Source organism: Sabethes cyaneus, chromosome 3, assembly GCF_943734655.1.
Source record: "Sabethes cyaneus chromosome 3, idSabCyanKW18_F2, whole genome shotgun sequence".
In the NCBI taxonomy this organism is placed as follows: Eukaryota; Metazoa; Arthropoda; class Insecta; order Diptera; family Culicidae; genus Sabethes; species Sabethes cyaneus.
Genome location: NC_071355.1, coordinates 1,804,016 through 1,948,194, shown reverse-complemented (window position 1 = coordinate 1,948,194; position 144,179 = coordinate 1,804,016). Strand labels below are relative to the sequence as shown.

General features: G+C 41.2%; 6 protein-coding genes across 14 annotated transcripts; 4 read left to right on the top strand and 2 right to left on the bottom strand.

Moving 5' to 3' along the window:
- The first annotated feature begins 15,919 nt into the window (after positions 1 to 15,919).
- LOC128743896 (17-beta-hydroxysteroid dehydrogenase 13-like) lies at positions 15,920 to 18,062 on the top strand. 2 transcript variants are annotated; one of them, XM_053840585.1, is made up of 5 exons: positions 15,920 to 16,062; positions 16,554 to 16,605; positions 16,772 to 16,972; positions 17,035 to 17,361; positions 17,426 to 18,062. In XM_053840585.1, exons 2-5 carry the CDS (start codon positions 16,576 to 16,578, stop codon positions 17,867 to 17,869), a joined length of 1,002 nt encoding a protein of 333 aa, XP_053696560.1. In that variant the 5' UTR covers positions 15,920 to 16,062; positions 16,554 to 16,575; the 3' UTR covers positions 17,870 to 18,062. The 2 variants fall into 2 exon arrangements, with proteins under 2 accessions (XP_053696560.1, XP_053696561.1); XM_053840586.1 differs by lacking the exon at positions 16,554 to 16,605.
- A 13,205-nt stretch (positions 18,063 to 31,267) lies between these two features.
- On the top strand, positions 31,268 to 32,447 carry LOC128743897 (ketohexokinase-like). Its single transcript, XM_053840587.1, has 2 exons — positions 31,268 to 31,923; positions 31,983 to 32,447. The coding sequence occupies exons 1-2, from the start codon at positions 31,268 to 31,270 to the stop codon at positions 32,248 to 32,250; spliced, it is 924 nt and encodes a 307-aa protein (XP_053696562.1). The 3' UTR covers positions 32,251 to 32,447.
- Positions 32,317 to 77,455, bottom strand: LOC128743895 (acyl-CoA:lysophosphatidylglycerol acyltransferase 1-like). Of its 4 annotated transcripts, none has more exons than XM_053840584.1 (8): positions 77,225 to 77,455; positions 43,118 to 43,754; positions 42,800 to 43,008; positions 42,526 to 42,740; positions 42,326 to 42,462; positions 41,908 to 42,266; positions 41,649 to 41,830; positions 32,317 to 33,699 (listed from the first exon to the last, which is right to left on the bottom strand). In XM_053840584.1, exons 2-8 carry the CDS (start codon positions 43,138 to 43,140, stop codon positions 33,436 to 33,438), a joined length of 1,389 nt encoding a protein of 462 aa, XP_053696559.1. In that variant the 5' UTR covers positions 43,141 to 43,754; positions 77,225 to 77,455; the 3' UTR covers positions 32,317 to 33,435. The 4 variants fall into 4 exon arrangements, with proteins under 4 accessions (XP_053696559.1, XP_053696556.1, XP_053696558.1 ...); XM_053840581.1 differs by having other exon boundaries at positions 41,905 to 42,266; positions 77,225 to 77,453; XM_053840583.1 differs by lacking the exon at positions 77,225 to 77,455 and adding an exon at positions 62,283 to 62,438 and having other exon boundaries at positions 41,905 to 42,266.
- Positions 77,456 to 96,410: 18,955 nt separating this feature from the next.
- On the top strand, positions 96,411 to 97,021 carry LOC128742597 (DNA-binding protein SMUBP-2). Its single transcript, XM_053839008.1, has one exon. It carries the CDS (start codon positions 96,476 to 96,478, stop codon positions 96,986 to 96,988), a length of 513 nt encoding a protein of 170 aa, XP_053694983.1. The 5' UTR covers positions 96,411 to 96,475; the 3' UTR covers positions 96,989 to 97,021.
- On the bottom strand, positions 96,985 to 100,093 carry LOC128742596 (26S proteasome non-ATPase regulatory subunit 2). The gene is made up of 4 exons (XM_053839007.1): positions 99,921 to 100,093; positions 97,506 to 99,837; positions 97,326 to 97,444; positions 96,985 to 97,253 (listed from the first exon to the last, which is right to left on the bottom strand). The coding sequence occupies exons 1-4, from the start codon at positions 99,996 to 99,998 to the stop codon at positions 97,071 to 97,073; spliced, it is 2,712 nt and encodes a 903-aa protein (XP_053694982.1). The 5' UTR covers positions 99,999 to 100,093; the 3' UTR covers positions 96,985 to 97,070.
- A 9,334-nt stretch (positions 100,094 to 109,427) lies between these two features.
- On the top strand, positions 109,428 to 143,169 carry LOC128741122 (uncharacterized). Of its 5 annotated transcripts, XM_053836704.1 has the most exons (4): positions 110,450 to 110,622; positions 110,694 to 110,867; positions 110,932 to 111,689; positions 140,981 to 143,169. In XM_053836704.1, exons 3-4 carry the CDS (start codon positions 110,952 to 110,954, stop codon positions 142,844 to 142,846), a joined length of 2,604 nt encoding a protein of 867 aa, XP_053692679.1. In that variant the 5' UTR covers positions 110,450 to 110,622; positions 110,694 to 110,867; positions 110,932 to 110,951; the 3' UTR covers positions 142,847 to 143,169. The 5 variants fall into 5 exon arrangements, with proteins under 5 accessions (XP_053692680.1, XP_053692676.1, XP_053692678.1 ...); XM_053836705.1 differs by lacking the exons at positions 110,450 to 110,622; positions 110,694 to 110,867 and adding an exon at positions 109,428 to 109,471; XM_053836701.1 differs by lacking the exons at positions 110,450 to 110,622; positions 110,694 to 110,867 and adding an exon at positions 109,477 to 109,583.
- Positions 143,170 to 144,179: the final 1,010 nt, after the last annotated feature.

The following is a 144,179-nucleotide window of genomic DNA, read 5'->3' as shown; positions in this document are numbered from 1 at the left end:
ACCAGGCTTGTTGCAACGGACCAGCCGGAAAACCTCAGCGATCGACGAAGCCGTTCGTGTATGGTCATGAGTCATGATGAAATACCAGTCCAGGCCAGGTGGTCAACTGCAAGTGATATGGCATAATTCTGGTCGTTTTGTTGTCGCGAGCAGCATATTTCCTGCCAATTCCAGAACTTCAGCAGACAGATATTCCATCACGGCAGCGAAACGAGTGCTCCAGCTCCAACACACGCTCAGTATACCTTCCTCAGCAGCCGATGAACACGACCAACTGACGACGATGTGCACCGTAAGGCAAACAATGTTTCAAATACAACCTTTAAAAGTATGCCACGGATGTGACGCGAAAGCTGCTTGCCGATGTGTCGCCAACGAAAGCCGCTGACCGACTGACGATGCGCAGTAAAAGGCATAGCAGCCAAAACCATACCGTTCACTGGCGGATGAGTCGATGGATTCTTCGGTGTTCGGTTTGTTGACGTCTCGCTTGGTGAATTTGGATGTCTTCGTTGCCTTATCCGGGAAAGCAGCAACAGCTGAAGCTCAACAATTTTCGATCGGATCCTATAGGGCGTAAATTAAATACAGTCATAAGGAAGCTTAACCCATAGCTCATATCGTATAATTTTCTGTCATCCGTGCTAGGGAAGCACTGACGAGGGATGGCAAAAATATGAAAATAATTCAATTTTTCAATGACGCGCATTGAAAATCAATAGTTTTCTATATTTTCAATATTTTCCAAATCGATTTTCCAATCAATTGGTGTAAATATCTTGGAAATCTGTTGAAAATTGACTGAATTATAAGCCGAAGCGTGAAAACGCATTTCCACTTTGATGACGTCATTTCCAACAACCAATCACGAAACGAGAATTCTGGTAAGACATAGGTTCATTATTTCCAATTTTTCAATAGTTCAATATCAAGAATCCATAGTTTTGTTCATTTGGGCCAATTCTTAGAAGATTTTCCAATCGATTGGTGTAAGAATATTGAAAATCGATCAGGAAACCACTAAGCTACTAGCGTTCGAAACCTGACCACTTTTCGAGAAAGACCTTCCTGAAAGACGTAGTCCTACGTCAATAATTATATCTTAAATTGAATTTGAGTTTTTACTTAAAATCGGGAATGAAATTTGACTTAAATTGGGACTACAAATTGAACCTGAAATTAGAATTGAAATTAAGCTTGAAGCTGGACTGGGAATTGGATTTAAAATTTGTTTTCATGCCTCAGCTTGGGCACGCAAAGTTGTAATAAATTTTGCTATTAAAATAGCGATATCAGAGTAATAAAACTAGCCATTTTCATGTTCTGGAACTTGCTTGGGATGCGGGGCATTAGGATATCGGCTGTTTCAAAAATAAACTAACTGGTGTAAGCAAGGCTGAACCTAAAATGAAATTGTTCAAACGGATTGGTATATAAAAAGTATCAAAAATCCAATCAATAATATCAGTTTTAGCTTTATTTCTTTCTACTGTATTTTGTGTGTTTCTCAAAACCTTGGAAATTTGAGACCTTAAACTTTTGAGACTGGGAGGAGATTGTTTGGAATTTTCAACAATATGATATTGTTTATCAGTCAACTTGCCAGTTTCTTCGGATCTTTAGTGCGATGTTTGGAAGAGGAAATTTTTTTTCTTTTTCTGAATTCTCCAGTATTGGCAACACTCATTTGCGAATCGTCACAGCCGGAATCATCAATTATGACAAAATAATACTAGTGATTACTACTTTTTCCAGAATATCCCCATTAGTACCTTTGGTTGTTTGCCAAACAAACATGACCTTAGGTCATGTTGAATCTCCCCACAATAAAAACACTTTCCAATGTTTTTATCGCAAAATCATTAGTGTGACTAGCCCCTCATTTTCCGCGCCTAGCTTTATTGCAGCAGTAAGCTGCTGTGTGGCCTAACTGCTTGCAATTAAGCCAGTTCATGACTCGCTCCGGGTCTGTGCCTTATGAATGCAAAAACATAGCTGGGTAACGCATAACCAGCAAATGTTATTCGAAAACAAATTATGGTGCCTTCCTAAATCTTTTTATCATTGATAACCGACACCGCAATTGCAATTGCCGGTAGTGCAGTATTTTTATCGCAGAAAAGGAAGTGTTTTTAAAACAACCAACGCCGTGTTCCTTCACCAGCTCGACAGATAAGCTAGGCTTCAGTTGAAACACCATAAATTTCCACTTCGCGCGGTGGAATATACACGAGATATTCTCTAAAAAAAAGCGCACGTTAATCACAACTCGGAGTTTCTTCGGTCCTTTACAATTACAGTCAACGACTTAAAATGTGAATTCCGAACAATGTCTAGGGGTTTTGGATTAGGGCCTGCTTTTGGGCGGAAATAGACAATCCATGAATTGGCCGCAACGCCTGATAGACCTGGGTGATATACGGTGGGTATGGTAGAAGATTTTTAAAAAACTTTTTACGAGAGTAACATTTTATTGCTGATTACCGGAAAGATTTAACCATCCAGAGTGCGTAATCACTCATTAAAGTGCTATTTTAGAGTGCATCTTTCCGGTGTCTTTGGCGCCAAAGATACCAAACCGATACGATTTCAAATAACTTTTTTATGAGCGACTGCGAACATTTAATGGTAAAAATTTTCTTGCAATCAGCAATAATGAGCGATATATCACTAATTCTCAAATTACTTGTGTACACCAGGTCTGCCTGAATATTTTACTAGTAATATTAGTCTTGTGGCGGCTGGTAAACGGCTGAATAAAGCGTACCGTCGGAGCCTTGTGCACCCGTAGGCATTGAACCCTCTTCAGTTGATCTGCAAAACTAAACAATGTTTATGTTTTTACATTCGAACAGTAAACAATCATCGATGTTCCCATAGTAACTCCGTCAGGGCGAACCTGACGCACCTACAATTGGCCTTGCCAGCGTTAAAAGAAATTTCGTAGGCTGCTCGCACTTACAGAAAATCTCGTGCCGAACTGTCAACGCGTGAGTGTTGACAAAAGCAAAAATACTTACCTTTCTTTTTTTCTCATGCAAAACCCTGCACAATATTAGCAACGCTGGCAAGGCCAATGAATGTTAAAAGATTGTGCCCACTTGTGCCCAACAGCCGCCATCATCGCTCTTGGAAAGCTGAGGAATTTCAAAAACTCTACAAAAAAAGAAAAAACTTGGACTTAGACTAAAAGTATTGACTCAGCGAAAGATTGCTCTCAGCTTCGCATAGACAATATTTTTGGCCAAGATTCCGTTCTTCATTTTTATTTTTCACTAGCTGATTCACCCGACAAACTTCGTATTGCCACAAGTCAAACTGTGTTGTACATAAATCATGAATCTCGGATGATCTTTGTCATAATCTCGAGTTTTGCAAGTTTCTGAGGAGTTCAACCTTAGATGATTCATTTTGACAGTTACGTAATTATGAGAAGTTTAATATACAAATTTGCAATTTTTCCTCACAGTAACGTAGAAAACAACTCCCCCCATTGCTTAGCCAGAAAGCAAATAATAAAGCGGATAGCAATATTCGCCGTGATTGTATAACATTCACTGTCACTATCATCGAACCTGCTTTCGGTTGGCGGCATTAGTATAATCAATATATATAGAATGCCAGTGTCGCTGGTGTTTCATGGATATTTTAGTGGCATGTTGCTGGTTCGTGTCTTGGATACGGAACAACATTGTCAAATTGCCCAATAGAAAATTTTCCTGCCAACGAAATACCACGAAACGACCAAATCGTGTGATTTATCCTACGTGATTTACGGAAATGCAAGAAGGATTTTTTATTGAGTTGCCTTTTCAGTTTGACAATCAGATTCCCGTTTCGAATGGAGCACTCACACATATGCGCTTACAATGTAAATACATAATTTTCAAATGTGTGATGTGCGAGCACTGCAGCGACACTGGCATTCTATATATATATATATTGATTCTACTGCGGCATTCGATAAACAGCAAAACAAGATTAAAAACGTACATGAAGTGAGGTGGTAAAAATTATTTTATAAATACATCAAAATTAGCTAAAAAGTGCATACGAGTTGCCTAATTGCTAAATTAAAATTAAACAATATATTTTTTTTTTGTAAAACAGGAGCTAAAATCTAAATTACATCTATCTACCAGGCAGGAAATCTTCTATTTAATTGCATTAAAACTAATACTTACGCTAACCTTAAAACTAGATAGGTGGCTCATGTTGCACATCAAGAAGAATTGAAGGAATTAAATGGAAAAAGAGTTAATAGGCAGAGGCAGAAGATCCGTTAGCAGGCGAAAAGAAAGGAAGCTAAAAGGAATAAAAGTACAACGTAAGCCAAATATAATTTAAAAGCGAACTACCCATCTTACCTAAACAATTATGACACTTACATAGCAGAAAATTTTTAATCCTGATAAATAAAACCTGATTATAAATTCGGAATCTGTTTTTGTTCCTGGTTGACGTTGCCAACAGGCCAGAAAACAAATATAGACTGGAGAAGAGGAAAGACGGACCGGAAAATGGAAGACAAAAGAAGAAAAAACAGTGCAGAAAACAGAAAAACAAGTGGAACAACAGGACTGAAGGGTGAAAAATGGGACAGAAAAAAGTGAAAGAAGAAACAGCGGGTAGAAAAGAAAAAAAGAGAGACATGGAGGGAAAACGAGATAAAAAGAGGGAAGACGGGACAAAAAAATGTGACAGAAAATAAGGAAAATGATAAAATCAAAAGAAGAATGAGACATAAATTGAACAGAAAACCAGAGAAACCAGAGAAGGGAAAAGAAAAATTGTGAGAAAAAATAGAGGACATGTAGAGGACACGAGGAGAAAAGAGATCAAATGGAATATAGAAGGAAAGGATTGAACACAATAGGAATAAGATGGGGAAATGGGACAGAAAAGGAAGCATAGAAAACAGGAAAAACGGACCAAGGAAAATGGTAAAACTGTAAATAAAAGGAAGAAAAACAGGAAATGAAAAAGGAATCCCGGAGTGTAGATGGAAAAATGGTGCCAGGAACAGGTGGTGGTTACAGAATAAAAGTAACGGAAAAAACGGGACGTCAGAATGATGAAGAGAGCAGAACAGACGAAAAGGAAAAACGAAACAGATGAAGACGAAAAACGTAGAATAAGAAGAAAACGAAAACTGTAAACAAAAAAAAAGAACAATGAAGAGAAAAGATGGAAAGCGCAAAAGAAAATTTCATTAAAATGGGTGAAAACAAGAGGAAAAATAGAAACGAAAGCTTATGTCGAATTTGTTTATTCAATCCGGGTTGGAACTGGATGAATTTTATCTGTCAGATAGGAGCAAATGAACACAAAAAGTTCATCCAGTTCCAATCCGGATCGAATAAACAAATTCGACATTATGTAAGCGATTCCACAAGCGTCGTTTAAAATAATTCTATTCAAAGCCTGAATATTGTACAGTAGGTTAAACAACTCGTAAAGCCGAGTACTAATGTTTGAAATTCAATTTGGAAGGAGAGTGAAGTGAAACAAAGGTGGAGTTACTAGTACTGTTCGAAGATCGACCCGCCTGGAGTTTTGTCATGGCTGATCGTCCCGTTTCCCGCTTGGTTGATGTTGGATCTACGATTGCTGTTAGGCCTGCTGTTTCCTGGGTTCAATTAAGCCGATTGGACCTGGACGCTGCTGCTGCGTTGTTAATCTGTTCACATCGGAAGTTTCCTGTTGCTGTTTGGCCTGGTTTGTGACCGGTGTTCGGTGAGTCAAGCTTGACCCGATAAAAGTTTCGTGTAATAAAGGTGGATTTATAAAGAAGAGTGGTGTAAAAGTAGCTAAAGAATAGAACGGAACTAGACTGACGAATTTAAGGAAAAGGTTTATTCTTTCTTTGTTTAAATAGTTGAAGAATTCCCCATTCTTATAAGTGTTTCTGCAACTTCGATTAAATTCCTCTGCGCACCGAATCCTTGGGATTCAAAGTGGGAGTCTCATTCTCGCAACCTTATAAGATAACGAAAAATGAGAGAAAATAGAAAAACTAAAGGAAAAAGAATAAAAGTAGAGCAAAAGGCGAGAAAAAATGAAAAAAAAGAAAAAATGAGGCGTGTGAGAAAGTAAAATAAATTTATATCGGGTGACAACTAAAATTTTGGAATTTTTTTGAGGCCCCTATACTCCACAACAAACGAGCCCAGACAGAAATGAGAGTATGTATGTGTTAGTTTTCTCTCTCTCTCCTTTTTTTGTCAATATTTTTTGTTGTGTTTATGTATGCCTTGTTTTGCTTAAAATGACGTCGAAACAAGAAGCATTTCAAGAACGCGTTGTACACTTCTACGAACTGCCACAGAAATCTCGGCAAAAAGTACACGGTACAACATTTAAAAAGCGAATATGTTGCGGCTTCGACTGTTTGCCATATCCTAAGATGCCCAACAACTATTCGCAAGCAAGGTAGTGTAAGACCAGCCAAAATTATGGACGCAGAAGGACATCGTTCTCTTTCTCGTTTCTTCAACAACAAGCCCTCTGGTTTGGCTCTCAGTTAAAATGCACCAGACGAATGTTTGAAGAAAATTTTGATCCCGTTTCTACAAAAACATCATACAGATATACGTGCTTTGGCCGGATAGACCATCATCGCATTACGCCAAAAAAAAACACAACCATTGCAGAATACCCATTCGATCCCATTTTTACCCAAAAACTGCGACCCAAAAAATCTGTCTCGGTGCGCCCAATCGAAGATTTTTTCGGGATTTTGAGTTCCATGGTGTACAAAAATAAATGAAAAACCACGAATTGCACACAGTTGATTGGTAGAATCAAGAGATGCATTCGCAAAGTTGACATGACGGCCGTACAACGCTCCTGTTTCGTCATCAAACGAAAGCTTCGCCGAACAGCCGATTATGGACCGTTTTCAAATGTACACTAATTTTTTTCAACAATCGATAATGTATCTTCAATTTCGGTAAATTAGATCTTCTTCATATATCTTTGTCTTTTTTGACAGCTTAAGCAAAAAATACAAAATTTTAATTGTCACCCGCGACATGGGAAAAGGAAGGAATATTAGTCCGATACTTGTTGCTGCTAGAGACCGCGGGTACCACTGCATCTCCACAAGTATCACGGGATAGGATTTGTGTTAGCAGGACAAGGTAGAGATCAGGGTTCATCTTGGTAGATGATATGATCCAATGAAACAACGCGCGCGTCAGCGATTATATATCATCCATTACAAAAGCTTTCCGCGATCACTATTACGGATTGTCGTTTGAAAAGCGCGTGCGACGTATTTGAGCCTGACCCAGCTAGCATTTTCATATGTATAAAAAAGGTAAAAGGTAAAAATCAGCATTACGTACAGATATACATGCTAAATAAACCGTATTTCATGCGCAAAATTGGCATATCCGTACTATTTTGGAGGCGATATATGTGATTACGAATAATTTTGAGCGTTACGACTATATAAGTATTTATATACGATAATATCCGATTAAGCGCGAGTCGCTCCGTACTACTCTATGATTTTGTGCTGAAAATCGTATGTATGTCAGTCATTATCATTATATACGACAAAAAATCAACTTTATCCCACTTTATCCAGCTTTAGTTACGATTTCGAGTTTGTTAGGAGGTATTTACGATAGTTTTCGTACATTGATATACGAGTTGGTGCTAGCTGGAGAATTCGATTCGAGGATACGAATTTTATGCTTTGGACATTTATTTCCGTAAGTAAAATATAAACTAGTCCCGCGCAAATCCACTGAATGGACGAAAAATATTGCATCCGTCTTGTAGATAAGGTTGACGGGTTATCACGAATGTTTTGATTTGATTTAATATTTTCTCGCAAATTTATGATAAAGATATCGTGGTGGTCATCAATCACGCGTTCTAATTCGTTTACGAACCAATACATTAAAAACTTTATTGCTCCAGAAATTTATCGTTTCGTAACAACATACAAATAACACTTCGAACAAATTTTCTAACAAAACATCGTTTCAATGACATCCCTAGAATTTGGAAAAAACACTAGCATCACCTGGTGCAGTCTTCGCGCTACGCAAAACAGCTTGCTATAAATTTAGCTATGCTATAAATTTACTTGTTTATTATCTGACAACAGCACCAGCGCAAGTGAGCGGCGTCTCGCATCGACTGTTGTTTGAGTCTTGGCTTAAGTGAACATATGAAATGATCGTTTTTATTGGCGATAGAATGAGGCTTCAGTGTTACGTCTGTTAGTCTGTGGTATTATTATTGTAAATTACAATACAAACTAGTTTCAAAACTGCTGGTTTCGAATTTAAATCTGCGTAATTGTCACAGTTTCGTATAAATTTGGTTGTCAAAGTTTCTGCAACGAACGAGGCACGAAAGCAAGCGATGCTGATCCCTTACAAAAAATACTCAGAACCTAGCCTCAGGACCATTAACGAAAACTGAGAATAATAATGTGCTTCATGAATGATTAGAACAAAATTAAATTAGGAACATTGTCTATTGCGCAACAGTTTTAAATTTTTGGCGATTTTTATGAAGATGTAGATAATCATCACGTTGCTAATTGGCTCACAATACCTGACAGCAAAAGCCAGGAACAGTGAAACCAATAAAGCGTTTCTTAAAGCAAATAGTCCCTAAGTTGATAAGCATTTCCTCCTACCAACGCCAATATGTAGAGATATAGCGCCCTACACGCTCAGGAATAGAGCACAGCTAAAAACGTGACAAAAACTCGACAAACGTGACAATAAAACGAGACAAACTGCTCAGAAAAAGTAAAACGAAAGAAAAATCATGACACTCACCCACGGGACGTATAAAGAGCAAAAATCGGAAAAGAAGAAGACAAGAGAAAATAAGAAAAAATAAGAAAAAAGAGAAGACTGAACAGAAAAAGAAGGAAAACGGTAGAGAAAAGAAGAAATTTGAGATAAAAGTAGGAGAAATGATATAGAAAAAGAGAAAGAAAATGAGCACAAACGTTCTGCAGGAGGAAAAGCGGGTCATAATAAGGGGAAGGACGGTGAGTAGTATTGAATTACGAATAAATATATTCAAATATCCAACCGTAAAAGGCATGCCTAGGAAAGTCGGCATAAAACTTAACAATTGTCGACTCAACACGTGGAAGTTAACCAAGCAACCGTTGCCTCAGAATGGCAGACAGTTCTCAATTTTCACACGACCGGTTAACAGAACCTTTACGTCCACGACATCAAACATGACGGTACTTGCAGTTACACTTTTGATTCTATCTCCACTGATTTTCAATCGATTTTTATGCGTCTAGTCTTAAAAGAACCACATTAGGTTGGCCTTTAATGTAAAAATATGTTGGTAAATTATGGTTTCATTCTCCCGGAGATATTCCAGATCGCAGTGGGTTTTTTTTACGTCATAAGAAGCGGATGAAATTGAACTAGAAATCTGCTTAATTGATTGCGCAAAACTTATCCATTTTATTTATAGTCACTAATAATGACTCTTACACTATCCTGTAGAGCGCTGGCTTACGCCCCACACTCTGGAACATCCGGTATCGGTTTTACCGAAACTCGAAAGTGGTCATTTTAAATTCTTATTGAAAATATGCAAATGGGGTATCAAATCACAAGATTTTCCAACAAGAGCTCTTCAGTAGACATTTGGATGTATTTTATTATTATTATTATTATTATTTATTATTATTTATTAACATAATTCATCGAACGCTTTGGTCTACATGAATGACTTAAAACTACATAAACTGTCACAAATCAATTAAATTCAGTCGATTTCTAAATACATTTATACTGACATTAAAGTCGAATTCGTCAAACACTCGATTAAATACTGACCACATTCTTCTTACAGGTTCGTTCTGCGCGTAATCGGTTCTATAAAAATGCAGTCTAAGAAACGGCCGAAGTCGAAGATTCCTTGGGGCAATGCTAACGTTAATCTGAGTCAAGATGTGAGCAGCGTCTATTTCAGCTAGCAATAGTTTTCCAACGAAGACAGCACTGGCAATGTCACGTCTTTTCGATAGAGTATTCATACCAAGCAGCGCGCATCGATTCACGTAGGGTGGCAAGTCGCTTGGGGTATTCCAAGGCAGAAATCTTAAAGCATAGCGAATGAATTTCTTCTGAACAGCTTCAATTCTTTTAATCCAAACATCATGGTATGGACTCCACACTACGGCCGCCGTTTCAAGTGTTGACCGCACAAGTGAGAAGTACAGTGCTCGCAGACAGTACGGATCGTTGAACTCCTTGGAAATTCGGAAGATAAACCCAAGATTGCGATTAGCCTTCGCTATGATGTAAGAGTAGTGCTCCCTAAATGACAGTTGTGTATCAAGCAAAATGCCAAGGTCCTTGAATGATGAAACTCGTTCAATTGCTTCATTTTCAATCTTGTACTGCCAGTGCAGTGGATGTTTTTTACGAGTAAAGGAAATTACGGCACATTTTTTCACGCTGATCACCATGCGGTTTGCACTACACCAGTTTGCAAACAAGTCTACCATCCATTGTAACCGCTTGCAGTCTTCGACGGATCTCACCCGCAAGAAAATTTTCAGGTCATCTGCATAGAACAGTCTGCATCCTTCGGGTATTAAGATGCAAACATCGTTGATGAATATGGAGAAAAGCAACGGTCCGAGATTGCTCCCTTGTGGTACACCAGAAAGGTTTCCAAAGCCATTCGATTCGTGGGACCCAAGTTTCACACACAGTCGGCGGTTCGCAAGATATGACGCTATCCACTTCACAAAGCTAGTTGGCGCACCTAGACGTTCGATTTTTGCGATTAAAATTTTATGATTGACTCTATCAAATGCTGCTTTCAGATCCGTGTAGATGGTATCAATTTGGGCACCTTCGCTCATGCTTACTAGGCAGTGCGACGTAAACTGCAGTAGGTTTGTAGAGATAGATCTTCCAGGAAAGAAGCCGTGCTGATCGGCTGAGATGTAGGACTTGACTGCTTGCATCAGTTGCCTACTAACTAGCATTTCTAGCAGTTTTGATCCAGCACTTAGCGAAGTTATGCCACGGTAATTAGCGACGTTTCTCTTTTCCCCCTTTTTGAACACTGGAAACATGATCGAGTTCTTCCAGCGGTCCGGGAATGTAGATTGGCTCAAAGAACTTTTGCATATGGAACGCAATGGTTCGCATAGAGCACTCGCACACCTTTTCAAGACAAGCGTAGGAATTCCATCAGGCCCTGCAACAGCTGACGATTTAATTCTTTTGATAGCAACATCAACATCTGTAGTAGTGAACTGCCCCACACGGAAGTTCAGCACATCAGAAGGCACATTTCGCAACGCGTTTCTCACTTGGTGATTGCTAACAGTTTCTCCATCAAACACACTCGAAAAATGCTTCGCGAATAGATTGCATATGCCGTCAACAGAGTCTGCACATTCATCACCAAGAAACATACTCGATGGAAAACCACTTTCATTGCGTTTTTCATTAACGAACGCCCAGAAACGTTTTGGGTTGCGCTTCAGATTAGCTTGTGTACGTCGAACATAACCAGCATAGAGGGCACGGTTGTAGTTTTTATATCTAGTGCTCGCTATAGCAAATACTCTCTGTGTGAAGGGGTTTCGATTTCTTGAATATTTCCGAAGTGCAGTGGCTCTCTCACGTTTTAGTTTTCTTAGAGTTCTGTTGGCCCAAGAAGGCTTCTGCCGCAGTCGAGGAGCAGGGACATGTATATAAAACAATCGGGTCAAAGTTGTAATCAAAAATTCCACAGATTCGTTAACATCCGTCGCTTCGTATAACGGATACCAGTCAACAGCCGAAATAGCTTCGTTAAGCGAGTCAAAATCAGCCCTTTTGAAGTCGAATTTCCTGTCGTCGACGAAGTCTTCGAAGTGAGTGAGGCCGGTACAAAGGAGGGCGGCGGTGAAAGGAGGATGCTGAGAATCAATTTGGATCAAAGGCTCCACAGCTTCAGACAATTTGCAACAAGTTGCTGCATCTTCATTGGCGAAGAGAAGGTCCAACGTTCTACCATTTGATTGAAATCGCCAAACATCAAGTGCATATCGGACATTCCTGAGGAGTCTACAACTTCGTCGACAGAGTTAATTAGCCTTCCAATAACGCTTGCCTCAACTGCAAGATCAGGAGGAGCGTATACCACACCAACATTAATTTTTCTTCCGTCTCCATCTACGTATATCCATAACTGCTCAATATCTTCGTCAACTTGTATTGTACAACGCGAGGAGGCTAATCGGTTACTGACGGCAATCAAAACCCCACCACCTCTTAATTTTCCAGAACGAATGGGATCACGATCTTTACGATAAACGGTGTAACCATGGCCGAAGAGCTGAGGTGATTGAATCTCGTCATTTAACCAAGTTTCCGTAAGAACAATAACATCGGACTCTGCGTCACAAGCAGCAACATAGAAATCTTCCACTTTGGTTCGCAAACCTCGTGTGTTTTGATAGTAAAAGCTGATTACAGTGCTTTCAGGTGATGGTACTTTTGAGCCCATCTTGACATTCCGGAATATCCGGTATCGGTTTTACCGGAACTCAGAAATGGTCATTTTGAATTCTCGTCGGAAATATGGCAATATGGCTTTTTTTAACCAAACAATTTTGTAATGTAAAAATGTCCAGATATGCTCAAAATACATTCAAATGTGTCCACTGAACAGCTCGTGTTGAAAAATCCTGTGATTTGATAACCCATTTGCCATATTTCCGATGAGAATTCAAAATTACCATTTTTGAGTTTCGGTAGAACCGATACCGGATATTCGGGAATGTTTTGATCGGCTAGACTAGAGAACTAGAGATCGGACTTGTAACCTTTCGGTTACAAATTTTAAATAATTAGCTTTGCCAATTTAAGATCTCAACCTGCTCGAATTTCCTTAATCCTAAAGCCCTAAGTCCACATCTGAGTAAGCTGTCGGCTGTGTGAACGATAGCCCTCCAAGTCTTCTGGGCGGAGGGATGGTTTACAGGGGAAAGTTTTCTCTGATGCGAATGTCTCTCATTGCTAACAACCAGCCTCGGATAAGCTATCAACTGTGTGGGTGATAACACTCCAAATCTTCTAGATGGAAGGGTCACTCAGGCGGGATAACTTTACCGAGACGGCATACAGTCACCTATATGGGTGATAATATTCCAAGTCTTCTAGGCGGAACAGTCACTCAGTAGGAAAACTTTGCTTACTATCACCACCCCGATTTGCAACTGTAAGGGTGGTAACCCTCCAAGTCCATGGATGGACGGACCACTCAGACACTAATACGCCCACAGATACGTCGATAAATACGAACACGGTGTTCAATACCACAGGGTGCTAACCAAGAGGATTGTTGCCAATTCAATAGGTTGTTTAAAATCGGGAAGCTTCGGATATCACGCTTTTAAACTTGAAAAGCTTTAAAAAGGCCAATCCGTAAAATGAAGCTTTATTCTTTCTTGCAATCCAAAAGAAAACACAGGTGCGCGACGGTGATTTTTTTAAAGTTGTACAGTTTTTAAAATTAAATGGTGACGGAAGATAATGTTGTTTTGTTCAAATTCAAAAGTAAGTCAAAGTTAATTGTGCAATCTTAAAAGAATATTATTGTAAAAGTGTGTTTGTTAAGTATAGCTATTGTGATAGTACAATGTAATCCAATATCCGAGAAGACAAGTGATTGTTAGTAGCAAAAAACAAAAGGTAAACATTTTTAAATAAAAATGCTGGTGTACGGGGAAATAGGTGTAGGGCTAGTACGGTGAGATATCTAATGCGCTCGTAGGTCCTTGAGGGGCCTTTTGTGTTTTGGTTCCAGAAATTTGGACCGTTTCTTCGACAGTCACCAAAAGTGCAACACAAGAACACCGCATCCGCATCTAAAATTACGACCACGAAGCTACGAACATCGTTTAAGGTAAAGAATCATTCATCACCGGAACGTCAATAAATCGGTGGCCAGGAAGTACAGACCCTGGTGGATTCGTGTGCTTCGGCTGCTTAGTCCAGCCTAGTCCTACCGGCTTGACCATTGCCGGCGGTGAGGGAAGACCGCAGAGAAGAAGGAGCAACCGCTAGCCCCTCTAGTACACCAAAACGAATGCGCGCAAGTAAACTTAATAAGGCCGTGAGAATTCTCGGGATAGGGAACAATAAAAATTGTAATAGTGATTATAACTTTGGGTTTAAGCAATATTATCCGCCACTAACTTCCCTGATTTCCGCTTACCGAACTCGAAAGGAGTATTCAGCCCTCTTCTTTTGGTTTCTTTTGAGAATTTTGCTTTTTCTATTTTATTTAGCCTTTCAACAGCAGCAATTGAACTGGTAAGTTTTTCCCTTGGTTAAACTTTGCATATTGTTTCGATATCCGTTTCTGTGTTCGCGCGAGTTACGTGGTGATAATAAGCATTGTTGTGACTGCACCGGTAAGCAACATAAATTTCTCTCAAACCCCCCCACCCCACTGAGCAGTTAGAGGCTAACAGACTAGAGAAGAGGAAAAACGGACGGAGATCAAACGGGATATAAAAGGAAAGGATGTGACAAAATAGGAACGATAGGGGAAAATGGAATAGAAAAAAAGCAAAGAAAATAGGAAAAACGGACCAAAGAAAAAGATAAAAATGTAGAAAAGAAGACGGAAAACGAAAAATGAAAAATGAAACCCGGAGAGCAGAAGGAAAAATGGTGCCAGGAACAGAATAAATGAAGAACAGAAAGAAAAAACGGGACCTCAGAAAGATGAATAACGGAACAGACGAAGAAGAAAAACGGAACAGATGAAAACGAAAAATGAAGAGTAGAGTATGGAGAAAACGGAAACTGCAAACAAAAAAAAGATGGAAAACGCAAAGAAAATTTCATTAGAATGGGTGAAAACAAGAGGCAAAATAAAACTAAAAATAAGAAAATAGAAACAAAAAAAACGAAAAAACAAACACGGAAATATTGCGACAAATATGAGAGAAAATAGAAACATTAAAGGAAAAAGAATAGAAGTGGACCAAAAAGCGAGAAAAAACGGAACAAATGGAAAAATGAGACTGGAAATGAAACGTGTGAGAAAGTAAAATAAATTTATATTCATCCTAATTTCAAGTAAAACTTCGTATCTAATTTCGTGTCCATGAAACGCTTGTAAAAAGCTGGATATGAATCCGGTCATTATCGGTCGTTGTTTGCAAAAATTTTGTTCATGAAAACATATTCACTGTGTTCGGATTGGCAAGAAGAATGCAGTGAATATATTTCTATTTCCGCTTTTGGTTAATCGAATGTTGCAAGTGCCATCTGCCATCGATTAGGTTTTTCTTTGTATTACCAATTCAAAATAATCCATAGAAGAACACAACTCAAGCTCTAAGCTGTCTACTACTAGTTAATATACCCGTTCCTGAGCCCATTTCTGAGGCAAATTCTAGAAATGTTTTTATAATACCCTCCTGCCACTGTTCAAGAATATTATACACCCCAAAAAACCAGATTTCAAAAGAACATGCCAACAGCAGCATGCTATAAATTTGAAGCCAAAGTTTATAGCAAAACGATTATTGCTAGTACAGTGATGGCAGCCAGCAGGAACGGTAAATGGTGCACAGGATATGTCAGTGTTAACTTTACTTTAAATGGCAGGTTTTCACGGTTTTCACAGTTTAATTTTAAATTTGTGGGTTAGATTTCTTAACATTTACAAATCTAATCCCGCATTTTAGTGGATTGGTCTCCCCAGGAAAGTCTTTTTGCCAATAATTCAGTTTTAGATGTTTTTGAGAAACCATTCAGATAAACTCTCGGATTTCCTGGCATCTCTGACGCCCGTTGACAGCTGTTTGTTTTGCTCCTTTCGTTTCTTTTCACAATTCTTGCTGCTTGCAATCATTGCAGATTGCACAATTTCGTTTTGGTTTCAGTGGTTCTGGTTGGATGTGTATTCCTTTTTTTGCGCCTTTGTTTTATTGGATTTTTTCTAATCAAATTTCATTAGTCAGGTGCACTGGTGTTTTAAAATAGCGGATTCGTGACCTTAAACTAAGTGACTAAGTCGGTGTTCGATATCAAGGTAAGTATTGCTTTGTTTTCCTGTGGTGTTTTGAAACAAAAATAGTAGTAGTTTAGTATATCATGTTTCCCACCGTGAATGCATGCATAAAACACCCTCTTATCAGTCAGCAGCAATGCGCCTATCGCTATAAATACCATGATAAGTAATATCGGTGCAAGGCATCCGGGTGTCGCATGAATTTAATCAGTGTATTCGAGTGCATTAGAGAGAAATTCGTCTGTTGGCCCGCACCAATCCAACCTCAGCCGCAACTCGCAGACGTGAGGGTCAAAGATCATTCATTCACGAAATTGTTGATTGCGCATTGGATTTGCCTGTTTCGAGTTTCATTTGGGTTTAGATTGACGACCGTTCTGTCACGGCGGTGTGTTTAGAATAAAAGAAGTAGATTGTTAATTTCTGAGTGAGCAGCAGCAGCCAGTAAATGCTTATAATTGTTTGATTTTCTATTCTCTCTCTTGTTGGCTTAACGCGATCGACACTCTCAGTCACTAATACACTGTACTCAAGATGTCTAGTGGAAAAGTGCTTATAAAACATGTAAGTAACCGAAAACAAATCCGTGTCAACCGGAAAAAAGGACAACTACAGTAAGACCTTGATTTATTTTATATTTTTGTTCGATGTGATAACTCGTTTTTATTTTTTGTTATTGTCACGAGGAAGTGATTTCGACCACGAGCTGACGATTCGCTTTCTCTTTCAGGAATCACAAGCGTCTTACATTCCGACTTGGCTCGAGTGCCACAGAAAACCGGTTTCGATGATCCTCAGACTGTATTCTAGTTTTATCCTCTTCTGGGACTTCTGCATTATATTGGTCTATTTTGCGCTGCAACTTGTACGTTCACTGTATCAGATGGTGAGGCCACCGAGACGGAAATCAGTGGCAGGAGAAATCGTGGCGGTAAATAATTCTAATCAGTTCTGTTCAGCCGTACGAAGGCTTTGAATCGTTTTCGCTTGCAGATTTTTGGCACCAGTCGCGGTGTGGGACGTGACTTGGCGTTTCAATTAGCCGAACAGGGCGCCAAGGTGGCCTGTGTCGATATCAACACAACGGACAACGACGCGCTGGTCCGGAGTATTAACTCCACCGGCTACATTGCCCATGCGTTCGAGTGCGACGTGACCAACAAGAATGACGTAATTCGGACAACGAACGCAATCGAAAAGACGTTCGGCCCCATCACGATGCTGTTCCACTGCTGCGGTGTGCCCAGTCCACGTTCTCTGATTACGGATGCGCCGTCCATTCAGGCCACCCTGGAGCTGAGTGTCGTCTCACATTTCTGGGTGAGATCCTTTAATATTAACAACCAACGAAGAGGATTTGTTGAATAAAGCATATTATTTTTAGCTCCTGGAAGCGATTCTACCGAAAATGAAACGCCACAACCACGGTCACATTGTGTTCCTCACGTCGGTAGCGGGCCTGAGTGGTGTGAAGCACCAAACGCCACTTTCGGTTGCCCAATTTGCCGTGCAGGGCCTATTCGAGTCGGTACTGGACGAGCTTCGTATCGAGAAGTTTCACGGTAGCATCCATACCTCGCTGGTGCATCTGTATCCGTTCGTGATAACACCCAAGTGCCGCAACGACATCCGGATGCGCATACCGTCCGCATTCGGGACGATTTCGTCTGAGGAAGCCGCCCGGCGGATCATCGCTGGCGTCCGGCGGAACCAGCTGGAGATTAGCATTCCCAAGTATATGCTGCTGCTGGGACACGTGGTGAGATTATTGCCCCGACGGGCCACTCTGCTACTGCGAGAGCTGTTCGATACCGGAGTTGAGTTTTGAGAAATGGTTCCGATAGGGACGGACGAGGGAACTATACAAACCGATGCCATATTGATTCTATTTGTTTTTTGTTGCATAGAACTCGACATTTACCATACCGAAGATTGATATTTTGTGTTCACTACTAACACAGTTGAAATGTATTATATAGTAATTGCTGTTACACGGAGATCATTTGATAGCGCGAATAAAGACTAGTATTAACATTACAATGGACTTAGAAGATCCAAAGGTTTTTAATCATGTTTCCGAAAAAGTATTTGACATTAATTGAGGAAACCTTAAGGTGCTCAGCTGGCTTTTGAATTCTATATCGATTTTTACTTATTTTAGTGAACCTTTTGAAAACATCGAAATTAGCCTGTGTCTATACATACAAACATGCAAAAAGTTTAACGTTAAAGAGTTGGGTTTTCAGCGCCGTTTTCATGTGCCTTGACACATCAAATTCTAAACCATCTTTGTGTAGAAAATGAGCCCATGAGAGCTAAGTCATGATAGGAAACTGGTGCATTTAATTGTAACAGGGTAAGAGTCGATGGCAGGTTTAAGCGGTTTAGGAAGTAATCTCCTTGGTGATGTAAAACGGAAGGATTATACTGGAAGATATGAGCTTTTAAGTAGGTTGATCACAAAAAACGAACTCGAAAAATGGAACCATTTAGGTATTTATTTATTATGAATAAAATTTTCCAGAATTTCATTGAATTAACGCAACACTGTAACAGAATCAACAGTTGTTAGGAAGAGACGCGACGAAAATGCGATCCATACATATTACAATCCTATATCCGCAAAGAAAGGTTCTATGAGAATTTGCAGACGACATACGATTGTATAGCTATGTATGAAACGCAATGCAAGACCGTTTTGGACATATTTCTGGAGAACAATTTTATAACTAAATAATCGGTAGACTGCCCCGAACAACTGCAAAATAAAAAGCAGGTTCCGGAAAATGTTCTCCCTTTGGCAAGCAATCTGTAGCTGCGAACTAATAAGTTACGAATTGCGGAATCAAAAGGGTTTGGGCGGACCCACAAGCAGAAACACTTGTGCGCATTGCGGCAATGTAAGAGTTTCCTTCCAGCCTTGCATGTAATAATCAATTTCGCTGCACCAGCCTAACCCTATGTGATGGGTTGTTTATTCGAATAGTGCAACATAAATACTGTTTCAGACCTTTAGGAGTTTCCTCGTACTGATCCGATCGGTTGAATCCTCACTCCATCCAATCCTATTTTCCACTCATATGATGCCCCTGTACCCTCGCTTTAATTTATCATATAATGTATATAAAGAATTTATCACATGCTATTAATATTATATAATGAAATGAAATAAATACGATAAAAATAAAACGAGCTCACCAGCAGTCTTGAATCAAATATAGTTGCGTCTAATGAGTTTTCCAGTACATCTAATATCCATGTACCTTAAAAAAAATTACGGACGAAATTTCTACTGTACCGAAGAGAACGAAAACGAGAATAACGAAAGAACGAAACAAATAATTAAAATAACATATGTTCTGGCTTACTTATCAACAATGCTGAGCGGATCCGCCGTCCACAATACCACAATTGATAGTAGGCAGCCAGGAACCACTCAGCATCGCTACTCCTATCTTAGCTACTCAATCTTAAGGATAGAGAATTACCGGGTATGATCACGTGGAGGCGCTAGGTAGGAACTTGGGATGACTAGAACTATGTTGAACGCATCTTCACTGTCTTCCTCATTTCATACCCATTTTCATGAGCAGAATTTTTGTTTCTAATAAAAAAAACTGCTTTTGACATTTACAGAATCCATGTATCGAATCATTTCTCCTTAATACATTTGTATTGAACCCACTTAGTCGACAACGGTCCAATTAAAACTTTATCTGCGCCACCATTGCTGATCAATTATGAATTTGCCTCAATTATTTAAGTTCTCATGAACCACCGAACGCGAGAGGTGGGGATTTTTTTTAGTTATCGCTCGTACAATTTATACAGCCATCCTTTGTACGTTAGTGTTGGTTCAGTTTTGAAAATATACCGCATTTTCAATCGATAACTAGTGTTTTGTTAGCAGTGTGGTCCCAAGTAAGTAAACAACAGTGCTAATATGTCTACCCCAGAGAGTCTGCAAAAGCAATCGAGTGCTCCAAACGGAATCCTTATTCCGTCGCCTGCCTTGCTTCATCCGTCAGAATCCCTGGACCAAACAGTGGTACAACGATAATGGTATCAATGCCTAGGGCCACGTTCCTAGAGAGTGGAATTCAGCCAATATTCCGACACAAAGATCGTAGTACTGATCGATTGTGAACGGCAAATTGGCAAAAAGTGCAAATCTACCGCCTCTGTCCACTAACACCCATCCCAAGTAACAATTCAATAGCAAATTGGTCTTATTCATTTCTTATAGTAGTTTTATCAGAGCATTGCCAAGTGTGTCAGATTTTATAACGTTTTTCTCCAAGAGAATTTTATCTTATTTGATTAATATTTCTGAAGTATGACTGAAGGAGACTTGAAGAAACACTCATAAAACTATATTATCAATAAGTGTAATTCGCCTTATAAGCGGTTTTAAGGGATACTTGAATTATGCTTAAAAACGACGCTCCTCAAAGCTTAGCAAAAGATTTGACAAAAATTTATGACATTCTTCTGCAAGATTGGTTTATCTTAAAAATACTGCCATAAAACTCTCTTAAAACCGTGAATTATTGAAAGAGAAATCATACTCTTAACAAAGAACATCCTAGCGTAAACAACTGATCTGTCAAAACGGGTGTCTGAACCTGGAGAAAATTGAAAAGATGGATCAGTTAAACCAAAATTATGCAAAAATCGGCCCAATATTTTGAAAACTCTTTCATATAAACAATCAGCGGAGTCACAAAATGAATGACGAGAGCAACAGAGCTGGGGAATGACGGCGCCGGTGATGATTTATCAGTGGTAGATTTGTTTGTAATTAGATAAATTTGGTTCGATTGTGTTTTGCCGGACATGGTGCAGATTTCCTCTAGAGTTGTTTGTATTTTTTAAACTGAATGACCTCTATATCACTAGTCTTTGTTTGATGTCACGGTGTCTTTGTTTGGAAAATGTTTGAAGGGATCGAAGCAATTGAAGCCTATTTCGTAAAAGCGATGGTAACGATAACATGTATAAAAAATTCTGTAGAATTAATTTTCCGCATGGAACTGTCGTGCAGTCCTATTTTAATTTTGGAAATCAATTTATACTGACAATCAACTTGTCTGCTGTACTTTAAAATTATCGAGCTAAGGGGAAGTATATGAATCTCCAGCACAAACATCGACACTTCGTCGACGTTTTCTTTGTTTATACTAGAATGGTTGCGAAAAAGCTTGGTGCCCTTAAGTAATTCTAACAATTCTTATTCAAGCGCAGTTTGTCTTCTTCAAGAATGCAATAAGTATAGGTGAACTTATTGTCCTCTTGGAAAAATTTTGTTTGCCTTGTGCAAGAAATGTTAGTCTAGGAATCGCTTTCTGGTTGATTTAGATAAAACCATTGAAAAAATGGCGAACAGGGCTTTTTTGACTACTTTTGAAATTGTAGTCAATTGCATATGGGCATTTATAAACATGGTGTTTTACAATACCATAAGTGATTTTATCTATTTAAATAAATGTTTGAACATATAAAAGGCTTTTTGCCGCAATTTGTTAAAAAATTGGTAGCTATCAACTTTCTAATGAAACTATTGAATATTTTTTTGGTTAATTAAATTTTTCAATAATCTAGCAGAAATAACCGGCGCGTTAAAATTTTCTAACTTTCATGTCACAAAACATCAACAAACTGAGCGTGGCATAAAAAATTTGTCATCTATGGGCAACAAAGCAGCTGCTTTTGTTACCATTTTTATTTTCAATTTTCATTTATATCCATTTTGGAAAGGTAATATATGTGAATGCTTTTTTCTCTTATAGCTTTCAGTCAATTAAAAACTTTAAGGCTGCGAAAAGTGTATGATGTCTTGCAAGCGTTCTTTGAGACTATTATTATAAAATTATAAAATCAGCAACACTTGTGGTGGTTTTCTTTTAGTTTCAAGCGACTCTTGAAAGTCACTATAAATAGATAACGATAAAAATTACAAGTTTTAAAAGGACCTATGGAATTATTCTTGAGAACTTTCTTTAGTGTGGGCCTCCTTAGTTTTATAAGGGTTTTATGGCTGTTTTATCGCAATTTTGTAGAATTATAAGTTTTATGATAGTGGGGTCAGTCCCGGCGTAATGGTTAGCATCCACGCCTCTCACGCCGAGGACCCGGGTTCAAATCCCAACCCCGCAGAAGTCACGAATGACCCAAGCTGGTTAAAGTGACTATAATCTAACAAAAAAAAAAAAGTTTTATGATCGGTTTTAAGAAGAAAATACTGGAAACCTCTTCAAATGCACCTTAAAATTAAATTTGTTACTTGGGATCCCTACATCCACGCAGCTCTGGTTGTTACCTTACTTACATAGGTGGTTTCCCGTCCTAAAACAAAGCCTGTTGAACAAAGTTTCTCCAATTTACTCGGTTGTGTGCTACCACTCTCCAATGCCTCGGATGCCGTACTCTCCGCTAGATCTCACTCCACCAGTAATCTAACCATCCTACTCGCTGCGCCCCTGATCGTCTGGTTCCTACCGGATTTGAGGCAAACACCATCTTTGCAGGGCAGTTGTCCGACATTCTTGCAACATGCCCTTCCCATCGTGATTCTATAACATTAACCCGAACGTCACAAGCCCGAATACCACCAACCCGAATAACAGATGCCCGAATGTAACACAAGCCCGAATGCAGCACTAACCCGAATGTAATACCCGCACGAGTGTAACACTAGCCCGAATGTAACATTAGGAGCTCCGTAACCGCAAGGTTGCAGAATCGGCTGGCTGCAAAGTCTGTTGTATAAAAACACAAGGTTAAGTTTACACGGAGTATCGACCTTTTCGCGTGCCTAATGGCGAATAGTTAAAGCCCTATAAAGATATACATTTATAGGGCTTTATGGCTTGTAGGTTACAACTAACGGAAAAAATAACTTGCTTTTGGCAACTCTCCTCACGTCATGTTGACATTTTCTCCTTGCAAAACTGTCAAGCGTACGTTAGCAAAGTTGCCAAAAGCATTGAAATATTTTCCAAAAGTTGCGCCCACTATCCGCCATTAAGCACGCGAAAAGGTGGATAGCACTCAGGCTTTGCTCTCGGATCGGTGCTGCGAAGTCCACACTCGTGTGGCCTAATTTCCTCACAGAAGCGTATTCCTTCTTTCGGACCCTCGCTCTTATTTATTTATGCACTGCAACGAGTTTTTGCGAGTGTGTGTTTAGCTAACAGCTACGGTCGTCGCTCTCGTTCGTCGTGGAAGCCCGAGCTGCTGATACCAATTACTCGCGAGGGTTCGCACTCCCGCCCATGAATTAAATCGAGGGCGAAGATGACGAAGAAAAGAAAAAGTAATGCAAAATTTATATCACATTTCTCCATTAGTTTTCATGAGTCTCATGAGTTTTTTGAGTCGCGAATAAGCTACGCAGGAAGACAATGTCAGGGTGTGCTTGCGCGAGTGTGTGGGTAGCAGAATGTCTGCACACAGCAACGGCGGCTGTTTCTTTTACGACTGCGTGAGCGATGTAACCGTTGAATACTATGCTTCTCATATTCTCTCGCGTGTGAGTAGGCATCGTTGACTTCTCGTTCGATTCGCAATAATGCTTTTGGTTTTATTAAATCCCAAGAATGCTCAAGAATAAGACACACAACAATAATAATTTAATTGCTGTTATTAATCGTTATGTAACCTTTATTTGAAAACTAGCCCCGCTCTAACCTAACCTATAAATACTGAAACAAAAGACCGCCGCTTATTCAGCTTGAAAGCCGCAAAAAGCGGCTTCGCAGCTTTATATCTTAGAAAGGTTAAATCGATGCGAGGACTAGGGAAAACTAACTAGTGGTCAGTAGACCTAGGAAAACGAATAGACCTAAACAGATGTGATTTCTGAGGGGGGGCTGCCCCCCCCCCCCACAGTAGCCGGCGCTTCCGACGGCGGGTCACCGGCGAACACTCGCCATTGCCTACGGCCGGCTCGCCCTGAATCATCTAGGAAACGTTTGCTACTAACCTGGTAAAAAGGTCCCATATCTTATGATAAGCATAACTCATATCTTGCTTAACCAAAATTAAAAATTCAAAAATTGTTGAGCTCGAAAATCAGCTAACTCTAGTCAAGTGATTGAAATCTTATAGTGTAATAACAACAAAGCAGAAATAATTCGTTACGATATTGAATTGATATCAATTTAATTTTTATTTTATTATTGGTGACAAATAATATTAAAGTTATAGTAAGTAATTTGTAAACACCGCTTGTTGAGTGTAAAAGCCAAAAGAGCGCTTTCGCCGCTTTTTATTTTATAAAAAAAACAAAACCTTGGATTTATACCGTCTTTAGTCATTATTCTTCTTTATCGACCGACTTCGCAACTGCCCAGGTAACCATCAAGCATTAAAATAAGCAGTAAATCCAAGGGGTCGGTCACTCGGCACAGCCGTTTTTATGTTAGGCGACTTGAAACGAACCGAACTGTGCCGGTGCTGTACCGAAAGTGCCGAACTGGAAGATTTGTTAAATTCGTTAAAATCTGATAGATCTGGCAACCGTGCGAGATGATTTTGACAACTGGCAGTGCTCCCATTTCATATGTAAAATTGAACCGGAGGTGTGTAAAGCCCTATAAATGTTATTTTTATAAGGCTTTAGAGGTGTGCCGTTTGCTATCTCTGCAGTGCCGGGGCACTATGTGCTGAGTGTCCGACCCCTTGAGTAAATCAGTCGTTTATTAGCATCCCTGGCGTTTTATACTGCAGGTTGTTGTTTATCAGCTTTTTGACTGCATAACTGTTGCAAATTGGCATCTAAAATTCTATTTAAATTCTTCTTGTTGGTAACTAGCTGCAAATAAGCATTGTCAGCACTATAAGAGGGCTAGCAGTAAAGTAGCCGCATATTTTGCCAAAATAGCATTTAAGTAGCATTTAAGGCAACTTAAATGCTTATTGGCTTGCTTTTAAATTGCATTGGAAATGCTTATTGGTTACCTGGGTGGCTGTTAGAATACAGGAAAATTACGGGGCCAGTGCAACTGTGCAACGATCCTATTGACTCTATCTAGCAAGCACCGACTAGCCGAGATTCTAAAATACGACAACTGGCTTGTTAGACCAGCATCGTACCTCAAAGCTAACTGGGCGGCTTTATTTTATAAAGGTAACTTGATGCGAGGACTAGGGAAAAATAACTAGAGGTCAACTAGATCTAGGAAAACGAATAGCCCTAGACAGATCTGATTTCTGCGGGGGGGGGGGGGGGGCACGTGTTCTAGTGTTACATTCGGGCTAGTGTTACATTCGAGCTAGTGTTACATTCGGGCTACTGTTACATTCGGGATGTAACCTATTGCATGTGGTGATCGGGCTTTTGGTATTCGGGTTAGTGTTATAAAACCATCCAATCGGTCGAGAAATTTTTTTCGCTGGAAAATTAGTTGAAGTCTTAGAATTTCGTTTTTTTTATTCAAATTAATATGCAAGTGATAATTTGTGCATTTTTCGCGTACAAAATTATGTGCTGTTCTAAGTTGTGTTTGGTTCTAAGTTTAGTGAATGAAGAGAAGATCTTTGTAACTCTCGTGCTGATGCGGTGCTTGCTGTTCAGTTAGTGCTGGAAGGAAAATCAAACTCTGCCGAACCCGAGCTCCTGGCAACGACGAACGCCGACAAGCGCGAAGTCGAAGATTTTTCCCTGCTATATACCTCGTGTTCCTTCCAACCTGACAGCAGGATGGCAGCAAATTCACATACCTCACTGTGCTGATGGAACGGGCAAGAGGACATTTTGCAAATACATGCCGATGAGGTCGGGCGAATTTTACAATTTTTTAATCTGACTTACCAATTTTCAATGGCGTTTAATTTATTTTATTTTTTTTCTTTCGCTAATTTGGTTTTGAACCAATTTTGAATAATTATTAAATTATAAAGTAGGCAGATTAATAATCAGTTATATGCATAACTTATTGATTAAGCTTGACTATGAATGCTCTCTTTTCATTTCTTCGTTTACGCTGGTTAGTTGAACAATTATTTTGCTATTTTTATTTCTTATTCTTTTCTAACACTTCGGTAGCTGGTGCGTCTTATCTATTTTCAGAGAGCGAAATAAGGCGCTATAACTTTGGCCTATTGCAGCCTGGCTTATGGTCGAAGTGCCATAAGTTCATCCCCGAGGGTCCGGATTATTATTTAACCTTTACTAGCTGAATACTCCCAACGAACATGAAAACTAATCAATAACAATTGAACAGAAACGATCGGTACGAGACGTCCCCGTTTCTTCCTCTCCTGTTGATTCAGAAATGTATTTATGTATGAATAAATTATTCACACTGTGGGGGTTGAATGCCCCCGGTACAGAATATCGCTTATCCCAGCATCAGAAGATGCCTCGCGCAATATACCATCTCGGCAGCAACACACTGTGCGACCGATGCAACGAACTGTCTGAAGAGTTCGGTGCATCATCGTATCGGCAATCGTCGGTGTCGTCTAGATTCCGACTGCGTTCAAAGACCTGACTGCTGAGCAGCCAGTCGCATTCGGTGGGCATTCAAAACATAGGCGATTCTTCGTAGCAGTAATTTAGGCTTTGCACACACACAAGATTCATTTCACAGAATCGTCTTTGCGACAATACTTCACAGTTGGCCTGGCCGATTTGACTTTTGTGATATATCTAGGATATTTTACAAATGTCAATACTGACAAGAAAATAGTTTGAAATATTTCTAAGATAAGAAATAATTTAACTATTTCCAGGAATCCTTTATAGTGGCTGTGATAGTATTAATAAGAATAAGAATAAGAACTGGGTTCGCCATAGAGCTGTGCGAGTTCATGGTCGATCATCTAGAACGTCACAGCCTAATATCTCCCAAGCAGTATGGTGTTCGACCAAAATCGAGCCACCAACTGTACTGTTTGATGTTGTGTCCGAAATTTAAATGCAACGTGATATGAAGAAAATAGTAGCTGCAGTTTTTCTCGATTTGAGCAAGGCCATTGACACTTGTTCACGATGTTTTTTTTTTTTTTTTTACCATGTTGGGTATTTTTATCACTGCGACCATTTGTTTGATCTATTGTGATATATCCCCCGTTTTATTATAGCTATGTTGTCAAGATGACGTACCACTATCAGAAGTGATCGTCATTGTTTGACTAATAGCATTTGTCCAGCCCGGTGATGCACTTCGGATGAAGTGCACTACTGCGCTGGGAGTTGTTCTCCAAATATCAGAGGGTTCTAACAGCCCTCTTTCAAAGAACCTTAATCTTTTATTGAGAATTGCCGGACATCGGCATAACAGGTGTTCCGAGTCTTCTTTTTCTATGCCACAGAAGCGACATATATCATCTTGAAGTTTTCCCATTAGCTTCAGATGATATCGGCTCGGACAATGTCCTGTTATAAGACCAGTATAAATGCTAAGATCTTTCTTCGAAAGCTCCAGGATTTTGCGAGTCATTGAAACGTTTGGAGAGATAAACCGTTTCGACTGCCTAGCAATGAAAGTGTTATTCCAATTTGATTCCACTTTCGCACATTCCCATGCTTTTAGCTCCATTTTTAAAGCAGAGGCAGATAAACCACAGAAGGGCTCAGGTCCTACAAATTGATGAGATGATCCGAGTCTTGCAAGCGCATCAGCTCTTTCATTTCCATCGATTCCACAGTGACCTGGGACCCAATACAGGTTGACTTGATTACGACAAGACAATTTTTGGAGTAATTGAATACATTCCCAGACAAGTTTTGATGTGCATGTCGCCGACTTTAGAGCGTTTAGAGCTGCTTGGCTGTCTGACATGATGCATATATTTGAATGTCTATAGTTCCTGCGCAAGCACACAGTCGTACATTCTATAATTGCTTGTATTTCAGCTTGGAATACAGTTGGCCATCTGCCCATAGAAATTGACATGTCTATTCCTGGGCCAGTCACTCCTGCTCCAACTTGATTGTCCATTTTTGAACCGTCTGTATAGAAAACTGTCGAGCCTGGACGAAGATCGGGACCACCATCTTCCCAATAATCACGTCTAGGCTCAAATACCCGAAATATTCGATTAAAGTTGTATTTTTTCTCCATCCAATCTTCATTATTATTTACAATAGGATTAATACTAATAGTTTTTAGAATACTGAGATGACCTGTTAGATCACCTTCAAAGAGGTTCATTGATCTTTTGATTTTTAGAGCACTCTTTTCAGCTTCTAATTGTATAAACTGATGCAATGGAAGTATATAGAGTAAAGCATCCAATGCCTTCGATGGTGTACTTCTCATTGCACCTGTTATTGAAAGAGTGGCTAGCCTTTGAAGTCTTTCCAGCTTTTTTTGGGTAGCTTTCTCTTTCGTTTTTGGCCACCAGACCAACGAGGCATAGGTAATCCTGGGTCTGACAATTGCCGAATAGATCCAATAAATCATCTTCGGTTTCAGTCCCCATTGCTTACCAAAAGTTCTTTTACATATCCATAGAGCATTTGTAGCTTTGTTTACTGCTTGCTCTAGATGTGTGTTCCAATTGAGTTTTCTGTCAAGAAATACTCCAAGATATTTGACAGTGTCTGAAAGTTTTAAAAGTGTTCCTTTCAATCTGATGTTGTTTAATGTAAATTGTTTTCTTCTCGTAAATGGTATGATAGTAGTTTTATTGGCATTTATGCTGAGGCCCTGCCTATCACACCATGATGAAATCAAATTTAAAGCCATTTGCATTCGGTCAGCGATAATAGAATCAAATTTTCCTCGAACAATTATGACTATATCATCTGCGAAGCCAATTATTTCAAAGCCTAGCGCTGTCAACTTTTGAAGAAGATCATCAACTATTAAAGACCACAATAAAGGTGATATTACGCCTCCTTGTGGGCACCCTTTTACTGCTCTAACGCTTACAGATGAGCTTCCAAGGTTTGCTGATATCTCCCTTTTTGATAACATTTCGCTAATCCAGTGGATAATGGATCACGATTCACGATGTTAGTAGCTTTGGAAGAAACGTTGAGTATGGAGTGGTTCAAGGAAGTACACTTGGGCCAACACTGTAAAGCGACTCTTGCGTAAAACTCGTCTTGTATTTCGCAGTGAAGACAGCCAGTGATGTGACAGCCACTCCTTTTTAGAATGCCCCCATCGGTACGGCACGTTCTAGAAGTTTTGCCTGATACCTCAATTAGCCCTATGGTCATACACTAGAGTATTGCAGGGCATATCTTGTACATATGTCGCTCTCGTAGAGGCCATAGGCCAAAGGTGAACGAGGTGACAGCGTATGCCAAGCTAAACAAAGTTCAACGCCTAGCATGTCTGTCAGTGACCAGCGTCATGTGCCACAATGCCAACTGTAACCATGGAGACATGCTATGCTTGCTGCCTGTACATCTATTTGTGAAAAAGAAGCAGAGCTCGGCGTTGCAAAGAAGTGAAACCTTATTTGAATGGGACCAAATTGGCCATCTTCGCGTATTAAGGGAGCTTAAACAAAACTATCACCCCTAGTAATGACAGTTCTAACGGACAGCCAGGCTGCACTACTGAGTCTCAGGTCCACCAAATGTGCATCCAAATTAGTTTGGAAATGCAGCTTTACACTTTAAGGTAACTTTGCCTGGACAATGCGGAATCGAGGGTAATAAACTTGCTGAAAATCCAACAAGGCAAGGATCAGCTCATTAGTTCATTGACCCCGAGGCGTTTTTGGGCACATCCATATCCGCCGTAACAGGCAAATTACTCGTTTGGGAAAACCATCCCGTAACCTGAGCACGAGGGCCCCCTGCTCACAAATGAGCAAGCGGGATGAAAGTTGACCTAGGAGTGCTTACAAACCATAACGACGTTCCGGAAATTGAGATTTGAGTGTAACACTAGCACTTTTACTTACTTACCGGAAAGGAACGACTCCCGGCCAGAGTTCTGCAAAAATGGCAAAGAACCAATGGTAACGACACTTCACTGAATAATTCCAAAACTTTGGGACGAGGAGTGGCTTGTTCCGTCTACGAAACGGGCGATCGGCTTGATTGCTGTATTCACCGTAGATTAAACTATCCATGGTTTCAAGGTGTAATTGAAAACAAAATGATTCCTCGAGGAATTAATTTCACTTTTAACTAAAATTTCTAGTATAGGCCACTATACGTCTCATTTCAATTCCCAATTCAAGCACTATTTCATATCTAATTTAGAGTCAAACTTGAAGTCCAATTTCTGTTTCAGTTTCGTGCCCAAGTTCAATTTGAGTTCGAGTTTAAATTCAAATCTATCATTATAATATTGTCAAGTCCAATATTAAGTTTAGTTGCAAATCCAATGTCAAGTCCGGGCCCAAGCTAGCGCATGTTTTTGCTTGCTCTATAAAATTCAATGTAAAACAAACCTCGTAACCGGACTCGAAAGAAGTCGAAAGTTTTAAACCTATTAAGCCGGCATTTTTGCGATTGTAAATAAATTGCGTGAAAATAAATCTGCCATTTTACGATTATTTAATTTTTCCAGACCAAACACATGGTCGGTACCTCATCTTCTATTTATGTCTGTGCCCGCCAGTGTTAATTGGCATTAGCAAAATACTTTATTGGCGAATACAAATCAATTGGGACAGATCAAATGTTTACCCTATAATAGGTTCTAGATAAGTCCCTGGAGCCTGCAGACTGCAAACCCATCTTCTGTTTGTAGATTTCTATGCTGCGTTCGATTCAGTCAAGCAAAATATCGGACGCCAGAGGGAGCAAAAGCATGCGAGAAATGCTAATTGGATTTGCGTCTGGTAAATTTGAGAGCCATTGATGGTGGTCGATAACCGCCCAGTTAGCTTCGAGGTACGATGACCAGCATCGTCATATGTTCGAATCCCGGCTAGGCGATGCTGCTTAAATAGAGTCAGTAGGATTGCACTAGCCCCGTAACTGTCCTGTACTTTAACAGCTGGCCGTGAAATCTGTCGATAAAAAAGGATCAAGTCTCAGAAAGACGTTTAAGTCCAAGGACGTTTGCCTTTTTTGGTGTGGTTGAAATGACCTTCGGAACGTTGTTTTACAGTGACAGTGCCGAGTCTTGTTAACACGTCCGTTTGGTTTGCGAATGAAGTGGTTATTTACCCACGGCTTTCATAACATCCTCCAAAAAGACTTTCCCGATACTTCCCGTTCCCGAAAAGTATCAATTTACTTTGACACCAGGTACAATAAAGCTGAACAATTTTACTCTCTTCCCTTCCTTTCCACAGGAACTTAATGACCGAAAAACGCATCCTCTGCGTGGGACTTTGCAACCTGGACATCGTCCAGGTGTGCGACAGCTTCCCGGAGGAGGATTCCGACCAGAGGTCCGCTGCGAGCCGCTGGCAGCGGGGTGGTAATGCATCAAACAACTGCACGGTGCTCGCTCTGCTCGGAGCAAACGTGGAACTGCTGGCGACCTTCAGCGGCTCGGAACATTTCGCTTTCGCGCTGCAAGATCTGCAGCGCCGTGGAATCCGGACGGATTCGTGCACCTTTCACGCGGACTGTGAAATTCCTCTATCCACGGTTTGGCTGAGTGCCAGCACCGGGAGCCGAACCATCGTACACTCGAATCCCAATTTGCCGGAGCTAACGCTGGTCGATTTCGACCGGTGCGATCTTCAGCGGTACGGTTGGATTCATTTTGAGGGTAGACGAACTACAGACGAGATTGCGAAAATGATTCAGGAAATTAAAAAGTGGAACGATTCCGTGGGTGCAACTGTAGGAATTACCATTTCGGTGGATCTGGAAAAACCACGGAACTCCAATCTGTTACTGATTCCTGACGTCGATTTTATTTTTCTCGGAAAGGATTTTGCCCGTTTTCTGGGGTTTACCTCAGCGCAGACTGCAGTGCGTGAGTTCAAAAAACGCTACCCAGGAAGGTCTCTCTGTTCGTATGAACTTCAAAGATAAGGTGAAAGAACTGTTCTTTTTGTTTCAGTTACACTCTGATCTGTCCTTGGGGAAGCAGCGGGGTTTGCGCGCTGGATCAAGACGATAATTACCTGAGCTGTGGAGTGTATCCTCCCACGGTGATCCGAGACAGTCTCGGAGCGGGCGATACCTTCTGCGCTGGATGCATCTTTCAGCTTAACAAGGGTGCTGCCCTGCAGCAGGCCATCGAATACGGTTCCCGTCTGGCAGGACTGAAAATCAGCGATTACGGCTTCGATCACCTGAAATCAAAAATAGACCAATTACCGAACTAGGCTTTCTCTCTTTCTACTTCTCAACCTCAACACTTTCCAGGCTAGATTCGGTGAAACAAACTCTGCTACGAGGGAATGACGCTTTATTCTCCATGTTTTTTTTTTTGCATTTACTTTCTCAAAGCAAATTAAAAGGAACATGTCTTACTCGATTACCTGCTGCGCTTAGAATATCTAACTGTCCTATTATAATAATAGTGTAGAGGAAATTAACCTGAACAAAAAAAAAAAGTTTTTATCCGGTTCGGAACTTGGAATCAAACAAGTTTTCTATTATTTGTGTTATTATTTGTGCTACATTTATCCCTGCAATGTGCGCGTCAAACCTAAAACGTCTGCAGATGGCTTCGAACGCTCACTGGCAACTCCTTCCTCTAGCGCTCGTTTTAAATCGATCCGATTGTGTCCCGACGGGTAAGCGAATATATTTACAAAATATTTTAATAGTTTAAAAAAAACTGGAAACAACCGAGTTTCAGTTAATTAACTTATCCACTAAAGTCCGGGCCCATTTTGCAACAGTCAGCTCAGCTGTTTTAACCAGTTAATGAGCCGAATTTACACATTTTGTTGTTACCGATTAGCTTACTATTTATTGTACACTAGAAACGATGCTTTAGGTCAGTAAGGGTTGTCCGTTTATTAAGATCTGTTAGTCATTAACTCAATAATTGTCTTTCACATTGCTGTTTTCAACTGTGATCTGATAGATAATACCTACCATTATTTGGATTAAAAAAAAACGATTGTTGGATTTCACACACATACACTGTTTGCTAGTAGATCTGTTGTTGTACGGTTGTACGAGGTGGCAAAAACGACTTCTATCGGCTAAAATTGTTTTGTGAATGAACATTTTGCACCGTTTGAATTATACACCAAAGGAACACTGGGAAACGAGGTACCTATTATAATTGTATGCAAATACTTGTTTTTTTTCTTCTTTCTCTCCAGCTGCGTTATTTCTGCGTGTATGTGAGTGATTTTTGTGTGTGCTAGTTGCAGTTTCATAAGATTGCATCCCTTGTTTTTATGCGTTTTTTTTAAATAATCACTCGTGCCAACTGTTTTGTTGCAATTTTGTGTGTGACCAGTTTGAGTTGCCTTCTGTGTTAGTCTTTGAAACGTTGTTTTTTTTCTCTTCTTTATCCTTTTTTTCGGAAAAGACACACCCTAACGTTAGGCTTAGCTGTTGCTAAGCAGCGACACATACATGACATTCGAGTAGTTGATCAGCATCAGGATCAGCTGATAGTGGACATAGCTGGAGGTAATGAAGAACAGATGGATCAGAAGGAATCGTAGCAAGTCCTGCTGCACCACGGTCGGCAGCGTTGCCGACGAGCCGCACGGAAACATTCCGGTCCGGTAGAATTCCTCCAGCAGTTTCTCCTTCTCGAAGAACCGATCGTACAGCCACCGCGTGAGAGATTCGTTATCTCGGGGAACCTGCCAACGGGAGAAGAATGTGCTGGTTATAAGTCAGAACAGCAAAATTAATTAAAAGTATGCAAACACAGATGCTAAATTGGCTAAATGGCTTCAAGAACGATTAAGAATGATGCAAAAAACAACAAAAGATAATTCAATGGAACTGTAACGGTAAGCGGACTGTATCCAAAATGCAGAAACCAATATTTAACTTGCACTGAGAAATCTTCGAGCGTCACACAAAATGAACCAAACACGGTTGCTGACAAAAGAGGAATAATGTTTTATTCGTATTTTCTTGCTAACGGTTTTTTGTACATAGGTATTGGTAACTTCAAATATATAGCGTGAACTGATTTTCTCTCTGTTCTCTTTCTGCTCAGCATCGGCAAGTGCAACGGGAGGCGTTTGGATACTCAAACATCATCCCCCCCCCCTGAGACCACGGCCTCAAGTAGAAGGCAGAATACAAAGCTTGTGAATAGGTCGTTTATACAAAGTTTGTCCCCTTTTCAAAGTGACTGTGTGAACTACTCCTTCAGCATCGGCGTGGACCTCGATGACCCTAGCCAATTCCCATTGAGTCAGTGGTGCGTTCTCATTTTTCACCAAAACAAGCTGATCAATAAGAACATTGGGCTGCACGGTGCGCCACTTGCCGCGCGGCTACAAGGTATTTAAATACTCGATTCCAAACCACCTTCCATCGATTCCAAACCACCTCCGTCGCTTGCTGCACACGCTGCCATTGATCCAATCGATTAGCTGGGATACTGCGCACTTCCGGTTCCGGTACAAGATTCATGGGTTGCCCGCTTAAAAAATGTCCGGGTGTTAACGCATCGAAACAGTCTGGGTTAGTAGATAACGCACATAATGGCCGCGAATTCAGGCAGGCCTCGATTTGACATAAAACGGTGCACAATTCTTCGAAGGTCAATGCTGTATCGCCCAGTTCGGTGACCAAAAGACGTTTGGCGCTCTTCACAGCGGCCTCCCAAATGCCGCCCATGTGCGGCGCAGATGGCAGTATAAATGTCCATTTGATTCCAAGGTTTGCAAGAAAACGGCTTGCCAGTTTGTCCTTAGTTTGTATTTGATGCAGTAACTCCTGTAGTGAGCGGTCCGCCCCAACGAAATTGGAACCGTTGTCTGACCAAATTTCATTCGGGTACCCTCGCCGAGATATAAAGCGCTTCAACGTTCCAAGAAAAGTGTCCGTTGACATATCACCAGCTGCTACTAAATGCACTACCTTCGTTGACAACATACGTACACCGCAATGTAACCTTTCATAACCTTCAATCCTCGTACGCACGTTGCCTTAATCTTCAGTGGGCCTGCGTAATTCACGCCGACGTGCGAAAATGGCCTAGTTGCCAAAACTCGTGCTGGCGGAAGACTACTCATCAATTGGGTAGCAGTTTTCCCCTTAATACGAACACATCTGGAACAACTGTGTATAATTTTGCGAATCACTGTCTGACAACCAACGACCCAATACTGTTGATTGACTACCGCGGTTAGAAGTGATGGTCCTGCATGGAAGTTACGCAAATGCAACTCACGCACCAAAAGTTCCGTTGCTCGATGGTTTTGCGGCAGAATCACCGGATGTTTAACACTGTAAGGTTGAGACGAATTCTGTAATCTTCCACCCACGCGCATCGTACCACTGTCGTCCAAAAACGGATGGAGAGCTGAAAGCGTATGCTTAGCTCGCAAAGCTTCACCCTTCCTCAATTGTTCAAGTTCAGGTTGGAATGTATCGTGCTGGACAGCTCGTGCCAGCTGTAACGTTGCTTGGTTGAGTTCACTCGGAGTAAGTTCTCCTATTCTGCGAGAATTGCTTTTATCAATATTGTACAAAAACCGGTTCACGAAAGCCAGACTTCGAATGACAAGCATGAAACTAGAACGTCTATTCAGCGGTTGAAGTTCGGTCTCATAGTTCTGCCGTGTCGGAATCACTGAAACGTGCATAATATTCTGGTGTCGCATTTCCAAATTTTGTTCATCACAAGATTGCACTCGAGTTAATCTCCATGTAGACTGTTCACATTTCAACCATAGTGGGCCTTGAAACCACAATTCGAATCCAACAAAATCGACAGGTAGCATGCCGCGACTTGCACAATCAGCAGGGTTGTCCTCACTGGCGACGTGATTCCACTGTTGACGTGGCAGATGTTCCAAAATTGCTGCCGTACGGTTTGCGACGAACGTTTTCCACTTCCTAGGATGTGAAGACAGCCACTGCAAAACGATAGTGGAGTCTGTCCACGCCCATTGTTCAACTTCCAAATGAGACCAAACCTCGGTAATAATTGCCATTAGTTCAGCTAGCTGAGCTCCAAACGAGGAATAGAGACTTGCTTGATTGGAGCCACCCTTGATTTGGCTGCAACCAACACCACACTGATGCTACCGTGAGCGTCGACAGATCGAGCATATACCACTGCAGCATACGCTTACTCAGAAGCGTCACAAAATCCATGAAGTTGAATTTTTCCTTGATAGTGCAGTATAAACCGTGGAATTCGTATTTCTTCTATACGATGCAAACCGTTTTTGATCTCTGTCCACTCGTATTCTATAGCTGGGGGCACTTGATCGTCCCTCCCAACATCGAAAAGCCACAAATGCTGATAAAGTATTTTAATTTTAACAATCACCGGAGCTACCCAATCAAAAGGGTCAAACAATTTGGAAGAGTCAGATAACATTTGTCGTTTAGTATTAATATTATCCACGGGAAAACTGACCATGAATCCTAACTCGTCATCTGCTGGATACCATAGAATACCGAGAGCTTTCACAGAATCTACCTGCTCTGAAATCTTGATCGCTACTGGAGTCGATTCCCCTGACACAAGCGCTTCCTTGTTGGACGACCACTTACGCAACTCAAAACCCGCTGAAGATAATATTTCTGTCACTTGCTCCTTTAGCTGTTTAGCTTCTGCTTCGTTATCGGCTCCCGAAACGAAATCGTTAACGTAAAAATCCGTTGTAACTCGTTTAACTGCTTTCGGATAAACCTCCTTGTAGGATTCCGCTGCGTCTCTCATCGCTTGTATTGCCAAAAATGGTGCCGTCTTTGTTCCATAAGTAACAGTGCATAAACGATAATGCTTTACCTCTCCAAAAGCATTGATCCACAAAATCCGTTGGTAATCACGATCAGCTTCGTGTACCCATACCTGACGATACATTTTTGCCACATCGCCGCAGAAACCTATACGATGTGAACGGTATCTAAGAGATACTGACAACAAATCCTCATTGTTGTTTGGGCCCGCTAGCAACCGGTCGTTTAGCGATACTCCTGAGGATGTTGGACAGGAGGCATCGAAAACGACGCGCAATTTCGTCGTAGAGCTATCCTTTTTGATAACGGCATGATGCGGAAGATAGTAACAATCCGCTGGATCCCTTTCAATCTGATCAGTAGGTACTTCCTCCATATGATTCAGCTCGAAATATTCTCGCATGAAGACCTCATATTCCTGCTTGAACTCCGGTTGGGAATCGAATCGCTTTTGTATAGATCTGAGCCGCCTCCTAGCAGCTGTCAAAGATTCCCCAAATGGCGGCTTTGATTCGTCGAATGGCAATCGAACAATAAAGCACCCATTTTCGTCACGAGACAAGGTAGACTTCAAGTGTTCAAGTACCTTTATTTCCTTAGGAGTCATCGGCGGTTTGCGGCGAAGCTCCTCTTGTTCCCAGAAAAGTCGCAATGTATTATTCAAATCTACATCAGTATGCAGATTGACTATCACACAATTACTGTTAATGGACTCTGCCGCATCGTATCTGCCGGCAACGATCCATCCAAATATCGTTCGTTGGGCCACCGTTAGGCCGCATTCGTCCTTGACTTGGCCACCATCAAGAAGCGCAAGGAAGACGTCCGATCCCAAAATAGCATCAATGGAAGCCGGTCGGTTGAACGCAGGGTCCGCCACCTCATTGAGATTTTCCAGCAATTTCATTTTACTCAGCTTAAAACGTTGTGAAGGACAGTGGCGACTCGTGGGGGTTTAGCTTACCTGTTCAACCAGCGAAAAATACAAATTAATACGCAGCTTTTTTTATCGCATTTCTTTATTTTAATCAACAAACATTGGGGGTTTTTACCGTAGCGCTTGCTATGTTGCGTAAACGGTATATTTCGTGTATATACTGCCGCAATTTTCATTGCAGTTCCAGTTTCTATGGAGATGGAACTGTTATGCGAGTAGCGGCACTATAAATACGCAATACTCCATATACGCAACATAGCAAGCGCTACGTGAATATCCCTATTTATTTAAATAACAACGGAATACGACGGTTTACTTTACCAGTAAACTCGTCTCTGAATTTTAATTACGAACCGAAAAATTTCCGTTCAATTTACCTATTGAACCAAATTCAAGAATTACCACTTTACTGTGATGCGCGCACAAGCTCACATCACACGCACTACAAGCAACAAGCAATATGCGCAAGTTGTTCAATGCTAAAGATGAACAAGTTAATGAGAAAATTTTGCGAATAATGCATGCCAAATTGCCAACCGCGCTCTATTTTCAAATCCCCTTCGTACCAACACATTGTTCCTGGTGCTAATCTCTAAAGCAACGTTCAAACGTCCTGTTGAACGTTTTACTCATTAGCTTCCTAACTAAATAAATTGGAATCAAAGCGCAGGCCATAGGGATATGTGGTAGTAAGTTGTTCAATGCTGAAGATGAACGATACAATAAAGCGCCCGCGCTTTCGAGTACAAGCTATGTCACATTCTCTTTATCTCCTTCGTACCAACATATTGTTCCTGGTACTAATTCAGTATCAAGAATCAATACCAGGAATAATGTGTTGGTATACTTGTGCATTGGGATCTCTAAAGCAACGTTCAAATGTCGTGTTGAACGGTTTGCTCATCAGCTTCGTAACTAAAATAAATTCGTATTGCATTGCATATGCGTCGGTGCAAACGAAATTTTGTCGGGCTGAATTTTGTTTGCCTGTCCTATGAACAGGTTGAACATGCAGACGAGTCGCCACTGGTGAAGGAATTGTCGATGTTAACTTTCCAAGAACGTACGCGTCAGTAGCAACAACAGTAGTTTCGTTGAATCTCGAGGCAATACGCAATGACACCACCCCACGAGTGGTTCCGATTTCGTGCTGCTTTCAGATGGAGGATTCGCTGAAACATTAACCTTTTCCACTTTTTCATCTACACTGTCTTTCTTCTTATTAGACGCAGACATGCACAAAAGCGAATGATGACGTTGCTTACAGTTAGGTGTACGACACACTGATTTGGATGCACAAAATCTCGCACAGTGGAACGGTCTCAAACAGTTAAAACATAATTTAGCTTTTTGTGCCAAACTTCGCCGGTCTTCTACAGTCATTTGCTTAAACTCTTCACACAAAAACGTATTATGCTCACTAGAGCATTTCGCGCACTTTTGATTTTGATACGACGAAACTGTATGCAGCGACTTCAATTTCCTTTCGCCCGTCGGTTTTAAGAAATCCTTTTTATTCGTCTCCTTCTTCGAAAATACTGTGCATGTTTCTAAAGCCTCGCATCGCTTCCTCAGGAACAAAAGAAACTCCTCGAATGTCGGACAGACACTTTCAATGACTTTTTGTGACCAATTTATTTGCGTTTCTTTGTCCAACTTCTCGAGTATTAAATGAATCAGCCATGGGTCGCGACCGCGAAATTCCCCGCCAAGTGCATCTAACTACTGCACAACCTCATCCGAAGTCGTAACTAAATTGATCAATCCTTGAGAATTGGCATTGCTCACAGAAGGTTGTTCAATAAACTCGCGAATCAACGAAAAAACGGTAAATCGCTTCTTGTCGTAGTGGGTGCACAAAGTATCCCACGCACTTTCATAGTTCGCACTAGAGATAGTAAACTTTTTTACTAAACGTTTAGCATCGCCTTCCAAGTAGGAAAAAAGATACTGCATCTTTAACGAATCGGAAATGTCATTCCGATTGTGAATAGTCGACTGGTAAATATCCTTGAATGTCAACCATCCCTTGCGATCCCCATTGAACACTGGAACGGTAATCGCTGGAAGCCGTACATTGAGATGAAAAGCAGCATTCGATACATATTCACTTTCAGGAAGAGCGGGTGAACCATTCGATACCTGTCCCGACAGTGCTACTGGTGTGGAATGTTGTCGCAGCAATATTTGCTGTTGGGTTTCTAAAAACAGCTTAAGGCGATACCGAAAGTGGCTCACGTTATTGTGTTAGTGCGACAAACACTGTACTGTACATCTCATGTGTTCGTTAAAAACCTAAACGTTTATTTGAATATTGCATTAGTATTGGTAACATATGTCAAATAGCGGAGCTTGCAAACATAAACACACCTGATCAGCAGCCAACCGCACCGACTACAAACATCCCGAAATATGGTTTGTTTTCTTTATCAAGGCATTCCGATTCAATCAAGATTAACAGCAGCAACTGAATAATGCGTAGGATCACTAGGATGTTTAATTAATCCGTTTGCATCGGAGGCCAGTTTTTGATTTCTGCGCTTGCGTTTTGTTTGTTTATATCAATCTAAGCTTTTCGATGCGGCGAGAGTTGAAAGCTCTTTAAAAGCTCATTGATGTGACGAAAGTTTGATACTGTGTTGCTGCTTTTTCGGAAATCGCTAGTACAATGAAATATGTGCGCAACAAAGTATCTATTAACTAATTCCAAATTATACATTGGTCGCTTTCATAAACACGTAATGATCGATATGATCAGTTAAATTTATTTTCCATTAGCAATTATGTTTTGCTGAGCGTTTGTTGATATATAGCAGATCGATGAATGGAATGACAAGTTTTAGGAAATTATAACAGCACTGGAAGCACTGATTCCGTGGGGAAAGCGTGCTCTGCCAATACAGATGCATTTTTAAGGCACAAAACAATACATGCTTCGAACGGTAGCCATTTATCCAGCCATCTTTGAGCCACTTTCGGTTTCCCCTTAATGGCATTCTTCATATCGTGCGATTCGTCTACTATTGTTCGTTGGCTGGTATTTGACTCTGCATCGTCCTCCAAATGACCTACAAACAAGTCCTTCGTGCGATAGTACATGCCGAAAAAATGGTCACGTACGCTGAAAACACTTGCAATCGCTGCGGGATCTTCTTGGTTTTCTTCAATTTCCCCTTGCGTCGCTCGAAATTGGTCAGCAAGCATCTTGAGCTGGTCCAGTCGATCCTTAACCTCACTTTGAGAATTGCATTCACTGAGGCTCTTAGCGACTGAAAACTCTCCTTCCATCTGCGCCATCAACGCATTTCGCCTGCAAATCAGCTTTTCCATAATAAATCCGGGGAGAAGGTCCAAAATGTAACCAAACACCCAAACACGGTTTTATTCGCATTTTCTTTCTAACAGTTTTTTTTTTGTACATAGGTATTGGTAACTTCAAATATATAGTCGCTATATATAGCGTCAACTGATTTTCTCTGTTCTCTTTCTGCTCAGCATCGGCAAGTGCAACGGGGGGCGCTTGGATACTCAAACACCGTCATTAATTCACTGCTCGACTTTCGAGTTGTTCAATTCAAGTTTCCTCTTCGAGCTAAGCTTGAACCCCACCAGTGGTAATCCGACTTAGGTATCGTTGTTGGGAAATTTATTGTACAAACAAGAGTTACCTTCGAAAGTATGTTACTTGCTACAAACAGGCGACATATGCACCTCAAGGATTGGCTAATTTGGACCTATTTTCGTGCCTTGGCAATTGCAATCGCGGTTCAGGAACAAAGTAGCAGACAAAAGAGAACATATTCGGACGATTGAACCATAATCTTGCTGTTTTCTAACCCCTTACAACATAATATATGAAATAATAAAATGATTATGAGCGGCACAACTTTGCGTAGCTACCACATAAATAAGCAATCAATTAATTATGAAAGCACTCACCTCCGAACTACGATATAACCTATAGAATAAATACGTCTGGCACGGGTTCCGAAGCCCGTGCACAATGTTTGGTAAGTCTAGTGGTTTCCCATTGGGATACCCGATGGTAATGTCCAAGATGTACTCTAAACAGTCGTTCAGCTTTCCGTTTAGCTTAGTGAAAGGTGAATCCTTAAAATTATCTGCAAGAAGAAGAAAAAGAAAAAGACCAATCTAGAGAAACTGTTTGGACGGACGGAACAGCAACGGCGCTCACCACAGTCATCGGTAATTATTGCTTCACTATTGATTATGGTACTGCTACTGTTGTTGTTAGCAGTGCTAACGTTCTGCTTTGGTATCTGCTGCTGTTCCGACTCTGACGTTGACATTGACGTTGACACTAGCAGACTTGTTGCCTCGGTTATACCGTGGGCCTCCTTATTCGGGTCTGCTGCTGCAGTGCAGTCTGCTGCTGCTGTTGTTGTTGTCTGCGGTTGGTCAACGACGTTAACGCTAGCGTTACCTCTCCGGCAGGGCGATTGCGGCGAACCGAGCACATCGATGATCGCTTTCATAGCGCCAACCCGTGGTACGGTAACGTTACTTAATACTGGTAGGTTATTTTTCTCTGCAAATCTATGAGAAGCGGTTAGAATTGCATGGAATGATGATCTAATCTTTCTAGAATGACTCACCTTTGGCTCACTTCCTTTCGTTTACGCAGAAAACCTCCCTCCGGGAAAAGCACGATCCATTTTCGTTCGCGAGGAATGTATGATTCTCTGAGATGATTCTTAAGCTCCGTGATTGATTTGTCTCGATTCGATTTGCCCTTTAAATTGGAAAAAACACTTTAGAAAACATGCCTTAAAAGGGGTTTCACAGACAACTTTACCGAAGCAATGAAAAAGTCCTTATGCATCAAACTGACCGCACCGAAGTTGGTATACTTGAACAACCGATCCATTATCCACATGATGTTAGGCAGTACGTTTCGCTTTGCGTTGAAGGCAGCCATCAGCAGCGGAACGTCCGACGTACTCTGATGGTTGGCTATCACCAGCGTACGCTGGTCCAGTGCCGGAGAAATGTCGTCACCCAGTTCGACCACTAAAATAGAAACTTGTTAACTTGTCATTTCCGATCCGACGAACCTCACAAAAACTTACAGTCGTATCCCAGCGTCGAAGACCACATGGCAACGTTTGCCAACAGCCAATGAAACAGGACACCCTCGATCTGATAGTAGAAGTTTTCGTGGATTTTTTTCAACGGCAACAGCAGAAACATCCATACCAGATATGTCGGAACGCAGTATATGTTGTTCACTATTACGAACACTATCCGAAACAGTGCGCGCGGGTATTTGATAACATCCCTGCAGGAATTCCAATTCCAGCCAACATGAAAACGAAACAGGAAATGATTTGACAACTTTAGTGCTCTTATCTACTGAGATGACCTATTAATTTCCCAATGATGCTTACGATAGTGTACTGCTAGTGGGCATTGCTACTAGTATAATCGGAAAAAATGGCGCGACGATAATTTAAGCTCTGCCGATCAACGGCCAAAGTTCAATAACCTGGTTGGTTGGGCGATCCCCTCGAACGCTGCTGATTGGTGGTTACTGTTGTGGTAGGCTTCCACCTTTCTTATCACCTAGGCTTGTCTTATCGTGGACTTTTTCGCAGAATCAGACTGCGGCAAGACAAAAGATATCAGTGGCCAGCACACCTGCCTCTATCTAACACATCCTTATGAATGAAGGTCGGCGCCCAGGATTACTACACCGTCCAGTGGGATGACTATTGTGCGTCGCTGCTCGTCGAATGTGTCGTCGTTCGCCGAAACCAGCGGTTGCTTCTTCCGCTGTCGCTGTTCCTCTACAACTGATAACCGCGTCTGAATGGACCACGGAACCTAACAGCATTCTCCCTGCTCTCGGGCTGGGAATGACTGTGAAATTTCACAATACGTTCGACGACGATTTTGACTGTCGCTTCCAGAGGCGCTCGCTCACTCACTCACTGGTTGTCGCCTTTGCCTTTGATTCACACAGGTTAGTAGGTTATCGCCTGGATGGAAATCCGCGCTGTCAGCAGCAGCTACGGCACACTAGAGCTGCAATGCAATAGGGAGAAAGGACAAAGAAAATTCATAAATATCGATTATTTATCGCGGGATGATTGCGGAAGTAGATGCATGTTGAAGGAGAAAAAAAACATCACTACGATGATGTAAAATTCAGTTCCAATATGCATTGAATGCAGAAAAAAAATAAAGGCTTAAAAGCGGAAGCTCAATATGAAAGCATGGTTTATTAATAGTTAATGACATTATGTTTCTGCTATCTTTCCTAATGGCTCCACAAGGCGGTTGGTTTCTGATAGTAAGATATGTAGATGTTGATGACGATGAGTTACTCTTTCGGCTGAAATCATAACTCAGTTAAAACTCATAGAGATCTATTATAACAGTATTACCAAACGGTTTGCATAAAAAAATTGCAACAGACAGGAAATGTAAAAAATTTAAAAGTTTGAATAAAATAACAAATCGCAAACAACACAGAAACCGGGAAAAAGGGGAAAAACAGGTTCATGAATGGAAAAAGATGGAATGAATACATAGTTAGCATCAAAATTGCCATTCCAAACCAATAAAAGTCACTTCTGAGGCTCCTCAAGGCTCTCCTGTGGGCCCATTTCTGTTTATCATATTTCCATTCTTCTTAAGGGGAATTGATTGACAAATTTTTTTGACAAACTCAATATTTTTATTTCAGGTCTTGATTCCAAGGGGGTTTCTGCTTATCTTGATACCGTGAAAGCACCAGTCGCCGCGCACTTAGTACGTTGGCTGATACATAAATGCATGTATAAAAATATTTCTTTTACATATTTTTATGCAATATTCATTTTCGGTTAGTGTTTTTATTACGCTTTCAGACAAAAATATTAAAAATGTCGTTTTGTTGCCTCTAACCAGCGAAACACGGCTTCGAGTGCATCATGTACATGTACCAATCCCCGCGCACATAATTTTGCTCCGTTTCCATTGCAGTGCACCAATGGTTCAATCGCCGCGGACTTTTCGTACTCATTTATTTCAATAAATATTTATATTATATTCAACTGCTAATATGTTGTTATAAATTTTACTATCTTAAACATGTTTTTCAATAGTTCTTTTCTATTATTTGTCTTTTAAAGCAAAATCATATAAAATATATGAAAAACACTTCTATATACATCCAAATGCAAAACAATCCCTCTCTTTAGAAAAACTGTTGTACAAAAGAACATTCTCCATAATCTTTTCCTGGTTCTATAAGTAGATGCTATCTTCCAAAGACCCATGCGCGGCGATAGGATAATGTAATATTTTAGCTGTACCAATGGCCGCACACTCGAAAATATCAGCAAAAATGCAACAACGATCAAAATATGCAGCATTTCATATGAAGAAATGTTTAGTTCACTTCTCGTTTCCGTTTTTGTGGAATATTTTTGCTACGCGTCCCAAGAAACTCCTAAATTCAAGAATGCAGTTTTTTAGTTTGTCAGCTAATCAATTTGCAAAGATGGCGTCTTGTAGGTGCTTGTAGTATCACTCGCTTGAATTTATTTTTTCTTTGCTTCTTCAAGCGTCGCCTGGTTGTCTATTTTGCTTTAACATACACAGAAAAAGTGTAACAGCAGAACTGTATGCATAAAATTATATGTTTTTATCTTAATTTTATGTAATTAATGAAAATATGGCCGGGTGCGCGGCCATTGGAACTGCGCGGCGACTGGTGCTTTCACGGTACCAATTTTATAACGATCCCTGCAGAGAAAATGGATGTAAAAATATCATGTAGGTACTTAAAGTACAGTCAACCTTCGCTAATTGCACTAACCTTTAAGTCCACTTTATAAAGGACTTTTGTTAATTGGGTTGAGCTGTCCAGCCGATAGTTTTTTTTTTTTTTTTTACCATGTTGGGTATTTTTATCACTGCGACCATTTGTTTGATCTATTGTGATATATCCCCCGTTTTATTATAGCTATGTTGTCAAGATGACGTACCACTATCAGAAGTGATCGTCATTGTTTGACTAATAGCATTTGTCCAACCCGGTGATGCACTTCGGATGAAGTGCACTACTGCGCTGGGAGTTGTTCTCCAAATATCAGAGGGTTCTAACAGCCCTCTTTCAAAGAACCTTAATCTTTTATTGAGAATTGCCGGACATCGGCATAACAGGTGTTCCGAGTCTTCTTTTTCTATGCCACAGAAGCGACATATATCATCTTGAAGTTTTCCCATTAGCTTCAGATGATATCGGCTCGGACAATGTCCTGTTATAAGACCAGTATAAATGCTAAGATCTTTCTTCGAAAGCTCCAGGATTTTGCGAGTCATTGAAACGTTTGGAGAGATAAACCGTTTCGACTGCCTAGCAATGAAAGTGTTATTCCAATTTGATTCCACTTTCGCACATTCCCATGCTTTTAGCTCCATTTTTAAAGCAGAGGCAGATAAACCACAGAAGGGCTCAGGTCCTACAAATTGATGAGATGATCCGAGTCTTGCAAGCGCATCAGCTCTTTCATTTCCATCGATTCCACAGTGACCTGGGACCCAATACAGGTTGACTTGATTACGACAAGACAATTTTTGGAGTAATTGAATACATTCCCAGACAAGTTTTGATGTGCATGTCGCCGACTTTAGAGCGTTTAGAGCTGCTTGGCTGTCTGACATGATGCATATATTTGAATGTCTATAGTTCCTGCGCAAGCACACAGTCGTACATTCTATAATTGCTTGTATTTCAGCTTGGAATACAGTTGGCCATCTGCCCATAGAAATTGACATGTCTATTCCTGGGCCAGTCACTCCTGCTCCAACTTGATTGTCCATTTTTGAACCGTCTGTATAGAAAACTGTCGAGCCTGGACGAAGATCGGGACCACCATCTTCCCAATAATCACGTCTAGGCTCAAATACCCGAAATATTCGATTAAAGTTGTATTTTTTCTCCATCCAATCTTCATTATTATTTACAATAGGATTAATACTAATAGTTTTTAGAATACTGAGATGACCTGTTAGATCACCTTCAAAGAGGTTCATTGATCTTTTGATTTTTAGAGCACTCTTTTCAGCTTCTAATTGTATAAACTGATGCAATGGAAGTATATAGAGTAAAGCATCCAATGCCTTCGATGGTGTACTTCTCATTGCACCTGTTATTGAAAGAGTGGCTAGCCTTTGAAGTCTTTCCAGCTTTTTTTGGGTAGCTTTCTCTTTCGTTTTTGGCCACCAGACCAACGAGGCATAGGTAATCCTGGGTCTGACAATTGCCGAATAGATCCAATAAATCATCTTCGGTTTCAGTCCCCATTGCTTACCAAAAGTTCTTTTACATATCCATAGAGCATTTGTAGCTTTGTTTACTGCTTGCTCTAGATGTGTGTTCCAATTGAGTTTTCTGTCAAGAAATACTCCAAGATATTTGACAGTGTCTGAAAGTTTTAAAAGTGTTCCTTTCAATCTGATGTTGTTTAATGTAAATTGTTTTCTTCTCGTAAATGGTATGATAGTAGTTTTATTGGCATTTATGCTGAGGCCCTGCCTATCACACCATGATGAAATCAAATTTAAAGCCATTTGCATTCGGTCAGCGATAATAGAATCAAATTTTTCCTCGAACAATTATGACTATATCATCTGCGAAGCCAATTATTTCAAAGCCTAGCGCTGTCAACTTTTGAAGAAGATTATCAACTATTAAAGACCACAATAAAGGTGATATTACGCCTCCTTGTGGGCACCCTTTTACTGCTCTAACGCTTACAGATGAGCTTCCAAGGTTTGCTGATATCTCCCTTTTTGATAACATTTCGCTAATCCAGTGGATAATGGATATATCGAAACCACGTTTCGTCATAGCCGTAATCATTGAATTATGAGATGAATTATCAAATGCGCCTTCTATGTCTAGGAAGGCAGCTAGTGAAATTTCCTTCGCTTCAAATGACTTTTCTATTTTTTTTACAACAGTTTGTACTGCTGTTATCGAAGATTTGCCTTCTTGATATGCGAATTGATATTTGCTCAACGGATCTTGAGCTATATATGATGACTTTATATGCTCATCAATTATTTTTTCCATTGTTTTTAAGACAACAGAGGATAAACTTATCGGCCTGAAGGATTTAGGTGAAGTTTTATCCTTCTTATTAGCCTTCGGAATGAACGTGACCCGTACTTGTCGCCATACTGCTGGTATATGGCCTAGTATCAGGCTTGATTGAAAAAGGTTTGTTAGAATAGGTGTTAAAAACGCCTTGCCCTTCTGCAGTAGTACAGGAAGAATTCCATCCCTACCCGGCGATTTGAAGGGTTCAAAAGTGTCAATCGCCCATTCAACCTTGCTTCTCGTAAAAATTTTCTTGGCCAAAGTACAAGCATCATTCCTGTTTCTATCTAACCCAGTCATTTCATTCGCTATTTCGTGAATGTCTGTCCTGGTTTCAAGATTTACAGTTCTCAATGCCGGTGCACTTTGGTCTCCGCATGTATTAATGATTGAACAGGGAAAATGTGTTCTCATCATTAATTCTAATGTTTCCTTAGTTGAGTTAGTAAAAGAGCCGTCCTCTTTTTTCAATGTACCTAACCCATTAGAATGATCTTTAGCGAGGATTTTCTGCAATCTAGCGGTTGCTGGAGTATTTTCAATGTTTTCACATGTGTGCCTCCAGTGAATCCTCTTTGATCTTCGTATTTCCCTATTATAGGCAGTGAGAGTTTGTTTATACTCCTCCCACTGTTGTGTTCGTTTAGCCCGGTTAAATAATTTCCGAGTTTTCTTCCTAAATTTCTCCAAAGTTTTGTTCCACCAAGGTACATCTCTATTCGTAGAGCGTTCCTTTGCAGGACAGCTTTCGTGATAAGCTTGTTGGATCAGGTTTGAAAGTTGTTTTGAGTTGTCCTCAAGTTCTTCACATGTCCTTGAGCAACCTTTCAAATTCTTGACTCCAACCTTCAATTTCAAATTATACTGGTCCCAGTTTGTTTTCCTGGGGTCTCTTATAATTTCCTTAAGTTGCTGATTAGTTTCGTAATCAAATATGATTTGCTTGTGATCGGACAAGGATTCTTCGTTCGATACGTGCCAGTTTTTTATATTATCAGTCATCGTTGGACTGCATAGTGTTAAGTCAAGTACTTCTTGCCTTATTGCGTTTACAAAAGTTGGCTTTTCCCCTTTATTGCATATATCTATATCATTTGATGATATAAAGTCTAAAAGGAGTTCACCTCTGTTATTGGTATCTGTGCTAGCCCAAACAGTGTGGTGGGCGTTTGCATCACATCCAATTAAAAATGTTTTGTTTTGTTTCTTGCAATAAGAAACCAAATTTACAACTTCTGATGGAGGTATTTCACCCACGTCTCCTGGAAAATATGCCGATGCTACGCAAATTTCAGTCTTGCCGTGGGTCGTTAGAACCTCCATCATTATTGCTGTGAGATCTTTTGTAATCAATTCTGTGATTGGAAAACTTTTTATGTTTTCACTTACCAAAATGGCAGCTCTTGGCGAGAGCTCACCTTCGGCATAAATCAATTTACACGACTTTGTAGGAATTCCTTGTATCCTACCTTTATAGGTCCACGGCTCCTGGATCAGTGCTACATCCAGGTTGCTTTCTGTGAATCTTCTACAAAGTACAGCAGTTGCTCCCTTTGCATGATGAAGATTCACCTGGACAAACTTAATATTTTTTCTTTGTTGTTTTATATGATTTGTGGTACGACCGGGCTGTTTTGGGTTTAGTCCTGCACCGTTGACACCACTGGATCCTGGGATTTGACTGATTATATCAGCATCGCCAGTTTCGTCTTCGGTCTTATCGATGTCAGGCTCACTCCTAAGCGCTGATCCCCCACTTGATTTGTTAATTACATTTAAATTAGAATTTTTATTAATTTTTTCCATCTTAATAGTTTTAATTTGCTGGATGAAAGAATCAACTGTTCTTTACCAGCTTAGAACAGAGGGAGCAATTTACTGCACGGGGTGCCCTGGTACCATACAGGCTCCGTTTGACCTTGGGAGACTTAATTAGACCCCCCCAAGCATTCATCCTTAGGCACGGGTCGCGTTACACCGAGGATTGGGGTCCTCTTCTGCACTTCACTCAAAGTGCAGCATGCTGCAATGTTGCTTGCCACATTGAGAGCAAAAGTTTTTTATAAGATTTGCCGCGGAAGAGACTCGGTGTGCAGATCTAGATGGACCCATCACATGTTTGCCATGGTCCAGCATTGCACACCGAAAGACAAATCTCAACACTCCTCCTTTATCCTGGCTTGTGACAGACAGTTCGGGTCCCGATCCAATTTTCCCATCACTTGTTCACTCTTTTTGTGGAGCCACGCGTGTTAGTTCATCGGCAAAGGTCCCTCACTGGCGGAGTTAGCCGATAGTTATCTGAGAGATATATTTTTTTTGTTAAATTGTAGTCACTCTAACAGCTTGGGTCATTCGTCACTTCGGAGGGATTGGAATTTGAGAGCGGGTCCTCGGCGTGAGAGGCTTGAATGCTAACCACTACACCGCAGTATGGTCCAGAAATCAAAATTTCGGGACAAAACTATTAGCGGTTTTACGGCGTGTCTCAGCTCAATGTTGTTTTCGGCAACTTTTTGAATGAAAATATGATGCATCTTTTGAAGGGGCTAATATTTAGGTGTTACCTTAACAACAATTTAAGTAATAACTTTTTGGGTAAATTTTTTTCATCTTTTTGGTTTCAAAATATTATTGATAAACCAATTTCAAGTATTTTTTCTGAATATATCAAACTTCTACATTTTACTCATTTTCAGCAATAAACCTTTGTTTATAAACGATCCCTCAAATCACATTTCTACTTATAAGTTATAAAAGTTAGTGAAAAAAAATCGCACTATTCCCAGCCATGGTATTCCCAGGTGTTCTCTGAATTGAACATTTGAGCAGATAGCTTCAACAATTCCCTATATAATTTTGTATACAAACTAATTGCAGATACTTCCAGATGGCTAAGATATTCGGATTTTTCATCTGACGGTTTTAACCTAAAATCAATTATATCCTATCTATTAATACAGATAAAGCAAAACAGTCTTCAGCAAAAATAATCCTCTTTTATGTGCAAAATGTTTTCTACAACATGACATTGAGCTATCTGCTGAAAAAACATGTTACAAGTAGAAATGTAAACAAAGGTCTATTGCTGAAAAAGGATAAAAGGTAGAAGTTTGATATCTTCAGAAAAAATAATTGAAATTGGTTTATCTTTAACATTTTGAAACCAAAAAGATGAACAAAAATGTACTTGAAAAGTTATTACTTAAATTGTTGTTAAGGTAACACCTAAATATTGACCAACCCCTTCAAAATATGCATCATATTTTCATTCAAAAAGTTGCCGAAGACCACATTGAGCTGAGACATGCCGTTTAACCGCAAATATTTTTATCCCGAAATTTTGATTTCTGACCCATTGTGCACCGGGACTGACCCCTAAGTGATATAGCTATCTATCTATTTTGCTCTCCATTCCTGTCTATTTCTTTCTTTCTAATTTTTTTTTCTTCCTATTTTTATACCCCTAAATCTAACTTCTTTCCATTTCAATCTATCTCTCTCTTACTCTGTCTATATTTCCATCTTCGTCTCTCTCATTCCGTACCTTTGTCTATTTCGCTCCTTACCTCTTCCTTCGTGCCTCTCACTCTATTCCACATTCTACATTCTTCCCCTTTCCATCCGCCCTCAATGGGCACAACATTAGAAACAAAGTTTTACTTGAAATTAGGATTAACATTTTTCATCTCATTGCTCTCGTTATTCCTCTGTTCGATTGTTTCGTCTCTTTTCCAATCCGTTTTTTTTCCATGTTTTGTTCCGTTTATTCTCTTTTTCTGTACCGTTTTTTTCTTTGGTTTTTGCTGTCACTTTTCATCCGGTTTTACTTTTTTCTCTCATTTTTCTTTTCTGTCTGTTTTTTTATTTACTTTCTTCTCTCTTTTTCTAACACTTTTTATCTTATGTCCTTCCCGTTACTCGTGTTTGTCTGTTTTGCTTTCCTGTTTTTGGTGTCCCGTTTAAGTTTTCTTTGGTTCGTTATGCCTGTTTATTTTGTCCCAAATTTCTCTTTTTTATCCCGTTTGACGTTCCCGTTTGATTTTTTCTTCTTTTCTTGCTCCGTTTTTCGTCCTTTACCAGAGTCCTGATTATCGTTTCCGTTTACTATCCTTCTTCCATTTTTTCTGGTTTCCAGGCACTTTTGGTGTCTCATTTTCGATCGATTTTCTTTTCAATTTTATTCGATTTACGGCTTTTTTCGTTTTTTTTTTGACGTAGGACTACGTCTTACTTTAATAGGGTGGCATGCTGCCAAAACAAAACAACAAAACAGTTCTGTTCAGATTTTGCTGGTTTGCATACCAATCGATTCACAAAACCAGTGCCTATTCTGTGTTTTTTACAGAAAGATGGATTTTTACTGCTGTAAGTTTCACATAAAGTTGAACAACTTTAGTGAATTTACATAAGCTTCCAGCCAATCACGTTAGAGCATTTTCGGGTATGAAATCGACCCTTCCATTGCATTTATCAGGTAGATGTGAAAGCGAAATCAATCGTTTTTTAACCTTTTTGTCTAATTATTGCCATTTTATTGAATATTGAATATTTGGGATCACAATTCCTCAGCTTTTCGTTTTATGCTGATTCCCTCCAGACAACCTTATCAGTTTTGTTGCTACGTGTTGTAAAAACAGTAACAGTTTCGCGGCCTACTAGTAGTGCAACGACAAGCCACGCCCTTTAGTTACGTAGACGAAGAAACGATATAATTAGAAAAAAGGACGGACTTTGAATACCCATTCTAATGAAACAGAGACCACCACTTGATCGCATAGTTAGTTTCTGCGAAACATTCAAATTCACATTTGACATTCTAACACCCCAAAAATTTCAAGTTATTGCAAAAAAATGTTTTTTGGCAAGGTGTCCACATACTATCATGAATAACTCAATCATTTTCGAGGCAATTGTAAGCTTTTTATACATTTTTGAACAGCTTATAGGACAAGCTTTCTGGATATATACACATTCACGATGGTTCTACAAAAGTTAGACGAGATTTTTTCAATTCAATATGAAATTTACTTAAAATTTTTTTGCTTTTCATATATCACCCACCTAATCCTACAAGTGAGCATCTGCACACGATTTCTAGTTGTAAGTTTGAGTGGGCGATATTAGAAAGTATGTACAGTATCCTGAAAATCCGCCTTTTGATCCGAGGGTCCTAGGGCCGAATCTCATATACCATTCTTACTCAGCTCGATAATCTGACAATGGTTCCAGGTCCGTACGCCTATAAACCCAAAACCACATGACATGACACGTGACATGGGTAAATTCAACATTTTTGTAGTAAAATATATCCAACAATTTTGTCGACAACCGGAAAATGATTCTAGTTGACCGTATAAAGTTAAACTCTGTGACAAAAAAATGAGACCTTGTCGAAATTCATAAATTAATTAAAGCTTTGGATGGCCAATTGCAGATTTTATACCAGCACCTTGTTCATTTCATTCTCCAAAAGTGTGGGATTTTTTTTTTGTAAATATTAACACAATTTTTTTTGCCATATTATTTGAAGCACCACCGGGACCCTCAGCGTCCTCCAGCAGCCGCTTATCAGCTACGAAGCGCAGCTTGGACTTATTAAGTCCGTTAACAGCCGGTTCTTGCACCACCGGTACCGGTCTCGTCGTTCGTGAGCAATCTTTGTTACCGCTGGGGCGCCGCCGTGATCCTCAACGTTCTCGAGCGATCGCTGGTGAAGTGGAGGGCGCCGCTGGGACCCACAATGTTCAACAGCAGTCATTGTCGAAGAAGGGGCGCCACCGGTTTTCTTGATCTCCTACAGTGGTCGTTGTCGAAGTAGGAGAGCCGCTGAGACTCTCGTTATCATCCATTCAGCGGTCGTTCATTTGCTACGAAGCGCTGCCGGGACTCTCAAAGTTCTTGTGCGGTCGGTCGATGCTGTTGGGAGCACCAAAGAGACTCTCGTCATTCTTGGCCAGACGTTGTTGAAGTAGGGGTCGCCTCTTAGACCCTCGATCTCCTCCAGCGAACGTCATTGAAGTAAGTTGTTCCGCCAAGACTCTCAACGTCCTCCACAACCTCGTAATCTCATGAACTAGAAGCCGCTGGTTTGGAATCTTACTAGATACCTATTTTTATGTAAAAATATGCAGGAAATCGTTTGTTGATGGTTTCATCCTGCCAAGACTTCGGAAAGTGGTCCATTTTGCCCAATTCATCCCCATATACATAGAAACCTAAATAAAGCGTTTAAAATTAATTCAAAGACAGGGTAATAAACTAGAATAGCACCAATTCATTTGAAAGACATCAGAAGAGTTAAATGTCATCGATTTAATACCGTGATGAATTCACAATCGGTCCGTTTTGCCTAATTCTCTCCTAGATCTACAAAAACACGTTCATTTGCTATTGCGTAAAAAATCTTAAGTTTTCAACGATGGTGTCTTTGGACAAGTTTATCAATAAAATACAGTGACGATACGTCCCGCGTAAATCAAAACCGCGTAAATTACAAAAATCGCGTAAAAACCCGCGTAAATTCCGAAATTCGCGTAAAAAAACCGTGCAAATTCCGAAATTCTCGTAAAAAACCGCGTAAATTCCGAAAATCGCGTAAAAAACCCCGTAAATTCACGTAAAAAAACCGCGTAAATTCCGAAATTCGCGTAAAAACCGTGTAAATTCCGAATTTCGCGTGAAAAAAACCGCGTAAATTCCGAAATTCGCGTAGAAAAAACCTTGTAAATTCCGAAAATCGCGTGAAAACCAAAATTTCGCGTAAAAAAAACTTTGTGGATTTCAACACTACGCGAAAAAACAGACGCTTTGAGCACATTTACGTAAATTCCGAAAATCTCGTAAAAATAACCGCGTAAATTCCGAAATTCGCGTAAAAAACCGTGTAAATTCCGAAATTCGCGTAAAAAACCGCGTAAATTCCGAAATTCGCGTAAAAAACCCCGTAAATTCACGTAAAAAAACCGCGTAAATTCCGAAATTCGCGTAAAAACCGTGTAAATTCCGAATTTCGCGTGAAAAAACCGCGTAAATTCCGAAATTCGCGTAGAAAAAACCTTGTAAATTCCGAAAATCGCGTGAAAACCGCGTAAGTTCCGAAATTCGCGTAAAAAACCGCGTATACTCCGAAATTCGCGTAAAAAAAACCGCGTAAATTCCGAAATTCGCGTAAAAACCGTGTAAATTCCGAATTTCGCGTGAAAAAACCGCGTAAATTCCGAAATTCGCGTAGAAAAAACCTTGTAAATTCCGAAAATCGCGTGAAAACCGCGTAAATTCCGAAATTCACGTAAAAAAACGCGTAAATTCCGAAATTCGCGTAAAAAAAACCGCGTAAATTCTGAAATTCGCGTAAAAATAGGTGCGTAAAAAACCGCGTAAAAAGCGACTTCAGTGTAAATGTATATTATAAATAACACCTCTGCGTGTTCCTACGTCATTAGGCGGCAGTGTCTCTGATACAACCTTCCACTTTTTTACCTCGTTTTTCGTTTTCCTCTGTTCCGTTCTTTCTCTTTTTATGTTTTGTTTTTCCTCCTTTTCCGTCATTCTGTTCCCTGTTTTAATTTTTTTTTCTTTTCAACCCCGTTTTTCTTCTTTTTTATGCTTGTTTTATTTTCCTGCTATCGTATTTTCTCTCTTTCTTTTCTCGGGTTTCTCCTTTTTACCATTTTTCCCTTTTCTGTCAGCCTTTTTCTTCGTTTTCTTTATGATTTTTCCTTTTTTTCTTTTCCGTTTTTGATCTTTTTCTGTCCGTCCTCTCGTCCTTTTTACCTGGTTTTTTAACTCTCCCATGTCACGTTTTTCAATTTGTTATTCTTTTGTTCCCCAGTTGGTCTCGAGGTATGATGCTGGCCCAATAGGCCAGTCGTCGTATGTTCGAATGTCAGCTGGGAGAGGCTGTTAGAGTCAATAGGATCGTAGCAACTAGCCCTGCAATTGCCCTGCACTCTAACAGCTGGCTGCGAAGTCTGTCGTATAAAAACAGAAGGTCACGTTTCGATAACGGAATGTAGCACCTAGGCTTTGCTTTGCTTTGCTTTATTCTTTTGTTCATGCCAGTTTTTATTTATTTTCTCTTTCGTGTTTTTCCCTTTTTCTATCTCGTTTGTCTAGTTTTTGTCAAATTTTCCTTCGTGCTCTTTTCCGTTTTTTCTACTTCTGTTTCATTTTTCCTTTTTTTTCGTTTCTTTTTCTGGAGAGCAGCAGGAAACGGACAATCTCTAAATCCATCGGTCATCCATGTGTGAATATGCTAATTATAAGTTTCCAATAGGTTGTTTGGTTCATGAGATACGAATATTTGAATTTGGTAGATCGAAGGAAAATCGTTTTCCAGTCATAACTCCAGAACAACAAAAATATTAGCAAGCAAATTCTATCAATCAGAGATGGTCCGAACACTTTGACTCAATTGTGATTCATTTGACGGTACCGTCTCAGCCGCTTTCAAAGGAGGATCGCTGAAAACACTCGCGGCCTGCTGCCACCTCGCTTTGTGTCATGTATGGAATGAAATAAACCGATATATTACCAGAGCGTTCGTGGGTGCAAAACGGCTCGCCGATGCATTGATGAGCCGCAAATTCGACATCGTAACGTTGCAGGAACTGCACGGGCTGAGAATCAGCGGGCCGTTCTTTTACATATGTAAACATCATCAACGTGCACAGCCCTTACCTTGGATGTCTCGATGATGACTAGGAAGGATTCTGCACAAAGTTGGAGCGTGATTTGCCTAATATGGAGAGGCTACCACGTAGGGTAACCAACGTATTTTGGACCCCATCAGCAGCTGAACAAAGTTTGAACACTTACAACAAAATCAAATGGAAGTATCCAAATTATGTACAGCTGCTGATAACCGATAACCGTCCAATTTGGATCTGCAACATCTTCGAATACTCGACGATCTTTTTAGCAGTCCCAAATTTGTTCGCTAACATAAACAGAACGCAATACCGGCTATAATCGTCTATCCTCATCATCAAGAAACAGTTTCTCCTCGCGGGTGCAACCTTCAAAGGTCCTCACAAGTCGGTATATACGAGATTCCGTCGCCCTAGATGTGAATGTGGACTAGGTTAGAAACGGTTCGTGACACATGTTTCCTTCATAATCAACGCAATAATCAGCTTTCATGCCGCAATCCTACAGGTTCGGACCAAATCCAAGATCCTCTCGGACGATCTTCCCTACAGTATGCTTGTCTCGAAGACCAAGATGACCAACCACACATGAAAGTAATTCGAATTGTGGCCTGCCCCGTCGTCGTGAACGCCTTCTGAACAGAGGAGTTCAATCGGTACGAGTTTCCACTTCTTACAACATGAAGCATCAAGTTTGCCCGTTCTTCTTGATTTCGCAGCCCATTTTGTTGAACAAAACAGAACATCCTTCATCGGTCAGTCGGCTTACCGACAGTTTTCCGGCCAACGTCTGCTTTCCATTTCCATTCAACACGATGGATGAATGGTGGCATGTACTTCGGCTCTTTCATGGCTTTGGTGATCAGCTGCTTCCTCGCTTTGACTACGAAATCATTGGAACAGATACTCTGTTTGAGGTTTGGCCAAAAAATTTCTATCGGTACTGAGAGAGAATGGGAGGGTTGAGCTGATCCATCTTCACTAGTGATTTTTTGGCATGATGGGCCGAGGCCGGGCTCGACCATAAACCACATCTTGCTGGTTGCTGGCAGCATTAGCTAACTAATCCTTAGGAAACCCTGCGTTGAAATACGTTTATGTCGCCATGATAATCAGAACAGAAGAGCATTAAAGAGAATCTCTCATTGGATTGGATCTTTTGGTAAGCTGCGCGAGAATTTTTGTAGCGATACGATGACCGTGCACGGTAACTTGTCCGCAAAACTCACATTTCGCGAACCGTAGTGAAAGTACAGATCGAAATCCGGAGGAGTGATCGGCAATTGAAATTGTTTTGTTAAGTTTGATAAGATCTCCTGGACGAGCGCCCCATCATGTTCCGGTTATTGTACGAAGAAAATGCACAATCACAGTTTCCCGGAAGAAAGTAACTGTTCGAAGTAGGCTTTGCGATGCACACATCGATAAATGTTGTGCAATAGTATCCAAAGTATTCCAAACTGGTTGTCCAGCTGTGATATTACGCAAACTCGCCGCAAGAGTTAAGAGACTGTTAGAGTCGAGCAGTGACAGCAACTGATTTCACAGCATGACAACGCTCGGTTTCACGTTGCTAAACCCACTAAACCCTACTTGGAGACACTCAAATGGAAAGTCTTTCCCCATCTGCTCAGACACTACGTCGCTTGATTCGTGTATAACCTAAAAAAGGAATATTTTTACAGCAACGTTATTCGAGTTCTTCCAGAAAGATGATCAAATGTTGTGGCTAGCTATTGGTTGGCTCGTGAAAGCTGTAACTAGCTATTTTTTCAAATAGTTACTTTTTCATAAAAAAAACAGGGAAGATTTAGTCACCCGCCTAATATGTTTATCTAATCAGATCGTAAGACAGAAAACCAATTAAATAATAAAATTAATTACGTTCAGAGGGTAGATAAATTGCTCCCACATTCGTGTGGTCAAGACACTTTACTTTTACCAATATTTGTTCAAGCGTGCTGCAAATGGAAAATAGATTAATGGAACCCACAGAAACACTAAGCCTCGTTGAGACCGCAATAAGCATAACGCCACTGCATTTGTTGTTGTTAGGTAAGCTCCGATCGCAATAAAATATCAGTGAATGGTTTCCCAGCATCATTGGATTTAGTGTCAAGGTATGTCGGCTATAGCCAATGTCACCACAACTACGATTATCTTCTGAAAGACCTACACGATGTGTCTTAAACCAGCAGTGGTTTGACATAATTCGAGACGAGACATCACACAGACAAAAACACGATTCACGTCGTAAGTTTTTAACCATGGTTTAGTTGATACTTCGGGAATAATGGAATGTAACCACTTCCTAGTTGTCTACTAACCCGAGAGTTTTGCAACTAATTAATGTCTTCTGACGTAAAGAAGCATAAAATTCATTTAAGGCGATAGGTCTTTCTAGAATTTCACCGCTTATTCAGCCTTCTCATTGCCAGTTATTGAACAATGGAAACGTATCCACACAAATGTAATATAAAAACATTTTTCAGTTAAGGCACTCAAGCGCTCTCGTATTTTCCCAAGGAAATACGGCCTGTGATTTAAACTCTCATTGATCGTAGGGTTTCAATAGCACTAAAACTATCTGTAAAAATGTAATAATGGTCTAGGGACAATCGGTCGATAATTCCTAGAGTATACTGAATTGCAGCTTGCTCTGCTTCGTTAACAGAGGCAGGGCTATCGAGTTTATAAGAAACGGATAAATTACCAAAGCCACATCCACCCAGTGGTGATCCATCAGTGTAAAACATATTGTTGCAGTTGATCTTTTGAAATTTATCTAATCTTAAAATTAAAACTTTGAGCTATGCGATTGCAATAAATAGGCATAAAACGAGTTTGTGGCTGAAGTTCAATTAGTCTTTCAAAGTTTTCAATGACTAATGGATTCAAAACCTCACATTTCATAATAATACGTGAAGCGTGAAGCAAGATTCCAAACGTGCTCTTTCAATAGAAGAACACCTGCTAATATTTCTAAACTCATAGTGTGGTTTGAGTGCATACATCCCAAAGCGATACGTAAACAACGATACTGTATACGCTCAAGGTTTATGATGTGGACGTTTGCAGTGGAACCTGGATAAGCTCCCCATCATGTTCCGGTTATTGTAGGAAGAAAATTGATTCTCTGGTGACATTTCTGAATGAAATATTTTAAATGGGATTTCCACATGCATGTAGAGTCAAACCAAAGACCAAGGTATTTCTGTACTAAAACCTGAAAAATCATTTCATCCATAAGTTGAAATTGTAACTGAGCTGCTTTACGTTTCCTAGAAAACACTAATAATTAAGTTTTTTTCTGCAGAAAACTCGAAATCCCGCAATCTGCAGAAATCCCAAGTTGACTAGAGTTTCCTGCAATGGTCTTTGTAAATCGATAGCTCGCGAAACTACACTATCATCTGAAAATTGTCTTGTTATCCGTGATTGTGCATTATATGTCCCATAGTAGACCTTGATGGACTGTAATCCGACGGCAAATTATTTCCCCACTTCTGGAAATCCATTATCAATATCTATCCATAACCTGTAATCCATTTAATCCATTGATAAGCTGTTGCTGGTGCCTTGTCTGTAGCTCTATCGGTTTTTAGAAATCCGATTTCGCGCCTAATCTATCATCTATCATCACTCGTAGGGATTTCAAGGTTAGGTTCTGTTCCAGTTCCTTTCCTGGCGTCGATTTGGCACAAGTAGCTCTTTTAGTTGTTCACGGTCCAAAACATATCCAGATTTCGTACTAATGGCACACCAACAATGCTGCTTGTTGCTGTTTTTCGCTTGAATTTCCTCGAAATAAATTGTACGTTTCTTCTCCCTTTGGTAATGAAAATCTCACTTTCAAAAGAATACAAGAAAACTATCAACAACACAAAACATTTTAAAACGCCCATTTGCTGTCGTAGCTTGCTTCGATCCATTAGCGATAGTTCCGCAATTAGTCTGTTCACTTCACAGTGTGCTTTGAAGTCTGCTGAACAAGAGAAAGTCAAGTACCTACACGAATGTACACCACCTAAGTAGGCTTTGTTCTTACTGTTCCGTGCATTTTCCGATTATTTTTTTCATTGTTGCTCTCCTATCAGTGGCCAGACCCAGACTAGATGGAAAAGGATTTGAAAAGCGTCACGTGCACAAGATTAGATTCTTTAAAGCGTCAACGTGCTTTGTAAGGATAATAATAATTCCTGCGCCAATACTAAACACAATTTATAAAACTATTAATACTTCTGAAGGCAATCAATTTGATCGAGACCTTAAAAGGCTCCCGCCTAAAACACGCGATATTGTTTTTTGAGGGTACCGGCAATTAACTATGTACATGCGTTAACATATTCATTCATTAAACCACTATGAATTACCACGTTTAAATTAGCACTCTTGCACTGACCAAAACTAGAGAAAATTTATGCCAAAAATTTGCATTCTGTGGGTAAAACTTTAGAAGTAGGCCTACTTCGCCCAAGCAAATTCCAGCACCAACACTGTTTCGCTCGTCCGTTACAAACACACGGCGTTAGACTGCTAAAAACAATTCACCGTGAGCTAATCGTAAAAATTCCACTTATCATTCGACCGATCCACTTCCTCGAACGCGCCCGATGATAGTGGGCTGATACGTGGGCCTACCTACACATTATTTCGCTTTCCGTCCCGGCCCGGTCAGTCCGTCAGCAATCAATCATGTGTTCCCATCGTCAGTCACATCACTATAGTTACGAATCAATCGAGCACATCAAACAAACGAACAGAGGCTTACTGCGATTAAAAATACACCTCCGCTACTCCGCGCCACGGCCGCTATTCCGCGCATTGTCGATAAGCTTTCATCAACATAAATCGACAATGAAATCATACATTTGTACTTCTGTGCCGAAGTGAGGAATCTTATCGGCCAACAAGTGGAAAAAAATCGACAATATTAGTCATCACTGTTGCTGTATTCCTCTTTAAAATAAACTGACTGGATGACGCAAGAAATTCGTCTATGGTTTACTACCCGATTACTTCTGCAGCAGCAGATAAGTGATTGGTCCCCTGGAAAAAGGCTGATCGCCATGACCGTGGTCTTTCGAGAAGGACAGCCGGCTGGCTGGTCTGGCACCCCTGTAGACAACAAACCGGACCGACTAGACGGTTGTGTTTGATCCAGATACATACCGGTTTAAGCTGACCCCTCTCGTCGGAGTCGGAGCGTTATAGTGTAAACACCTGTTTGGCGTGTGAAGAAAACAAACGCTAGCTAGGTTAGCGGTTAACTTCCTGGATGTTGCAATTTCGGAGCTACCGACTGGCACTGGTAGATTCACTTTTGCTTGTTTTTTTGAAACGAACGATCTGTGCACTTGCAATACTGAGTAGGACGTGTGAAATACAACTGAACTGCGCGTCACCTTTGAGTTTTATTTTCATTTCTGCCTGGCTGATTGATTAGCCAGTTCAGTATGTTTGAAGAGTTGTTTCAACAATGTTCGGTGTGGATGTATTCTATGGTAGTGAACCGTGCGGGGGTAGTGATTTAGCCGTCGAACTTACTGATGAAATCTGAGCCCTGCGCGACAACAAACTAACGAATTTTTTCTTCGTAAAAATTCCTTAATTTAAAGGACACACCAAGTCACTCATGCATGAATCTAAAACTATAGTCAGGTGCTAAGCCGAGCAAGCACCTCATAAATCAGCAAACCCTGCTATGCTAGACATAACACAGAATAACACACACTTTTACGTTACTCGACGGTTTGAAACTGATGCTATAACCAAGTGTATAAACAAACGAAACAAACTAGTCCTCACCTAGAGTCGTCTAATGATAACACACCACACTGCAACCTAGTAGTAAGCCTGCGCGACTTTCAGCTTAGTTGATTATTTGCTATCGGTGCCAAAAGGCAGCAGCCCATTCACGTTTGTCTAGCTGCTCGTCGGCTGTTGTTTGTCCATTTCGCACGCGCTTCGAGCGTAACATTCGAGCAAGTAACATACGATAAATCCACTACTACCTTACCTACTGCTAGCAGCACGTATAGTCGGTCTATAAAAGAAGCAGGAGGGTTGGGCTCTGGACACGATCGCATGGCGAACGTAGTACTCATTAGTGATTTTAGCGATGGAACTTACTTATAAAATAAAAATGAAAATACGTCTGCAGTGTACAATACAAAGTCGGTTGCTAGGGCCTGCTTGCTGTGATCAGCAACCACACTACATCACCCCTCCTTAATTTACGATGCCAGTATTAGCTTCCTGAATTCTTCATGCTTCATTTTCGCCAACGGCTCCAACCAATTGACAACAGGTTTTGAGCTCAGCCCCAGCGAAATTTGTCGGCATTCTAGGAAAGCTGGGCTCGTTTTCGTTAGGGCGGGGGATGCCTCTGGTAAATCAGCGGCCAATATTGATAGCGGCAATACTGCAGCTACTAACAACGCTGCCGAAACTTATGCAACTGTATCAGGTATCAGCATCTTTGGCTCGAGCAGCACGTTCCTCACAATTGTGGAAGATTCGTGCCTTGCCCATCTTTCCTGTGTCATCATTTACCTGATGAGGAAGGGAAGGAAAACAGGAGAAATAGGGAGGGGTGGATGAGGAATTTGGACAAACACAAACACATACATACCGAGAGATTTTTGTACCTCCGATCCTTTTGTACCAAGATCGAATCTTTTGTTTTATCCAACATACCGCAATTGGTAAAGCGGTTCCGGTCCGAAAACCGACCTTTCTGCTCCAGATCTTGCTAGTTCATCGGCCCATTCATTTCCGGTTATACCAGAATGGCCAGAAACCCAAACCAGATGATCGTTATTTAGAATGCTTAGTTCTTCTAATTGGGTGCTCCGCACATAATTGCAAAGATTTCAGCTTGAAAAACGGTGCAGTAGCTACCCAACGAATAGGATTCCTCCAATTCCAGCTCACGGCAGTAAACACCAGCACCCGCGCGACCTTCGTACAAGGAACCATCGGTATAACAGACCACATAGTCGGAAATTTTCCTTTCCATGTAGCCTGACATCCAATCCTCTCTAGGAGGAAAGTCACTTGAGAAAGTCCTATACGGGAAAGTACCCATGAGCGTTACATCGCTAGGAGCAAGGCCAAACTTGTCCTCAGCAGCAATTTGCGACCACAATCGAGTATGACCAGTGGAACCGTCCACAGACTGCCAAAGGCCAATCGCGTGTAGTCGATAAGCACATATTAGTGCCTCTTGGTGGAAGTGTAAAGGTTTAATATTGAAAATAGCTTCTAGGGCGGCAGTAGGAGTTGTAGTAAATGCACCAGACATTGCCATTAAACACATCCTTTGAAGATGGTTTAGCTTTGTCTGGACAGTCACAACTTCCCCTCTCTGGCACCATACAAGACAACCATACGCCAGTATTGGTCTGACAACGACCGTGTATAACCAGTGTATGTATTTGGGTTTAAGCCCCCAAGAGTTGCCAATTGCTCGTCTACATTGCCCAAAGGCCATGCACGCTTTTTTAATTCGGAAATCAATATTTGTGGACCAGTCAAGCTTGGAGTTGAGAATCAACCCCATGTACTTCACCTCGTTCACAACATCAACATCCGAATCGTAAAAGCGCAGAGCGCGAGCCATCCTTTGAAGATGGTTTAGCTTTGTCTGGACAGTCACAACTTCCCCTCTCTGGCACCATACAAGACAACCATACGCCAGTATTGGTCTGACAACGACCGTGTATAACCAGTGTATGTATTTGGGTTTAAGCCCCCAAGAGTTGCCAATTGCTCGTCTACATTGCCCAAAGGCCATGCACGCTTTTTTAATTCGGAAATCAATATTTGTGGACCAGTCAAGCTTGGAGTTGAGAATCAACCCCATGTACTTCACCTCGTTCACAACATCAACATCCGAATCGTAAAAGCGCAGAGCGCGAGCCATCCTTTGAAGATGGTTTAGCTTTGTCTGGACAGTCACAACTTCCCCTCTCTGGCACCATACAAGACAACCATACGCCAGTATTGGTCTGACAACGACCGTGTATAACCAGTGTATGTATTTGGGTTTAAGCCCCCAAGAGTTGCCAATTGCTCGTCTACATTGCCCAAAGGCCATGCACGCTTTTTTAATTCGGAAATCAATATTTGTGGACCAGTCAAGCTTGGAGTTGAGAATCAACCCCATGTACTTCACCTCGTTCACAACATCAACATCCGAATCGTAAAAGCGCAGAGCGCGAGCTCCATCGGTATTTCTACGTCTTGAAAATAAGACGATAGATGTTTTGCTCGGATTTACCGAAAGTGCAGTTTCTCGGCACCACGTTTTCACGACGCGTAGTGCCTGCTGCGTTAAGTCAAATAATGTGCTTATGCACTTTCCAACTACAGCCTGAATTCGTTAATTGGGCCCGACTGACAGTTGTTAGAAATTTCTAAACTCGAAAATTCCATACAATTTTGACATTCAAGTTGTCACATAGCCCAATTAGCGAACACCCAATTAACGAACCGCCCAATTAACGAACCACCAATTAACGAAACTTTGCTGTACTAGGATGAGATATTCATCCGCAAAACCATATGACGGATAGCCTAGACCATTGAGTTTCCTCAGTAGGCCATCCGCCACAAGGTTCCATAAAAGAGGCGAGAGAACGCCACCTTGTGAACATCCACAAACACTTTGCTTCCAAATGCTTGCTTGCCGTAAGGACGAAAAAAGCAATCGGTTACTAAGCATTTGTTCTATCCACTTTATGATTATTGAAGGCACATTATGATAACGAGCAGCCTTCAAAATGGAAGCGAAAGATACGTTATCAAACGCGCCTTCAATATCCAAAATAGTTCCTAAGCAAGATTCCTTTTGTGAAAAAGCAACTTCAATTTTATCCACCACATCATGTAATAAAGTGGTTGTAGACTTGCCACTTTGATAAGCATGTGGTGCTGAATGAAGAGGAACTTCTACTAAGCTTGTTTCGCGGATGTGGTGATCAACAATCTGCTCAAGTGATTTAAGCAAGAAAGACCTTAGACTGATTGGTCTAAAACTTTTTGCTTGCCCGTATGTCGCGCGTCCACCTTTAGGAATAAACTTAATGGTTATTTCACGCCATTGAGTTGGGATGTACCCAATAGCAATACTACACACAAACATCCTTCTCAGAATGTGTTTGAAGTACTTGAATCCTTTCCTTTCCTTCGGTTCCAGGAGATTTGTATGGAGAGAAGCTGTTCACGGCCCACTCAATCGCTTCAGTTGTGACAAGTCTCCGAGCAAAAGCCCATGAGTCTGAGCCACCTAAAACGATTTCTGGATCGTTTCGAACTTCAGCTTCCACACAGCCTGGAAAGTGACTATAAAAGAGACATTCCAGGATTTCATTGTCATTCGAACAGTATTCGCCGTTCGAACTTCGAATGTTATTAACCTGATAATCTTTCGATTTTGACAGTATTTTATTTAGTCGACTTGCCTCGCCGAAACTGGAAACGTTGCTACAGAACCTTCTGCGTGCTGAAGATCGTAGAGCCTTTGCATAGGCTTTCCGGGTCTGCTTGAAAGGCTCCACGCCATCCCTCCGACGTCTATTCCAGGCTCTCCTGCATCGTTTCTTTAGTTCCGCGAGATGAGAGTTCCACCACGGTGTTCCTCTAGTCGTTTTAATAGTTTTTAGCGGGCAAGCTACTTCAAAAGCTTCCGCAATACAAGATGTTGTGACATCTACAGCCACATCCAAGTCGATCGATGACTCAATCGTCGGTTCGAATCCTTGAAATTTCGTCGCCAGTTCCTCCTCAAAGAGTTCCCAGTCAGAAAATCTTGGATTGCGAAATGTTGCAGCGTTCAAGGAGACACCCAAATGATCAAAATATATAAAGCAATGATCAGATATTGGAGTCTCATTTGAAACATGCCATTGTGCCAACTCATGACTGATCCTATTAGAACAGAGTGTTATATCTAACATTTCCTCTCTACCAGCTCGTATGAAAGTTGGAAAATTGCCAATGTTGAGTATTCCAAGGTTGGTACTACTCAAATATTCCATCAAATCTTAGCCTCTCAGATTGATATCCGAGCTGCCCCAAATGATGTGATGGGCATTGGCATCACTGCCTACAATGAGCGGAAACCCATTGGATTGGCAGTATCTCACCACATTTCTGAAATCGTCGCTGGGAGACGGTTCATCGTGTGGTAAGTATGCAGAACAGTAGACATAGCGCCTATGGACATCATCCACGACGAGTCCTACTGTGACTGCACAAATATCTCGAGTAGTCAACTCAGAGATAAGGCATGCACTAATTGACCTATGCAACAATATGCATGCCCTGGGCATCAAGCGAGGATTTGGCTGAAAACAGCAAAGTTCTGGTTTCCAATATCCGTCGAATGAAAGTACCCCTTGCGAAAATATGGCTCCTGAACCAATGCGATGGTGACAGAGCCATTAAAAAGTTTTTCGCATAAATACAAATTTGCTGCTGCTGTGTTGAAGATTTATTTGTGCGACTCTAACTATTTGACTAGCGGAGTATAAGCATCAGGCGTAGAACCCATAAGGAAAATTGGGCAGCACTCCTATGCAGGGATGGTTCGATCAGTTTGACTCAATTTTGATTCATTTGACAGTACCGTCTCAGCCGAGCCAAATATAACAATGTTCTATATGGGACATTTGTAGAACTAGTTCTAATCTAAAATTTTTCTGAAGAAAGTTTTACTGTATCGTTTGTAGATATGGTGCTATAACGCTAGTAACTCATCAGTGACTAAATGAACGTTCATTTAGTCACTAATAAGATACTAGCACTGTAGCGCCGTAACTACAAACGATACAGCAAAACTCTTTTCAGCAAAATTATAGATAATAACCTGTTCTACAAATGTCCCATACATAACTTTGTCATATTTACTTCCGTTAAGACGGTACTGTCAAATGAATCAAAATTTAGTCAAAGTGATCGAACCATCCCTGCTCCTATGTTGTTCCCACGAGACGCACGGGACAACAAAAATCGACCGTACCAGAGCCCCGCATGGCACAATAGGGGCAAGATGCCCAAAGCACTCCGTTCGCGACTGGCATGTTTTCACCTTTTCAGCCATTCAGTTATCGGCACGGAGTTAGACCTTGACTTAGGGGCTCCTGATTTGCCGACTCTCACAGCAGGGTCAGGTCCCGTGGCTCAATTTTTGCCCAAACGTACAATTCGGCACCAACCGCCAAAGGGCATAACTGCAGATTGCGCAAACAGACCGATTGAGAGTCTGGAGTGTGTCTGATAACTCGGAATACCTCATCGTAAAAAATGGTAACTGCTGTATTGGTATCTGCAACGTAGAGAAGTTCCTCGCAGTTCAGAAAGCTTAGTTCGGTAATAACAGCATCGTAATTACATCGGTTGAAGTCGATATCGCGAGCTCCAGGTATTGAATTGAGGCTTCGCTGTGCATTTTGCACGTTTAAACGTAAGACGAGCGGTTTGTGGTGACGGTCAGAGGGTAAAATCGTGGAGGGCGTGTCGATCAGTTCAACCTCGCCGCTATTGCTTACGCAGGCCAAGTCAAGAGTCCTATCGTTTGTGTTACGCACGTTGCAAATTTGCTGCAGTTCGCTGGCAATCATGTTTTCTGTGGAAACCATTTCCTGTTCGGAAGAGGCATTTCTCGCTATGTATGAATCAACATCGAGGTCGTAAGACCAGATCAGGTGAGGTAAATTATAATCACCGACTACACTAACATTGAACCTTCGGGAGCTGCTTTGGTCATGATTTGTTACACACAGTTAGAATGCGCAATGTACCTAGACGGTTCGCTGTTAGGCCTCAGGTAGATTCGACATACATAGACCGATTTGGTCGGAAGAGAGAGTTTAACAATGACTTGCTCGAGCGCGTCACAATCACCTAGGCGTACGGGACTACTAGAGACAGATTTCTTAACAGCGATCAGCGTTCCACCGCCTCTTTGCAAGTGACTGGAAGCGTGGCTGCGATCGCAGCGGAAGATATTATAGTTAGATAACAGCTCAGCATTTCTCACGTCATTCTGAAGCCAAGTTTCGGTGACTACGATAACATCATAGTCACTAGAAGCAGTTGCTAAGTAAAAGTCGTTTGTCTTCGTGCGCATTTTGCCAGCGTTCTGATAGTAAATAGTCAGTGGCGCGTTCACTCGGTTTCGTGGTGCCGAGTCGTAGGTAGACCGCGGTTCGGTAGTACTCGGCCAGAGGCTTGTAGTAGTAAGGCGGGGGGAGACGTAGGTAGCTAGTACGGGAGTGTTTGTTAAACCGTTAGTAATCAATACTACTACTTCCAAAAAACTGCTTCTTGTTACCAGTGTCTTCAAATTCACGAAAACCAATTCCCCGGGGCTAAGTGTCAGTTGCAAGTGCAACAGACTTCAGTTCAGACGGCATTCCGATTTTGTACGACACGAATGTTAGCGATCTTGTGTCTATTCCACGAGGAACGAGCTTGATTATCCGCAAGTTGGAAGTTTTCAGTCTAGATTCCTGGATTTCTAGGTCTTGCTCAGAAAGTTAGTGAATGCTGCTGCAGATATCATGCAGAAATCGTTCTCGAACTGAATCAGCAAAACAATCTTCCGCTTTCCTCGGTTATCAGCATTGATGGGAACTGGACCTACAATCCACTGGTGACTATCCTAGAGACTGATGCCCAGACATTAGAAAAATTATTAAACCTGCAAAGTGTCAACGTGGGATGGGATCGATTTAGAGTAATCGAAGAAGTCAATGCTTTGTGCTGCTTCAAATTTCGATTTCTAGCAATCCACGGGAAATTCGGTGGATGGTAGGTGGATTCATCAGTCGTCCCGGCCCTGTGTATAGAGTTGGAACAATGGTCTTCCAATGGCAATGGCAACTACAATAATTTAACGACCAGATAAGCTTGTGACCCGTTCACCAGTTCTAGCTAACTGACGACCCATTATCACCCTGAACCTGACTTCCTGTTTTTGGGACGCAATAATGTTGATACCATGGAAGCCCCGACACCGCTCAACAGTCGTCCTGGCCTTTGTGTGGGTGTGGAGGAGGGTTCTAAATGGCGACGGCGACATATCTTATCAAACTATACTACCAAAATGATAGAGAACTCCACACCAAAGTCGACGACTTCTTCATCTCAGTTAGCGACGCCGAAATTGACGTGATGCTTCTCACCGAGATCTGGCTCAATGACCTGTTCCATGCACAGCAGTTGTTTGGAACGGGATATAATGTTTACCGCAATTACCATGACCCAAACGATACAGTTCTTCTGAATCAGCCATCCTCGATGATCAGGAGATTGAACAACTTAGGGTTAAAAGTGAAAGGAGGTAACCGAACTATCCATCTAAGCGTTGTCTATATTTGCCGTTTTTCTACTTCCCCTCAGTGCGTTGAGCGTCATATAGATTCTGCATTCACGAGAAACTAGGATCAGACAGGAAACTCTGAAATTCGTTACCGAAAAACAACGTGTGCGATATATACATAACTTGGTTCACGCAAAAGGAAGTTGAAATTGCCATGAAGCAGTTGAAATCACCGGCGTCTCCCGGGTTAAAAAATTGCGCATCTACTCTTTCGAAATTTATTATTAACCAACCGCTTATTCAGGAAATGTTTCCTTTATGCTGGAAAAGATCCTATATCTTTTCTGTGTTCAAAAAGAGAAGCCAAAACGATATTGCCAACTACCGCGGCACTGGTTTGAAATTATTTGAGATCTATATCGGTGGCTCGTTGCACAGAATAAGTTTTGCACAACGCATCTCGACTGATCAGCATGGTTTTTTCCTGGTCGCTAGATTAGCACAAATCTGGTGAATGGATCAGCTCATTTTATCTACAACATATGGAAGATGGAGAAAAAATCGGCACGTTGTATACTGACATCAAAGCTGCGTTCGATCGTGTTGAGTACACCATCTTCTGCTTTTGTCCGGTGGTTAAAATCCTTTCTTGAAAACCACTCTTTCTGTGGTTGGTATGCAAGCAACCGGCTCAGCATCAGCATTGCCAAGTGCTCCGTAAACAGTCACAGCCGAAACAAGCCTGTATTGCAATACACAGCCCGTATTGCAATCCAATACAGTTATTCCATAAATGGCCAGAATATTGAACGCGTAACAGTCGTCAAGGATCTTGATGTTCTATTGGATACTGAACCTACATTCCAGGATACAGCAGCACCTGGAATTCATAATACATATTGCAAAACTGTTTCATGATCCATGCTACCTGAGGGCTTTGAGTTACGCACTTGAACGTTTATCACTGGAGATGGCAGCTTGTTTGAAGCCCTTACACTGGCCTTTGGACTGCACAGATTGAATCTATACAGAAAAAAGTTCATCAGGTACGCACTTCGGGATCTACCCTGCACCGAAAAAAATACACACGCCCGATCAAAATGGAAACCATTTAGATTTTCTCCCGATGCTAATCACTACTGTTCCATAGGAGAAACAGTGTTGAGAAGCCCACACTCGTGTGGTCTAGTTTTCTCACACACGCGTACTCATTCTAACGAACATGCCGGCATAAGCATCCCTCCAAAACTTTCGCTATTATTCCTTCATGCACTGCAACGAATTTGTACGAGTGTGTGTTTAGCTAACAGCTACAATCGTCGCTTGTCGTTCGTCATTGCAGCCCGATCTGGTGATACCGATCACACGCGAGGGCCCGCGCTCTCACCCGTGAGCGCCACCAGCCTCACGGGCATTTGATTCCCCACGATTTTTTTGCCTCGGGAATAAGCTATGCAGGAAAACGATGTGAGGATGAGTGTGCGCGAGTGTGTGCGTAGCAAAATGTCTCACACAGCACCGGTGCACTATGGGGGATTTCCATACAAGCAGGCGGACAAAAATATTTTCGAATTTTTCCTAGGATTTTTGACGTTTTTCTAGTTGATATGATTAAAATATGTTGTTAGAGTACATTTGCAAACATTTCACGAACATATTTTGAAAAGGGTTTAACTGTTTACCTTTGCCATATGTGAAAAACTAATATGAATCATTCCATCTCAAACGTTTGGATTCGACCATCAGCGATTTCAACCAAAGTTGGCATAATTGTTCATTCCGACCCCATAACCAATTCCCGAGTTATACGACGATTGATCAATTTCCCTAGCAGCGACGCTGCTTACTTTTTTACAGATTTTCAAAAAAAGTCATTTTTCGGGCTTAAATATCTCTGCAACAGTTTGATGTGAAGACATGCCAATATACTTTTTCTATGGGTTTTTGACCGCGCAATCGAGTGATGTTATCAGTTTTTATCTAATTTGTCAAGATCATACATTTTTTTGCAATTTAAAACCAAAAATGCGAATATCTCAAAAACCCCCAATTTTATTTTCAATTAAATATGCTCAAAATATTCCCCAGACAAATTCTATATAAGAATCACTTAACTAGAAAAGACAATATTGGTAGTTCGGGAGATATGGTGTTTTGAATATCCGGGGCATGCGTTATTCTATCTGAACTATTAGTAAAAGTATGTTTAAATACGTTTACCTGAAGCTGTCAGACATTTGTATGACTAAATAATGTATTTTAATGAAAAAGATGCATTTTCAACATAGAATCAACATAATAAATTTTGAGGTTCTGGATACTTTTATATGTATTTAAATAAAAGTAATAATTTCGTACCAATTTTTATAGTTCTATTATTTAATTGTGCTATTTATTTGTGCAATATTATTATGGTAAATTATTAATAAAATTAATAAATAAATTTTAAATAATAATAAATTAATAAAATTATTATGGTATTTCACTTCTGAAATTATTCGAAACTTCGAAGTAATTTTGAAAATGGCTTTATTAGCACTACGGGAAAACCTAGCCTAAAACGAACGAAATTCAGAAACTGCCTGGCAATTGATCAAATATAACTGACCTTATGTAAAATTTTCCGGCAAATCTCATGGTGTCCACCCCTTCCTTAATTGTCATCGGAAAGTATTGCTGATTTTCCCCTATTCTTAACAATATTTTAACTTAATGGAGTTTATCAGGCCAGTTAAGATATTCATTCGTCCCATATAAGCTTTGTAAGATTTACCGATATTGGTCCATAAGTTCAGCAGATCTAGAACATATCTTGAAATAGGCCATAGGTCTAAAAATTCAGCCTACTCAATATGGATTGCAATTTAAAATTTTCGAAGACATTTCTTCGATGAACTTAACAGGAGGGGCGCATGTTTTCTTCATTTAGTTCCATTAACGTTGTATGGAGGAAATCTCGATGGTGACTCCCTATTTATTATTTCATATTGAAATCTGTTTAACCCAGTTTCTAAATATATTATACTAAATGCTTCTTCTGTTGACATAATTTCACGTTGAGCAGTTAGCCGTGTTAGCGCTTGTGTGTGTGTGTGTGTGTGTGTGTGTGTGTGTGTGTGTGTGTGTGTGTGTGTGTGTGTGTGTGTGTGTGTGTGTGTGTGTGTGTGTGTGTGTGTGTGTGTGTGTGTGTGTGTGTGTGTGTGTGTGTGTGTGTGTGTGTGTGTGTGTGTGTGTGTGTGTGTGTGTGTGTGTGTGTGTGTGTGTGTGTGTGTGTGTGTGTGTGTGTGTGTGTGTGTGTGTGTGTGTGTGTGTGTGTGTGTGTGTGTGTGTGTGTGTGTGTGTGTGTGTGTGTGTGTGTGTGTGTGTGTGTGTGTGTGTGTGTGTGTGTGTGTGTGTGTGTGTGTGTGTGTGTGTGTGTGTGTGTGTGTGTGTGTGTGTGTGTGTGTGTGTGTGTGTGTGTGTGTGTGTGTGTGTGTGTGTGTGTGTGTGTGTGTGTGTGTGTGTGTGTGTGTGTGTGTGTGTGTGTGTGTGTGTGTGTGTGTGTGTGTGTGTGTGTGTGTGTGTGTGTGTGTGTGTGTGTGTGTGTGTGTGTGTGTGTGTGTGTGTGTGTGTGTGTGTGTGTGTGTGTGTGTGTGTGTGTGTGTGTGTGTGTGTGTGTGTGTGTGTGTGTGTGTGTGTGTGTGTGTGTGTGTGTGTGTGTGTGTGTGTGTGTGTGTGTGTGTGTGTGTGTGTGTGTGTGTGTGTGTGTGTGTGTGTGTGTGTGTGTGTGTGTGTGTGTGTGTGTGTGTGTGTGTGTGTGTGTGTGTGTGTGTGTGTGTGTGTGTGTGTGTGTGTGTGTGTGTTATTCGCTGGAAATATATTTAATCTTGAAATCTCTCATGGTAACTAGAAATTTTCAAAACACTATATTTCGCAGAGTGGCGCATGGTGGCACGTAATTCTTTCATAAGTTGATAGTATATACCTGAGACTTAACCCAGAAGGAGAAATTAACCTGGAGATATCTGGAGAAAAAAAGTTCTCGACTAAGAAAGCAGAAAATTCTCTTATTTTTTTATATTTTCCTGCTTCTCATGCTTTTTATTATTATAATTTCTCCTCTAGCCGTCTAAACAATCTATTTTCCGGAAAGCTCATTTCATTACCTTTCTAATGACATATACATAAGATTTAATTTTGGAAATAGTGTTTAAAAATTGATTTGAAAGTAAACGTGTTTGAATGGCAAAAAGCGTATATGTCATATCGTTTTTCAACTTTGACAGCCTCTATCTCAGAAACAACATCGACTACAGACTTTCTATTTTGGGTTTTTCTTAATTGAAGTATTTGCTATCAATAGAAAATTTCATTAAGCGGATTAGTGAAAGTCAGTTTTCTGATTTTTGTCCGCCTGATATCTCATAGTGCGGTGGCTGTTTCTTTTACGCCTGCGTTTGCAGCGCAACGATTCGCAACGTTGGGTTCATCCGCTTTGCCCCCCTACGTAGGTTACCATGAAATGATCCGCTCCGGTTACCAAACTATGAACAGCGCTGCAGATTAATCAACTTGGACACCCAGCAAGCACGTCGGGACGTAACTAGAGCCGTCTTCGTATCAGATTTTCTGACATCGATCCCGGATTGACTGCCTCTGGATTCTAGAAAGACTGGACATCTAGACTCGGCCTTGCTTAACACGGAACAATTCCTTCTTGCATATACCGCACCGGCGAACTAGTTACAGTACTTTCGGTACTATAACCGGTTTTGGGGTTTTATACCGTTATACGTTACCCTACCGACTACTTAAAAACTAATAGCTAGAGTTCTAAATCGGGGTTTCAGCACGTTGCGGCTGACGTCAAAGTCGAAGTAGGACGACTTTGACGTCAGCCGCAACGTGCTGAAACCCCGATTTAGAACTCTAGCTATTAGTTTTTAAGTAGTCGGTAGGGTAGAAAAATCTGATGACTTTTAATTAATAAACAATTGTATGCGTAAACCCTGAGTTGCCGTCAATAGCTAAAATTGAAGTAGCATTCAAACGTATTAAGTCCAGTAAAGCTGATCCAATGCATCAGCTCTTCAGAAATATCCCAGAAACCGTGACATTTCCGGCGGCAACCTAATAAATGTCGCTAAAAATGGAACCTATCTGAATGAATATGTAAGAATAAGAATAGTATCCAAGAAAAGAAGCCAGTTTTGCAGCGAAGCAGTGCAGTTTCAATTGAAACTGAAGCATCATTGCTTCATTGTTGAGTGACGATTTGTAATTGAAGGTGACGTTGTCGGGCCCTGTTCGGCAGCATAGATGGAAGTAGATTGGACCTTCCTTGGGGGGGAGCAGCGAACGAAATTGAATGAGTTCTCTTTGGACAGCTCACTCGGTGAAGGACTTAAAAGTCCAAGAAACAGCAGAATCTCTTTCGTGCGATTGGATTGGATCGATCAAGACCCATGGCCTGCTTCTTGGCGAGCTGCAAAAGAAAGTCCAATTCAGACGAAGACACTCAAAGAGCAAAACAATCACACTTGTAGAATTTATGATCGATTGGCGCAAAATTCTTATTAATATTTTTGAAACGATGGTTCTACAATTGATGGAGGGACGGTAGGGGAAAGTAATTCCCTTCTTATTAATGTAGCGACGTATCTGGTTTTGGGCTATTTCTAGACACACAAATTGTGCCTCTTCCTCCGTCAACTGTAGAAACCACCGACCGAGAAGTTTTAATCTAACTTGTTTTTTCTTTCAGGACGACGACACTATGCAGGCCCTTACGACTTGCAAGGTACTGCGTGTGACGTTGTTCGTCCGTCAAAAGGCTCCGTTCCTATGAAATTGACCAAACTCGTGTTTTTAGTCTATGACCTTGAAACCACGGACCACGGGTACCAGCGAGCCACATGCCCTGGCGGGTGTTGTGGGTTCGAATCCGGTTATAATCTCAGATTATAGCTTGGTTCGATCCATTTCCAGCATTGGACAAAAAAATAGGAGTCACAACAACTTGTTACGCGTAGCTACCTATTTACCCCCCCCCCCCCCCCCCTTCCTTTCCACTCTTTCCCCTCCATTCCCAAAAAACTTTCATTACTCCTTCATTTCCCCTACCGTCCCTCCATCAATTGTAGAACCATCGTTTCACAAATATTAATATTAATGCCTGAACGCATTTCAAGGTCAAAGGCTAAAAACACGAGTTTGGCAAAATTCTTGTTAATCCGTTGGGAAACGAAAGTGATATAAACGTTCAATACCTAATAATTCACTTTTTAAGTCTTGATATCACACTCTTACCTTCCTGTAAGCCGTAGTCCTACGTCAAGACAAATATATTAAAATAACAATAGCTAACAGTCGGTTGGCGACAATGTTGCTAATAGCAAACTTGGCTCTTGTATCTCGTTAAGTACTGTCCCACCCGTCTCACCACAACCTTTTCATTTCATTTTGGGTGCATAGGACACTCTCGCAAATCATACTTATCCACTTAGAAACTACACTCGTGAATAATTCAAAGCGGAATCTCCCCTCGCCTGTTATCACTGATGATTTACTAATCTCTGGACGGATTTGAGTCATTAATCAAACGGATGCGTGGATGACACAATGTCGTCAGTCTGCAGATCGTCAGATCTGGAGAATCTTGATAACGTTACTAAATTACGTGAATTCGTGCGCAACTTCTTGTTAATTAACTCTAGCAAGTTGCCTAAAGAAAAATCCCGTTCGAGTAAACCCAACAACATCGCCTACTTTGGTTAGCATCAAACCAACTAACTGGAACCACCACCCACACGACATTCGGTCGGCATCGCATCACCATGGCAGCGTTTTGAGATAAACAAATTAACATCAATATGCACCCAGCTGTGTTGTTTCCTTGCCCCAGACGGAACCAAACGAAACAGCAGTGGCCCTACAATTCGTTGCTCTGATCTACCGCCGGGGAATAAAAAACCCCGCAAAAAGGACCACTTTTCCTCGAGAACCAACGAACACTGATGAAACATCAATTTATCGATTTTTCGTCCCTCCCGGTACCAGACGGTACCACTCTCTTGTAACCCTTACAACGGCGGCGGCGGCGGCAGCCGCTTGAAAATCTTCTCGTCCGTCTGGTTGGGATGATTGAATCAGAGCCCGTGAGATCATCCAAACATGATACAGCCCGAGAGAAAAATTGGATAGCGTCCAATAGTTGTGAGTATTCGCAAGATCGAACCATTATAGCCCAATTTTTCTCGCAATGACAAAAGGCTGCAAAGTCTGCTAGCGAGCTAGCACAATGAAGCTGACTGATTGATTGGGGGATTTTCTACGCGACCTTGATTTAGACGAATCGAAAGTCCTTCTGTTGAGGGTCGCATTTTTTCGTTTGCCATTGCCGCTTGTGTTTTACGAGGGGAAGTTAACATAGATTACTCACGTTTTCTTCTTCAATGTCTTTAGTAAGCAGCTTCAGTCGTCCAAATTCTCAGGTCCAAACGGTGCCACCGATCTAACGATGTATGGCGCAATTGGATGTTTTCATACTGTAAGAACTACACTTCTGAACAAACAACTAAAGCCGCTGAATTTATAAACTTTTCAGTATTTCACAAGCAGCCGCGGGATGGAACGGAAAGAACGCATTAATCCATAAAGCGATCGAAGGAAGGAAACCGAAGCAACTGAAGCACAAGCACAGCTCGTTTTTCTGGTTTTGGGTTTGCTTGCGCCGTCTAGAGACGCAAAAATGCAGTTGTGTGGAAGAGAACTGTCAGAAAAGTTCTAAATATTCTGCACGCCATCGAAGACGTGTCATCAAGAGAACTGCAAGTCGACCAAAAATTGAGAGAAAGAAACAATGCTAATCTGCGAGTGAAATTTGAACTAACGTATGCTACGTACGTACCTAGGAGCGCCCATGGAAGATAGTGATGTCCTAGCACCTGATCTCCAAGAAGTCAAACGAGAAATCAGGCTGTTGAATAAAGCCAATAAAGCCGCTGGGAAGGACGGCCTACCGGCAGAGCTTTATAAACATGGCGGAGAAACGCTAGCAAAGGCTCTACATTGGGTCATTTTGAGGATTTGGGAGGAGGAAAAGCTACCGGAGGAATGGATGGAAGGAGTGGTTTGTCCCATCTACAAAAAGGGTGATCGGCTAGACTGCTGCAACTATCGTGGTATTACGCTGGTAAACGCCGCCTACAAGGTACTCTCCCAGATCCTGTTACGCCGGCTGTCACCGATAGCACAAGGTTTCGTATGGAATTATCAGGCGGGTTTCATGGGGGCTCGCGCAACTACGGGCCATATTTTTACTATCCGACAGATCTTGCAGAAATGTCGGGAGTACAACGTGCCCGTTCAACGTTCAACATCGCTGTTGAGGGGGTGATCCTACGAGCGGGCATCGAAACGAGAGGCATGATTTTTACCAAGAGTAGCCATCTTCTAGGCTTTGCAGATGACTTCGATATCATAGCCAGGAACTTTGCGACGACGGAGGCAATCTACGCCAGACTGAAAGCGGACTCTAGGAGAAATAGGCTAAAAATCTAGGAGAAAAAAAAATCTAAATCTAGGAGGCTAAAAATTTAGGTCTAGGAGAATTGGGCTGCGTCGAAGACCAAATATATGAAAGGAAGAGGCTCAAAGGAAACAAATGCGCGCCTCCCGCGGACGGTAACCGTTGACGGCGACGAACTAGAAGTGGTAGAGGAGTTCGTGTATTTGGATTCGCTGGTGACCGCGGACAACAACACTAGTAAGGAGATCCAGCGGCGCATCCAAGCGGGGAATCGGGCCTACTTTGCCCTTCGTAAAACGCTACGATCAGGAAGCATACGCCGCCGCACGAAGCTAACAATGTACAAAACCATTATTAGACCGGTAGTTCTTTATGGACTTGAAGCCGTGACGCTGCGTACGGAGAACATACACGCCCTTGCCGTGTTTGAGCGGAAAGTGCTGCGGACGATATTTGGCGGAGTACAAACTGAAAGCGGAGAGTGGCTTTGGCGTATGAATCACGAGCTACAGGCACTGCTCCCATCGTACATCTAGCGAAAGTTAGCAGGCTACGGTGGGCCGGCCGGGAAGGCAGAATGGTTAACTGAAACACGCTGGTATGCGTAGTGGGAACGCCTCTTGGAAGGCTGTGCAAAATCGTTTGTGTACGATAGCTCCCCTGAGAGGGACTTTTAGTAACTCGCTTGTGTGCGTCTTACTTTATTGGAATACGCTGGCGTGCGCGGATGGTAATGACGAAAATGTTGATGGTACTGTCCAAAATGATGATGGTAATAATGAAAATGACTATGGTAATGACGAAATTGATAGTGGTAATGACGAAAAGGATGATGATGTCAAAAATGATAATGGCCATGAGTTTTTTTTTTTGATAATTTATCAGAAGAGTAGAAAAGGGGGTGAATGTAGGGAACGAGCCAAGTTAGATGAATCAGCGTAAAACAAATCTAATGAAACTGAATTATTTACTTGAGTGTAACTGAAATCCATTGCATAGGAAGAATACCGTCATACGAACGATAAGAGACGAGGAGAGAAATGTATCGTTCAATAGGAGAGTTACGCATACTGTGGCAAGATATAGCAGACTCTAAACAAGAGTCAGTTTTTGGACGAACGTAGACTTTGACGGGCGTTGTTCCGAATTCCGGAGGGCTCGGTTGGAAATAACCGACGGACACGACAACGCCCTCCAGAAATAGTTTGCCAAACGCATCAAAAAAAATATCCATGTATTTTTTTTGAAAACGATGGTTCTACAATTGATGAAGGGACGGTAGGAGAAAGAAATGAAAATTTTTTGGTGAAGGAGGGGAAGAGCGGAAAGGAAGGGGGGGGGTTATTGGTAGCTATGCTTGACAAGTAGTCATTTTGACTCCTACCTTTTGTCCAATACTGGAAGGTGCATGAGTCGAACCAAGCTGTAATCTGAGATTATAACCGGATTCGAACCCACAACACCTGCCAGGGCATGTGGTTCGCTGGTACTTGTACCTTTGAACCATAGAGGCGCTGGACAAAAGGAGACCGCAAAATCCACTTCTCAAGAATAGCGACGCGTTTGGTTGGGTTCTCGACACATATTGTGCCGCTTCCTGCATCAATTGCAGATTACCACCGAGCGAGAAGTTTTAATCTAACTACTATTTACTTTCAGGACGACGACACTATGCCGGCCCTTACGACTTGCAAGGTACTGCACGTGACGTTGTTCGTCTGTCAGCGTGTGTTAGCCGCGTTTCTCGGCACGGGTTTTCGAGGGAAGGCCCCGTTCCTAAGTAATAGACCAATCTAAAGTTTTTAGTCTTGACCTTGAAATGCGGTCATACATATATATTAATATTTTTTTTTTTTTGAAAACGATGGACGATGGTGGCTTTTGAGCACAAGTGGGCACAATCTTTTGACATTCATTGTAGGAGCGTTGAGTTCGCGAAGTAGAAAAGTATCCTTTAGTGATCGGAAAAAAATCATAAATCCAGATGGTGAAAATACGTTTTCGCATGAAATTATTGCTATTCTAGAGTGTGAGTACAGCTAGATTATGTATGTCGTTAAAATTAATAAATTGCTATCTGTTTTCAAGTTACGGGATTCATCACACCACCACGGTTACGACAACAACAATGAACCATATTTGGACGTGCCAGCATTACAAACAATAATCCACTTTATTTATCATCAACTGAGGTTTATTTTTTTTATTTGAATTTTGTTTTTAATTAAACAATAATAAAATAAATTAATTAAAAAAAATTAAATCGAATACATTCAATTCATTTGACAACTCAAAAGTTTAAAACATAGCGCATTGGAAATTAAAGTGATTTTCTGTTGATTTCGTTTTGCTTTGTGTTGATTTTCAAAGGATTTTCATTTCGAATCGTAATGATAGGCAAGTAGTGCGAATCCAACGGTAAATCACTTCGCTTCAACGTGTTATTTTTTTACCGTGTAATGTTTGATTTTGTACTGCATGAAACAAAAGTACATAGAGTCAGCTGTAAAGTTTTCATATCCTGGATAGAGAATCACCAATTGGGTATTTTAATTTTCCCAAAAAAGTGGATTTTTCTATCTTATTTGATAGCCCGTCGTTTCCTGAATCTAGCAGTTCTTTTTTTATTTCAATTAAGTCAATATTCGATGAAAAAGTTAATAAAAATCAAAACTAGAATGATTTGCTGTTTGACAGATATCAACCAAGCCGATTGATTGACTTGATGTCAGAACTTCTCTCCCTCTCTTCTATCTCTCTAATAGAGCTCTTCATTTTAACCGAGCTTTTAAAGCTCTCATATGAAACCTGTATCGTTCGATGACCATAGTGTATCTATTCACTGTGTTGTCTAAGGTGAGCTATAAAGAAAAGTGGTTTACTTATAAGCTATCGTCTTATTCCAAAAAATTTTTTCAAGTATAAAAAAAATGTTTTTTCATTACTTCCATTAGTCAAATTCGGAAAAGTCTTCATGTAGCGATTGAATGGCATCATATCTTGTCAGAATATGCGGAAATGTATATACCACTAAAATACCCAATTATTTTCAGTCTGCACTGTTTTCCAATGTGTTTTCAAATGCTAACGGATTTATTTTCGTGATTAGCATCATCTGCGCCAAGAACCAAACATATAACCTATCAGTTCGTAAACATAAATATACTTGCGAAGCTCTAATAATCTCCTTAAACAGAAACAATATATATCAAATGAAAAGTAATGCTTTTTCTTACCTTTATTATCCATTTTCATCATTCCCACTGTTATAATTCAATAAAATATTACATTTAAAGTCGAGTTCCATATAGGTGCCAGCAAGCATTTTGGGAATTGCACTTTTTTTGTAGTTCCAATAATCACAACCAGGTAGCGAACGGTTGCTCTTAGTTTTGTTCGAATTCGCCTATTACTTCGAATATTTTCACTTACCTTAACGTAGATAAACAAATTTCTTCCAATATTTCGCTATCTAAAATCCTGACAATTGAAAGGGTTAATCAAAAGCTGCATTTTATTTCAGCTTTTTTCAAAAATGTATGGAGTTTGACAGCGATTTTACTTTTCATCACTTTTTTATGCAGCGCCTCTAAGCGGGCGATAGCTTGTCAAAAAATAATAAAATGCAGTTTTTGATTAACCCTTTCAATTGCCAAGATTTTAGATGGCAGAATATTGGAAGAAATTTGCAACGAGTAGGCTATAAAGGATGTGTAAGACACCAAATTGGGTATTTTAATTTTCCCAAAAAAGTGAATTTTTCTATCTTATTTGATAGCCCGTCGTTTCCTGAATCTAGCAGTTCTTTTTTTATTTCAATTAAGTCAATATTCGATGAAAAAATTAATAAAAATCAAAACTAGAATGATTTGCTGTTTGACAGTATAATCAATATATATATAGAATGCCAGTGTCGCTGGTGTTTCATGGATATTTTGGTGGCAAACATGTTGCTGGTTCGTGTCTTGGATACGGGAACTACATTGTCAAATTGCCCAATAGAAAATTTTCCTGCCGACGAAATACCCCAAAAAGAACAAATCGGGTGATTTATCCTACGTGATTTACGGAAAAGCAGAAGGATTTTTTATTGGGTTGCCTTTTTAGTTTGACAATCAGATTCCCGTTTCGAATCGATCACTCACACATATGCGCATACAGTGTAAATACGTAATTTTCAAATGTGTGATGTTTACCACGAGCACTGCAGCGACACTGGCATTCTATGGCTGTGAACCATTTCGCGAAATTTTTAACTTTTTGGTTAAAATTTGACAGTTCGATGGTTATTTCTCCTTGAGTGGTTAAAATCAGTTCAGAATGTGAACCATTTCATATTTGACGGATTGATAGTTTTTTTGCTCAATGAGAGCATATATGGTGAGGATGAAAATATTGTTTTTTCTGTCCGAGTTAAAATCGGAGGAATTTTTGATGTTCATTTGCTTTTATTCGATAGATAAAATTCATCTCATTTCAACCCGAATTGTTTGAACAAATTTATAATGCAATAAGCATCCATACCAATGTAAAAAAAATCTAACGAAAAATCAGTGAAACTTGTCGAAGCTCTCTTCCTCACCTGTGCATATCTCATTGGCTCTCAGAACTTGGTTAAAACTAACCATGCTCCCGAGCAGGGTTATTTTCGGAAAACCATCGAACTGTCAAATTTTAACCAAAAAGTTAAAATTTTCGCGAAATGGTTCACAGCCTATATATTGCTCCTTTTATGACTATTTAGACTACTGTGATAATCATTTAATGCAAGGTACCGCATTTTGCACTGTTAGTCTGACACTAGAGTGGCTTTTAGTTTGATCTACTAATGAGTTTGACTTCTTTTTTCCTCTTCCCCTTCTTTTTCACTTCATTTTCTTTGAGCGAAATCGTGTGCGAGATTCGACTGTGATAATCGTGTAAATCGGGGTAGTCTAAATAGGGGCAAATGTCGCAATATATTGATTCAACTTGTTTGACAGATATCAACCAAGCCGATTGATTGACTTGATGTCAGAAGTTCTCTCCCTCTCTTCTATCTCTCTGATAGAGCTCTTCATTTTAACCGAGCTTTTAAAGCTCTCATACGAAACCTGCCACGGAGAAAACGCAATACCCATCGCCTCAGTAAAAAAATCGCATCTAGATAGATGCAGTGCTAAAGCCTGGTATCGACCTGAAAAGAAATGGGCAAAAAGATAGGCCAAGAAATGCTAAAGAAAAGATTTTCCGTTTGCGATTTCTATACCGGTATGGACCTCACAAGAAATATTGTTTCATTTTCAGATGGCGCAGTTTTACATGCAAGTGAATTGAAACGTCACTTTTCCGTGCGGAATAATATCCGGCGCAATTTTTACCACAAGAAAAAATGACAGATAATTGCTTGCCTTGCAGTTGTCAAAATTTCTTCGGTAAATAGTAAGATTTTTTCTTGAGCTGTTTTCTTTTCAGCTGGATACTAGGCTTAAACCATAAAAATGGGTAAAATTTTCAACACGGTGCATACCTACCGCGTAGGTAAAGAAGCTCGATGTCAATTATGAGTATATTGTTGCTGATGGTTTTTTTGCTGTCTGCTTTTGCTACCATTTTTTCTTTTTAGTATAATGACATTTCATACGGGAACGGATCGACACGACGAAAAGCAGCTGCAGCAAAGAGCAGTGTTACGACAGGATACCAACAAATTTCCAAGTAAGTTCCGGATGATTGGGTTTATTTATAACACTGAACAAGTTCCTCTTTTAGCGCACCAGGCTGGCGACAGACGTGTGTACGAATGGTGGTTGGAGGCAACGGGAGCTTTAGGAGTCCAAACATCCGCAAAAAGGCAAAATTTGATGTTGCCGCGGGTTACGGGATTTCTAGTTTTCTACGTTTGCGGTGGTGTGTCGAGAAGGGCGAAGCCTTTGGGGAATGCAGGTAATGAATTTTTCGTTTGTTTATAAATTTTCGCATCGGGTGTGTGTAGTAGTTTATTAAGCACATCTTAAATTTGTGTTTCTGCCTTCCAACCTAAATATTGAGCTTCCGGCCCAGTCTGTTTTTTATTAGATTGCGGGGAATTTATAAAATATAAACCGCATTATGATAATTTTGTTTTCAGAAAAGCGCGTTGGGGAAATTTAGCCGATTGATTTGACGGACTGCTGAGGAAAATGCAGTGGAGGGTGTTGGTTTTATATATTGCAATTTAAATTAAAATAATTTATTTTTAGAAGGAAAACAAAGAGAATGCGTGTTCTTTCTACGCCGACGAAGAAAGTTATTGTTGCTGAATCAGCATACTGAAAGGGCTCCACTTCCACAGCTGCACAGATCATAACCAATCAGGTTCTGCTAATGGCAGTGGGTTAGGGGCTACCTTGAAGTGGACTGTTCCATTAATATATGCTATGTAGGTATGTAAAAAAAAATAACGTTAATGCGTTTATATTGAGTAGTTCTTTGGCAACATGTGGAATGCAACCTGTTGCTCAACATTGCATGCCACGTCGTCAAGTTGAAAAGTAAATTTGTCAATTGCTTTGTCTGCTAACGAGAGTTCTTCCTTAAGATTCACCCCCCATACAAATATAATATAAATTTCCTCTTAACTCGAGAACTAATCAAGCAAATGGAGCCAATTTTGGCTTGTTATTGAAACAAGTCAAGCTACACATAATCATATTTAATATAATAATCTGTGAGTTGGTCATTCATTACTATTTCAACTTTAAGATGTACACAATTGATTTTTAAAATAAATCTATGTCTCAATGGTTGCAGGCGCTGTACTTATGAACCCCCGTCCACGTCTTTTCAAAGCCACCATTGCATTCAATGAAGAATTGAATCTAAATATTTAACTCTTCTCTTTTAAACATTCACTTAAACAATGGAACTTACAGATTCTTATAAACATACAAATGCCAGAAATGCAGTTTAGATTAGTATTTGATCTAATGATCTGATAAAGTCCTTCGTAGTTTTTATTAGACTTCTAAATATGAGCTATGATATACAGCAGTTCCCCGAATAACGCGGTTTCGAATAAGAACGTTTCCAATAAGGACGGTCTCGAGTGGTTCCATTAACGCGGTCGAACGTCCTTATTGGAGTCTATGTAGCATATGGTAATTGACTTAATTGGTTCCAACATGGAATAACTCGCGATCCTGGCCGTATAGAAGGTTGGTGTCTTCGACAGAGTTGTTCAGTACATCAACGGGTTTTCATTGGATTAGAGTATTGTGGAATTGTCTCACTACGTGGCGCTTGCGTATATGTAACACTTATACAGGCTATATCTTGCGCTGCTGACTACCTAGAAAGTTACGGTCTTCGGGAAGGTTGCTCAAATGACTGCCACCTTCAAGATGGCATAAAAAATAGCGCAGAACTGACTCACTACGTGGCGCTAGTGTCTATGTGATTTGTTTATACAGGCTGTATCTTGCGCTACTGACTATGTAGAAAGTTGCGGTCTTCGAGAAGGTTACTCAAATGACTACCACCTTCACCGGGTTTTCATTGGATTGGAGTATTGTGGAATTGTCTCACTACGTGGCGCTTGCGTATATGTAACACTTATACAGGCTATATCTTGCGCTGCTGACTACCTAGAAAGGTGCGGTCTTCAGGAAGGTTGCTCAAATGACTGCCACCTTCAAGATGGCATGAAAAATAGCGCAGAACCGACTCACTACGTGGCGCTAGTGTATATGTGCTATGCTTAAACAGGCTGTATCTTGCGCTGCTAACTATCTAGAAGGTTGCGGTCTTCGGGAAGGTTACTCAAATAACTGATGCCTTCAAGGTGGTATGGAATATAGCACAGAACTGACTCACTACGTGGTGCTAGCGTACATGTAATATGCTTAGACAGGCTGTATCTTGCGCTACTGACTATCTAGAAGGTTGCAGTCTCCGGAAGGTTACTCAAATGACTGACACCTCCAAGGTGGTACGGAAAATAGCGCACTCGCGGCGCGTATGCGTAGTATTCTTATACAGGGTGTGTCTTGCGATGCTGAATGCTCGACGCTCAATTTTATTATCTTGCAACATTTACTGCCTGCAATTGATTCAAGTAATCGACATTTTCTAGGATACCTTCCAGAATTGGCTGCGTTAGTGTGAGATTAGATTAGATTAGACTAGCAACATTTACTGCCTTCAAAAAAAAATCTATCGTGCTAATCCACCAACTATTAATACTTCTTCCTAAAGGGCCAGTGAAATCCCACCAACTCACTTATTTAATTAGTCTCAGTCACATTAACACATTTCCAGCTACTTTCTAAACATTCTTAATGATTCATGAACAAATATATTTTCATTTTTATCACTATTTTGTTCAATCGAAACTTGCAACAACTTAATAGGCATTTATGTCACACAGCATTAATAATGTGAAGTCAACGGCATACGTAATGTTACTTTTAGTAATTCAGCTTTCGCGTGTTGCGGTATATTTTTCATGTCCGTTGCAAGTTAAATGCGAGTAGTGAAAAAATTCTAAGGAATTTCATCGACTGCCAATTGCATTTTACAGAGAATTTTTGTAAGCGACCGGCATTGTGTTAAATAACGAGCAAAATATTAGCTAATTTTCCAACTAGTTAAATAACCACTGTCACTTAAACAACCTTACCGAAGAAAGCAACTTCTTGTACATGACCAAAATCATGAGTTATAGCAAACACCAAAAAATCGCAAATACACTAGCGCCGTCCGTTGAGTCAGTTCTGCGCTATTTTCCATACCATCTTCAAGGTGACAGTGTTTTGAGTAATCTTCCCGAAGACCGTAACCTTCTAGATAGTCAGCAGGGCAAGATACAGCCTGTCCAAGCATAGCACATATACACTAGCGTCACGTAGTGAGGCAGTTCTGTGCTACTTTTCTTGCCATCATGAAGGTGGCAATCATTTGAGCAATCTTCCCGAAGACATTCGCTAGCGCCACTTGGTGAAGTAGTTCCGAAATGCTACAATCCAACGAAAAACCCTCGATTTGCTGAACAACTGTCGAAGACACCAACGTTCTATAAGATGAAGGTCACGAGTTATTCCATGTTGGAACCAATTAAGTCAATTCCCATACGCTGTGTAGACTCCATTAACACGGTTTCCATTAACGCAGTCCCTATTAGGGTCCTTATTGGGGGGATTACTGTATTGTCCTAACTTTCATGCAATAGTGACAAATTTTCATCATATATTGTCCCAGCATTTCGAAGTAGAGACAATATTATTGTCGGTTGTGCGTTCGTGATGTTTGATTCCCTGATCTTTCTAAGCAACAAGTGTGCCGAAGGCACTGACTCGATTCAATCAAGAATAGCGCTTTTATGAGCTACTAGCTGACCCGACAAACTTCGTATTGCCACAAATTAAACTATGTTGTACATAAATCGTGAATCTCGGATGACCTTTGTCACAATCTCGAGTTTCGCAAGTTTCTGAGGAGTTCATGGGGGTTTTAATATACAAATTTTCCTCACAGTAAAGTAGAAAGCAACTCCCCCCATCGCTCAGCCTGATAAAATAAAGCGGGTAGCATTTAAATATTCGCCATCATTACAAACCATTTCGCCGATTACCATTTTGCGGAACACCAATTCTCGGTTGACCATAACGCGGAATATAGAGTTTCGCAGAATACCATTTCGCGAAAGCCCTTACGCGGGATATACCATTTCACGGAAAATCTTTTCGTAGAAAGTACCATTTCGCAGGGGTGACCCAACTGAAGGAAAGTAATAGAGGTCAGTAGATCTAGGAAAATAAATAAACCTAGATAGAGGTGATCTCTACGGGGGGCTGCCCCTCGCAGTGGCCGGCGCTTCCGACGGCAGGTCGCCGGCAACACTCGCGGCCTATGGCCGACTCGCGCTGAATTATCTAATGTTACTATTGATAGTTTTTGGTAGTCTTGTTATTGATTAATGTTTTATGAGTCTAAAATTTCTCGAGTTTGATTAGTTTTTGAGTTACGCAAAAATTTCTGTTTTATTTGTATGAGAGTCTTTATCCCCCTACCACAGGGGTGAGGGGTCTCAATCATTAAAAAAAATCCTGCCTTCAAACCCCCCACATGCCAAATTTGATTCCATTTGCTTGCTTACTTCTAGAGTTATGAGGAAATTTGTATTTCATTTGTATAGGAGCCTCCCCCCCTCCCAAAGCAGGGAGAGGTTTCAATTCACCATAGAAAACATTCTTGTCTCCAAAAACACCCACATGTCAAATTTGGTTCTATTTGCTTGATTAGTTCTCGAGTTATGAGGAAATTTGTATTTCATTAGTATGGGAGCCCCCCCTCCTAAAAAGGTAAGGGGTCCTAATTCATCATAGAAAAAATTCATGCCTCCAAAAACACCCACATGCCAAATATAGTTTGATTTAATGAATGAATGATAGAATCAGGCAAGCGTCATAACAAAACCTTGATATAAGACCACAGAGTATAGACGGCTTAGTGGTGTAATTGGTTAAACAACACGCTCAACTAGAGATTGGGAGCTGTGAGTTCGACTCTCACCTTCGCTAAGTCTATATTTTTGGCCTAATATCAAGAATTTTCAGTTTGCCTGAATCTTCATTTCTCGCATTAAGCATTTATTCTTCCCCAACAGAAAAGTTTGATTTAATTAATTAGTTTTCGAGTTATGAGGAAATTTGTTTCATTTGTATGGGAGCCCCCCCCCCCACTTTGTGAGGGGAGGGGTCTCTAACCATCATAAGAACCTTCCCTGGCACCAAAAACCCCTACATGCAAATTTTCACGCCGATCGGTTCAGTAGTTTTCGATTCTATAAGGAACATACGGACAGACAGACAGAAATCCATTTTTATAGGTATAGATCGAGGTATAGATATAGATAGATTGCGGAGATTCCACCTTTTTAGACTCCCACGCGAAAATTATTATCCGCCATATTGGATTTCAAAATAGCGGCAAACATGTCAGTCTACCGTCTATTTCATTCCAAAAAAGTTTATTTTGTATGTTTTTATGCAAAGTGGCCAAGATATCTTGAATAGCATTCGCTATCTTGGAATTCAAAATGGCGTCAATATTCGATTTTTGACTCCTTACGGCCAGCCCAGTTCTCAAAAAGTATATATTACAGGAAATTTTATACAAAATGCTAAACAATAGTTCGCCATCTTCAATTAGTCATCCAATTTCGATGAAATAATCAAATATCAAAAATCTAAAAACAGACCGTTATCAGCCATGCTTGTGGCAATCCGTAGCCTGAAAGAGGTAACAATTTGCCTTGCGGTCCAATATTTTATAAATACGTGCTTTTCAAGGGCAGTACCTTTGAAAAAAAAAAAATAAAAGTCAATACAATAGAGAAAAGTTTTGCTACTGTAAACAGTTGCGCTTCAAATCTCCACACAAATATTTCACTAAAACAATCTTTACTAAAAAGTTTATAACTTGTCTTCATTCATTAATGTGCTTTCAGGTTTATGTTTTGCAAATTTTTGGTGTTCCTTTCTACCTTGTCTTCTACCGGTAACTACAACTTTATTTATACTTAATCCACAGGTTAATCTTCGCACAACCCAACGTGAAAATGAAGGCAGCACAAAATTCATTCCCAGCATCGCAGCAGAAAAATTGAGCTTCATGCACGTGACCATCTTCAATCGCCCACCTGTACAGATTATGGAAAGTGAGGAAAATGTGAAGATGATCCCTTCTCTATTTCTTCATCCCATAGATAGTCTGCATCGGAGAGCTTGTGGATCATTTACCGGTAGTACAGCAACCCATGCAAATTCATTGAGCTCTAAAAATGCACTATTACCATCACTTCAATTACCGAGGACGTATGCGGTGATCTCATACTTAACGGTGTCATTAGTATAGGCAATTTCGTTGAATCGTCCTCCCATTAAATGGTTTTACAAGCAGGGGACGGTGCTTGTGCGGAAGCATTGCTCCAGCTGCAGCTCCTTCAATACCCGCCCGGACGGAAACAGCGGCTACTGAAAAGGAAAGCAGCAAGCGGGAAACTGATTCATCCAGATAAGGCCAAAATCTCGAAACGCCTTTTCTCGACCACGAAGAGAACCTCGTCAAAACAGAAACTAACTTTAAGCCGGAGGTGCGACCCTGTGTCAAACACAATCGCGTTCCTACCGAAGTCAACTGGTTCGGAGCTTTTAACGTCTATGGCGAGGCTGTATGCAAGCCGAATTTATCACCCTCCTGAGTAAGTTTTTTTAGCACTGCTTCGAACTATCATTTCTGATGTTATCATTTTGCAGATAGATATCAAAAATAAAACTAACGGCACTCAACGGAAGCGAAACGGGAACCCATCATCATCGAACAATGTCGGTCCTGTCTACAATATGCAGTGACCTTGCAAAAGCTCCAGCAACTCTATGGCCAAGCAGCGTTAGCAGCATTCGATTCAGTGCAAAGAAACCATTTCGGCAGCGTTCATCCGGTGGAGCGGAAATACTTAGTCCCATCATGCCGAAGGATGCAGCGGTCCAGCAGCGGCTCGACATTGTCCACGTGCCGGTGGATTGAATAAATGAATTGGATTCAAAATAAATTTTTTAAAGCCATTTAATGCCCTGTAGTTTTTCTTACTCAAAACTGCGGAAAAAATACCTTTTTTCGAGTTTATTTAACAAAAGTTGAATTTGCGCAAAAAATACCCATTTTTGATTATCTTTAATGCAACTTTGCATGCGCAAAAAATACCCATTCTTAAGAACTGTTAATGCAGCTTATTATGCGCAAAAAATGCCCGTTTTTGAGAACTTTTAATGCAACTAACAAGTGCGCAAAAAGTACCCATTTTTGAGAACCATTGATGCATCTTATTATGAGTAATAAGTACCTTTTTTTAAGAACAGCTCACATTAACTAGTCGGTGGGTATTCACCATAGTACCTAATTTTGGGGGGAAGAACATGAAGTGCGAAATGGGTCAAATTTTACCCATTAAAAAGTAACCGATTCTTAGCGTGTGTATCGTTCGATGACCATAGTGTATCTATTCACTGTGTTGTCTAATGCGAGCTAAAAAGAAAAGTGGTTTACTTATAAGCTATCGTCTTATTCCAAATTTTTTTTTTAAATATAAAAAAAATGTTTTTTCATTACTTCCATTAGTCAAATTCGGAAAAGTCTTCATGTAGCGATTGAATGGCATCATATCTTGTCAGAATATGCGGAAATGTATATACCACTAAAATACCCAATTGGTACAAGTTGATCGCTTGGGCATAAAACCGTGTTGAGTATTATCGATGCAGCCGGAAAAATTAAACGAATTTGAACCATTTTTAATTCCCAAGGAACAAAACGGCAGCACCTAAAAGACCAGATGTGGAATAAGAGTTGTGTAGTAGCATCCGGTGCTGAATAAACGAATTTGCTGAAGTACATGTTTTGTAAACGTCATATCCCATATTTTTCCTAGCTTCTAACCAACATCTACACTGTCTCGATCGTTGTTATGTAATTGTGGAACAAGAGTTGAATGAACGTTGTCCAAATGTATCAGCAACACCGCTAAGAGCAAGTGGATTAATACAACAGTAAACCTATACTACCGACTCAATCAAGTTACTCGCGTTGGACTCGCTAAACGAGATGAATCGGGTCGGGTGGCATAGCGGCAATGCCCCCACGGCTGGTAGCGCCGCAATCGCATGGCCAACTCCCGCTGCCGTTGCGCGAAAACTTCACTCCTTCTCGTGCCATCCTCGTGCTGCTGTTTTTTTGGATGCAAAACCTTAAATCCGACCCGATGACAAATAGATGTCTATATTGCCACCAAGAAACATTTTTTATTTTGCTTCTATAATTATATTGATGTCATTATAGACGCAAAACAAATATTTTTCGTTGGTGGTAAAATAATTGCCACGGCCTTATAAAGGGTTAAAGCAGCGATAATCTCCGGACTATCGGTGATGACGGGGTGACAAAAGTAATCCTCCTCTGCGGCACTAGCACGAACCACTCCTGCTGCTAACTAATCACAAATGAACAGCCACAAACATTGTTCGCAGCTAGCCGAAAGCTAGTACAAATCTATATATATAAAAATGAAATGCTGTTCGTGTGTCCGGTATAGACTCTCAAACCGCTCGACGGATTTTGATGAAACTTGGCATACACATTGCGTTTGATGTGAGGAATGTTGTTAGCATGGTTTGAGACCCCTCCCCCCTCTAGAAGGGGGGGCTCCCACACAAATGGAACACAAATTTCTTCATAACTCGGGAATTAATCAAGCAAATGGAACCAAATTTGGCATGTAAAGGTTTTCGGAGGCAGATATTTTTTCTATGGTAGATTGAGAACCCTCCTTCCTCTAAGAGGGGGGGCTCCCATACAAATGAAACACAAATTTCTTTATTCGGGAACTTATCAAGCAAATGGAACATTTGGCATTTGAAAGTTTTTGGAGGCAGAAATTTTTTCTATGGTAGATTGAGAACCCTCCTTCCTCTAAGAGGGGGGGCTCCCATACAAATAAAACCAAAATTTCCTCATAACTTGACTATTAATCAAGCAAATGGAACCAAATTTGGCATGTGAAGGTTTTTGAAGGTAGAATTTTTTTCCTATGGTAGATTGAGAAATCTTCTTCTAAGAGGGGGGTTTCCATACAATTAAAACACAAATTTCCCCATAACTCGAATATTAATCAAGCAATTATTAGTTATTTGGGGGTTACTGGAGGAAAATTTTTTTTCTATTGCGTATTGAGATTCCTCTCCCTTCTGGAAGGCGGGAGAATGCAAAAAATTTTAGGAATAAATCGGTGAATCCTAGATAATGGGTCAAATTAAATAAAAGTAAGATAATATAATACTTATTTCAAAAACAAAATTGAAGAGAAAATACATTGTTGAAATGAAAATATGAAGAAAATAATGTTGAAATTACACTAAGTTTATGGTTTTTGACCAGTTTTCAAATGATTTCAATCGAACTGCACTGATATTTTATTGCAGTGGGCCGTCCATATACCACGTGGACAGCTTGGAGGGGGGTGGGGGGTATGAAAATGTCCACGCTTGTCCACGGAAGGGGGGGAGGGGGTATTGAAAATGTCCACGTGGACAATTTTTTTTTCATAAAAAAAAGAAGTTAGAAAAAATATGGAATTAATTATATATATTAGTATTCACCATTGATCAGTGATTGTTTTTGAGCTCAAATAAAGCTTATATACGAACCGAGCATTACGAGAGCACATATCTGGCATAAATCTTGTTGAAAAGATTAAGCCTGCGTTAGTACACATAGATGGTAATTACCCAGCCTGAAAGTAGAAGTTAAGCAATAATTAAGATTATTTTTTTACAACCCTTGCCTCTTTTGGGAAATGACAAAGGTTACGAAAGTATACCCAAAGCCTTCGTGCTCATTTTAAGAAGTGTCACAGAATTAAATCCACGAATTAAACCTGTCACGGGATTCATTTACCATTTAGGTCGCGCTTGCACCAAATGTGGATTGTATTTCGCCTCAAAATCAAATGCAGAACTCCACAAAAAGGGCATCCCGGGGGATCGTATTTCCAAAAGGATTCGCTTTCAAAAAATTATATGAACCACATCGCGAAGGTCGTTTGTTGTGTTGAAGTTGACGGCCAAGCTGAGGTGCTCTGGTTAGACAGGGATACTCTGGACAGAGAAGAATCGTCAAGCGAAAGTCAAACTAAAACGGACTTTATTCCAGTCGATAATGATTTGCAGTAGACAAGATCACAAGAATTAAGATCCTAAAACCTTGCATACGGATTTTAATACACTGCGGAAATTTGACAGAAAGTCCATGGAAAAACTCAAATTTCTGCAACGACTCAAGAATCGTATGCATTGTGTTGGGGCCTTTAGACTGGAGCTTCCTTTAGTGCATAAATCAAGTTGAAAACAAAATTTAGCACCATGCTTTTCTGTTTTTTAAAATTTTACATAAGAAAAAAAAGTCCACGTGGACAAACAGGGGAGGGGGGTGGGGGTTGAGTCAATGTCCACGCTTGTCCACGGAGGGGGACGGGGGGGTTCAAAATTGGTATTTTTCTGTCCACGTGGTATCTGGATGGCCCCAGTGTACGATTTGCCAAAATTACCATTTTAAGGGTTGGTAATAAAACCCGAATCGTTACGTTGGACTTGCTGCTCGAGTCACAAATGCTGATGCGTTGGATTAGAAATTTGCGGCATGATTTAGGAATATCTTGGGTTGTCAAAAAGAAAGCTCTTGGTTGCAAGATTACAATTAATCAAATATTCAGGATTATGCATGTACCCCCTTTTTAGAATGGCGTAGCAACGCGCGCCGGGTCCTCTAGTAGTTTATAATTGTTTAATATGTGCTGAATAAAGGTTTCTAGCGTAATTTTGTACAGCCGATGCCTAACATGATTTAAGAAGCCTGCAGCGCTTAAATATCTTTCAGCCGAGGTTTGTTCCACGCTTGCCAAACTTAAACTTGTAAATCTACATCGGCTAAAAACTCGGCGCCTGTCATATGTCAGATTATCTCAGATGTGTTCGTCGACGGCTTGCGACCGACAGGATCTAAGTTCGAACCCGGATGAGTGAAAAAAGTAAAATGGCGGGCTAGATGAATTTTTGAGTCAATCAATGCTTTCCTACTAAGTCTCTCATTAAAAATCATAACAATAATATGAATACAAAAATGGACATGAAAATAACGAAACAGTAGAATCAATATATATAGAATGCCAGTGTCGCTATTTTTCTATAGGACTCATTGTGGTAAACATGATGCTAACAGTCTGTATCAAGTCTGTGAATCGGGAACTTCGTTGTCAAAGTTGCTCATTGTTATATATCTGTTCTTTATCTGTGCGCTGGTTGGTGCTGTCATCAGTGCGTTCTCCGCTGTGTTTTTATGCCAGTGAAATGGTTTTAAACGTTCTTTTTCTTTTCGTCCGGATGAATAGAATCCCACAACTGCGCCCTTTTGCACCGACTTTTTCAGAAATTTGAAGCAAGCGAAGTTTCCAATCACATTACTTGGCAGCCATAATTGAAATTTTAAACTGGTTGTCAAAGTTTGACAATGAGATTCCTCTTTTGATGAATCTCAGGCACACACACATTTGCATATATAATGTAAATACATTATCTGAACATGTGTGATGTTTACCACGCGCACTGCAGCGACACTGGCATTCTATATATATTGATTATACTAACGAAACCCACAAAATAAAAAAATACTTCCTACATATTTTATTTTCTTTTTGCTTGTCTAAATGTTGAACTACTGTGCAATAAACGTAGCTTCAGTGTCATCAGCAGTAGTTTAATAAACATATCTATACGTACTGAATAAACGTATTACTATACGTTGCCTAACAGTCATACAAACGCAACTTCCACGCCCATATTCAGCACTGTGCTGTTTAAATTCTCCAAAACCAACTGTATTAGCATTGAACAGAAGTATTTAGACATACATGAAAAGCAGCTATACAGTATGTGCTGAATAATGGCTGTCCGTTAAACGTTTAATAAGCACAAATTGTTCCTTGGGTTTGCACGTCGTGCAAATCAGCGGGGTTCAAATTAAAAAGTGTTCAGATTAAAAACGGTCAAACGAACGGGGGTCCACGGTATCTAACAACAGCGCCAGCGCAAGCGAGCGGCGTTCTCGCGCAGTGACTGTTGTTTGAGTCTTGGCTTAAACCAAAACTTGAAATGATCGTTTTTAGTGGCGAAGGAAGAAACTTGCAGACATTTTGCAAGCAAAATCCCACCAGTGAGCCGTCAATTATTCATGTCAATTCATTGGGATTGACACTCGCAATAAGTTGACATAAATATTTGTCAGCTCGCTGCTAGCATTTTACTTGTAAACTGTTTGCAAGATTCTTGCATTTCGCGTTTTTGATGCAATTTGCAATAAATATTTGACTGTGCGGGACTCGACACCAGTAATTTTTACACTCAACATCAGGTTACACATTCTTAACGTGTGGCTTGTTTTTCTTGTACTAAACTGAATTTCTTGACCTTTCAATATTCATCTCATTGGATAGTTGACCATGATTCAAAAGAAAAACAGAAAACATTTTTGTAACTTGCGAAATTATAGTTTTTAATTACGCCAGATTAAAAATTACTGCTATTGAATTGAATCGTCATGAGTAAAAGCAACTCGTCAACCGGCGATCCCACCGGTGAAAAGGGAAAGAACCTTCAGCTACTGACGGATCCGAAGTATGTCACCAAAGCAACGGAAATCGTCGAACCCCTTCCGAGCGGGGAAGTGGACCGAAACCTGGACACCGTTCTGGAGGCAGTAAAAACCGTCGATCAAACGTGCGATTTCAAGCGCTGCAAGCAGAAAACCAACATGATGGGAACGAGCTGCGAGTTCTGCCGGCAGCGGTTCTGCTTCCGGCATGGCCTACCGGAGGTGCACGGCTGCGGGGATGCCGTCCGGAAGCAGGAGCGAGAAGAGTTCCTGCACCCGCTGCCCGCTAAAACCGTACAGGCACAGGAGGATCTCAAAAAGGCGCACGGTCGGCTCGATCAGAAGCTGAAGCAGATGAATCTGAGCCGGAAGGCCAAACCAAGCGGCGGGGGAGTGCCGGCGGCACCGTCGTCATCATCGGGACGTGGTCGGGGAGGGACACGCCGGGCGAAGTCTTGAATTATGCTTTATTCAAATACTTGGAAAGTTCAATAAATTTAAGGTTTTAAATCGCTTTGTTTTTGTGTTGAAAGTCCACCCTCTAAGGTGTGTAGTTGGGGTTTTTCCGCAGAATGCAGAAGCCCTCCATGATGGGTGTCAGGGAGAGGTACTCTTCGGTGGCCAGCTCGGCACGTTCGCCCATCGCCAGCAGCACCGGGGTGGTGTGCGTCTGGAAGCCGGTGATGGTTTTCGGTTTGCCCGCTTGTCCGACGACGTCGACGGCCTGCGAAGGGTAGGGTAGGGTGATTCGTTGGTGATTTAAACGAAAAAAAAACAGGCGTTTTAAATGACTTACCATTCCCACACGAACCGGAACGGGACAGGGGCTTAAATCTTCCGTGAAAGTGATCAGCATTCTTGGCTGCATTGCAGTGGCTAGAGTGTACAGCAAATAGTGTGATTTGCCTAAAATAACTGCGGATAACAGAATGATGGTTAAAAAACTTTTTGTATTTGAAAATTTTACCAAACTTACTGTTCTTAACATCCATGAAGGAAACGAGGGTGGCCATCAAACCGGCGACGGCTACCGGACTCATCAGCTGTCGATCGCTGTGGTACGGGCTGAGAGTAAGCGTTCCCTTGCCCAGATGGGTCAGTCCTTGAGCGATTCGAACCATGAACAGGTTGTTCGGATCCTTGGCGTGATATTGAGCCAACTGACGCAGCATCGCAGCCAGTCGGGCGTTATTAGTTCCGGCACCGACCAGTCCCATAGCGAAGATCGCATTGTGTGCCACTTCAGCGTCGCTGTCGTGGGAGAATTTGCTCAGCGTGTCTAAAATGTTCAATTTAGGGTTGGACACCGAGATGAGACCCAGCGCTAGCGGAACGGCGCGACGAATGCAGGGCTCGCAGTAACGGAGCAGATTGCCGAACGACCGGAAGGCCATTTCCGATCCGATCTCTTCGCCCATCGCAATCAGAGCGATTCCGAGTACGGCAACCGATTGACAGCCGGAAAGGTCCTTTTCTTTGTCTTCCTTTTCCTTCTGGGCGGCGGCGGCCGCAGCAGCGGCATCTTTTTTCGACGATGAACTCTCACTTTCCGTTGTGGCCGGTTCGTAGTGTTCCGAGCAGAGATGTAGCAATTGTTGAATCTTCAGAACGTTTCCTGTGCCAGCATAGGCGCAAATTTCGACCATTGTCTTGGCCATAGAACGGAACGGTTCCTGGATAATCTCCAAAGCAGCAATAACCGTTTCGGCTGCCTCTTGGCGACCGAGATAAACGAATCCCAAACCAACTGGCAAGAAACGAGCATAAGTGTCCTTCAGTTCAAGCTCGGAACGATCCATGATAGTTTGCAGCAAAACTTCCGACACCTCACTGTTGCAGGAGCCAACCGCAATCATACCGAGAGACAGCGCGGCAATACCCATCACTTCCATAGTCGAACCGGTGCGTCGTTCCGAACTGAAAACGGAACCAATTAGTTCCAGAACAACGGAACGATTCGAACCAGCATAGGCCAAACCCAGCCCTAAGATGGCCCCAATTCTCATCGTACTATTCTGATGAAGCACATAATCCGAAAGCAGAGCCAAGGCCGGATCAACTTCATTCCTCACACCGCAATTGACAATGCCACAAGCCAGCAACGCACCGGATTTGATGTAATCCTCATTCGAGTACAGATACTTATCAATCGGGGTCAAACCGCCATCAACGTCCCAAAGCAGTATCAAACCCAGCGAAGCCGTGGCACTCAACATGCCGTGTTCCTTATTCTTATACAGCCACTTATTTCCGTCCTCCATCAGCAGCTTATCCTGACCAAAACCGGCATTAACAAATCCGTTCACGAAGCTGGCAGCCAGATTCTGCCGGGCCGAGTCAATTTGCGACGAACCGAACGGCGTCCGTGAGTTATCCAGATGCGACTTGTACACATCCTCCGGCGTTTTCGGCTCCATAATATCCAACTCGCGGGCCAAATTAAGAAAATGGTTATTCAAATGAGAATTCGACATAATCTCCACCAAATCGTCGTAATCGTTCGAACCTTCCGGCAGCTCCAGGAAGATTTGCTGCCGACCGAGCATAAAGGCCAGCTGCTTCTGAACGGCCAGATCACTGCAGGAGGTGAAAATCTCCTGAATCAGCTGCGGATCGTTGATCATCATTGCCAGCCGCATGGCCTGAGTGTGCATGTTAAACTTGCGGGACAAATTCAGCGCACACTTCAGCAGACTTATGTTCTCCGGCTCCGGCACATAGGGAACGCAACTCTGCAGATACAGGCAAACCCTCGGATAGGCACTCTCGTCCACGTAGGCCTCCAGCAGGTCGAGTCGCTCGATTTCCATCAACAAATCGCACGCCTCCGCTTCGGCATTATGTGCCATATTGTACGGAATAATTTGATGAATCAAATGAATCAACCGCTTCTTGAAATCCTCCGTCGTCTCCGGCCAATTAGACGCTATTTCCCCACTCAGATGGCGCACATACTCGTGACCCCAGTCACCGATACTTTCGTTGCTATCGTCGCACAGCAGACGATAAACTAGACACTCCTTTCCCGTTCCCATCGTCATGGCCAGCACCGAAATGATTTCCGCGCACAGCTTGGAAGTCGATTTGTCCTTCAGCGTAGCGGTCATTTTCTTGTGGATTTCCTTCATTGTCTCGAAGTGCGAACGCATAAACTTCAGCGGTTTCGGAACCGACGTCATCGAGGTGGTCGATGCCTTGATTAGCCGGGCCATGGTTTCCAGTGCCGGCATGTACAGTTCCACCGACGGCTCTTGCAGCCGTTCCACCAGCATATTCAACTCATCCTGCAACTGTTTATCTTCGTCGCTCTAGAAAAGAGATTATGATGACAGTGCAACTTCCACCATTACTGGTGTACCGACTCAGACTCAGACTCAGACGACCAACTTACCAACTCCGTTTTTTCCTCCTCTTTCTCCTTGGTTTTACCCTTCACTGGGGTTTCTTCGATTTTTTCAGCAGTGGACATGTTTCGCAAACTTTTGCACTACCTTTTGAACAATAAATTCGACAAATTAATCACTCAAAATTCACAATTTTTACGAACTGTTTTCAAGCGATGAGTTGTGAAAACACTGAAAATTTTTCAGGTTATGTGCGTTTCACAGCGCTGTCAAAAGCTTTGTCGAATTCGTATAAAATGATGTCGACACAAGGGTCGACATCAACTTGTCGGTGGCACAGCCCTATTTTCACAGAATCGGGGCGTTATTCACAAAGGACGTCCGTTGTACACAACCCAAGTAACAATTTCAGGCCGATCAAACGCTTTTACCCAAGTAACAATTTCAGGCTGATCAAACGCTTTTATAGCTGATTTTATTCAACCTGTGGCTGATCTATGGTTTAGGTTTAGAAATAAAAACCTTTTTTCAGCTCTTAAACATCTAAAGCGGGGTACGCTGCTGAAAAGTAATGGGTAAAAAGATAGGACAAGAAATGCTCAAGAAATCGATTTCTTTTACGATTTCTTAAGCAGTACGCACCTCATAAGTAATATTATTTCAGGTCCAGATGGCGAAGTTTTACACGCAAGTGAATTAAAACGTCACTTTTCCGAACGGAATAATATCCGGCGCAATTATTACCACAAGAAAAAATGACAAGTGGAGCTTGTATTCGAGTTGTCAAAATTTCTTCGGTAAATTGCAAGATTTTTTCTTGAGCCGTTTTCTTTTCAGCAGCGTACCCCGCTTAAATCTGGTGATTTTATCAAGTTTCAGGCTAATTAATAGCTGCTTTCGAAGCCGCAATGAAGCTTAATCCAGCTTTTTACGCGCTATAATGGCGGACGCTATAAATTGTGTTCGTAATATGTGAACAATCTTTTTGACAACTCTGCATACATCAAAACTGGGCACTCTTCTCCTGTACGGCAGTGTTGCTTTTTCTTTCGTTTACGCAAAAGAAGGAAGGCAATAGTTTTGTTTACATTTCGCACAGTTTTGCTTTCCTTCTTTGACGTAAACGAAAGAAAGAGCACGGTAGTGTTGCAAGAGAAAAGGCCAGATTTGATGTATGCAGAGTTGTCAAAAAGATTGTTCGCATATTACGAACACAATTTATAGCGGCCACCATTATAGCGCGTAAAAAGCTGGATAGAAACTTTTTTGCGCTTTTAAATAGCCAATTTGCGCAATGCTGTCAATTCTATTTTAGAACGAGAAATAGTTTTGCAATCTGCTTTTCCAATCGCTTAATCAACGCTTCATCAACCTTTATGCAGCCAAAAAAAATCTATTTTTAAACTTAAAAAAAATGGAACGCGTCATTTTTATTTCGCCGTGAACGCGATATTTTTAGTTTCGAATAACTTCAATTCGTACAAGTAAGCTAAGCTAATTAAAAATGCATGTCTTTTCCGGGAATTGAACCAGCCATCTTTTGATCCATAAGCACTCACCGTATGATCCGCCCCATTTGCATCTGCAGAACAGACAGTGAGAATATTTTTACACCTGAAGCCTAGCCCGTCTAGCGTGAAGCAGTCGATAATGTCGATAACTGACAAACTTTTGCTGTCAGCCGAATTGCGAAATTCTATGATCTGACAGTGTGTGTGCTGTGAGTCGAAAGTGTTGAAACCACCCCATCGGCAGGCAACCATGTTTTCGCTGCCATACATCTCGTGCGTGCGAAAATGAGATAGCATGTCAGCACGACGTTTCACTCAACTGCCAGCAGTCTGATTTGGGCCCGCTGAGATTTTGCGCACTTTTAAACAGACAGTTTGCACTTGAGTTTGCACAATGCTGTCAATTCTATTTTTAGAACGAGGAATAGTTATGCAACACGGGGTAAATCACTTCCTGTATAAATATTGTCAATTGGGTCCTAAAATTTGTGATAAAAAGATGATTTTTCTAGAAGGAACGATAAAGCTTCCCATTATGACTACCAGAGTATAGTTTTTTCTTTTTTAAAAAGATGCAGAGCACTGAAAAATTAAAAAACAAAAATATTGTAATTTATTCTCCCTTGACATTAGAGATCTTCCTTGACATAACGAAAATAACACGTTTCTGGCAACAATTATAATTTTTTCTCACTGGCAACTCTGGTTTGACATTAGAGCAGCTGATCGTTTTGACAGTTACAGCTTCGCAGTTGTCTCTTGTGCTTGTCTGCGTTTTGCTGGTCGTGAGGAAGTGGAACATCAAATTTGTACTAGTTATCGGATAAAAGTTTTGATTCGGACAATGTATTCCAATCCATCGATTCACGGTGCTAGACTTTGTCCAAATTTAGTTTGCGCTAAGAATGACTAAACGATGTCAAACTGATGGCCAATAGTATAATCTCGGTACAATCGACCCCGCAGAACAGTATGAAAAAAACGCCAACCGAAACTGGTAGGGTGATTGATCGTGGTTCGGCCTATTCTCACTGTTTCACATAGCACACATGGACTAAAGCACGTATATCTACAAAATCACAATGTTTTTCGAAAAAAATTTAGAATGTTTAGGAAGAATAACTAAAGACGATTCTATTTCTTAATTTAGAAGAAACTTTAGAGCGCCAGTTGAATTATAATTTGATTTTTAATGACAGTCAAATTGTGATCCTGGTTCGGCCTATGTTGATCGTGGTTCGGCCCATCGATGATCTTGGTTCGGCCTATTCCAATAAAAATTTTCTGAAACGAATGTTTTTATATATTAACCAATTATAAATGGTATAAGCTTACTTTTGGTGCCTGATATAGTATCTCACTTCAATTTATCTACCTAGCAGTGTTAAATGAGCTTGTACATGGTCAATATTCTAACTATTTCGGGTTATATAAATTCAGATAATTTTTTACTTTCTTCGGAAGCATTACAAATAGTACAGATGTATTTTTGGGTAAATATAGTATCTTTTTTCACTTTATCTACCTAGCAGTGTTAAATAAGTTAACTTTCTCCTCCCAGTTGACCTCAAGGTACAACACTGATTCAACAAGCCAGGCGTCCATGTTGTAATTTCGACTGGAAGAGGCTGTAAGACTCAATAGGATCGAAGCACTAGTCTCGCAATTTTCCTGTATTTTAACAGGTGCCTTCGAAGAAAGACAGAATTTACATTTAATTTCAGCATGTTTTCAAATAGATCAGTGAAAATAGCTGCTTTTGAAATCACAACTGTGTTAACAAATAACCGGTCATACACCGACGTTAGACGTTGGTCTTTGCCCTAATTCAGGGACAACAAATAATCCTAAATTCCTATCGTTAAAAGAATAGAAATTGGCGAACCGAAATACTTTTGAAAAATTCAAAAGGTTAAGCATACTTTTATTAATACCACAATAGATCAAAATAATGGTCGCAGTGGTCAAATCTTCCGACAAAAAAAAAATACTTTTATTAAAAATTATTTTCGAGCGTCTTAGTAGAACTCACGAAATATCGCGAACTAATTGGAAATGAATTCTTTTTAGTTCTTCTATAATTTCTGCAGAAATATGCCACGCTGATGAAGGTTGCAAGTCGTAACCGAAAAACGCGTATGAAAGTCAAATTATAGTAGAACTAAAAGGAATTCATTTCCAACTAGTTCGTAATACTATACTTTTATTGATTTTTCGGTAGAGTTCCCACAATCATGAATTTTTTTCCAGATAGTATTTTTCTGGATTGATGAGTAAATTTGCATACATTAGCATGAAAAAATATTTATTTTTCAATACTTGGCTCAACAGCTATGAATTTTTAAAATAGGGGGTGTTTGGACACGCCGCCCGTACTGCGGTCGGTATCACTGTCGTCACTCGTGAGTGACCTACATGAAAGCCGCGTTATGTATTCCCGCTTCTAGTATAAGAATAAGTCTTTGTTGCGCCTCACGCTATTGTTACTAAAATCCATATAAACCAGCTCAGATGCTGGTCAGCAGTTAATTGTATCATTATTATCAGTTGTTAGTATCGTTATTATCAGTATTCAGTAGCCCAGTTGCTACTTGTTGCCACCACTGTCACGTGACCCTCTTCCAGTAGTACGAAATGTAGTTGACTTAGTGCCACTGCCGGCCTGCTTACCAGCAGCCGCCAGTATTCTACAATTGTTGATCTGTATAATACAAGTGAAATATAATTGAAGTATAGTTAAGCCAGTGTACTATTCAGCAACCGAACATAAAGAAACCCGTGATTCCTTGATTCAGTGATCCAAATTCACCAGGCCTTAATTGCCCGGTACAGTTTACTACAATTGGCAGAGGCCAGGAAGGAAAATTAGAAAACACAACGTAGGGCCTTCCACAACGGACGAACAGGGGGTGTACATGAAAATCGATAAATTTCCATTTGAGTTTTCTAGGAAAACAAGATACCATGAATTTTTTAAATATTGTTTCATGCACAAGCCCTGAAGTCGTGTACAAGGTTGCATAAAATTCTGAAACATTACAATCCAGTTTGTACGCTTCTTTGGAAAAATACCCTCATATTTATTGTTAAGAAAAACTCATTTTTGGGATGCTAATAATTTTGTTTCTGAAATGCATGGAATAATAAAATATGGCATAAAACACAACATTTAGATTTAACACAAATGGTACGTGCAGCCAGAAATTGGTTAAAACGTGGGCGAAGCGCGGCGCCACTAGCGGCGATTCAGTGAAGCTGATAGGCCGAACCACGATCATTTGTAGGCCGAACTAAGATCAAAAAATTAAAATCGTATTTTCTCAATAAGTCGTAATCTCGCTTTTTGTTTGGAATAAAACGATCCAATAATGGAAGAATATAGATGAATCTATATTTTAAAATTGTTTTCAACCAATACTTCACAGACTAAAACACTTTCTAGGCGTTTAAAAAGACAGCTTTGATGACGACATTAGAAGCCGTTTTTACATATGTTATAAATTTAATTATTTGAGCTAGTTACATTAATTTTTATGGCAAATAAATGAAGGCAATGCATAGGAAAATATTATAAGCTGCTTAAAAAATTATTTTACCTTTAAATCTGTAAATATTTAATGAATTATCGATGATTATGCTAATGGGCCGAACCAGGATCAGTTTTTGCATAGGCCGAACCACGATCAATAACCCTACCGTATTATCAATCAGATTGGTATGTTCTGCTACTCCGATGTGAATCAGCAGTAGGGCGAACGACAGACCAAAAATTTCTGTGCGTTTCTAACCAAACACGGTCGCATCTCGATGGCGGGTGTTGCATCCGAAAACTGAAGCCATCCACGCTGTGACCAAGAGCAGTCACTACGCTTATTGCTGATTTTGACAAAGGCCTTAATTAAACTGAGATGCTCCTATAACCAATAGTTTAAACGTTGTTCATGTCATCTCTTGGCTTTATCAGATTATGCTAACTAAAGACAGACAGACAGACAGACAGACAGACAGACAGACAGACAGACAGACAGACAGACAGACAGACAGACAGACAGACAGACAGACAGACAGACAGACAGACAGACAGACAGACAGACAGACAGACAGACAGACAGACAGACAGACAGACAGACAGACAGACAGACAGACAGACAGACAGACAGACAGACAGACAGACAGACAGACAGACAGACAGACAGACAGACAGACAGACAGACAGACAGACAGACAGACAGACAGACAGACAGACAGACAGACAGACAGACAGACAGACAGACAGACAGACAGACAGACAGACAGACAGACAGACAGACAGACAGACAGACAGACAGACAGACAGACAGACAGACAGACAGACAGACAGACAGACAGACAGACAGACAGACAGACAGACAGACAGACAGACAGACAGACAGACAGACAGACAGACAGACAGACAGACAGACAGACAGACAGACAGACAGACAGACAGACAGACAGACAGACAGACAGACAGACAGACAGACAGACAGACAGACAGACAGACAGACAGACAGACAGACAGACAGACAGACAGACAGACAGACAGACAGACAGACAGACAGACAGACAGACAGACAGACAGACAGACAGACAGACAGACAGACAGACAGACAGACAGACAGACAGACAGACAGACAGACAGACAGACAGACAGACAGACAGACAGACAGACAGACAGACAGACAGACAGACAGACAGACAGACAGACAGACAGACAGACAGACAGACAGACAGACAGACAGACAGACAGACAGACAGACAGACAGACAGACAGACAGACAGACAGACAGACAGACAGACAGACAGACAGACAGACAGACAGACAGACAGACAGACAGACAGACAGACAGACAGACAGACAGACAGACAGACAGACAGACAGACAGACAGACAGACAGACAGACAGACAGACAGACAGACAGACAGACAGACAGACAGACAGACAGACAGACAGACAGACAGACAGACAGACAGACAGACAGACAGACAGACAGACAGACAGACAGACAGACAGACAGACAGACAGACAGACAGACAGACAGACAGACAGACAGACAGACAGACAGACAGACAGACAGACAGACAGACAGACAGACAGACAGACAGACAGACAGACAGACAGACAGACAGACAGACAGACAGACAGACAGACAGACAGACAGACAGACAGACAGACAGACAGACAGACAGACAGACAGACAGACAGACAGACAGACAGACAGACAGACAGACAGACAGACAGACAGACAGACAGACAGACAGACAGACAGACAGACAGACAGACAGACAGACAGACAGACAGACAGACAGACAGACAGACAGACAGACAGACAGACAGACAGACAGACAGACAGACAGACAGACAGACAGACAGACAGACAGACAGACAGACAGACAGACAGACAGACAGACAGACAGACAGACAGACAGACAGACAGACAGACAGACAGACAGACAGACAGACAGACAGACAGACAGACAGACAGACAGACAGACAGACAGACAGACAGACAGACAGACAGACAGACAGACAGACAGACAGACAGACAGACAGACAGACAGACAGACAGACAGACAGACAGACAGACAGACAGACAGACAGACAGACAGACAGACAGACAGACAGACAGACAGACAGACAGACAGACAGACAGACAGACAGACAGACAGACAGACAGACAGACAGACAGACAGACAGACAGACAGACAGACAGACAGACAGACAGACAGACAGACAGACAGACAGACAGACAGACAGACAGACAGACAGACAGACAGACAGACAGACAGACAGACAGACAGACAGACAGACAGACAGACAGACAGACAGACAGACAGACAGACAGACAGACAGACAGACAGACAGACAGACAGACAGACAGACAGACAGACAGACAGACAGACAGACAGACAGACAGACAGACAGACAGACAGACAGACAGACAGACAGACAGACAGACAGACAGACAGACAGACAGACAGACAGACAGACAGACAGACAGACAGACAGACAGACAGACAGACAGACAGACAGACAGACAGACAGACAGACAGACAGACAGACAGACAGACAGACAGACAGACAGACAGACAGACAGACAGACAGACAGACAGACAGACAGACAGACAGACAGACAGACAGACAGACAGACAGACAGACAGACAGACAGACAGACAGACAGACAGACAGACAGACAGACAGACAGACAGACAGACAGACAGACAGACAGACAGACAGACAGACAGACAGACAGACAGACAGACAGACAGACAGACAGACAGACAGACAGACAGACAGACAGACAGACAGACAGACAGACAGACAGACAGACAGACAGACAGACAGACAGACAGACAGACAGACAGACAGACAGACAGACAGACAGACAGACAGACAGACAGACAGACAGACAGACAGACAGACAGACAGACAGACAGACAGACAGACAGACAGACAGACAGACAGACAGACAGACAGACAGACAGACAGACAGACAGACAGACAGACAGACAGACAGACAGACAGACAGACAGACAGACAGACAGACAGACAGACAGACAGACAGACAGACAGACAGACAGACAGACAGACAGACAGACAGACAGACAGACAGACAGACAGACAGACAGACAGACAGACAGACAGACAGACAGACAGACAGACAGACAGACAGACAGACAGACAGACAGACAGACAGACAGACAGACAGACAGACAGACAGACAGACAGACAGACAGACAGACAGACAGACAGACAGACAGACAGACAGACAGACAGACAGACAGACAGACAGACAGACAGACAGACAGACAGACAGACAGACAGACAGACAGACAGACAGACAGACAGACAGACAGACAGACAGACAGACAGACAGACAGACAGACAGACAGACAGACAGACAGACAGACAGACAGACAGACAGACAGACAGACAGACAGACAGACAGACAGACAGACAGACAGACAGACAGACAGACAGACAGACAGACAGACAGACAGACAGACAATTGGTTGCACTTAGGCTTCACCTCTTGCGCTTTTTCAGTCGCATAACAGTTCAATAAAAGTAACGGATGCGAATTTTTACCGTATTCGAATGTTTCAATCATAGTTGCGTAACCCTTCATGCAATAAATGGTGCTGATTGGGAAACTCAATTATTGTCAATTGCAAGGAAAATTTTACCACCCAAGGTGCGATATCGCTAATAAAAGTGCTATTTTGCATTAAGTCGTTTCGGTATGTTCGGCGCACTTATTGCTTGGAAGATAACGAAAAAGTTCGCCGAAGATACCAAAACGATTTAATGCAAAATAGCACTTTTATGAGCGATATCGCACTTTGGATGGTACAGTTTTCCTTGCAATTGACAATAGATGTCTTAGTTTTTTTTATCACCATCCGAAAAAAGTCCATTTTTTTAAATGCATACGTTATATAAGATAAGATTGCGCATTTTTGAAGGTGAAAATATTCATGTAATCAGCAATATTTGAACTCTTTCATTCAAACGTTGCGCAGTTCAATTTTCGTTTTCACAAAGTGCAACCCATCAAGTAAACAAAAATGTAGTGCTACGTCAAAAACCGGCATCTCCGGCGCCGGTGTCTCTGTTCCTCTACTCTCTGACTATGACGGTCACTATTAAAAGATAAAAATTAAAGTGACGTTTTCACCAGCGCTTGCACCAGCGATATCAGATTTGCAGTTTAACTTGCGCAAAGCCGGGACATTCGAATTTCGAAGCCCTTGCACCGGTTTCAGCAAAATGCGCATGTTTCTTGATTTTGGGCAATTTTGTAAAATCTTTCGCGAACAATCTCAACATTTGGTGTTGATTTTTTCTGACATTTTTTCCAATTTCAGAGCACTGTTTTGCATTTCTCGAACGGTTTTTTGTATTCTGGCTATATACATAGTTGCAAACAGTTTTTTTTAGGAATGTCTGGCATTGCTGGTTTTTCTTGTTTTTGTTTTTGCTTCTGGCTATAGGTTTTCCTGGAATGTTCATTTTCAGTGATCAAAAAAGATCAAAACAATTATTAAGTAGCAGTTTTGAGTTTTACGTTTGTATATTTTTTTTTGTGTGTGAATTATCTTTGTTTTGAGTTTACATCACCTAATTGAATAGTAGCGAATATACTATTATAATTATCGTTTTGCCAACATTGCAGTTAAGTTAGTCGCAATTTATTGCTCTGTAATTAATTCTTTTATACGTGGAAGATGGCAATGCAGATTATCAGATATTGATTAAACAAAGTCTTACCTAATCCAAATTTAAGCAAAATACAATCACAGTGAAGTGAAGATAGAAGGTGTGATAATAGACCAAATATTTATGGACTAATCTCAAGTTTTTAGTCTTGACCTTGAAATGCGGTCATACATATATATTAATATTTTTTGAAACGATGGTTCTACAATTGATGAAGGGACGGTAGGGAAAGAAATGAAAATTTTTGGTGAAGGTGGGGAAGAGCGGAAAGGAAGGGGGGGGGGGGTATTGGTAGCTATGCTTGACAAGTAGTCATTTTGACTCCTACCTTTTGTCCAATACTCATGCACCTTCCAGTATTGGACAAAAGGTAGGAGTCAAAATGACTACTTGTCAAGCATAGCTACCAATACCCCCCCCCCCCTTCCTTTCCGCTCTTCCCCACCTTCACCAAAAATTTTCATTTCTTTCCCTACCGTCCCTTCATCAATTGTAGAACCATCGTTTCAAAAAATATTAACAAATATTTATGTATAGTGTTACAACAATAGTTACCAAAACTTTGGTCTATGTCTGATGTCAGAACACTGACAACATTATAACAAAGTTCATTCCTGAAAGGACATTTTTTGTAAAAGCAAGATGAAATGCAAAAATGTGGCCTGTTTTGTCTCGATTGCCTTCACTTTTCTGCAAAAATTAACAACAAATTACGCAATTGATGAAGCATGAATGAAAAATATAATTCAATTAGATTTCTATCTATCTCTCTCTTTATCCTTTTCAAGTTGATCTTTCAAGCCGTAGTTAAAATCTCGGAAAGTAGTGGATAGTTGAGATAAAGTTGTGGATAGGGTTGAATTTAAAGCAGAACGAGTTTTCATATATAGCGCAGCGCAGTAGTTGTAGGTAAACTCATTGCCGGCTAACGATGGTTTATATGCAACCTAGATGAGGTATCGAAACAACCAAATTTTCCCGAGAACAATATAACTTGATGTTGGTATCAAAATATTTGCGCACTTCATAAGTTAGCTCATCACTATCCATTTTAATTTCGATTTATGCAGAACATCTAATCGTCGGTTTTGCAGTCACTAAACGACGTAAACCAGATAAATGAATGGATTATATAAAATGTATACGATAAAAATCCGGCTTTTTACGAGCCATAGTGGCGGACGGTATAATCCGTGTTTGAAACCATAACCCAAAACCACAAACATAACAAACTATTAAATCTTGTAAACGAGTAAAAACTGTTCGCAAACAAACGATTCACTCAGTTCCATCTATTTTCTTTTACAGATCCAATACCAACTTTAATCATGAGTTTATCCAAGCGTGACGACGCCGAACAATTAATCTATGATTTTGTACTTCGCGGTCGAGATGTCGATCAGGTTATGCAGTTAAACTATTTGGAACCATTCAAACTGAAAACCAGAGTGCAGGTCATCAACGTTTTAGCTTGTGCTCTGAATTATCCACCATTGGAGGCGGATGATAAAAGCAAAAACAATGATGACGGATATGCTTGTTTTTATAGCGAAAAAACAAAACAAACTCTTGGGCAGATCGTCAAACAGATGCCAAGTTTTCAGGACCAGTTTCAGTTTGATTTTGTACCGTTAGCTATGATAAAAAAAGGAAATCCCACGAAGCCTACGCTTACGCTGCTGTTAAAGTGTTATACATCAAGTGGATATAAATACGTAGATATGTGTGGACGCGTATATTCGAACTTCATGGATTTTCTAGAACACAACAAACTACCACATTCGACATTACTTTATCCAAGTGGCGGAATTGCTGCTTTTGATAGAACTAAAAGAATTGAAATAAATACCACAGAAGTCGGGAAAGTAACTGAATTTTTCAAGAGGACAGATGCACTTGTCACCACTGTTGGAATGATTGGCTCCGTCGGTGCAATGTTTGCAACGGGTGGAGCGGCGACTCCACTGCTTTTGGTATCACTAGGATCTGCCGCCTATACGACGGGAAGAGGCATTGGAAGTTTGCATGACGCGGCCATGCATGGAAAATCGTTGAATCCGTTCGAGGTGAGTAGGAAATATATGTTAATAAATTGAAAAAGGCTTCTGCTATTCTATATTTTACTTTAAAATAAAGTAAGAAGTATTTAATAGTAAGATAATAAGATAAGATTTGACGTGTTTTAAATCGGTTTCAAAAAATTCAATAACCTAACTTAGTGATTTCGATTTAGCATGTACATGCCTAGTTTTGAGTTCAAGAAAGAGACAGACTGTGTGTTATAAAAAAAGGGGTGAGGGTAAAGAGAATAAAAAAGAGAAAAGTTGTAACCATCGGTTACAATGTATGAATTAGCTTCGCCAATTTAATTTGCCTGTTCGATCAGCTCAAAATTCCCAATCCAAATTCCCCAAGTCCGTCCCTGAGTCAGCTGTCTACTGAGTGTGTGATAGCCCTCCACGTCTGTCGTCCTGCGTCTGGACGGAGGGATCCCACAAGCGGGAAAGCTGTCTCTGGACGGAGGGATCCCACAAGCGGGAAAGCTGTCTCTATCATATCCACACTGACCTGAGTTAGCATTCTAGTGAGTGTGTGATAGCCCTCCAAGTCTGTCGCTTTGCGGCTAGGCGGAGGGATCATACACACATGGGAATGCTCTCTCTGGCATAGCAAAACGGAGCTGAGCAAGCTGTCTACTCAGTGAGTGATAGCCCTCCAAGTCTGTCGCATTCCGACTGGGACGGAGGGGTCGGTCAAGGGGGGAGGACAGCTTGCTTGAGAGACGGTTAGTAAAAGGGTTGAGCTGTCAACTGAGTGAGTGGTATCCCTCCACGTCTGACGCTCAGCGCCTGGGACGGAGGGGCCCCTCACTGGGGGGAAGGCCTTCTCTAACACAAACACGGTGATCTCAGATGCATCGGTGGTATTCCTCCACGTCTGACGCCTAGCGTCTGGGACGGAGGAGCCACAGATACATGATCGCCCACAGATACCCTGAAACATGCGATCAAGGAATTCAATGCCACAGGGTGTCGACCAGGATAATTGTTGCCAGGACAAAAGTTCGGTAAAAATCGGAAAACTGGAAGGGATTCCGATTTTTAACAGAGCAAGGTTTTAAAAGGGCTCAGACCCGGTAATCAAACTCACTTTGTTGGGAAAACGCAACGGAATAGAGGTGCGCGTTAATTTAATTTATTTAAAGAGTTTTAATTTATATGATGTAAAATAAGTGTATTGTCGTTTAATTGTGAGAAAAAGTAGTAGGTAATTGTTAATTGATAAAAGAGTATTGTGTAAAGTAAAAGAAAGCCTATTATAATGTTACATGTAATTATAGTGCCAAACAAAAAAGGTGAACAAACAGAGACGTTCATACAATAAGAACAACAACCTACCAAACCAAAGACCACAGACAAATAAAAATAGTGAAAATAGTGTGTGAATAATTAAACAAAAAACAAAAAGGTAAAATTAGTTTTAGCAATTTTAATTAAATAAGCTGGTGTCAAGAGTGTAGATCTAGGGTGAAGATGGTGTGATAAGTTGGTTAATGGCTCTCGAACAGGTCCTCGACGGGCCTTTTGTTTTGGACATTACTTCTCAGATCCCGGCGCCCGCCGCTTCCGGTGTGACCTTTCGGAAAGACGCATTAAACCAACAAAAGCTTCGTAGAAGCAGCGGACCTTCCGCCTATCCAGCGTAGCCACGAATTATCGGCTGTCGGCCCCGACCGCTACACCGGCCCTGCCCTTGCCGAGCGCTGTGCGGGCCCCAGCGCTGCAGTGTAACCACCAACTACCCACGGTTGCCTGGCCAGCCCGGCTATCCCGGCTGTTCCTTTGCCGAGTGCGGTGAACCTACATACGATATTGGTTCGACCGTTATATAGTGAGAGAGAACACCCGAGACCTAGAAACACACCAGCAAGTAGAAATCCTAGTGTAGTAAGTACTGTAGGGATAGGGAAAATAAAACATTGTATTGTACGTAACGAGTTTTTGCCCAAAGCGACACTATCCTCTAATTTTACATCCATCGTACAAGTCGAGTTGTCATCCTTCGCCGTTGGTTTTCTCTAGTGTGTTGTTTCAACTATCTGCTCACCGAGTCTATAGAAACCCGTGAACTGGCAGCCGTTTCTTATTTGGTAATTATCCCTGCTATTGATCCATTTCCTGTGGTTCCTGTCTCCGATCGAGATACGGTTTGTGTATAGACCTAGCCGTGACGCACACCCGATTTACAGCATATATTTCCCTCCCCACCCACTGAGCAGCTTGAGGCTATTAATTGGCGCCCAACATATAAAAACTCACAAAAGTCAACAATTTTCATTGTTAGAAAAACCCGTAACGAGGGGGTAAAAATCAGTTTCCTGATTAAAATCTGTTCGTACTCCACACGAATTTTGTTTAAAATTTACCGTTATAAATATGGATATCGAATTCGATCTTCAGTATAAAAATCTTCTCGTGCACCATTTGGAACGAGATGAAGTAGAATATGAGCTTAAAATACGGGGAATTGATTTTACTTCGGTAGAAACACGTTCGGCTCTTTCAAGACGCCTTAAAGAAAAATTAAAAGCTGAGAAAAACAACGCTTGTGCAAATTTAGATTTTACCCTTTTAGATACCACTGTGGAAAATGAAATTTCGGTTATAGATACAAATATTAAACAAATCAAAGATTGTCTTTCGCATAGGAAAAAGTATGATGGCCCACGAGCAGGATTAAAAACGCGATTAGTTCATTATTTCGCGCGGTTGAAAAGGTTAATAGATAATACGGATAACGAGGAAGACCTCAATGATATCGATGCAATGGAAACGTGTATTCGCGGAACGTACAATAGCTTCTTTTCTATTTTTTCACCTGAAGGCCAGCAAGAAATAGTGAGTCAGATTAACCAGTCTATGTCAAATTTGCAAATTAATCCGGAATACCCCGATTTAGGAAACAAAACAGCTTCGTCTAGCAATGAAGACGATGTACCCTTCGTCACTCCGGGAAGACCTAATAGAAGGCAATTAAAATCAGTAGAAAATCATATGCAGAATTATTTACCAAATCAGAATATGTTTCAGTCGTTCATGCAAGCATGTGCATATCCCTGGATGTTCGCGCCACCCCCAATGCACATGTGGGCAACACAGAGAATGTTACAATTTAGTACAGGTGAAAATACTAACTCCAAGGCTGAGTCACTAGAAGGCAATAATAGTAGAAGACAAATCACTCATAAAGAAAAAGTTAGAACTCGTCCGCCACGTAACGATCGAAATTCTTCCCGTCAACGTACTGATAAAGAATCGACTGATTCGGAATCGGGTGGTTCATCCGATAAATCACGCCGCGAGTTGAAAGATAGGAAAAGATTGAATAAATCCAGTAAAGGTAGGCCAGTATCGGACTGGAGATTGAAGTACGATGGCACGGATAACGGTCAGTTATTGATGAAATTTATCAAAGAAATCGAATTCTACGCGAAATCGGAAAACATGTCGAATAAGGACCTATTCCGTTCGGCTATTCATTTGTTTAGCGGTGCCGCGAAAACTTGGTATATGGCAGGGGTAGAAAACGACGATTTTACTACCTGGGAACAACTTAAAGAAGAGCTAAAACGCGAATTTTTGAGTCCGGACCACGATTATACTTGTGAAATACGCGCGGGGGCTCGCAAGCAAGGTCCACGTGAGCGATTCCAGGATTATTATCTAGCTATGCAAACCATTTTTAACGCGTTCACCAAACCATTGACCGAGCGGAAAAAGTACGATTTTGTGATGCGAAACATGCGCGCGGATTATAAAGGCCACGTGGTCTCTACGGAAATTGATAATCTCGCGGATCTCAAACGGTTCGGGAGACGGTTAGACGCAACCTATTGGTACAAATACCAAACCTCTACGAACGATAATAACCCGCGTAATAGAATTTCCCAAGTGAATGAGGTTCAAACCGGCACAAGACCTAAAGAGAATCGTAGATTAGAAAGTGGTAGTCAAAAAACACGTCATTTTTATAATTCAAAATCACGGGCGCGAAGTTCAGATGATGAGCAACAATCGGTTAGGGAAAGTGGAAAAGATAGCAAGTCAGAGCCAGACTCAGCTGGAATGAACATTCTGTTAAATACTTACCGGCCGCCCAGAGAGGGATATTGTTTTAACTGCCGGCTTAAAGGTCATCACGCCCGCGATTGTGAAAGACCCAAACATAAATTTTGCGCGAGATGTGGGTTCCATGATGTGGATACGGCCACATGTCCATTTTGCGAAAAAAACGCGACAAAGACTGTCTCCGAGGGCAGACAAGTCGAGCGTTTGTAAAGTCCCTCACTACGAGTGAACAAGTGGATGCTCTATTATCTTTAGGATTGAATAGAGTCTCCTCAACAGATTATATCCATACAGCGAGTTATGAATTGAATGAATCTACTATCATTTACCTAGGAAGTGATGATAGACCTTTCGTGGAAGTGGCAGTTTTTGGAATTCCATTAGTCGGTCTGCTGGATAGCGGAGCACATCTGAGTCTCCTGGGGAAGGGGTCACTAAAATTATTAAAAAGGTTTAATTTGAAGTTGTTTCCGACGGAAGTTTCGTTAAAAGCTGCCAACGGACAAGAACTAGAAGTTGAAGGGACAGTGTTTCTCCCCGTCACCTTTAATGAGGAGACCAAAATTATTGAAACATTAATAGTTCCGTCACTGAAAAGGAGAATCCTATTTGGAATGAATTTTTGGAATAGTTTCAAAATTGTCCCCACTGTAAAAGAAGCTAGAATTGAAAATATAGAAATTAATGATGTATCAGAGTTTGCGAACCAAATGGCGATTGATGAGGAAGAGACTCGGTTAGATGACAGCCAGAGACAAGAATTGGAAAAGGTAAAACGTAAATTCAAAGTGGCTGGAGTGGACACGTTAGATACCACAAATTGGATAAGCCATCGCATAGAATTAACGGAGGAAGCTAAAAAGCTTCCGCCTGCTCGACTAAACCCGTTCCCTACGTCACCCTCGAGACAGGACAAAATTAATGATGAATTAGACCGGATGCGCAAGTCCAATATTATAGAAAAGTCCTACAGTGACTGGGCCTCACGCCTTGTTCCAGTGGACAAACCAGACGGTACAGTGCGTCTATGTTTAGATGCACGCAAAATCAATGAGCGCACCATTAGAGACTCGTATCCCCTTCCACACGCGGATCGCATTTTGAGCCGGTTGGGTGCATCCGATTTCATTACAACTATTGATCTCTCTAAAGCATTTCTGCAGATCCCATTGCATCCCCGATCCCGAAAATATACTGCGTTCTCCGTATTAGGACGGGGTCTGTTCCAGTTCACCAGAATGCCATTCGGTCTAGTAAACAGTCCGGCAACGTTGTCACGATTGATGGACCGAGTGCTTGGCAATGGTGAACTGGAACCGAAAGTGTTTGTTTATTTAGATGATATAATAATTGTCAGCGACACGTTCGAAGAACACGTGGCGCTCCTCGAAGAGGTAGCCGCGAGATTAAATGAAGCCAACCTTTCCATTAATCTAGATAAATCACGCTTTTGTGTAACTCAAGTGCCTTATCTGGGTTATATTTTAGGCGGCGGAGGACTCCGACCAAATCCTGATCGAGTATCCGCTATAGTCAATTACGAACGACCGAATTCTTTACGTGCCTTAAGAAGATTTTTAGGGATGTGCAACTACTATAGGAGGTTTCTAGCCAACTATAGTGAATTCACTCAGCCACTAACGGATTTGCTCCGGAATAAACCTAAAACCTTACACTGGAATGAACAGGCAGAGACAGCCTTTGCTAATATAAAAAATCAATTAATAAGCGCTCCTATACTTACCAATCCAGATTTTTCACAACCATTCACAATTCACTGTGATGCCAGTGATGGCGCAATAGCCGGTGTACTAACGCAAACGCAAGACGGGGTCGAAAAACCAGTAGCCTATTTTTCGCAAAAGTTATCGACTACCCAGCAAAGATACTTCGCGACCGAAAAAGAAGGACTCGCAGTCCTGAGGTCAATTGAAAAATTCAGATGTTACATTGAAGGGACCAAATTTACCGTATATACCGACGCTTCCGCACTAACATATATTATGCGCAGCAGCTGGCGTACCTCATCTCGCTTATGCCGCTGGAGCATAGAGCTTCAAAGGCATGACATGCTTATTCTGCACCGTAAAGGATCGGAAAATATTGTAGCCGATGCTTTATCTCGGTCAGTAGAAGAAGTAGAAGCAACTCCTGGCTGGTATGCAGGAATGTTAAAAAAGGTTAACGCTTTTCCTGAAAAATATAAAGATTACAAGATAGAAAACGCAACTCTCAAAAAACTAATTTTTGCCCCGGAGAACGTGCTTGACTATCGGTTTACTTGGAAAACCTGCATACCTGAAAACTTAATAGAGAAGATACTTGTCGAAGAACATGATGATAGCTTACATTTAGGGATGGAGAAAACCTTAGCAAAGATTAAAAAAAAAATATTTTTGGCCGAAAATGGCATGTCATGTGAAAGATTATATACGTAAGTGTTCGGTTTGTAAACAAATTAAACCATCCAACCGTTCACAACTTCCTGAACCGGGAAAGCAACGGCTGACTACGAAACCGTTCCAAGTTATAGCCATGGACTTCATACAGTCATTGCCTAGAAGTAAGAGCGGACATGCGCACTTGTTTGTTGTTATGGATCTGTTTTCGAAGTGGTGCTTGTTGGTCCCTGTTAAACGGATAACAGCACCACAGGTTTCAAAAATTTTAGAAGACGCGTGGTTCCGAAAATATTCCGTTCCGGAATATTTAATCTCCGATAATGCTAGCACTTTTCTCTCAAAAGAATTCAAAACACTTTTGAATAAATATGGGGTACAGCACTGGGCAAACTCCCGACACCATAGCCAGGCGAACCCCGTTGAACGGCTAAACCGCACAATTAATGCGTGCATTCGCTCCTACGTAAAGCAGGACCATAAGCAATGGGACACGCGAGTTTCTGAAATTGAACACTGCCTAAATAACACCCCTCATACCGCAACAGGGTTTTCGCCGTATAGGATTCTGTTCGGACACGAAATAGTGACAAAAGGGAACGAACACCGGATGGATAGAGATAAAAGAGATATGTCGGACGGGGAAAGGATGGAGAGGAAAGCGGAGATAGATAAAAACATTTACTCGATGGTAATCAAAAATTTAAAGAGAGCTCATGAAAATAACACTAAAGCCTACCAGCTGCGTTCCAGTAATCCAGCCCCAGTCTATACGGTCGGCCAAAAAGTGATGAAAAGAAATTTCCGGCAATCATCCGCTGCGGATGGCTATAACGCGAAGTTAGATTCCTTATATTTGCCTTGTACAGTTCTCTCTCGGATCGGCACTAGTTCCTATGAACTGGCCGACGAATCCGGCAAGCCCATTGGGGTTTTTTCAGTGGCCGACCTTAAACCGGGCCCGGAAGAACGTAATTAATCAGCTCCCAAGCCATAAATGTGGTGAAACCTTCATGATTGAACCCAGAGGATATGCACCTGCTGATCACTGGATGACAAAAGAAAAGTTAACTGCAAAGGAAAGCCTTACCTGATTTGATTCCCGTAGTAATTCCACATTTCTGCAATACTTGCTTAGGGCACTATTCCCTTTAGTTTAGGTGAGGTCCGGTACGCGCGAAAGTAAGGAATATTCGCCAGAATTACGCAGAATAAACCACTTATTTTTGGTATAAGTGAATCGCAAACCGCATGTTTTGATAACGAGTTGAAAAGTAAAAGCAGAACACTCAAGAGCAGCGTTGGACAGTTGCAGGGCTTAGGTATACATGAGAGCTCCTTTGCTTCTTCACAGTGAAGAAGGAAAATGAGAATACTACTCAATTAACCAGGGGTGTAATGAGGGTAGATGGATCTATTTTGTGGGAAAAATAAAACAAAATAGTTCGCACTTCGAAATACGTAGGGGATGGGGAGGTAAACTTAATGTAATGAAAATTGTTGACCTTCAGAGGGGGAACGATGGGGTATTGTAACCATCGGTTACAATGTATGAATTAGCTTCGCCAATTTAATTTGCCTGTTCGATCAGCTCAAAATTCCCAATCCAAATTCCCCAAGTCCGTCCCTGAGTCAGCTGTCTACTGAGTGTGTGATAGCCCTCCACGTCTGTCGTCCTGCGTCTGGACGGAGGGATCCCACAAGCGGGAAAGCTGTCTCTATCATATCCACACTGACCTGAGTTAGCATTCTAGTGAGTGTGTGATAGCCCTCCAAGTCTGTCGCTTTGCGGCTAGGCGGAGGGATCATACACACATGGGAATGCTCTCTCTGGCATAGCAAAACGGAGCTGAGCAAGCTGTCTACTCAGTGAGTGATAGCCCTCCAAGTCTGTCGCATTCCGACTGGGACGGAGGGGTCGGTCAAGGGGGGAGGACAGCTTGCTTGAGAGACGGTTAGTAAAAGGGTTGAGCTGTCAACTGAGTGAGTGGTATCCCTCCACGTCTGACGCTCAGCGCCTGGGACGGAGGGGCCCCTCACTGGGGGGAAGGCCTTCTCTAACACAAACACGGTGATCTCAGATGCATCGGTGGTATTCCTCCACGTCTGACGCCTAGCGTCTGGGACGGAGGAGCCACAGATACATGATCGCCCACAGATACCCTGAAACATGCGATCAAGGAATTCAATGCCACAGGGTGTCGACCAGGATAATTGTTGCCAGGACAAAAGTTCGGTAAAAATCGGAAAACTGGAAGGGATTCCGATTTTTAACAGAGCAAGGTTTTAAAAGGGCTCAGACCCGGTAATCAAACTCACTTTGTTGGGAAAACGCAACGGAATAGAGGTGCGCGTTAATTTAATTTATTTAAAGAGTTTTAATTTATATGATGTAAAATAAGTGTATTGTCGTTTAATTGTGAGAAAAAGTAGTAGGTAATTGTTAATTGATAAAAGAGTATTGTGTAAAGTAAAAGAAAGCCTATTATAATGTTACATGTAATTATAGTGCCAAACAAAAAAGGTGAACAAACAGAGACGTTCATACAATAAGAACAACAACCTACCAAACCAAAGACCACAGACAAATAAAAATAGTGAAAATAGTGTGTGAATAATTAAACAAAAAACAAAAAGGTAAAATTAGTTTTAGCAATTTTAATTAAATAAGCTGGTGTCAAGAGTGTAGATCTAGGGTGAAGATGGTGTGATAAGTTGGTTAATGGCTCTCGAACAGGTCCTCGACGGGCCTTTTGTTTTGGACATTACTTCTCAGATCCCGGCGCCCGCCGCTTCCGGTGTGACCTTTCGGAAAGACGCATTAAACCAACAAAAGCTTCGTAGAAGCAGCGGACCTTCCGCCTATCCAGCGTAGCCACGAATTATCGGCTGTCGGCCCCGACCGCTACACCGGCCCTGCCCTTGCCGAGCGCTGTGCGGGCCCCAGCGCTGCAGTGTAACCACCAACTACCCACGGTTGCCTGGCCAGCCCGGCTATCCCGGCTGTTCCTTTGCCGAGTGCGGTGAACCTACATACGATATTGGTTCGACCGTTATATAGTGAGAGAGAACACCCGAGACCTAGAAACACACCAGCAAGTAGAAATCCTAGTGTAGTAAGTACTGTAGGGATAGGGAAAATAAAACATTGTATCGTACGTAACGAGTTTTTGCCCAAAGCGACACTATCCTCTAATTTTACATCCATCGTACAAGTCGAGTTGTCATCCTTCGCCGTTGGTTTTCTCTAGTGTGTTGTTTCAACTATCTGCTCACCGAGTCTATAGAAACCCGTGAACTGGCAGCCGTTTCTTATTTGGTAATTATCCCTGCTATTGATCCATTTCCTGTGGTTCCTGTCTCCGATCGAGATACGGTTTGTGTATAGACCTAGCCGTGACGCACACCCGATTTACAGCATATATTTCCCTCCCCACCCACTGAGCAGCTTGAGGCTATTAAAGTATAGAATTCAGAAATATGAGGGAGAAGCTTCTAGAGCTCTTGAATTCGAATCAGATTTTAGACAGACGTGATAAAGTGCAGTCGCGGCTCATTTCAACAAGATTCCTTAACACCGCGGTTCAACCTAGACCATTTTGATGTCCTTGCTTGGGAAGTACGCCAGAGAGAGTATCAAAGCCCCCTCGTGTCGACAGATTTCTTACGAATGCGATTAAACCTAGTCCAATTTGATGTCTGTGTTAGTGAAGTGTGCCAGAAAAAATGCAACAAGTTCGTCGTCCGAACAGATCGCAAATTCTTCTCTGCGAGACGATTAAACCTCGGCGAACTTGATATCTGTGTTGGAAAAATGGGCTACAGCTGTAGTGTTCGGTTATAATACGACTCTGTATGAATACGCATGCTTGTCGTTTCATTAGAAGTGTAGTGAAAAGATGTGCTGTTGATAAAATAGGATTGAATTGGTAAAATCCCTTCAACGTGGGAAACCATGGATAATAAAACAATCTTTAATTTCTGTAAGGTAGCAGGAAAGTAATAGTTTGTGTTCTTGATTTTGTTAAATTGTTTTCAAATGCACAATCTTTTGAGAATTGAACGTATGCAATGTTACTACATTGATAAATGTTACATACAACGCATGTAGCATGTATATATGTTGCATATAGCATGTATACATGAAGAATCGAATGATTACAAGCATGAATACATGCCACTATCACTACAAAGAGACTTACGTAGTCCTGCGTCACCTATATATGCGGTCGTGTCTTGTACATAACCCCTCTGATTTTTGTTTTTTAGATGAAAAAAACTAAATCCGATCCGATGACAAATATACGTAGCGTTTAGCTCAGGAAGCAGTACTATCTGCTTAAACTAATGACGGGGTGACAATTCAAAGTACAAAGTACTATTCCTCTGCGGTACTGGCACGAACCACTTCTGCTGTTAACTAATCACTGCTGCTGCTAACTAATAACATCACTGCTAACTAACTGAAGAATCGCACACAATGTTCGCAGCTAGCCGAAAGTTCTGGATTTCCAGTTTCCAGTGAATTTCACTCAGTAGCACCGCTCACCGTCGTCAATATTCAAGAGAAAAAAAATTTTGCGTTGTGAGTGTGTTATGTTGCTTGTATTGCTGGTGGTATAAGCGAAATACTTTAGCACAAATAGTTTATTAAATGTTTAACATGTGCAGAATAAATACTTCTAAAGCAATCTTGTACAGCAGATGCCAAACATGATTTAAGAAACTACTCTTCAGCGCTTAAATGTATTTTAGCCCATTTTTGTTCCACGCTTGACAAACTTAAACTGACCAAACTCGTGACATTAGTCATGACCTTGAAATGCGGTCAGTCATATATAATAATTTTTTTTTTTGAAACGATGGTTCTACAATTGATGAAGGGACGGTAAGGGAAAGTAATGAAGAAGGACTTTTTTTTCCGGGAATGAAGGGGAAGGGTGGAAAGGAAGGGGGGGGGGGGGGGGGTAATAGGTAGCTATGATTAACAAGTTGTCGTTGTGACTCCTATCTTTTGTCCAATGCTGGAAGGTGCATGAGTCGAACCAAGCTGTAATCAGAAATTATAACCGGATTTGAACCCACAACACCTGCCAGGGCGTGTCGCTCACTGGTACTTTAAAAGCAGCTATACAGCATGTGCTGAATAAAAGCTGTCGGTGAAACGTTTAATAAGCAAAAATTGTTCCTTGGGTTAGATCGATAAAATTAAATACTCCGGAGAAAACGGTAGGGTCCCAAATTTATGCATGCACAAATATCTGTATTGATGGCAGCTCTGAAGCAAAATCAATATCAGCAATGTTGTTATGGTTCGTAAAATGGTCAATTCGGCTGATATTGGTATTGGACAAAAGCGACACGGCTGACATTGGTATTGATATTAGTGATGTCCGAAATTTTTAATTATTCGATTACCGATTAATCGACCGAGTAGGCACTGATCGATTAGTTCAGTATTCGTGCTAGTCGTAGTGTTCGACATCGGAACGAAAATTGAGGTCCGGGTTCCGGTCTAGTCGGTCGGTCGGTCGGTCTAGCTAGTAGTATTCGACTATAAATATTCGAATATTTCGTTAAATTATTCGATTAATCGTACGATTATGAACGATTAATGGGGATTATTCGCATTTTTGAAGTAGGACTACTTCTTTGATTTCTATATTGGGGTGCACTTTAGAAAAACGAAAAGGGAACATGTAACGAAAAGTGGTTATGGTTTGCACGCTTATAACTCAGTCATCCGTCAACAGATTCTAGAGATATTGGTATCAATCGATTGGAAATTTTTCAAAAAATCCATAACAATACAATAGATTCCATGTTTTCCAAACAAACGTTTAATAATTGAGAAAATTTTAGACGGATATTCATTATTTCATTATTTTCATGTTTTTGCCTTCCCACGCCAATGCTTCCCTAGCACAGATGACAGAAATATATACGAAATGAGCTATGGGTTAAGCTGACCTTTGATTGTATTTAATTTACGCTTACGCTCTATAGAATCCGCTCGAAAATTGTTGAGCTTCAACGGTTGCTGCTTGCTCGGAATAAGGCATCGAAGACATTCAAATTCACCAAGCAAGACGCCAACAACCCGAAGAAGCCACCGACTCGTCCGCCAGCGAACGATATGGTTTTTGCTGCTATCAATACCCAGTAAAATCAATGGATCCTCGCTGCAAGCCGTTAGAAGTAAATCGCCGCTAGCCACAATTGTGACGTTCCAAAGCTGGACATTCGTGAAAAAGGGTTTGAAATTAGCTGTCGAAAAGCTGGTCCAAACAAAAAGAACAGGCGATTCCGATTCGTTCAAGGTTGATAAAACGGACGAAAACAATTTATCTTTGCTAACTGCTGCAAAGGCGGCTCCGATTAAAGCTGTACTAGTAAATATGCGATGGTACCCCCGAACAAAAATCTACTAAGCCAATGAAAACCGTAGCAAAGGCACCGAAAGCCAGAGTCAAAGGAAGTCGTTCCAGCGGAGAAGGTGCCCGAAAAAAACTGCTGCCTAGATGTAAATTTCGTTGATTAGCATTACTAATATCTGGTAGAAAACAATCAGTTCTTTTAAGAACTACTGAATAAAAGTATACGAAGCAGTAAAATTGATTTTTCTCACATTTTAAAGTGATGTTGGCAGTTTAGTATGAGCGTTCGAAGTACGAGCCTGTCAGAAATTACATGTTTAAACTGTATTAAGACAAACCTTCGGAAGAATATTTCTGTCTTTTTCCTATCGCGCTTTGCGGCCTTTCCACTGATTTTCGGTGGCATGAAGAGGATGTCGATGCTTCATATTAGGTTGCTCTGCAGAAACTGGTAGCTGTTCATTAAGGAAGCACCGGACACCGGTTTTGTTCAAACAATGTACGGTTTCGTTGTACGTTGTACCGCCTTTCTTTCGTGTTTATGATTCTCTGCCCTACGTTGATCCGCCTTTGTTACAACTTACAACTTGCTGCCGTTTGCTCTGGTATATAATCAGAAGTAAGCCGGCGAACGGCATCATTTTCGCATTGACATCGGTACGGTACAGAGCAGACAGCAGAGAGTTGCGATTATATCTCCCTCACTGGACTCGGCAAACTGGTAAAACGCAGCGCAGCAGCAGCGGATCATTGTTCGGTGTAAAGTGCGCCGAACGCATTGGTACCGGAGCATCGATCTGTTATCTGCTATATTAGAATATTTGGTTGCGGGAGCGGAAGAGCTTGAATCAATGGAAAATGCTCTGCCCGGTAACCATTGTCACCATTGCCCTGGGAGATGCTGTTTCAAACATTCAAGCCATTCTGCTGGCCGGATTTTCAACCACATAATTTACCACACCCGTCCTTTTTAGGACGAACGAATTTGTTTATGAAGAGATGAAAATTTTCTGCATACTAAATTTCTTTACTTAAATTTCCAAATGTCGCTGATTCTTTAAATCATGAAGAATTTCTTCTGATTTGATCTATAAAACGATAAATATGTGGTGACTCACCATGCGGTCTTCTAACTCATGACGTTGCTTTAATCTTATTTTTGCCTTCCCACGCCAGTGCTTCCCTAACACGGATGACAGAAATATATAGGAGAAGAGCTGTGGATTAAATTCCCTTTAAATCAAAGGGATCAAAGTTTGATTGTATTTAATTTACGCTCTATAGAATCCGCTCAAAAATCGTTGAGCTTCAGCTGTTGCTATTGCTACTTCCCCGGAATAAGGCAACGAAGACATCAAAATTCACTAAGCGAGACGCCAACAAACCGAAGCCGCCAGCTACAATAGTGACGTTTCAAGGCTGGACACATTCGTGAAAAAGGCTTTGAAATTAGTTTTCAACAAGAGAAAGCTGGTCCAAACAAAGAACTGGCGCTTCCGGTTCGTTCGCCTACCAAACTTGCTAGTGAGAAGCAAGATTACTAATAGCGAATTCATAAATTAACCTGGCTCAGGTCGATTAGCACTCAGTTTTAATCGAAGTGCTGTCAAAGCGATCATAAATTAACCGAGATTGCATTTCGGTTAAACTGACAGCATTCAGTTTGAAGCGCAGGTTAAAACTGTCTAGCATTACGGTTTACGGGTCGATCTGTCAAACTGCCCGTATCGTTCATAAATTTCGGGTTTCAGTGTCGGGTATGTGGGTGATTAGTCGTTAATGAAATACTACACGGAACGTTTACTAATAAACATTACTTTTATTTATTACAAGGATCGCGAAATTTAGAAACTCGCATGACGCGTGACGCGCGGTTTAATATCTTACTCCTAACTGAACGATGACAAGTCAACGAGTACACACTCGGAAAAATTTGTGGATTAGAATCGAGTAGAGTGCATACATAACATTTCCTCCCCCTTCTGCGAAAGAAATTTCAACTATGGAGAATATCGACGCGGTGGACGACTTTGTCTTTCCGAACGACGCAATACTGGTGGTGAGCCTTCGATTGACCGGCCTGGACTGCTATTCGGTGTTAAGAACCGTCCATTTGGTGTGTCGGATCCCTCAGACGACGATTCTGACGATGAACTTGATTCTCGGTCGAATTGCGGTGACGTCACGATATCTCGATAAAAATGTGTATGACGAGATGCCTCACCTGTTCCATTCGGTGGAAATTGTAGGGTTCTATTCGAGCTTGATTCACTTGGAGACTGAGTGCACTGCTGGCTGCACTCGTTGTCGTGGAAACGTCGAATTTGATCAACATGACGTTTTAGATGTTTTCCTTCGTAAACAATGTCGTAGTGGAGATCTCCCTGACGAGAAGATACAATTCCTGGGATCCACTTGTCCATTCGAGGATTTCCCGACAGGCAGTAGACGTGTTGTCCCGGTGTGAAGGAACGAAACGACGAGTCAAATGTTGCTCGTTGTTTTTCCGCTATCTTCGTGCTGACATCCTGTGGTCTGACGAGATCCAACCGGGTTCGGATGTTTCGACCAAGAAATAACTTTGCTGGTGATTCTCCGGTTTCGGAATGAGGAACTTTTCGATACTGCTGCAGGAATTCGTTGGTGTTGGCTTGCAGAGTATTGCTGGTTGATCCCATCGACTTAAGTGCATTTTTTACAGTCTGGACGTAGCGCTCGGCTTGTCCGTTTGTTGCGGGATGGTAGGGCGCAGAGAGCTTGTAGTACTTTACTCCGCTACGCTGGAGAAACGATTTGAATTCCTCGGCAGTAAATTGAGGACCGTTGTCCGATACAACTGTTATTGGTGCTCCGTAGGCGGCAAACAATCCATCGAGAAGACTGATCGTGGCAGCAGTTGTAGTTGAGTTGGTGATTTTAACTTCGACCCACTTGCTATATGCGTCGACGACGATTAGCAGCATCGAACCTGCCACTGGGCCAGCGTAGTCGACGTGTATTCGCTCCCATGGACCGTTCGGGTACTCCCAATGATGTGTGTTGAATTTCGGTGGTGCTGATGCATGTTGTGCACATTCCGTACAGGATCTTGCCGTGTTTTCGATGTCGGCGTCTATCCCTGGCCAGTATACGAAAGAACGTGCCAATCCCTTCATTTTGACGATTCCAATGTGTCCCACGTGAAGGTCGTTCAAGATCGTTTGCCGAAGAGTAGGTGGTATGACAACACGGTGCTCAAAGAGTAGACAGTTAGCAACTAGGGTGTATTTTGCTTCCGGTGCCTTGTGACCCAGCTGCATTAAATTTCGTCCCAATTCCAGTTCTTGAATGATCCTTCCAAGGTTCGTGTCCTTTCGTGACTCACGTGCAATGTGTTCCGCTCGCACTGGCAGTTGCTGAATCTGATGCAAGGAAAACTGTTCAAACTCGTCTTCGTTATTTCTTCCCTCGTGGAGAGACAAGCGATTGACATCAGATTGTACCGTTTGGCTTGGGATTCTGGAGCAGTAGTCGGCATTCGTATTTTGACTGGTTGGTTTGTAGACCACGTCGAAATTGAAGTGAGCCAGGTAATCGGCGTAGTTTGCCATTCGACTAATACACAGCGTAGGGAGTGATTTTTCTGGATGGAGGATTTGCGTAAGCGGCTTATGATCCGTAATCAGCGTGAACTTACGCGCGTATAGGTAGTGGAAGAATTTCTTTACCGCCCAAACGATGGCGAGAGCTTCTTTGTCGATTTGTGGGTACCGTTGTTCGGTGGCGGACATTGTACAACTGGCGTATGCTATCGGTCGCTCCATGCCATTGCTCAAACGGTGTGAGAGAACGGCACCAAGACCAGTTTTGCTTGCGTCCGTTGCAAGAATTAGCGGTAGAGAAGGGTCATATTGCATTAACACTTGGGGTGAGACCAGAACCCGCTTTAAGTCTTGATAGGCCCTGTCTGCTTCGGGTGTCCTTTCGAATGGATCGGTTAGCAACATGTCGCGTAAACTTCTAGCCCTTGAAGAAAGATAGGGAATGAACGCACTATAGTAGGTTGCCTTACCTAGGAATAGCTGTAATTCCTCCGGAGTGGTCGGACGTGGTGCGTCACGTATAGCTTCAACGTGCTTATCCGATTTGTGCAAGCCGTGGCGGTCGATCCGATGACCTAGGCATTCGAGCGATGACGTGGCGAAGATGCATTTCGTACGGTTGAGTTGTAGACCATTTTGTTTCATCCTGTCCATCGTTGCGGTAAGAGCTAGCAGGAGCTCGTCGAAGTTCTTAGCGAATACGATGACGTCGTCGTAGAAGCTGACAACGTGATCCAGTCCTTGAAGAATGGATTCCATGCGTCGCTGCCAAATTGCCGGGATGTTGGCAGCCCCATATACGGCTCTTGAGGGACGAATGAGCCCGTGCGTTGAAGTGTTGCGAGTGAGCACATGACGGAACTCATCGTCGACTGGGAGATGAGTGTAGGCGTCCGTTACGTCCAAGTGGCAAAACAAGGCGGCTCCTTTCATTTTGTTGAAGATCGTTTCGATTTTCGGTATCGGATGTTCATCGATAATCATACTTGGGTTGACGGTCGGTTTATAGTTACCGGTAATCCGAATACTTCCGTTCCTTTTCATGACGATGTGGGTTGGCGATGCCCACTCGGAGTAGTCAACTTTCTCGTAGAATCCGGAGGCTAGTTTCTTATCTATCTCGGCTGCATACCGATCACGCAGCGCAAGAGGCACGTCTCTAGCCCTCGCGAAAACCGGGGATGTCCCTGGTTTCAGGTGCACTTTCGCAGGTGGTCCTTCGAGCTTTCCAGGGATGTCGCTGAAGATACTGTCGAAGTTGTCCAAAAGCTGCGACAAGTGAGCTGCTTGATCCGGAGTAAGTTCGGTGCTCGTGAGTGAGTTGACGGACTGATCTGCAGAGAACATTCTGTTCAGATTGATCTGTTTAGCAAAATGAACAATCCATTCGCGCCCGAAAAGAGAATCGGATTTTCCGGCCACGACGTACAAGTTTAGTCTGCGCGATGTAGATCCGATGGATACTTGCACAGGGAGACGACCAAGGCACTGGATGCGATGTCCAGTGTAACTGGAGAATTGCCGATTCGTTGACAGCAGCGAAAACTTCGGCTTGATGATTCGAAGCTGTGTTTCTCCTATTATTCCACACGGCGCTCCGGTGTCCAGCTCCATTTGCAGGCGGCGGCCATCGATCTCGACATCGATGAGTTTCTTTCCGGTGGATGAGACGTTGAGCACTTGATGGAGGGACTGCACGAAGTCGGCGTTTCTTGGGACTCCACCAGATCAGTAGAAGAATTCTGAGATTTCTCGGATCGGCAGACTTTGGCTATGTGACCTTTCTTGCCGCAGGCGTTACACCAGACGTTGCGGAACCGACATTGATTTCTCAGATGCTGTCCGCCACAGCCGTTGCAGGGACGGGATTCACCAGCAATGTTCGGGTGAGCTTGCGTTCGTTGTTGGAAGAGTGGCAATCGCTGACGAGATTGAGGCGACTTCCTTGTTCTCGGCTTCTCGTAGCCAAGTTTGTTGGTAGCTTCGGGGTACGCTGGCGGTGGTGTGCTAGTATTGATCTCTCGGGTCGTGTTCCGGGTCGCTTCCAAGGAGTGCGCGATGGTGTACGCAGCGTTGAAAGTATCCGGGTTTTTTGCGATGATCTCGTCGCATACGTCTCTTGCTTCGAGCCCATGCAGGAACTGTTCAATGAGCATTCTGTCTAGAAACTGGTCGTATTCGCAGTAGGCAGCACCCTGCTTCAGCCGGAGGGCAAACTGTGCGATGGTTTCGCCCTTTTGCTGAACGATGCTCCTGAATTTGACGCTCTCGACGAACTTATTCCGTATCCGGTCGAAGTGGTTGACAAGGGTCGTGCGTAGATCTGCGTAGGGAACTTCTGCTGGATCGCGGGGAGAGATGAGAAACTTCAGGGCGTTATTCAAGTCAGCCCCCATGTGGACACGGGCAAAATTTGCGTGTTGGGCTTCCGGGATGCCACTCAGCTGTAGGGCCCATTCGAAACGGTTGAAATAATCAGCGACGGTCGTTCCTTCTGATGACCGGTACTCCTGTACTGTGAACGGAGGAGCTTTCGGTGATGGAGCAGCAGCGTCTCCTACCGGAACCTGTTGAGCGTGTGCGGCGACGGCACTTCCAATCGATGCGCGGAGGGCTTGTGCAATCATTGCGGACAGAGCCTCCATAAACTCGGGATTTGCGGTAGCCATTTTTGACCGCGAGAAGAATGCGCTTCGGTGCGATTCTAACCTTACTTCTGTAGCGAGAGAAGTTTTTCGACTAATCCCACTTCTGACACCAAATTGTCGGGTATGTGGGTGATTAGTCGTTAATGAAATACTACACGGAACGTTTACTAATAAACATTACTTTTATTTATTACAAGGATCGCGAAATTTAGAAACTCGCATGACGCGTGACGCGTGGTTTAATATCTTACTCCCATCTGAACGATGACAAGTCAACGAGTACACACTCGGAAAAATTTGTGGATTAGAATCGAGTAGAGTGCATACATAACACCAGTTAGCACGAACCTAGGTTAATTTATGAATTCGCTATAAGTCAATAAAGACCATAGCAAAGGCTTCGAAAACTCCAAAGCCAAAAGAAGTTCTAACGGAGAATGCGGTCCGAAAAAAGCTGCTGCCAAGCAGTAAATTTCTTCGATTTGTATTATTAACAGCTGCTAGAAAACAATCAGTTCTTTTAAGAACTACTGAATAAGTATATGAAGCAGTTGAATTGATTTTGCGAACGGCATCATTTTCGCGTTGTTTGGGTTACAAATAATAATGAGAGTTACGACTTTATCTCCCTGTCCGGATCCGGACGCGGCAAAGGTGGTAAAACTCGGCAGCAGCCGATTATTGTTTGGTGTGGAGTGGAAATTACGCCGACCGTGTTGGATTCGAAACATCGATCTATTATTGTCAATTGCAAGGAAAATTGTCCAATCAATAAGTGCGCAATCGCTCATAAAAGTACTATTTTAGCTTAAATCGTTTCGGTCTCTTCGGCGCACTTATTGCTTGGAAGATAACGAAAAAGTGCGCCGAAGATCGAAACGATTTAATGCAAAATAGCACTTTATGAGCGATATCGCTCTTTGGATGGTACAATTTTACTTGCAATTGACAATAAGCTGCTATAATAGAATATTAAATATGCTAGAAAACCCAAAGTTTGGTCGCGGAAGCAAAGGGTTTAAATTGGTGGGGCCCATCTGAAGGACGAAAGTTGACAATGGACACTACGAGTCAGAAATTTGAGAATTAGAGATTAATGAACGGACCTTTTCAGGTCCACCATATAAATTAGCTGAAGAGTTGAAATTATGAATTTCTCACATGTAAGAACACAATTCTTTAATGCGCAACTTGAGCATCTATATATGAATTTCATACAAAAATCACCGGCTTTAGCATTGGGAGACGAATTGCGCTACATTCGTAGTCCTACTTCAAGCCTGCGCCCGTGCCACTAGGCATGGACCCTTATACTTTTTATCTTATTTAAACTATTCGATTAATGAATTACTCGTGCCGGCAGTATTCGATTACAAATTATTCGATTATTCCATGTTGTAATCGATTAATCGAGCGATTACCGGACATCACTAAATGTAGAAATTGAATTTACACTCAAGTCGCTTTTTACGCGAAGGATACGTCCCGCGGGGTGCCTTTGCAGGTCTGCGAAACATTTGGCGCTCAAACCAGATCACTCTACGTACGAAAACCCGAATCTTTAATTCAAACGTTAAATCCGTACTGCTGTATGCCTGCGAAACGTGGTGCGTCTCAGCGGAGACAACGCAAAAACTGCAGGTATTCATTAACCGGTGCCTACGATATATTATTCGTGCCTGGTGGCCTGATAATTGGATATCCAATGAGGAACTCCATCGTCGGTGTCATCAACGGCCGATAGCCACAGAAATTCGTGAGCGTAGGTGGAAGTGGATCGGACACACCTTGAGGAAAGGAGCGAACGAGGTTTGCAGAGCAGCACTCGACTGGAATCCACAAGGACAGCGTAGAAGAGGCAGACCCAGAGGCTCATGGAGACGGAGCTTAGCCAACGACATCCGGGCTGTGGACGAGAACCTGTCCTGGCGACAGGTAAAAGCCATGGCGGGTAACCGTCAGCAGTGGAGATCTCTAATTTCATCCCTTTGTTCTGCCGGACCGGCGGACGTGGACACATAAGTAAGTAAGTAATACGTCCCGCGTAAATCAAAACCGCGTAAATTCCGAAAACCGCGGGCACCACATGCCCTGGCGGGTGTTGTGGGTTCGAATCCGGTTGTAATCTCAGATTACAGCTTGGTTCGACTCATGCACCTTCCAGTATTGGACAAAAGGTAGGAGTCAAAATGACTACTTGTCAAGCATAGCTACCAATACCCCCCCCCCCTTCCTTTCCGCTCTTCCCCACCTTCACCAAAAAATTTCATTTCTTTCCCTACCGTCCCTTCATCAATTGTAGAACCATCGTTTCAAAAAATATTAATATATATGTATGACCGCATTTCAAGGTCAAGACTAAAAACTTGAGATTAGTCTATTAATAATAATGACTGTATTAAAACGTGTTTAAAAAAATTAAAATGGCTTTCAGCTTCCTGTTAAATGAATAGCCTCACTTTCCGAGCGTACTTTTTTTTGCGTATTTGATCAGTTTGATCTGCACAGAAATCTGCTGGCGCAAACATTTTCGGGCCGAATGTACAGCAAAGATTCGCTAATTGGTGGTTCGTTAATTGGGCGGTTCGTTAATTGGGCGTTCGCTAGTTGGGCGGAAATGTCAAAATTCACTGTCAAAATGAATCATTTGAGGGGTCTAGAGATGCGATTCAAAATTATATTTATTGTTGCTCATGGAATAATCCGCTGGATTCAACGTCACAGATTACATCTAACTTTGTAGCTAGAGGTAATGTGGTATATTTGCGTTTTGTCGCTGTTATTCCCGGCGATACAGCCATTGTCTGCTTAAAAACGAACTAGTCATATCAACAGTCGATTATTAAGCATCATACTTGAATGCAAAGACAGCAGACCGAAATGTTTACTTAAGGTACCAGTACACTGTTTGCTGAATCATCCAATATTTGATCTATTTCATCAAATAAATTTGAAAACCCGTGTACTGACCCAACCAAATATTCGAACAAATTTTATTTTTCAAAATGTCGCCGAGCTTTTCCAATAAAATTTGGCGGTTTGTAAAACAGTGTAATATGCCAATCAAATTAAATTTGTTTTCGTAACATTTTGCGCTGTTCGCCGGTTTGTTTGCTTGAAACTTATCAAAAAAGCTCACAATGTTTATTATTTGAACTGCTGTCAAAATCGAATTTGGTACAGGAAAAATCGTGCAGAAAGGAAGTTTTGCAAAGGAAATGACACTGGAATAAATCAGGACATTATTAAATCAATAGTGAACAGTTAAAAAGATTATGAATAATGAGGAAATCCCTTAATAGACCTGTTTTTCGAACATGATTTGTTTAACGGGAAATTAGCAGTCAATAACTTTTCGTCGGAGAGCCCAATTTCGGAAGCAGTTTTTGGACCCAATAGCTGGGGTCTGGTTGTAAAAATATAAATACTGCCTTCTTCTTGCCAATCTGAACACAGCGAATATATTTTCATGAACAGAATTTTTGTTTCAAACAAAAAAACTGCTTTTGAAATTGGCAGAATCGATGACGACTAATTTCACCTTAAATACTCTCTAAAATTAGGCACTACCACGTATATAATACTACATATGTGAAACATTATTCTAGTATATCTAGTAAATAAATAGTCAGCATGTAAACGTTCATTTCAGGATCGAAAGGCTACATTCTGTTTCTGTTAACATTGATAATTTACTAGAAAATATGAACAATAATTGTATGCATATCCACCTTTTCGCGCGCTTAATGGCGGCTAATGGGTACAGTTTTCGACAATGTTTATTTGCTCACGTATGCTTGAAAGTTCTACAACAACAACTAAGGCTGGAAATATCAACTTGCCAAAGGCATGCTAACGTTCTCCGAAAATTGTACCCACTAGCCGCCATTACGCACGCGTAAAGGTCGATACCTAAAAACTATTGTTGGCCATATTGGTTTATTTGTTTATTAGTTAAAAGTCAACAGATTTTTCTATCCTACTGACTACTTAAAAACTAATAGCAAGAGCTCTAAATCGGGTTTTCAACACGTTGCGGCTGACGTCAAAGTCGAAATAGGACACAAAACGGTTGAAGTTCCGTTGTAAGCCGGTTACAGTACCGAAAGTACTGTAGTTAGTTCTCCGATGCGGTATATGCAAGAAGAAATTATTCCGCGTTAAGCGAGACCGAGTTAAGATGTCTAGTCTTCATAGAAACCAAGGACAGTCAATCCGAGATGTCAGAACATCTGATACGAAGACGGTTCTAGTTACGTCCCGACGTGTTAGCAGGGTGTCCAAGTTGATTAATCTGCAGCGCTGTTCGTAGCTTGGTAGCCAGAACGGGTCATTCCATGGTAACCTACGGAGGGCAAAGCGGATAAACCTCCGTTGCACCGACTCTATTCGACTAGCAATATTAATATTGCTGTTGTAGTTGAAACCCGTAATCCACCTTTTCGCGCGCTTAATGGCGGCTAGTGGGTACAGTATAATCAATATATATATAGAATGCCAGTGTCGCTGCAGTGCGCGTGGTAAACATCACACATGTTCAGATAATGTATTTACATTATATATGCAAATGTATGTGTGCCTGAGATTCATTAAAAGGGGAATCTCATTGTCAAACTTTGACAATCAGTTTGAAATTTCAAATATGGCTACCAAGTAATGTGATTGGAAACTTCGCTTGCTTCAAATTTCTGAAAAAATCGATGTAAAAGGGCGCAGTTGAGGGATTCTATTCATCCGGACGAAAAGAAAAAGAACGTTTAAAACCATTTCACTAGCATAAAAACACAGCGGAGAACGCACTGAAGACAGCACCAGCCAGCGCACAGATAAAGAACAGATATATAACAATGAGCAACTTTGACAATGAAGTTCCCGATTCACAGACTTGATACAGATTGTATGATACAATGAGTCCTATAGCAAAACAGCGACACTGGCATTCTATATATATTGATTCTACTGTGGGTACGCTTTTCGACAATGTTTATTTGCTTTTGGGAACTCCGCTCACGTATGCTTGAAAGTTCTACAACGACAATTAAGGCTGGAAATATTAACTTAATGTGAATAAAGCTGCCAAAAGCATGCTAACGTTTTCTGAAAGTTGTATCCAGTAGCCGTCATTACGCACGCGAATAGGTGGATAGCTGTGTGACATTCAATTTTATTCTGGTTTTGTGTGTCGCAAGTAGTGCGCTGTAATCGCACAGTGATGCGCTATCCAGCTTTTTACACCATCTGCCATAATAACGGACGGTATCAGGATTGCTAATGTGCGACTAATACAGTGGTTTGTGTGCATCGTGAAAAATTTTTCGCAGCGAAAAAAAAAACAAACAAATGCGAACTGTGCGTGCGGTAAATGTCAGCAATCTCTATAATACGTACTAGTACTTCATAAACTATGTACATTATAGCAATAATTAGACTGCAAAAATGAAATACTGCGGAAAAATAATGTCCCAAATTTATGCATGCACCCAACATCCAACATCAACTGCTTCCCACAAATGCTACTACTGACCAAGAACTTGTTTTGGTGGAACATGTTGTTGCTGCTGGGCTTCAGTAACTGAACACACTCACTAATGCCAACAACAGAATTCTAGATCTGGCTTTCACGAACGATACTGGTTGCTTTGAACTATTGGAGCCTCCTACAGGGCTACTCAGAATAGATGCTCACCATAACCCATTTGTTCTGACGTACCACTCAGTCATCAATATGGTCCCGGAGTGCTGGAGTCAAGATTATGATTTCAATCGCTGTAATTTTGCCGACTTGAATACCTTATTCGACGAAATCAACTGGAGACAACTGCTAACCAGTTTATCATGCGACGATGCGATTCAGCAGCTTTATTCGATTGTGAAGACGACGCTACGTGCTAAAGTGCCGACAAAAAACCTCACAAGACGCTACAAGAAGCTTCCTTGGTGGAATGCGGAGCTTCAAAACTTGCGCAACCGATTGCGTAAAGCGAGAAAACAGTACTTTCGATCCAAAACGACAACTGCTAAACTCAAAGTGCGCGAAATGGAAGAGCAGTACCACTCCCTTCGAATAATAAGCTTTAACGCATATATCAGCCGCACTCAAAACGACCTGCAACAAAACCCACAATATTTTTGGTCCTATGTGAAACGCCTTAAACAAACGGACGGTGTGCCTCAATCTGTACACCACGGCGATCAGTCTGCTGAAAATCCAACTGATATTGCTGATCTTTTCTCCATGTTTTTTCGCGGGGTACTGAACAACGATGAACCGCCCTTTGTAGAATCTTATTTAAACAGTCTACCTCAGCTTGACGCATCGATTCCACACCTGTCATTCTCGCCAAACGATGTCCTTGTTAAACTTCGGTCACTCGATATTTCAAAAGGCTCTGGACCCGATTGTCTCCCGCCCGTCCTCTTTAAAAACTGCGCAGAGTCCCTTGCAGCTCCTTTGAGCATCATCTATAACAAATCTCTCAGCGAAGGTGTCTTCCCTACTTGCTGGAAAACCGCTACGATAATACCTATTCATAAGGCCGGAAGCATTCATGACGTGAAGAACTACAGAGCAATATCTATCCTTAGTAGTCTTCCAAAAGTCCTAGAGTGGTTAATCCTGGATGCAGTATACCCTCACGTTCATCATTTTATCAGCGAAGATCAACATGGGTTTATGAAAAAGCGTTCTACAACTACCAATATGATGTCATATGTCTCCTCACTAGTACGTAGCGTCGAAAAAAGAGTGCAAGTCGACGCTGTATATGTGGACTTCTCAAAGGCCTTTGATCGTGTACCGCATAGACTCGTCGTAGAAAAACTGAAACGGAGCGGTTTTCCAGATTGGTTGACAACGTGGATTTCTTCATACCTGAGTAACCGAAGCGCGTCTGTACGAATTGGAGGCATCTTGTCGCAACCGTTTAATATCTGCTCTGGCGTCCCACAAGGCAGCCACCTGGGTCCGCTGCTCTTTGTTTTGTTCGTCAATGACTTATGCAGCTTACTCAAAGCACCGAAATTTATGTTCGCCGATGATCTCAAGTTCTTCCGTGCGATTACTTCAGTTGATGATTGTATCGCACTCCAGGAAGACATTGATCTGCTTGTGGAATGGTGTGCAACAAATGGAATGGAAGCTAACGTTAAAAAGTGTCACATCATAACGTTCACTCGCCAGCGCAATCCAATCTATTTTAACTACACTATGTCATCAACTGACCTGGACAGAGTGCAGACCGTCAAAGATTTGGGAATTACATTGGACAGTAAGTTAACCTTCTCGGAGCATATCTCATCATGTGTGGCAAAAGCATTCTCCGTGTTAGGTTTCATCAAGCGCAACACTCAGCAATTTAGCAACATATACTGCTTAAAGTCGCTATATTGCTGCCTAGTACGAAGCATCCTAGAGTACGGAGTTCAAGTTTGGGCACCATACCAAGCCATCCACATCAACAGGATTGAAAGAGTCCAGAAAATGTTCATCCGCTACGCACTTCGTTCGCTTGCCTGGAATAATCCCATTGCACTTCCACCGTATGAACAACGTTGTCAACTCATCTGTCTGACTACTCTCGAATCCAGACGGTTGCTGCTTCAACGGCTGTTCATTTTTGACATTATCAGCAATAACATCGACTGCACGCACTTGTTATCGCAATTGCGGTTCAACGTCCCGCCAAGGAACACCCGATCATCAACTTTCTTCCGAACGGTTCATCATCGAACACAGTATGGCCAATTTAATCCTCTGGAAACCTGTTGCCGAAGATTTAACGAAACTTGTGATATGTATGATTACAATATAACTAAGTCAGTGTTTAGAATAAGACTTTTAAGATACGAACTGTCTGTACGACAAACTTGAGTCGAAGACTGAATAATAAATAAATAAATAAATAAATAAATAAAATAAATAAACATTCATTTTTCTTGAATAGTAGGGGTATAGATTACCGGGTAATAAGCGCTTGATTAACTGTTATTCAACAGAAATGTTTGTTGGATATATCTGGCATCTGCTTACGACCTTTTGAAAAGTAGGTGCCCAACTTATTATATACCAAGCAATGCCTTTATGTAAAGAGCATTTTACGTGACAAAGCGACATGCTGACTTGCTGATATTGATGTGGCGCTTTCCCTGTGCTGTGCTGGTACTTTGACAATCCATAGATGCCCCACGGGAAAGCAAAACAGAGCTGCCACAAATACAGATATTTGTGCATACATAAATTTGGGACCCATCAATTATTTCAGTTGCTGTGATTTCTGGCTCCACTAATGTTGCTGAATTTTAAAGTAGTCCATAAACTATTTATGTTATTTAAAAGATTAGATCGATAAAATTAAATACTCCGGAGAAAACGGTAGGGTCCCAAATTTATGCATGCACAAATATGTGTATTGATGGCAGCTCTGAAGCAAAATCAATATCAGCAATGTTGTTATGGTGCGTAAAATGGTCAATTCGGCTGATATTGGTGTTGGACAAAAGCGACACGGCTGACATTGGTATTGATATTAGTGATGTCCGAAATTTTTAATTATTCGATTACCGATTAATCGATCGAGTAGGCACTGATCGATTAGTTCAGTATTCGTGCTAGTAGTAGTGTTCGACATCGGAACGAAAATTGAGGTCCGGGTTCCGGTCTAGTCGGTCGGTCGGTCGGTCTAGCTAGTAGTATTCGACTATAAATATTCGAATATTTCGTTAAATTATTCGATTAATCGTACGATTATGAACGATTAATGGGGATTATTCGCATTTTTTTATCTTATTTAAACTATTCGATTAATGAATTACTCGTGCCGGCAGTAATCGATTACAAATTATTCGATTATTCCATGCTGTAATCGATTAATCGAGCGATTACCGGACATCACTAAATGTAGAAATTGAATTTACGCTCAAGTCGCTTTTTACGCGAAGGATACGTCCCGCGTAAATCAAAACCGCGTAAAAAAACCGCGTAAATTCCGAAAACCGCGTAAAAAACCGCGTAAATTCCGAAAACCGCGTAAAAATAGTCGCGTAAAAAAATCGCGTAAAAAGCGATTTCAGTGTATATAAATTGCATTTTTTCATACCGCAGTAATTTGTATTTATTATTTTGAATTAATAATAATGACTGTATTAAAACGTGTTTAAAAAAATTAAAATGGCTTTCAGCTTCCTATTAAATGAATAGGTGTGAATAGCCTCACTTTCCGAGCGTACTTTTTTTGCGTATTTGATCAGTTTGATCTGCACAGAAATCTGCTGGCGCAAACATTTTCGGGCCGAATGTATTTGATAATCTCACGAATTTCATGCTGTTTTGCAAACAGTGTACTGGCCCCACAAAATATGTCAAAATTTATTTGATTTTGTAACACGGGTAACGTCTCAGATCGAATTTTCGACATCAAATTTGACAAACAGTGTACTGGGCAAGACAAATATGTCTGTCAAATACCAAAATTTGCCCAAATTCTGACAGGAAGAAAATTTGACGATAAAGCAAACAGTGTACTGGTAGCTTTACTCAAATTTCAAACTTAACCACATTTGCAATATGTATTCCACTTGATTCCAAATCATGAAAGTTTTTAAAATCAGAAACAAAAATAATTTGCGTACCCCTCAGGAAACTGTCAGTCCGCCCAATTAACACGAACACGAGTCGATAGTCGTGGCCCAATTAACGAATTCTGGCTGTATTTGATAATCTCACGAATTTCATGCTGTTTTGCAAACAGTGTACTGGCCCCACAAAATATGTCAAAATTTATTTGATTTTGTAACACGGGTAACGTCTCAGATCGAATTTTTGACATCAAATTTGACAAACAGTGTACTGGGCAAGACAAATATGTCTGTCAAATACCAAAATTTGCCCAAATTCTGACAGGAAGAAAATTTGACGATAAAGCAAACAGTGTACTGGTACCTTAACACTCTCTTCGCGATTCTAACACTCAGCATTCGCAAATGTTGGCACTCCAAGTAGCGAGCGGTTGCTTACCTTAACATTTTGACTAGGATTTTTAATTTTAATCTTCTAAAAATCGACTTCTTTGGTTAAACGATCGGAATTACATGCATTTGCGGTAAGCAAGTATCACTCGATAGCCATTTTTAGTTTCTACAAGCCTTCTTCGTACATCGCTGCTACCCACGATATTGACTTTAATAAAGATACAAAGGACTAATGTTGTTTATTTTTTGTTTCGACAGGATGAGGAAGCGCGCCAGAACTGGCTGATGGTTTCCGCCAACCTGCTCGCTTTTGCATCGGCCGGTGTCACCAAGCTGGCCGCTATGGAAAAACTCTCCGCACAAGGTGCGTCTCGACTTTCCACCGCTAGTCGATACATGAGAGGAACCAGCGCCAGCGTCAGCACGATTGCCATCATTAATACGGTCGTTTATTCGGCAAATAATTGGAAACAACTACCCTATTCGCAACGAATAGCGCTTGTATGTTCGGTGTGCTTTTGTTTCAAAGAAGTTATTAGTTTTGCAAACGCCGAAAGACTTATTAAACGCAGTCAGCTAGATGGATTATGCAACTCCTTTGCAAGCTGCTTTGAGCTAGATAGAATTCCTCGGGATTTTATGGAAAACGTTAGGCGCACGTTTGGCGTGAGCGATGAAGTCCGTGAAGTTGGCTTGGAACTGCTGCAAATTTTTGTAAAACAGGGAATAAAGTTCACGGTAAATGATGAGTTTACGGAGATCAATATATTCGGATTCTCATATAAAATTAACATGTTGATTAGCATGGAGAACAGCGAACTAAAGAAATTCATATACATGATTCAAGGAATAGCTGCAAGCTTCAAGGAAGCTTTCATAGTGCTGCGTTCTTTTTGTGGAGATGACAACATTTTCCAGGTGGTTTCCAAGCGTGCTAACGAGTTGGGAAGTAATCAAGCCGACTTTGGTAGAGCAATTAATGAAATGCTTCAGCTATTTGACGTAGTTCGAAGGTCGTTGGACTATTTCACTGGAATAGCAGAAGCTAAAATTATTATTGCTGGAGCGTATCGTTTTGATTTGGGAACTGCTTACAGTGTTTTTATAAAGATAGCAGGAAAAAAATGTTTTGCTCTGATTAATGCGCTTAAGGTATTGAGCCAGGAGGAAGCCGCAATGATGAATAAACTTCGTTCACAGATGGATGAGCTACCGTTGTTTAAGTGGATAGTGGCTAATACAGACGAACACAAAACTATGCTAGAAAAAATCCGGTCTCTTTTCGAGATCACCAAAATTTGCACGGAGAAATCACTCCGTATAACGAATTTGAACTCCGATGATGGAATGGTGGAAATACAGTATTTAGTACGTTTTGATATCCAAACATTCAACGATACACCAGCTGCCTACAAACCGATTCTGGTTGATTCAAAGTTTCTTCGTATGCTTCGTGCACATATGTCAAATCATAGAGAGTATCTTCAAACTCTATGGAACAATACGTGTAGAGCAGTTACACTGGATAAACATTTTGAAAAGCTGGATGAGCTGAGAGACGCATTCGAACGTAACACATCTGCGGTGGGTAATATTGTTCAGTACACAAAAGTAATGAACTGCACAAACCTTGAGCAATTTTTCTATCACGTTAAATTTGCCTTGAAGAAGATGGAACCGCTATCGCAAGAATCGGTCGTCCCGAATGTAGCGATCACTCGAGGTGCATCATTCCCAGATATAATGTCGCTGAAGTCGCAGTTCGAAGAACTGGCTACAAAAGCAACCGAACTTCTCTTAGTAGGATATTGCAACCTTGACTGCTCTCAAGCGGAAGAAACATCGCAACTGATCAATGGTCTAGCGAAAGAAAGAAAACTACGTTTGGGATCTGTTGAAAAGGCCGTATTAAACATGTTAGAGATTCCAAGCCTTCGGCTTAAAAATGAAATTTTCAAATTCAATAATTTTATCGGTTTCAAAAAATTCAACGAAACACTTGAAAAAAATGATGACGCAAAACAAATGATGTACTATGAAAATGAAAATATAAAAATAACTGTTTCTATTGTGAGTGGGCTGGGAGCGCACATTGATACGATTACTTTTCTAAATAACAATTGACTCAATTATTGCGTATTCAAAATATATTTTTGATTTAAGTTAGAGGTGTAGCAGCACACGAAAGGGATCGAAAAACGCGAGGTAAAATCTTCAACGAGACTGAACTTTGATTTGAACGTTTTGCAAACTTAACTGTGATGACGATGACATATCACATCGGGTACTGTGCCTATAGACACAATGATGGGTATCAAAAATCAAAAATTATTCAACAAATATTCAAAATTTTCCAAATTGTTACCTTCTCTTTTGCAACGACGCGATTCGATGTTATCGCTGCCTTAACCTTAAAACTTCATATTTTATCAATAAACAACACATATATATTCATATTCATATTTGTTTCCGATATCCGATAAGACCTACATAACATCACAGACAAACAGACATAACACTCGCTTTCCATTCTTCGTACCGATTAAACTGTCATTTCCAATTTGGGCTTAGTTGGGAATGTCTCCGTTTTGGTCAAAGTGGCGCTTTTTGAGGAAAGAAGGGGAATTCCCCATGAAAAATACTTGCTACTTCGAGGGACACCCATGTTGCTATTTGATATTTGGGAATGTCGATCATAGATGGTGCAAGTGCTCAGGCTAAATGTGAGGTACGATAATTTTTGTTGATTTTTCTTCCAAGAGTTATGTCTGTTTGTCTGTGACAACATGTAACCAGTGACCTTATGGTAGCCCAAGTATGCCGAGATTAACGAAATTAACGCATACCGTGGACCCCCGTTCGTTTGACCGTTTTTAATCTGAACACTTTAATTTGAACCCCGTTGGTTTGCACGACGTGCAAATTAAAAATGGTTCAAACGCTTGTTCAAACGTCATACTCAATATCCCAGATAACACAAAATCGTAATAGAAAGTTCATAATAAATCGTTTTCATGTAAATTTCACATTGGAATTGTATAATAATTAGAGTATGTCAAATCGAAGTGAACAATAAGTTGTTTTGCAGTCGTGCGTGCCTTCATATACAATTCATGACTGTGAATTATAAAGCAGTATAGACGATTGCAATATTTGATTATATCTTAATCATATATTCAGGAGTATTTAGTTGCGTGTTATAAAAACTACGCAAAAAAGAATTACAAATAATTGTCAAAGCTTTCGCACGTATATCGCCTCCACTTTGGTACATATATGTTCTTATATGGCGTGAAATATAACTTTTTCGTTCAGATATGATTTCGTATATCTCAGTTGCTATCGAGATATACAAACCAAATGGTTTACTGGGATGACATCATTTGCTTATGCAGACAATGCACATAAACAGGATTTATTTGTGCTGATCTAGCGTGTTCAATCTGTTTCACATTGC

What these genes read in the sequence shown, in the direction of transcription:
- LOC128743896 (XM_053840585.1), top strand. Translation starts at nt 16,576, where the DNA reads ATGTCTAGTGGAAAAGTGCTTATAAAACAT. An exon ending in TGGCAGGAGAAATCGTGGCG is followed by an intron (nt 16,973 to 17,034) that starts GTAAATAATTCT and finishes TTTCGCTTGCAG; the next exon opens with ATTTTTGGCACCAGTCGCGG. An exon ending in GTGTCGTCTCACATTTCTGG is followed by an intron (nt 17,362 to 17,425) that starts GTGAGATCCTTT and finishes TATTATTTTTAG; the next exon opens with CTCCTGGAAGCGATTCTACC.
- LOC128743897 (XM_053840587.1), top strand. Translation starts at nt 31,268, where the DNA reads ATGACCGAAAAACGCATCCTCTGCGTGGGACTTTGCAACCTGGACATC. An exon ending in AAAAAACGCTACCCAGGAAG is followed by an intron (nt 31,924 to 31,982) that starts GTCTCTCTGTTC and finishes TTTTTGTTTCAG; the next exon opens with TTACACTCTGATCTGTCCTT.
- LOC128743895 (XM_053840581.1), bottom strand. Translation starts at nt 43,140, where the DNA reads ATGCCCACTAGCAGTACACTATC. An exon ending in TTCGACGCTGGGATACGACT is followed by an intron (nt 42,741 to 42,799) that starts GTAAGTTTTTGT and finishes TTTCTATTTTAG; the next exon opens with TGGTCGAACTGGGTGACGAC. An exon ending in CGAAAGGAAGTGAGCCAAAG is followed by an intron (nt 42,267 to 42,325) that starts GTGAGTCATTCT and finishes CGCTTCTCATAG; the next exon opens with ATTTGCAGAGAAAAATAACC.
- LOC128742597 (XM_053839008.1), top strand. Translation starts at nt 96,476, where the DNA reads ATGAGTAAAAGCAACTCGTCAACCGGCGATCCCACCGGTGAAAAGGGA.
- LOC128742596 (XM_053839007.1), bottom strand. Translation starts at nt 99,998, where the DNA reads ATGTCCACTGCTGAAAAAATCGAAGAAACCCCAGTGAAGGGTAAAACC. An exon ending in AGGAGGAAAAAACGGAGTTG is followed by an intron (nt 99,838 to 99,920) that starts GTAAGTTGGTCG and finishes TCTCTTTTCTAG; the next exon opens with AGCGACGAAGATAAACAGTT. An exon ending in TTCCGGTTCGTGTGGGAATG is followed by an intron (nt 97,254 to 97,325) that starts GTAAGTCATTTA and finishes TACCCTTCGCAG; the next exon opens with GCCGTCGACGTCGTCGGACA.
- LOC128741122 (XM_053836705.1), top strand. Translation starts at nt 110,952, where the DNA reads ATGAGTTTATCCAAGCGTGACGACGCCGAACAATTAATCTATGATTTT. An exon ending in AATCGTTGAATCCGTTCGAG is followed by an intron (nt 111,690 to 140,980) that starts GTGAGTAGGAAA and finishes TTGTTTCGACAG; the next exon opens with GATGAGGAAGCGCGCCAGAA.